The sequence below is a fragment of the Molothrus ater genome, chromosome 18 (genome assembly GCF_012460135.2).
Source record: "Molothrus ater isolate BHLD 08-10-18 breed brown headed cowbird chromosome 18, BPBGC_Mater_1.1, whole genome shotgun sequence".
Taxonomy (NCBI): domain Eukaryota; kingdom Metazoa; phylum Chordata; class Aves; order Passeriformes; family Icteridae; genus Molothrus; species Molothrus ater.
In genome coordinates, this window is record NC_050495.2 from 11,550,036 (window position 1) to 11,666,173 (window position 116,138).

Consider the following 116,138-nt stretch of genomic DNA (forward strand, 5'->3'; position numbering starts at 1 on the left):
AAGTAAGGCAATTGTGTGCTCACCCCCTCTCTGTGTCTAAAGGAGCTGGGCTGGGGAGAAGTTGGGGGCATAATCTCTAGAACAGTTCAGACTATTTAAAGCAGAAGCCTAAACACAATTTTTTCCAGGTGAAATAAAGCTTAGAACACCTTAAACCTCTTGTGGTCTCAAATTGTCCTGGATGGTAACTGTTTTCAAATGCTGGTTTAATTTCAAGTGTTCTGGAACAAATTGGATCCAGAAGTTTGGATTGAGCTCCTAATTGTAGTAAATATTGTTCTGAAAGGCACTGGCTAGTGTAGGTATTTTAATTTTAATTTTTTTTTGAGACTTTGTGTGTTGTTTTCTGACCGTTCAGCAATCCAGAAAAGTCTTTGTCTCAGTGATGTTATTCTGCCAGAAAGTGTCTTGTTTCTCCTTTCTTGAGGTGAAATTTTCTCCCTGAGAACTCCTTGCAGTCCTGCCTGCAGTGTCTGCAGCTGCTGGAGGGGTGCGGTTTAACAACATGCCTGATTTAAGAAAACATTTTAGTTCTTAAAATGGATTTATATCCTGGTTTTTAATACTTCTCTTGCAAATAAATGTTTCAGAAGCATATTGCAGTACAATGTCAGAAAATAGATGTTCTTTCCTATAAGAAGCACATGGCAGCTCCATGGGAGGGACTGGTCCACGTGCAGTGGGCACCTGGAGGGCAGGACTGGGCCAGGCCTGAGGGATGCTAAAACTGCAGGGTCTGCACAGTCTGGAGGGCTGCAACTCTTCTATCCAATATCCACTGAAATAATATTCCCTCACCAGAGTATTTTCATGGATTGCCTTCCAAGCTGTCACTAAAAAATTTTTTTAAAAATGTGAAACCAGCGTCTAAGTTGAATATAATGAAATTGGTTCATTATTTTTTAAGATCTTAACTGTAATGAAAGCTGCAACTATATGGAATAGTGAAATAAATACCTCAGAAGCAACAGTAATATAATATTCCATTGTGTTAAATCACAGAATCTGATATTGGAGTCATGGTATTTCTGCAGTTAAATTCTGTGGAGGAACTAGGCCAGCAATAGAGACCTGCTGAAATTGTTAAATTCTGTGGATAACAATACAGATCTTCTGCCTAAATTGTGCTAAAGGGTTTCACAATTGCTTTGATAGAGGAGACTTGGATTAAATCATGTCTGCTGCAGAATTCTACAAAGGGCAGAGATCAGAGGAGCTCACAAGATGTGCATTATTACCACACAGAATTATTTTAGGGGAGACCCTTATCATTGAAAGTTAACTCCTTTCTAAACTTTTAGGAAGCTATTTACAGCCAGTAGCAACTGGAAGAACTTAAAACCCAGCAAAAAGGGAGCTGGATTCTGTGCCCCTCTCAACTCCCTCCCTCAGTGCTTTGTCTGTGGTGGTTTTTCAGCACTGTCTTTCCTTGAGCCCAGCATTTCACATTTCGTGTTGAGATGTTCTCATACCTCAAACTGGTTTTCTTTTTCATCCTCACTACTAAAGGTTGAGTGAATTCTCCTTGGATTTGCTTGGGAAGTTTTGTTGGTGTGGGATCTCGGCACATCATTCCTGATGTTCAGAGATGCCAGGAGAACCCTTGGAGGTCTCGAAAATCCTGGAATGTTGCCAAGAGTGTCTGGTGGCTTGATTTTGATCCATCCACAGAAATAACAAGAGTTTGAGGACAAGAGAATCACTTTAGAGTAAAAGGTGTAAAATAGACACATTTAGAAAGTGAAATATAGATTTTAAGGTTTTTAGGTACAGGGGGGTTATGGAGACAAGATGGAGGGATCAGGGCGTGTCTTGTCCTTCTTCTTCCTTCTTCTTGTCCTCCATCTCCTGTGGTGATGTTGGCATTTGGGGATTGGTTTATGGTGAAGGTGCACTTGCCAACATGGGTGAAAAGCATTGGGAAATAAAGGTAAATATCATGTACATAGATTTTAGTATAAAAAGACATGACCGCCCCGTGGGTGGTCAGAGAGTGCCTGTGACTGCTTGCAGATCAGACCTCTGTTGAGCAGACAGAAAATTTTGTAGATAAGAAATAATAAACAACCTGAAGACCGAAAAGCTGAAGAGTCCAGACTCATCCTTTAAAACGCGTGCCACCCAAGAACCACACTACCCGTGTCGGGGCAGAGACAGACAGCCGAACCCGACATGTTGGCATTGAGGAAGCCCCAGTGCCTTCTCTGGCAATTCCTGCTTGGTGCTGCAGCCCAGCACCTTGAATGGGCAGGTTGGCTAATTAGTGTCTCTGGTCCTGGCAGCTCAAGATTAGAACAGCATTTATGTCTAATTAAATATTTTTATTAGTTTCATTTCTATTAGAAGAGTTGAGTTGAAACTTCTCCCATGCAAGTCTTTGTTCAGAAAAAAGCGTTGTCTGTGAATTTTTAAAGAAGCAGATGAGGGAGTGGTGCCACCAATTCTAATCCAGGTTAAGGCTTTTATTAGCCTTTGTCTCTTATTTCCTCTGTGTCACCATTGTTTAGTCCTTTTTGTAGGACTGAATTTCTCTATGTTTAATGCCCTATTTGGAAAATATGATGTCGATTTTCCTTAAATGGTCTTTGTCCTTCAGGATTTTCAGTTCTTTGGAACCTTCTTAATCTCATTGTGAAAATGGTGTTGAGCACAGTGGTGTCTCACCACAGTATTTTTGCTCTTAGCCATCTGCATGGATTCTATAGTGTGGGGCACTATTTGTGCTTCTCTCCAGTGCTGTGCATAGTTCACTCCCTTGTTTATGTCCTTTTCTTAAACCATTTTAGGCTCTTTCCTCACGCCAGAAGCCTAAAAGTTAAGCTCTTAAAAATGAAAGAAACTTGAGAAGGAGACATAACAGTCTGGAGACAACTTCACTGAGCTGTTGACAATATCATATTTTTCAAAAATAAATATCCCACAGAGCACCAAAATGCCACTGTGTTGAGTTAAGGCTGTGTCTCCATGGGGCCACACTCAGAGTCCATGGGCTGCACCAGGGCCCAGCCTGCACTGGGCATAGCCAGGGCTGGCTCTGCAAAATCACAGCTTTGCATTGTCAGCTTTGCAGTTCAGGAGCTGCAAAAAATCCCCCCCAAAAACGGCTGCTCTGAGAAATTAATGCAGCTGGACTTTGGTCTGGGCAGAGACAAAACGTCAAAGGAGGGTTTGGTGCCCTTCTGCTTTTGGCCAGAGCTACAGCTGGCATTGAAATGGGAGCTCAGACATCAGCCCAGCTCTATAAACCTCTGAAGTTGTGTCATTTTGCACCAACATTTGCAGCACACGCTCTTCCCTACCAGGGAGTGGTGGGGAGCAGGGTCAGCAGCCACTTTTTGTCTTCAATTTGTGTTGTGACAAAAAATGGGGTTGTACACAATGTGTGTTTGGTAGAGTTGAGTAAGGGTTGCCCTTTCACTGCTCCTCAGAACAAAATGAGAATAGTTCAAGTGAAGAAGAATCAAGTGACTTCTGCTGGGCCTTTCAATTCAACAGTTCATTTATTGTGTAAAGGTAAGTTATATTTTAGCTGTTGCTCTCCAGCTCCCACATGATGATTCATGCTACCAGTTTTTCTTCTATTAATAGTTTACAGAGAGTGCTTAAATTTAGATTGAATTCCATCTCATAGTCTGTCATGCTGGATAGCATTGAGAGGAATAAAGCCACAGTCTGTTTGGGCAGTGTCTTTTATGGAGAGTGGTCAACTCCTGACATGAAATTACTGAAAATCCTTCCTTTGTTCCTGACTCAGACTGTGCTGGGGACATGGTCTGCATTTCCCTGTGAGAGCAAATCTTACCTTGACTTCAGCTTCTTTTCCTTCAGCCTTTGGGAAAAGCTGAACTCCTCCAGTGCTGGAGTGAAACAGTTGGTGCAAGTGCATTATGATTTTAGCCATGGGCATTGCCAGCACAACTCTGCATGTGTAACTTTGTTAAAGGGGGCACTCTTCAGAAAATTGAACTTTTCCCAATGTTGATTTTAAAAATGCTATCAAATATTTAATGTTGAACAATGTGTGTGAAATAATCACATATATACAAACACACATACAGATTTGTATTTTATATATATATATATATATATATATGTCTTTAATGTTGAAGGATTTGCTGGTGTATCCAAAGGACCTCAAGTAATTGTGCCCTCATCCCTTCTTTTAGACTAACACTGGTGTCTCTCACTGCTTTTGAGGAGATCCAGGCAGTATTTGTAGAAGTGGGATATGTACAAGTCAGAACACACCATTTTAAATGTCCTGTTTAACACCATTGAACACGTGTGCTAATGCAACACTCAGTTTGATGTTCTTGGCAAAAGAGACATCCTTTAAATGTAATTTTGCACATATTAAATAATTCAGTCTGGTTAGAAAGAAAAATTTCATGACAGAGAAGAGCCTCAAAATTGATAAATCATTGATATTTTTGTAAAGACAGAAATATTTTTACTGTTTGAAATAAGATTAATTCTTCCAGATTCTGTCCTAGGCGAACTGATCATTTTCAGTCCTCCACATGGAAGCCTCGGTACCTGGGTACCATTTTCTGCCTCCCAGGGTGGCAGGCTGTGTTTGGTTGTGAGTCTGTTTTGTGTTCCAGGGGATCCCTGATGTGCCCAAGGTGTCACTCGGGCAGTCCCAGCACAGAAAAGGGTGAGTTTCTCAATAGGCCATGAGAGTTTTATTTACTTTGCTCTCACCTTTTTGGAGTGAGCATTTCAAGGGCTGTTCTACACAGGTTTCTAGATTTTCCTGCTTGAGCTGAGTTGCTAAATCTGAGGGGTGCAAATATTCTTATCAGCACTTTTCAGCTGCCCAGAGCTCAGGAGTTTGGCGTGTTCAGTGAGCCAGTGAACAGGATATCACTGATCTCTGCTTTCCAGGAATGACAGAGCCTATCTTGGCTGCACATGGGAGAATCAGAAAATTTAATTCCTGTCCTTGCAGTCCTGCACTCCTTTCAGCCCAGAGCTGGCTCTGAACGTGTGGCAGCCCCCCCATGGCTGTGGGGCTGCTAGAAGCTGTTTTGTTTCCAGGAGGGTTCAGTCTGTCTCTTCATGTCACCCCTTCTCAAACTGTGCCTGGGCACAGCACTCACAGTAATGCTGGTTTATTCTCCACAGTGACCAAGGGAAGCTGCACTCTGTCATGCTGCCACCCCTGCATTTTTTATAAAAACAAAGAAAAGATAAAAAAGCTGTTTGTACTCCTTACTGTCAGTTTACTGTCATTGGCCAGTGGTAAGAGAGGGCATAAGTAGAATTACCCAGAGGTAAGGACAGTGCACATGGAATATGCACAAGAATTATGGTTGATACTTGACAGGAACAATGGCATAGAACAACTAGAAAACCAATTCATTTTTTACTTCAAAAGAAAGGTAACAGATCTATTCAGATCTTATTATAATAATGGAAGTTATCCTATCCAACTGCTGAATAGGACATAAAACAGCAGCTGCTCATTATAAACACAGTTACTTGTGCAGAAGTGAGAAATGAGCATGCAGAAGCCATAGAGGGTCTGGCCTCGTTGCTCTGGGAGGTGTTAATACTGATTTTAACATCTTGGATCACTGCAGAGTTCCCAGCTGCACAGATAAAATCAATAGGTGACAATGAGGATCTGATGTGCCATCCAAACTGGAATGGCCAGTGAGGGAAGGAACCAGTGCTTCTGATATCAGAACACTTTTGTAGAAGGAAAGTCATTCCTAAGAGGCTTTAGGAGCTGGTCAGGGAGCCAGTCCTGGGAAAGTACTTGGACATTTGTTTTGGATCTTCTATGACTTGCTGATTTAAAAGAAAATCTATGTAGTCTAAATCAAATACTCTTAAAATTGGTTAGCTGCAAAAAATCAAAGAGTTGCAGCTGGGAAAAGAAACACCCAATGGTATGGGGCCCTTCTGGGGTCCTTCAAAGGTATGGTGATCAACATTTGTGACTTGGGAAACTTGTAAGGTGATATATTGAGGATGGGATGTTGGGATAAACCAGTCTGGCAGTTCAGTGAAGAGGGTTGACTGCAACAGCTATGTTTAATGTATTCAAGAACAAAATAATATTTAGAAATTGCATCCCTGCTCCATAAAAGTATTTTGATTTCCAGCTTTCATTGATTTCAGTGGGAGGGAGTAATTTGGATGGCTTTGAGGATCTGGGCCAAAGAGTGAGGCAACCTCTGCAACACAGCAAACACAAAGCCAGCAAACACTGCCCTGGAAAGGAGCAACACAGAGCAGATGCAGCAGAGCATGGCAGGCAGCTGATTCTGACTTGCTCCTCTAGTTCAAGAGCAATTGCCCAGCATAAAATTTAATGGAATATCAGCTAGGAGTGGGAAAATACCACCTCTTGTACAGGGCACATGTGAGGCCCTTACATGAGTAGTATCCCGTTCCTAATGTCAGCATTTTTTAAAAAGCTCTGGTAAACATCATGTAGGCAGGTGGCATTTCTAAATCTATCATCTATGCAGCATGTTTTGATGAGGCTCCTAATTTTCTCATCTCCCACTTTTGTTTTTCCTCTTGACTTGGCTAGTCAGTGTATGTGTTCCTTAAAATCATTTCATGTTACTGTGTGGTAAATTACTCCAGCTTTTTCTGTAACTTCCTGGGAAAAATTACTATTTTTTTTTCTCCCCAGAGGATTCCCATTGTGTTTGGAGCAGCCCTCACTCTGCTCTGTAGTTCCCAGCTGAGCCAGCCCATGAACCAGCCTGCCTTCCTGACTGGGGTAAGAGTGGAGGGGAGGGCAGCTCAGCTGCTGGCTGCTGCTGCCAGTGCTGGATTTTTGATGCTGAGATGCTCATAGATTTTGGGGTTGGCACTGGAGGGGCTGATGCCAGTTTTGCTCCTTCTTTCCCTACACCAAGGAGATGTAAAGCATCACTGCTGCCAGGGAAGGCAGGGTGAGCAGTGCTGGGTGTCAGTGATGTGGGAATGCTTTTGGAGTGGGAATCCTGGATAAAACCTCACTGTATGACACAAGCAGTCCCTGCACAGAGGGGCCTGGCCTGCTGTCACTGAGGTGGATCAGTCTGTCACAGGCTGGAACCTGCCGTGGAGCTGGTGGGAAGTGTGGGGTCACACTGGTGGTTTTTCCTATTTGCAATGTCCACCCACTAGGAACACGTAGATTACTTATTTGCTAAGAGGTAAACTTGAAAAACAGAACTTAAAAAGCTTAGAAGATGGCCACAAAGACCAGTGGGATCAAATTCTGGAGAGGTTCTCTCCCCCTGTTTCAAAATTGCACCGAGATGAGTCATGGCTGTGCCCCAGTCCTTCGGAGGAGCGGAGCTGGCTGGGGACAAGCACGGCCCGAGGGGCACGGCGGGCAGGAAATGTGGAGTGTGCTGGGGGATCCACAGCCGCCTGCCCGCTGGGAATGTGAAACTGCTGCCCAAGAGTCAGCATCACTGCACAGAACTCCTAAACACTGCCCGAGTGGTAATGCACGGGGCTCCTTTCCGTGGGTGGAGGTGGCAGCTGGGCAGAGAGGAGAGTGAAGCTGCTCCGTGTGCGCAGCCTGACCCGGCGTCCCCTCAGCGCTGCACGGGGCCACCCAGCCCTGTGTGCTGCAGCTGCAGCTTCCACTCGCTGGGTGCGTTTTCCAGCCTGGAAAGAAGTAGATGCTTAAAATAATGTAGTGAGAAAGCCCTCCTCTCCTCTCCTCCCCTCTGCCCTCTCCCCTCTCCTTCTCCCTTCCCTTCTCCCTCTCCTCTCCTTTCTTTCCTCCTTTCATTGTATGCAGATCGAGTCCGGTCAAAGCGCGTCGCTGTCACTCGCAGGTCCCTCACGGCAAGCCAGGACTCCCAAGTAAGTTCCGCCTCTCCCGCAGCCCGGGATGCTCTCCGCGCTCTCCGTGTGGGTGCCGGCTCGCCGCCGGCCGCCAGGTAAAGCTGCGGGGCGGCCGGGGGCCCATCCCGCGGCTCCCGGTGCCGCTCCCGGTGCCGCTCCCGTGCCGAGCCCGCCCCGCGCCGCCCTGCAGGGGGAGCCGCGGCGGCCGCGTCCTGCGCGGAGGCGGGAGCGGAGCGGGGCAGCGGCGGCACCGCCGCTCGGCTCCGGGCGCGGCCGGAGCGGAGCCCCCGAGGCCAGGTGGGTGAGGCCGGCGGGGCCGCGGGGAGGGGCGGCGGGGCCCGGGGTGCAGCTCCCGGGGCGGAGCGGGAGCTCCCGGCCGGGGCGGGCGGCGGGGCTCGTCCCGCCGGAGCATCCCGAGCGCGGCTCGGTCCCGGCCCCGGCAGCCGGGGCTCGGTTTCCCTCACGGCGTCCGCGGCAGCCGCGGTCCCTCTGCTGCCTGTCCCGCGAATTTGAAAAGTGGCCGCCCGCTGCCCTCTCGGTGCAGCCGAGCCCCCCGCCCCAGGACGGGGCGATTTTGCCCGGCTGTCGCTTTCTCCTGCCTCGGCTCGGATGGTGTTTCCCCGTGGAGCCGGTGCGTTTCACTCCGTGCTGGTTCCCGACTGTCAGTCCCTCGACACACCCCCGCGCTCCAAGATGTTTGCTCCGCGGATCTTCCCTCAAACATCAGGTGCTGGACTTTGCCTCCCTGCAGCCACCCCTCCTCGGCCTTCCCGCGGATATTTGTGCTTAATGATAAAATAGTGATTCCGGGGGAGCACCCTTCGTCCTGCAAACTTCTCTGTAGTGCTTTCAAAGGAAATTTCTATCCACTTCATAGTGTTAAAGGGAAAAGGGCAGGGACTGGCTCCAAACCTGTGCGGTCTTGTCCCATTGCTTGCCCCAAAGCCCCATCTCTGCCCTGTCTCTGCCCAGCAGCTGAAAGTTTCTCAGCAGAGCCCCTGTGCCCGTGCCCGGGAGCGCTCAGCCTCGGCCCCCGCGATGGAGCCGGCCCTGCCCGAGGGCCTGTGCCCTGTGCCCTGTGCCCTGTGCCCTGTGCGGGGAGAGGGCGGCTGAAGGACGGCAGACGGGCTGCGGGATGTGGGCGCAGGGTTCTGCCCGCCCGGAGTGCCCGAGGTGCGTTCCCATCCCGCTGGGTCGGGGCTGGTGCGCGGTGCCCTCGCCGGGGATGCTCCCGGGAGGAGATTTCTGCGTGGTCTGAGAGTCACGGTTGCTTTATTGCTCTTTTGTGCCCTGTCCGGTGTGAGTTTGGGCGGTCTCGAGTGCGGGTTTTGCCATGGCCTGGAAGGAGGGAAGGTGGTTGAGCACCTTCTTCAAAACTGCCTGGGGCACTGAGCCCACAGAGAGACAGGAAGGGTTAACTTAAAGAGAACAACATGACTCACTTGGTAAATAGTTAATAGAATTGCTGTAACTACTTAAAATGATTTTCCTAAGCAGATGGCCAACTATTAGATAACTCTGTCTTTGGATGTATTTGTTTTCAGGTTTCTTATCAGGCTTGTAAGTCTCAGGCACATGTAACTCAAGAACTGGAGTAATTGATAAATTCATTCTTCTGCATGAGGGAAACTAGCAGAGAGAGAAAGCATGGTCAGCCCCTGCAGTTAGAGACACCCCTGGAGCATATTGCCCAAGTGAGGTAGAAAAACATTAGATAAAGTGACCAGCAAGGATGTGAGAAATATTTCAATTGAATTAGGTCTGTTGAGGAAATGCCTTATTTTGAATCTCAATAAAAAAGTCAATATAAACGTAATCATGTACCACAAAAACCTATGGAAACCAAATCTTGTCTAATGTGGCAAATGGATTAAATTCTGAATTAACCAGGAAAGCTGTGAACCTCTGAATTTGTAGAGAAAACATGTGGGTACAAACTGCAAACATGGATGTGTGTACCTAAAATAAAAATGACCTATTGCAGGGTGTGAAAAAAAACCCAAAAAAAACAAAGGCAAGCAGGTCTCCTTTTTAATGGTGGCCATGTGGTTCATTTGTAATTTTCATGTGTATATAATCTGTGTCTTTCCATAGGTACTTTTATATATAAAAAATAGAATCAGCATGACCCTGTACCAGCTCAGGGGATGGCCCAATAATGATGTTTGTAGCCTCTCTCCTTCTATCAGTGGGTGCAAAAGGCACCAAAGGTCTGGGCTAGAAAGCCTCTGCCAGGTCTCCCATACTTGCATTTCTGTTTTTGCTGGTATTTTAATAGGGTGTTTCCATAAGGGCTGCTGCTGCTATTGCATTTGAATAGAATCAACTTTTGAAAGCTCTTCATCTTTCTTGTTCAATCTTCAGTGACGGATTTCATGTAGAGAGAGCTGTGTGCTTAATTTCTCCTGAGAACCACTGGGAAAAGCTCAGCCCTGCAGAAGGTTTGGGGGGAATCTTTACTCTTCCTTTCAGTCCTGTCTCTCAGAAGGGTCTGGTCCCCCCTTGTTTTTGAACCTGGCTGCTTTTCCATTTGGTGTTGAGGGAAAGCCTCTCCCTTCACCACTTCCTTTCTGCCTGGCTGACTGATGGCTGCATGATTTCTTGTCTGCACAGGATGTTTAAGGTTTCACAGATTTCTCACCATTTTCGCTGTGCTTCAGCCCTTCACTGGGGTTTGACATTTCTGCCCACACCAGGTGGGACAAGGCACAGAGTGGGGAAAGTCTCTGAGTTCTGCACAGCTGGGAGTGAGGTGTTCTCCATCCAAAGGCTGGTGCCAACATCTCTCTTGGTGTCCTGCAAAGTTTGTCCTTGTCTTCAGCTCAAACAGATTCTGGTTCTGCTTGTTCATTTTCTCATTTGATCTGGATGGTGATAAAATCCCAAGCTTGTTCTTCATTGTGTGATTTCCATCTGAAAATGGAGATGGGCTATTAAACATTTTTTTTTTTTTTGGTTGGACTCTAAAGTAAAAACCAGGAAAGAGATCTTGAGCTGTGTGTCAAGGAATCAGAGAAGAACCTCACAAGTCAGTGGATGGTTGCTCCCTTTTATCAGGATATCTGGTGTTCAGGACCAGAAGGTTTGGTTGCTTCATGGACCATCTTCAGGTTTTGCACAGTGCACCTGAACAGCCTTGGTAAAGCTACTTGAGCAAAACAGCACCAGTTCCTTTCCTCTCTGCTCATTTCAAAAATGCTGAGGAAGCTGCCACTTAATGAGATGCTTTAGTGGTTGAATATTGAGGGTTGGACTGTGAAGAACTGGCAGCATTCTCTCTTGGGAGGGCAGATGCACAGAAGGTGATTTAACCTCTGGAGGCTTCAGTTCCTTCTGTAGTCAGAAGATGCCTCTCCCTTCACAAAGGTTGCATCTCTATCAGGGATAATTATTGGTTGTATTGCACTTTTTTTTCCTGCAGTAGATCTCTGTAGATCAGAATGGACAGATGGCACATACAATTCTCAATTATGGAAAATATCCTCAGGAGGCACTTGGAGGTCATCTACTCCAGACCTCTGCCCAAAGGCAGGATCAGCTATGGGTTTGCCATTCCTGACATCTTTCTCCATCCTGCTCTTAAAGACCAGCAGTGGAGACTCCTCACTTTCCTGGTGTGCAGGAAATACCCTGATTCCAGCTTAAACCTCCTTTGCTCTAACTCATTCTTCATCCTGATCACAGTGGGCAACCCACAGGCAATCAGCAAAGAGTATTTCAAAGCACTTCACCAAATGCAGGTATTTGGCAAATGTGAGTGGGTAAAGGTGTGATCTCTCATTCCTCAGCCTGGGTCCTGGGGCTCTTACTGATGGGGATTTTTACATTTTTGTTTCTTCAAAAGTTACACATTTCAAGCCCAAATAAAGTAATTTTATTACCACTACAAAGGCAGCTGTGGAAGACGGGGTTTGAAGAGAAATGACAGCTACAAGACAAATTGTATTTATCTTAGATGGTAAGTCAGGGGTTGCATGCAGTAGGTTTATCACTATCTGACAGGTAACAAGATAAAGTCCAGGTGTTACACAGGGATGTGGAAAGACTTGAAACAGGAATAAAGAGTACTTTACAAAGCATTTTTAGGGAACATTTGCAAACAATGCATCTGAGACAATGGAGGAGTTAGCAGGGAGAGAAAGAAACTTCTTGCAGGGCTGATTTGAGCCAGGGGGAGGGAAAGGCATGCCGGGCTGAGGGAATCTTCCTGTGCCTCTGTGATAGCAGGAGAGGAAAGGGGGGTTTTCCTGGAGCTTTGGAGACGTGACGGGTGACATGCCGGGCTCCTGTCTGTGTGTCCATTAGCGTTTGTGATTGCTCCCAGTTGCAGGGGGAAGGCAGCGGCATGCTGCTCCTTGCAGCCTGGGGCTGTTCCATCTGCGGCAGGCTGCCGCACGGCATTCCCCGTGTCCCTGTGTCGCTGTTCGTGCTCCCAGCTCCTGCCGTGGGCCTCGTCCCGCAGCTCCCCGGGGGGATCTTGGCTGGTGGAGCCTCTGGAAGCCGCCCCGAGCCGCGGGTCCCGTCCGAGCATCGCCGGGCAGGGGCAGGAGCGCTGCTGAGCGGAGCCGAGTGCGAGCTTTCAGTGCATCCCTTCGGGAATGGTGAGCTTTGCACTTTTCCCTGTTAGAAGTTTGCTCATTTAGTATTCAGACCTCAGAGTCTCCTCTGTTTTTCTCCTGGCTTTGCTTTCTTGGAGATGTTTTGGTTTGGGTTTGCGCTGTTCTCCTCTTGTTTCTTGTCTCCCCCTTTCCCTCCCACCCTCTCATTTTTTCTAACTGGGGCAGCATAAATGTTTCTGCTCTCTCTGCCCGTTCTCTAATATTGGCCTCTTATACAAATTCCCCTTCTTGTGCTGGGAAAGTCCTCAAAACCAGCCCTATCATTTTGGTTATTGAGTTTTCCCCATTAGAACAGGACTGTCAGATCCTGCTATGAATCAGCTGTTCAGCTTAAGGACTTAAGGGAGGTAGGTGGTTAAATGTCATATTCTCTGATAGTAACAACTTTGGTTTCAGTATAAGATCCATATACTTGGGCACAGGCTGGGATTTTCCATAGGAAACATTCCCCTGGATAAAAGACAGCTAAGAGGTAGGCAGCTTTTTACTAAAATCTTCAGAAGAGAGGCACGTGATTGAAATAGATTTGAATAATTGCAGTTTCCACATACGTCCAATCCACAGATCAGTGCCCAGCTTCAATGGGATGGTGGAAAATCACAGACTGAGCTGGGCTGGCACCAGCACCATTACAGCTCCTGCAGCATGTGTGGGGAAGCACACTGACATTTCAAAAGTTTGTAGATGTTCTGCAGCCCGAATTTTGGCAAAAAAATGACCCCTGCTGATGGCTACCTAGGGATACCCCAGAGATAATCTGGGACTGTTCCTGATAATCCCAAAATGCAGGCCTCTTTAGCAGACCTTTTAAAACTGAGGCACCTAACTTTGTCAAACACCTGAAAAACATTAAGACTTTGTTTTATGTCATCCTGTGTCTTATGAAATGTCGAGGCAAACTTTGCTTGACCATTATGATTCATTTAGGGTTCTTGTTAACTTTCCTACCCCATTCCTAAAGGGAAAACTTCCTTTTCCTCCCTGTGGCCATCCTACAGCCCAGCAGGATGATTACAGCAGGCAAGAGATGGACACAGTCCACCTGGGAGAAACCATCCTAAAGGCTTGGGGAATCTGTTCTGAGAGCTCCCCGGGATCCATCTCTGTCTGATTAACATCTTCTGTGTTTGGAGTCAAATGTCACAGTCCCTAAGGAATTTGCCTTGGGGGTCTTTTTTGGTTTCTCCTTGTTTGGCAAGGTGTGAGGATCATGGTTGTCATGCATTTGAGAAACGATCACAGGTTTCTTTACAGATGGACCTTTTCTATGATGTCTTGTTGTGCAGAGACTGTAAAATATCTAAAGTTTTCACAGGACAGGAGAGCCACTTGCCAAGGCTGGTGGAGGGATCTCTGCTGTAGTGGGGTCCTGACAGCTTCTCCTCTCCTCTCTCCTCTCCCCTCTCTCCCTCTCCCTCTCTCTCTCCTCTCTCCTCCAGCAGCTCATGCACAGCCAGCAAAGGCAGGGAAGCGTTTTCTGAAGTGATTTCCGAGCGGCTGCTGTTCTCCAGCGTGAGGTGTGATGCACAAGGACAGAGCTCGGTGGTGAGCAGTGTAATTTCCCCAGCCCTGCGCTCTGCACCCCGGCCCGGCCGGCGCAGGAAGCGGGAGCGGCGCGGGGCGGATGCGCCCTGACCGCAGCGCAGGGGCTGGGAAATGTTGAACTGCGCTGAACTTAGAGGGAAATGACAGGAGGGCCGGAGAGTCCTCACAGCACCACACCGACACTCTGCATCGCTAACAGTGAGGCTGGAAATTCTTAATAAATAGGATCATTGTCAAGGACTTGGGGAAAACCCAGTCCCTGTGAGTTCGTGCAGTGTCGCTGTGGTTGGCGGGGACAGTGGAACTGCAAGTCACCTCCCAGGGGTGACAGCAGTGTGGTGCAAGTCACAGCAAGGGAGAGGGAATGACAAAGTGAGGCCATGCGGCCTCCGGGCGTCATCAGAGCATCCACTCCTTATCCACAGAGGGTGGCAGAGTCCTGAACATTTCCTAAATAGCTCTGAGGCTGTGGCCAAAGCACTGACAGGATGGTGAGACTGACCCTGAGCAAATAACCATTGGCAGTCAGAGCACCTTACAAAATGGATGAGGGAAGGTTGCTGGAAACAAACTCAGGGGACAGAACGTTTGCTATTGTGGCTTTTGCCTGCTTTTGGGATGAGCAGGGTCCTACAATGCTTTCATCAGGACAGGGATGGACAGCTGGGGAAGCATTTACAGTTACATGGAGAGGGACAGTAAGAGTCACATTCTTCCTGCTGTGGAGGGGTGTTGGTTGACCTGCTACAACAGCTCTCCCTGCTCTGGGGTGAGTTTTTGTTTCACCATCAGAGTTTATGCAAACACTCCTGGCAGCCTGCAGGACAGCGCTGGAGGGAACAGGAGCAGGGATCACCACGGGCTATGTGGAGAGATAACCTGCACTTAGAGAAAGCAAATAGGGTTTGGGAATAACTGGATAAAAATGCAAGAAAACGAACAGATGTACCCAATTCTCAACTGCCTGTCTGGAAACTTCATACAGAAATGAGAGGCTAAGTCACATCTGGAGAGAAGTCTGCTCCATTATTTTAAAATAGACCAGAATGGATGCATTAGCAATATGATAAATATCTTCAGAGTAAATTCTTCCCTTGCCTGTATTCCTCAGTGGGTCACCTCTTCTTTATATTCTGTTTCCTCATTTCTCTTATTTTGTCCTTGAAGGAAATGCTCCTCATGTGTGAACACAGCTGGCTTTAGTAGGGCTGTGAGGAGGCAGAGTTTGCCTTTGAGTTCTTCCCTCACACAGGAAAGGAAAACTGGCTCCTCAGAGACATTGTGGATGATATTGGCAGTAGTAACTTGTTTCTGGCCATGGTACATGGTTTTAATTATGCTTTTTTACTTGTCTGCCTTATGAAAGCCTATCCAAATGCTCTATTTTTTTTTTTTTAGAAACACCACATAGATAAATGAACATCAGCTGTCCTGAGTACAAAAAATTTGCTAAAAAATCCAATGTTTTGGTGTCTTTTGGCAATACATCATGATGCCTGCTGCCCAGCGAGACTTTGGTGAGCACAGGGGAGCTGTTTTCCCTTCTGTTTGTTTGGTCTGGCTTATTTAACTGCTGGTCATTCATCCTTACTTAGTTTTGCCCTCCTTGGCTTTTTGTGACCATTAGAATTGGAATAATTACTGTGAGGTTTTTTCCTTGCTTTTTAAACATTTATAACATCCACTTAGGAAAAAAATATGGTCAAATGTGTTTTGTTCTAATCTTCTGCTACCACAATAAAAATGAATCCACTTCTAGCCCTTGGAGGGCAGGAGGCAAAGCTGCAATATTGGTTTAGGATTCACCATTCCTGTCAGCCAGCCCATCTTCCTTGTTGTCCAGTGGGATTTCACTTTTGGGCAGTTTTGTTTTTTAGTTTTTTTTCCTAATGGGCATAAACAGGAGGAGAAGAGAGGCCCAGGACAGGCTGGCAGGGTGTGGTTTTGTCACAGTTTTGGCTGCTGTCACTGGTGCAGCAGTCTGGGTATCTCTGGTAAATCAGCCAAGACTTTACAGCCAGGTTCACCATGCTTGTGGCTGGAGCACAGCCTCCTTTCTTGGCCTGCACTGCAGCAGGGATGGAAATGTAAAACAGAATTGTTGCCCCTCTTTCCCATTTTTAAACTGATAGACAAAGTTCAGGCACAGTACAGGTCTCTGAAGAGCCATTTCTTCTGCCTTTCACAAGTATGTGAAGGGAAGGTTTTAAGTCTTGGAGGGCTGTTGCTTTCCTGTAAGAGGGGATTACACCAAATTTAGCAAAGCTGAAACTCTCATTTTACTTATTATTTCAGGAGAACTTGCAAAGCCTATCCAGAAAGCTCATTACCCCACTGTAGGTTTATATTACAGCAGACTTCACTTCCCAAGAGGAGACAAAGTCTGTGCTTCCAAAAATCCCTGGCCTTGCATTTTTGCAGTCAGAGCATCAGTGGCTCAGATGATATTTTGGATAAAATCTGAAACAGTGCTTGGAAGGGTCAGACTGGCATGTGGAGCCCCTTGATAGAACAAAAAATTCCACACCTGCCCATGTTCTGCACTTGCAATGGTGTCCATGCAGGCAGGGGTGCAAGGGCCTCCAGGGAGGGCTGAGGGAAAGTCCAAGTGCTCCAGATACCTGAAAACCAAGACCATGGTGTGCTGATAATTTTGCCTGCTTTGTTTCACTTGTACCCTTTGTTAACAAAGAGCAGTCTAGAGGGAAATAGTCTATTATTAATATTTAATTTCCTCCTATTACTGTAAGCAGATGACCTAAAAGATCATTTAGGCAGCAGCCAATAATAAAGCAAAGAGAGGAATCAGAGAATGTATGTCTTGGTTAGGTGGGTGATGCCTCCTTCCTCCTCTCTCCTGCCCCACCCAGCCCCAGCTCCTCATCCTTCCATGGGAGGCAGGGCTGGGGGTGCTCCCCCAGCTGTGTGTGAGCACTCAGGGACCTGGGGAGCTGCTCTGTGTGAAGTGCTCATAAAATACTGAACTACAGAAAGGAAACCCTTGAGCAGCACAGAGAAGTGCTCCTGCTGCCTTCCCTGTCGTGCTCCCCCAAGGACACCTGTTTTCAGCATGTTTTACAGCCCCGGTTGTTCTGCAAATTTGTGTTCTGCCTGTGAGCACATTGGCTCAGTTTATTGACTTGATCCTCTGAAGTGGTGGGGAGAGACAAGATTTCTTGGAGTCTTTGATTTAAAAGATAGGGAGATTCTCTTTGAGCTGAAGGGATTTCAAAGAGAGGATAAAAACTGACAAGCATCTCCCCCTCCAGGCTTTGGAAAGTAGGAAACAAATGATTTAGCAGCACCAATGTTTCTGCTTAGGGCCATGTGTGAATTCAAGGATTCTCCCTTAGGGAATTAGGTAATCTGCATGTGGCTGGTACCTGGGAAGGGTCATGTCAGGAGGAGATGCAAGATTGTGATCTGTGGAATGGGCCCTGATGAAGAGCCCCCTGGCCCCCTTAAGCTGCCTGCTGCCTCTGCTGCCCCATATCCTAGAGCAGGCACAGAACCCCTGTGGGGCCAGGGGAAGCTGCAGTCTGTCACCCACGTGCCCACAGACTGTCCTGGGTGCCCTAAGGGCTGCTGAGCATCTGCAGCTTTTGCTGACAGGTGAGAGGAGCTGTGGGGCTGAGGTGTCCCAGGCACTGGGAGCCTGGCAGGCACAGAGGTGCAGCTGCTCTGCAGCAGCTGCCAGAGCCTGGGCAGCCCAAAGCTCCCAGGGCAGGATGGGCTCAGCCTGCAGGGCCCAGAGCAGCAGATGAGCTGCTCTGAGCTGGGTGGCTTGAACCAAGCTCTGGCCAAGGGCTCAGCTCCATGCTCTGGCACTCAGGAGAGAGAAGGGGCAGCACCTTGGTCCAAAGTCAACTGGAGATGCCAAACTAAAGCTTGCTTGGGCTCTGCTGGTGAATTGCTTCATGGGAACGTGCTGTGCAGATGCTTTATTGAATTTTCAAGGAGGAGTTTCTCATTGGGACTGAAATATGAGAGAGAACAGAGTGTTCCAAGTCACTACAAATGAACAGAGCAGCAGGTTTACAGGTTTGTGAATGACAAAAAAGGTTTATTTAATAATGGGGGAAAGGCCGGAACATAGCCCGGGGTATCAAGAAGGAATTAACAAAATAAAACAAGGGCTTATGAAGAAATACTAATTGTAGCTGTCCAGCCTGTTGGATGATACAGGTTATTTTTCTTAAGTTTCAAGAAGCTTGCCATGCTGATCCCTCAAGGGCTTGAGATGTTAAATATACACTTCCCCAGTGAGTAAAGCAGATTGTTAATTAATTTTTGCTTACTAGGCCTGATTGCTGAGCCTTTGGGTCTTGCATGAAGTAGACAATTCTACAATAAATTTAATTTTGCCTCTGGACCTACGTCATCTTCTCTGGGTGGTCTCTATTTCATTTTGTCCCTGTGCAGTGAATTTCTAGCTGTATAAGCAGAAAGACTGAGCCTGTTCTTGTTGTAAAGCAAGTTGCACACACTCCTGAAATGGAGATTTGTTATGCCAGGTGAGCAGTACAGCAGCTGACACTGAGAGAGGAATGAGGAGAGGTGGGTGAGCTCAGGTTGAGCATGAACCCTCCTGGGCTGTGGCACATTCTGTCAGCAGCAGGTGAGGCTGGGCTTGTGTGGTCAGTAATTGGTTTTTCTAATGTCAGTGGCTACTCAGCGGCGCTGAAGCAGAGACAAAATGTTGTTTTGTCGTGGCTGGGACACCTGCTCAGCTCCAGCCATCTCTCCCCTGAGATGTGCTGGCTCTGCAGAACTCCGAGTGTTTTCCGGCCCATCTGAGAGCAGAGGGTGGAAGGACATGCTGTCCTTTTCTGGACATAACATTCCAATTGCTTCAGAATAAATGACTGGGGCTTGGGATGAAGAATCAGGCCACTCACTGTTTGTGTAGAGAGATGGAAGCAAGAGACAAACAAACTCAGAGATAAAAAATTCAAATTCAACATGAGGCCACGAAAGAGTCAAAGTAGAAGGGTAAAAGCTCTGTTGTGTCAGAGAACAGTGTGTGATGCAGCTTCAGGTTCCAGCACTGTTCTTTTTCGGGTTCAGGCAGAGGTGTGGGGAATTTCAGCTCTGTGCTGAGCCATTGGTATGTGCAGAAGCTCCACAGTGATGTTTGTAACTTTCCTCCATGTCCTGCTGCAGTTTGAGATGAGCCAGAGTCAGGTTAAACAAAAATGCATCAAGGATTCGTACGGATTCATGATCCTACTGAAGGGAGCTCTGCAATGGGGAAGAATATGCAGTAATTTTGCTTTGATCCTCTTCACTGAGGTGAATGTGAACATGATGGACAAGAGCAACACAGCAGGACTGTAGGCAAATCCTCTGAGCACCAGGGTTAAGGTGCCCAGTTCCCAGGCTGGCTCCTCCCAAACAGGGCTTCCCTCAGTTCTTCTGACTCCATCTCAGGCGAGCTTCTGGGGGAATTATAGTGGCTCTAGCAGTGGTTTGGGCCCAAGTATGTCAGAGTAATTTGTTAAATTTTTCTAAACTTGGCCCTGGAGTTTGCTGTGCTCTTGTCCTGCATGGTGAGGTGTGAGGCTGTGGGAGGTGTGTGCTCCCACTCTGTCCTGCCGAGGGGCCCAGGGGCTCACACCCACCTCAGTCTCAGCCATGTCCTGCACCCCCCTTCCTCTTAGGAGCCTGTTTTGCCCACTGCTTCCTTTGTTAGGTTGTTTTTTTCCTCCTACCAGCTTTTTCCTGTCTTTTTTTCCTCCCTTCTTGCTCACACACATGCACAAAGCCTTGTTTATTTCTCATCCTGCCCCTTCTGTTCTCTCTGCCTCCAGATCTTCTTTATTTCTGTCTTATATTCATTCTAGTCCTCTTCCCTAGAAGCTGGGCTGGAGGATGAGGTTTCAGTGTCACTGCTTTCAAACAAACCTGTTGGGATTTGTAATGGACAAGCAGATCCTTGCAAGGGCATATCACTGACATCCCTGAAATCCTAGAAAGTAAAAGCCATCTTTAGGAAGCCACTGAAAAACTGAAGGTTTTGCTGTAGGAGCACAGACAATATAGAGAGTTCTTGGGGGTTTTCTTTTTTAAAAAAGATTAAATGGATGATCTTTATCTTCCTCTTAATAGCTAGATCACACACTGATCTCTTCTGTTGATCTTTTCCACTAAAACCAAACAAAACACAGAAACAAGATAGCTGAAGGTAGAGAAAAGCAAGAGTTTTGAAGCATGTCCAAACCACCAAGAATCATTCACTTTCCTTTCAAATGCAGCATTAGCAATAGAGCTCTAAATCAATGAAAGGTCTAAAATTAGATTATATTCCTGAGATCAGATGTGAATCACAAGTTAATCATATTTTCTTTTATTATCACTGTCTTTACCCTTTTATTTTATCCTGAGAAATTAGGTTTCTGACTTGAAAACAGAGTGAACTGTGAAGGCATCAAACCCTGATGGGTGAGACCACGCCAGATCACCTGTGGATGGGGCTCAAAAATCTTGTGTTTTGGAGGTTCATGTTGCATCCAAAACTGAGCTCAGTGATTTATCAGTTAGAGCTGTGCTTCTCTCTCTCCTAACCCTCTGATGTATCAAGCTGTTTCTTAAATTAATGAGAAAATATTATTGCTAAAGCTTGCTAAATAAGGTTTGCAACCCACTCTGGAAGTGACAGGCGAGGACAGCAAGCAATTATCTCTTGACTGTGGCACAAAGCTCAGGGAATTGTGTTCTCCCTTCTGTATTTTTAGCTGAAACTGTGGTGAAATGCGCCCATATCTGAAGCAGGGGTACGAGGTGACCGGCAAGGGCGTGCGGGTGATGTGTATCTGCTGGTACGAAATGCAGCTGCAGGATTGTTTCCTCACAAGCAGCAGCAGCTTTAGCCCCAGAGCTGTGTGCAGGACACTGCAGGAGCTGGAATGCAGCCCTGAGCCATGGCACTGGCACTGTGTCCTGTGTGTTTTTCTGGGAGAGGTGTGTTTGGGTGGGCCTGGTTCTGGCTGGCTGTAGGAGAAGGATGATGCTGTCCTGGATGCAACAAACACTATGGACAGTGCAGGTATCATGAACAAATGGTTTGCTTATAGGATAGAGATTTACATGAACAAAAATAATGGAGTTGCAGGAGGGGAAAGAGTGAGCATGGTCAGCAGGAGTGTCCTCAAAGATGTCCCTGTCTGAACACCTTGAACACTCCTCCCTACCCTGGATCTTGTTCCAGTGCCTGGATCCATGGAGGCCAGACAGGTGTGGCACAGAGTGGTGACCACACATGCCAGCAGAGCAGCTGCCCTGTGGGTGAGGGCTCCTGTCCTTGCAGAGCAGGGGATGCTGCAGCAGTTTTGTGGCAAAGCACGCGAGGGTGGGCAGCACATGATGGCTCAAACGCGGTGTTTGCCATCAGAGGGAGACAGGTGTGTGTGAAAGGCTCCTCCACCTTTCCCCTGTGCAGCCTCAGCACTTGCCAGGACATAATTAGTGGGGCTCTCGTGTTTCAGGGCGGGCTGTGGAGCAGCTGCTGAAGTGCCAGCTCAGTTGGTAGCCTCGAAAACAAAACGTCCCTTGTTTCTCATCACCACTGTGAAACGCTGCCTTCCTGAACTTGGGTTTGGCCCTGCAGCTTTCAGGATAGACAAAATGTGAGAATTTTGCCAATAATGTATTCTTCTAGGTCTGTGTAATATCCGTTATCAATTTAATGTGCCACTTTAATGAGATTTTGCTTTCTCCATCTCCTCTGTAGAGCTGATTACTTAGTCTATCTGGTTGGTGTTTTCTTTTCTTTTTAGAGGAAACTGCAAGTGAAGAAGTTTAATGTTTGCTTCAGCTGAAGAGAATATTTCCCAAGTCCTGGTGGGAAAAGGTGAAAAAGAGGACCAGAGGATGTTGCTATGGTATGGAGATGACAGGAAGCCATGACTAGAAGGGGGATTGTCAACAGGAAACAAAGCACCGCAGCCAATGTGGCACTGCTGTACAGTACAGCTGCTGTGCTGTGCTGCCTGCTGGACCTGAGGCCTGGGGAGCACTGTCTGTCCCCAAGAGAGATTCTCCCGTCCATTTGTCTGCTGGAGCCTGAATTATTCTGCACCTGGTTAATCCACTTTGCTGGAGCTGGCAGACCCAGGGGTTTTTTTTCTTGACACCATCTACTGTAAAGTCCTTGAACAGCCATGGGGAGGAAAACGTGTGTGTGAGCAGCTTTCCTGGGCTGGCAGCGAGCCCTGCAGGGAGCCCAGGCAGCTTTGAGGGGTGCTGGCTGTTCAGGGCTCTGCAGATATGAACGCTGAGCTCTGGGGCTGGTTGTTCTCACCATGCTAGTACATGGGAAGGACGACTTCCTCTCAGACATAGCCTACATCATCCTGGAGCTGATCATTGCTGTGCTGGCCATCCTGGGCAACATCCTGGTCTGCTGGGCCGTCTATCTCAACAGCAACTTGCAGAACGTCACCAACTATTTTGTGGTGTCCCTGGCTGCTGCTGACATTGCTGTGGGGGTGCTGGCAATCCCCTTTGCCATCACCATCAGCACTGGCTTCTGTGCCTTCTTCTATGGCTGCCTTTTCATTGCCTGCTTTGTCCTGGTCTTGACTCAGAGCTCCATCTTCAGCCTCCTCGCCATCGCCATCGACAGAATCATTGCCATCCGGATACCCCTCAGGTAAGCAGGGGCTGGGCTGGGGAGGTGAGGGCTCAACATCCCTAAAAAACACAGGTCTGGAGATGAATCAAGGAAGGAAAAGTTAAATGAAGATTGGTTCTTTTTCTCTTGTATTTTGAAAGCAACTTTTCTAGGTCCTAAAGTCTGCCTTGGCTGGTGGATTTTCTGGTTGCTTCCTTTTCCTGTTCTTCCCTGTTCTCCTATGGTGGGTATCCATGGCATCACAGAGGTGCTGCCTGGGAGCTGCCACTCCATACCCAGGCAAGCTGTGCCCTGAGCTGCAGCCAGAGGCACCAGAGGGATGGTGCAGGGCAGGAAGGGGGTGAGGTCAGCTTGTCCCCCTCCCCGTGGGGAGCAGGGGGCTCTGCCTGAAGCTGCAGCAGCAGGGCTGGGCGGAGGGAGGTGGGGTTTTCTCTCAGGAGTCTGTTACATGGGAAGGGAGAGGAAGCAGCAGGCTGCCAAGAAATGGGCTTTAGGAAGGTTTGGACTGGCTCAGACACTGCCTCTGAAAGCACAGCATGGGCTGGGTCAAGGTGGAGGCTTGTCCCACCCCATGCCTGCAGGTGGGGATTTTTGGTCTCTGCAGTTGAAAGAAAGGAAAGGACATTTTAATGACTAAGACTGGCTGCTACTTGGTGTGGGACCAGGGAGGCTGGCATGGGACAAGGACAGGTTTTGTCACACACACAGGGGCTGCTGCTCAGTTCAGGCTGGCAGGAGCACGTTGCTGCAATGGGCTCTGAGTGCCCGTGGGCGCGAGGCAGCCCCGCGCTGCTGCGACTGCTCCAGAGATGGAGAGGAAGCTCTGGAGAGGCTGCAGGAGAACTGTAGGAGTCTCCTTCCTTCCTGTCTTGTCCTTAGGAGGATGCAGCACGCTCTCAGGAAAGGAGAGACCGCCTTCGTCTCCTGAACAGCCAACTGTGGCTGCAAAAATGGAACCAATTTCTGATTTTTATGCTCTTGAGTTTGAGTTTTTGGACATCCTCACTCTTCTTGAGCTTGAATCACTTTTGCTGATCTGTACAATTTATTTCTGTCTCTTCTGAGTACTTTGGTCATGCAGCACTTGTGTCAATTAACACAAACCTCCTGTTCAAAACCAGAATGGGAGCCCTAGAGAGCGGAAATTGCCTTTCCATGTGGATGGACCAGTGCAGCCAAGTCCTTCCTGAAGCCTCACCTCAGCAAGTTTGTGCTGCTCTAACATTGTCTCCAAACCCTATTGGTCATACCTGTTACAGCCTCTAGTTTTGATGTAGATGTAAGAAATAACTGTTCCATTCCATTGCAGAGAAAACTCTGTTGATAATAGTTATCTATAAACTGGACTGTCTCCACTTTTCTACAGTTCTGCTATAGATTATTTCAGTTTATAAACCAAAATAATGATAAATGGTACAAGGAAATATGTTGAGTAGCCCCTGGTGGGAGCTGCCTCTGAAATGGTTTTGAGAAGGGCTGATGTCTTGATTTCATCTCTCACAAGGTAACTCTGAGGATGCCTGCTGACAGTTTAAGCACTCTTATTGCTAGAGCATGACTTGCCAGGAAAGAGAGTTTTAAAATCTGGATTTCTGCCCACGTTTTGGGCTATCACTGTAACTATATTGTCTTGAAAATGTAATTTCCTGGAACAGCCAAGGTAAAGAGTCTTTTCAAAAAACCAGACCACATCAGTGCTGGGCATGACACCGGTTTCTTTCACTATCTTGTTTTGGAAAAAACAGAGCACACCCTCTTCCTCCCCAGGAACAGAGGGACTGATTGGATGCAGAAACCCACAGGTAAATCCATGGGTTCCTCCTCCTCTCTGTCCTCTGCTGTTTGTCCTTTCACAGCAGGAGTGATGTACTTGTCAGTTGTGTTTTGCCTTTAGAATTTATGGATGAACAAGCATTTATAGCCTCAGATATGCTGAGAAAGTGAAAGCTGATTATCTGAAGAGGAAAATGTGGTATAATTTAGATTGCCCACATCCTCATGTTTTTTCTTTTTTCTAATAGCTGTTTGTCTCAAAAAGGGGTCAAACAATTTGATGGAAAGTTCTGCCACTAACAGTGTGTTGTTTTCACCTCATCCTTTAATACCTGGGAAGGCCCCTTCTCCTCCTCACAGGACACGAAAGGTACCAGCAGGTATTCCTAATATTCATTAGCTGAATAATTAATAAGCCAGACTTCCTTCACTCTAGGGAAACCAAAAAGGGCCAAACTTGTGCTTTATTCTTCTGTTTCTCTTTAAATATTTCATGTCTGATCTGTCCTAATGGAGATAACTCCATATGTGGATATGTATTCCCACAGAAATAAACTCTCAGTATTAAGAAGGCAGAAGAATGGGTTTTCTGATACTGCTTGCTTTTGGACCCTTCAGTACATTATTAGTTACCTTTGAAATTATTTTTTTTTGTGGAGAAGATACCCTCCTCCAAAAAATAAAATAGATAAAATAGATAAAAACTAATTTGTGAATATCTTATATGTTCTGCCTTTTATACAATGGAAACATTTCGTAGAATTTGGTCTATTTTCCACAAGTTCTCAAGCACTTGGCTGAATTCTGCCAGGTTTTATACAAATGTAACACTCTGCAAGTGGCAGTAAGGCACTCCCAAGGAAGGGAGCCCGAGCCATTGTTCACTCTAGGACAAAGTGAGGCTCTCCCGTGGCAGGTACCTGAAAACCTGCACTGGCTAAAACCCCCAGGTGCTCTGGACAAAAGTGGCTGTGAGTCTGAGCCCCGGGATGAAGCCCTGGGCCAAGGACAATTGCTGCTTTGCAGGCTCCGTGGTGCCAGCCAGGGCTGCGTGGGCAGCGTGCCCAGCCGCGTGCTCCTGGGCAGGCTTTTGTGGAAAGATATTCCCAGGGAAGGACAGGTAGCTCCAGCTCACTGGAAAGAGAGGGGAGGTTTTCCTTCCTGCAGCCAAACAGAGGAGTTTGCTGAGGTTACTGAGGTTGCTGCTTGCTCTCTGTGCTGGATTCAGGCATGAAGCACGTGGGTCACACAGTGCCCACTGCAGGTCTTTGCCTCTGGTGAAAGCTGCTTTTGCTGCTGCAAGGCTTCTCTGGGGAAACATCATTAAGGTGCAGCTCCCTGATGTTTGGAGCTTTGGGACTGATTTTTCCCATGTGGTGGTGATTTAAACTGCAGTTCTGAGGTAGCATTGGGACGTTTTTCTGCCACAGGACGTGAAGAACTGGGTTCCCAAAGTCTAGGGAGAACAGGGGAGATGAACACCAACCCTGAATAAAGTATAGGATGTGCAAGGGACCTTTGTGCTGAGAACAGCCTGTTTCAGTAGTTGCTTTAATTCCCTAGAGTCCTTTCTGAAATGCTCCTATGTGAGCATCTAAACCAGTGAATCAGGGTTTTAATGTTTTATTGCCACTTTGAGCCATATGTGGATTTATTTCTTTCCCTGCTCACCATAAACCTTTTGATTTTATGGCAGGCATTTCCTACGTATGCTCATATGTTAAATAGATTTAGGGCAGGTTCAGCCTAATGTGGGAACAGAGTAATTCCCCTCCTTCTTTTAAATGGGCACAGCTTTGAAAGCAGTGCCTTCATGGCCTGCACAGAACTTGCTGTTACCAAGGTTTTGTTCAGGAAGCTGATCACGTCACAAGCAGAACGTGTCTGCCCATCATTCCTGCTCCTGCTGATTAAAGAGATAATGCTGGGCACCTGTGCCCACCTGGGGACCTCCCCCCTCTCCATAGCATGGATCAACACCAGGATCTGTTGGTACCTGGCAATAGAGGAGGAAGGTTCCAGATGACTGGTTTGGGAAAGGTTGTTCAGCTGGTACATGTGAAGGTCTCAGTTTGATTTCTTGCCCTGTCACGGATTTCCTGGATGATCTGGGATTGCCAGGGTCTCTCATTTCCACATACATGTAATAGGGATTGAATCTCCTGCTTGATCCTGTCTCTGATGGCTGCAGCTGCCTGAGGTGTGGGCTGGTGGGTGCTTGGTGAGCAGCATTTTGTAGTGATTTGTTGAACACCTTTGAGCAGTGCCTGAATGCAGATCAAAGCCCTCAGCTGAGCATTAGGGTGATGCAGTGTCTGAAAAATGCTCCACAGCTGACAGAGGATGTGCAGTGCTGTCCACCAAAGGAGGGTTTGGAAGACAAGCAGCAGGATGGCTGGACACTGTGAGGGTGAGTTAGGCCAGCTACATATCACTCAGTGTATTGAAGGATTTTAACTTCTCCCTGAAGACACTCTGGACAGACTACCAGCTCTGTCTTCCACCCAGCCTCAGAGGATTCTTCGTCTTCATGGCACAGAACTGGTCCAAGGGCCCAGAAGTGGCACATCCACAGCCAGGTTACTCTAGGCAGCCCAGAGGAGCTGTACATTCACCAAGGGCAGCTGTTCTCCTGCTCCATTTTGCCAGCTGGGTATCTGGGAGAGCAGCAGGGCAGGTTGAAACTATTTTGGGGAAAACTTCCACATTTTCACGTGTTTGCAAAAGTTGGGTTTGCTTTTTAGAGGAGACGTGTGACTCTATCCCCACCATGAGCATCCCTGTGCTCTGCACTCACGTCCTTTGTGTCTGGAATTTCACAAGCAGAAGTGGTTGGCTGTGTAGCAAGTGTGTTATTTCCAGGAAGCAGAACTGCTGCTGCACAGACAATCCAGTGCTGCCTGGACACACCAGACACTCTGCAAAGTCACCTGCCAGCCATGCAGACCAGGGGCTGCAGGTGTGACCAGCTCCTTTCAGCTGGTTGTGTCTCCTGCGTGGTGCCAGCCACCCCCAGGGTAGGGGATGTGTCTGGGAAGCCCTGAGGTTACCCTGTAGAATGGAATGGCTTTGGCCTGGCTGCTGTGAGCCTGGAAAGATACTGAGACCAAGCACACAAAGATGTACACAAAGTCTTCAATGACATCTCCAAGTGGAGAAGAGGAAAGAGTCCAGGAAAGCCCATCTGGACTATGATGCTACCTCAGCCAAGTCAGTCAGAGGTGCCTCGTGTGGGTCCCAGAAATTAAACTCTCCTAAACAAATTAACACTTCTCAGTGGGTACCTGGCCAGCACAAGGCCATTGGCTTTGTCACCAGATGCTGTGAGCTTTCTGTCCTGACCCTGGGAGATATTGAGCAAGGTGTTATGGACATGCACTGCAGGACAATGCTCTGCAGCTGGGCAGCTGCTTGGGTTCAGTGCTGCTCTGAAGCCTTGTAAAGCTCCTTGCATGGGAATCCCCAGAGGACAAGAGGGAGGGGGAAGTGTGGCGGGGTGTTTGTCTGCAGCAGTAGTGAATGTATTTTTAGTGGAAGGGAAGGGACATCTCTAGTCGTGGGATAACAGCTGCACAATTTCAAAATTCCTCTGACAAGATGTAGCTAATTCCAGGGCTGCAGGGTTTTGGTGGTTGTGGGATGTTTTGGGGATTTTTTTTTTTGGTTGTTGTTGGGTTGTTTTGTCTTTTTTGTTTGTTTTTGTTTGTTTTCTTCTGTTTGTTTTGTTTTGTTGCTTTTTCAAGCTTCAAGGGCCTCCAGCCACTCTCTTGCTCCCTGAGTGTACATTTCAAAGCACAGATGCTGTTTTGATGTGTTGATGAGGTCTGAATGGAGCAGCTCTCTGCTACCATTCATGCTGCGCCCTTTGCATCCTTTAAGCACTGGGCAGGATCCGCTAATTGCTGGAAAAAACCTTTTTCTCCCTCAGAATCAGCTGAATCCCTTCCTCATTTCTGGAAGGGCAATTTAGGTGTGTTTTGCGTGCTGGGAATTGTGTGCTTGGCTCCCTTATCCACTTACTCTTTTCTGGTTTTGAAATGCAACTGAGAAAGGGAAATTGGAGCCTGATGGGTCTTGTTTTTTCCAAGGCCCATGGTCAAGGATTAAAGCATGTGCAGGATCTCCATTCCTTACTGTGCAAAAGCAGCCACTCTTCTCCCCTGTCTTGAACTTGTGCTGGGATAGGAGCATGAACCTGTGGGAGTAATTATTTCACTGGGAGATGGAAAGATTTCTGTGGTTTGTTGTATTATTTCTTGTAATGTTTGTTTTTGGAGAGAATTCTGGGGACAGAGGGAGAAGGAGCACTGGGTAAACACTGGGAGCTACTGTCCGGTCAAATACAGTGTGGGACCCACGCTGCCATGTGGGAACCCAGCCATCTACTTTCCATGCTGAGCATTACCCAGGGAAGGAAATTGCATTGAAATGTTAAACTGCTGCCCTAATTTACATTTTCAGAGGGGAGAACTGGTGGAGTCAGCTCAGGATTCGCAGTAACCTGTGAGGCCCTGGAAACTGGCTGATAACAAACAAACCAAGGTCTCTGCTGCACTGTCAGATTCTTACCATGTTGCTTATTGTTTCTTTCAACAGATTTTGGAAAGTTTACTATTAGGAGCACTGGCTTCAGGCAGGCATCAATACCTCCACCACTGAGGTCCCTTTGGTGTGTGCAGTGCAGGCCATGTAGTCAGACAATTCTCTGTAGTCAGAGAATTGTCCCCAGCTTAATTCCTCTTTTCTGAGAAAAACATGGGGTCGACTTAGCTGGGCTGGTGAGGAAAACTGCTGACTTGCCTCAGTTATTTCAAGAAGGTTGGTGGTGCTGGTCTTCCTGAAAGTGCCACTGAGGAGAAGAGTGAGATGCCATGCAGGCAATGCCAGCCTGGCTGCTGCAACTGAGCCAGCAGGAATTCCCTGGAGCACACCAAAATGTGGATGCAGGGCTGGTGGCACTGTGCCTCCAGGCTCTTTTGTGCTATTTGGTTTACAGATCTACTGCAAGACAGACCTAACAATTCCATGCTAAAAGGCTGCTCCTTTGTCAGGAAGGAGATGCTGCCTTAGGCTTTGGCAAGAGACCCACAGTGGTCTTCATCACAAGGGTCAGAGCAGTGCTCTTGGTTATCCAGGCTGCAAGATCTATGTGCACACCCAAGTGGACTGGTGCAGTGAAGGAGCATGGATGAAAACTGAATTGATTTCCCTGCTTTTCTGTCAACTATTCACTGCTTAAAGGAAAGAGGAGGGAAGTAGGTGGCAGACAGTGTCACCATGTCCTTGGTGTGCTGCATGGGTTCTGCACATCAGTGCAAAGGCCCCTCTGATGAAGCAGGTGCCTTTCTCAGTGTCTTCTGAACGATGGGGCCATTGTGAGGTTGTGTGAGTGCCAGCAGCTTGTTGAATGACACTGACACAGCTCCCATCTCCTCTGCTTTGCAGGTACAATGGCTTGGTGACTGGCTCTCGAGCCAAAGGCGTCATTGCCATCTGCTGGGTGTTGTCCTTCATCATCGGCCTGACCCCAATGCTGGGGTGGCACAAGCGTGCCCAGATCCAAGAGCCGCATTCCAACTGGTCCTCTCCCATCAACTGCAGCAACAGCATGGTGGCGTGTCTCTTCGAGGCCGTGGTCACCATGGAGTACATGGTCTACTACAACTTCTTTGCCTGTGTGCTCCTGCCCCTCCTTCTCATGTTTGGTATCTACTTGAAAATCTTCATGGCAGCCCGGCGCCAGCTCAAGCAGATGGAGAACAAGATGGTACACGGGGAACGTTCCCGCTCCACCTTGCAGAAGGAAGTCCATGCAGCCAAGTCTTTGGCCATCATCGTCGGGCTGTTTGCAGTCTGCTGGCTTCCACTGCACATCATTAACTGCTTTACCCTTTTTTGCCCAGATTGTGCCCACGCTCCCCTGTGGCTGATGTACCTGGCCATTATCCTGTCTCACGCTAACTCGGTGGTAAACCCCCTGATTTATGCCTACCGCATCAGGGAGTTCCGCCACACCTTCCGGAAAATCATCAGCCAGCACATCCTGGGCCGCAAGGAGCCCTTCAAGGCGGGAGCCGCCAGCTCCAGGACTTCCACCCACGGGGGGGACGCAGAGAACGCCAGCATACGGATCAGTGAGTATGCACTGGAGGTGTACAGCAACGGAGAGATCCACAGGGATCCCGAAAAGCAGGACTTGAACAAATGCAAAGCTGCCTTGGAATGGCACCAGAATGGAAATGCTCTGGACTTGGAGACAAACGGACATCTCCCGCATTCCTGTAAAAATGGGATTCTCTCAGATGCATGCCTGAACAGGGAGCTTCACAGTGAAGAGCTAATTGATGCCCAGGTGTCTTACTCAGATCTGGAAAGAGCAGCCTTTGCTGCAGCTGATGTTTCCTGATGAGACTTTCGAAGTTTTCCTGGTAGAATTATTTTTTTTTCCATTGGTCACCTCTGCCATGGCAGAAAGGGAGGCTGGGGGGCGGGGGGAGAGCAGTGTACTCAGATCGCTGTGGAGAAAGGGGTCCATATCCAGGACTGTTGGATGATCCTAAATACCAGACTGGAGAAGAGCCAAGAGACCACTGAAGTGGACTAAGGAAGGAGGGACACGTTACCCATCAATGACCTGTCACCAAGAGAGGTGCCAAGGTTGAGGATGGCATTCCAAGCTGAGCACTGGGAGACTGCTGATGCAGGGATTTCAGGACATTTTGCTGTACTGTGCCTGTGGTTGAGAGTTGGTTTCGCTGTCTTTACCAATGGAAATAGAAGCGTGGCTGGAAGTATTCCCTGAATAACAAAGAGCAGCTGGGAAGGGCCTCTGAGTACTGTGGCCCTGCAACAAGCAGAAGGGGGGATAGCAAAATCTGTTGTCAGGAAGGATGCCAGGAACTGCTTGGAGAAGGAAGGAATTTACCTGATTGGAACTCTGGATACTTTCAACCATGGCACTTTGTCTTTCAGTTTGTGTTCTTGAAGCTTATACTGCAACAGGTTGCTCAAATGGTTTTTTTCCACATGATGATAAGGTTACTTTATGTTAACTTATAAAAGATGGGCAAGAGCTCATATCTTTTCCCTGAGTGCTCAGTGTTCCAGATGCACATGGCAAATATAACCTCTAAGCACTCCCCTTTGTCCAACAAATCACCAAAGCTGAGCCTTGCCAAGGATTTCCCTTGGCAAAAGGTTGGCAGGACGTGGTGCTGCGGGCTGTGTCCTCAGGGCAGGGCTGTCAAGGGCTGTGGGTGTGTGAGCTCTTTGTAGAGCTCTCCCCCTGCCTCTGTGCTTCTCCTCCTGAGCTCCTAGAATGCAAATTCTTTCCAGGGCCCCAGATGTGTGTGAGGGGAGGTAATATTCCATATTTCAGTCATCTTCATCCTCACTCAACAGGCTGAGGGACTTTTTTTTACTTCTTTCTTGGGATGGAGAGCAACCCACACACATACCTTGACCTAATTTTGGAATTCCAATGAGCTCTATTTAAAAAACCTTTTCTCCTGTGATTTCAGTTTTTTTTTCCTGTGAAGCCTGATGTGTCCCTGTGATGCAGAGGCCAACAGAGGAAGCTCTGGGCTCTGTCTGGTTAGAAGATGCTCCTGCTCTGAGAAGCTGAAAGGTGTCAGTGGTATTGGAACTCAGCTTAGAAACTGCAGTTTCTACTTCTGTAGAAGAGAACAGGCAAATTTGTGCTGCAGCGAGTGTACACGTTGCTGTGGTTTGTTGCAGAGGTGTTTCACTGCAGTTTGGTAATTTTCTGGAAGGAAAATTAAGGAAGTCTGGCAGCTCAAGAACAGCAGAAAACCACATCAGCTTGAATTCTACCTGAAGATTGCCTGGGTTGTGTTTTTCAAACAAATAATCCATGTCCAGTACTACCAGCCTTCTGGAGAGACAGGCAGTACTCCCAGGTCCTACTGGGAAGTGAAAAGTCTGGTAATTCCAGGAATCTGAAGCTTATTCCCTAGCTGAAAACATCAGAAATATCCTCCCTCAATCTAGCTCCTCCTCGTGTCTGTCCACGAACATTTCAGAAGCTAAGGGGGATTTTCATACTTGAGGAAGAGCAGGTCAGGTCTGTGTGTTCTTATTCCATGTTTATTTTATATATTGTGAACTATTAAAATGAAAAATCAGTTTTATTTTGAGGATAATTTTCTTTTTGCCAGTTTCCCTACATACGTGGGGAGAAGTTTGTGATGCTGAATGTGTTTGAGCATGTAGCTGCTGTGGGCTAGCACAAAGCTTACTGTGAGATGGATAAAATGATGTGGCTGCCACCACAGTCCTTACAGAAAGACAGGCCAGTTGTAAAACAATAGACTTGGTGGTTTAATTGAACTGCTGCTTTCTTGGCAGGGCTCTTGCCCGTGGTCTGACGTCAGAGGAGAGGATTATCCCTGCAGCAGCTGAAGGAACTCTGAGCCATTCCCCTGTCACTGACGTCACAGGCAGCTCCTCCACAGGGTGACTCGGGATCTCGTTACTCCTGGTCCTTCTTGGTGGAATATTTCTGTAGGTTCTTTGTGTGATGGCTTCTCTGACCTCCTGTAACAGCGGCAGAGGAACTCAGGAAAATGGGGGGCTGTTCTCTTCAGGCCTCAGCTGGGAGCTGAAATGTTTCTAAGAATAACACAAGATTACATCCGGCACTCATGTCAATAACAATTAGGTCCACAAAGACCCAGAGCAGGGAAGGAAGTGTGGGAAAATACCAGCATTGCTCATGTGCTGGAACACACACGAGTGCAGAAGTGTTGCCTGCTGAGCTTTAGCTGCCATTGGTGAAGGGATGGTTTGCACTGTATTGGATCAGACTTTCAACAGTTGGTGTGGATTGGTTGCTTTCTATATTTCCTGAGCATCTCTACACCTACTTGTGGCTGTTTCTTGCTTGGTTGCCCCAAGAATCAAGTTGATCTATGTCGATGGACAAGCTTAGGATTGCTTTGCTTCCCAGATTGCTTTCCTGCCCAACCAGATCACCACGTGAGCTTAGTGACTTTCCACTTGAATTTAACTTTTGTGTTGCTGCTTGAGCTGCCCCCAAGTGTATCCAGTCCCTTTCAATATTGGTGATCAAGACTTGAAGTGAAAAGGGTGTGTGAAGGGGTGGGCTGTGTGCAGGAGGAAGGGCAGGGTATGGAGAGGGTGGTTTGTGGAGCTCTCTGCAGTCACAGCAAGGAAGGGATGGCAGCTGCACCACAGGCTGGGCCTTCTGGCAAACACATGGCTGAGGTGGACCCTCAGAGGATGTTTCTGAAGCAGTTGATGGGGAGAGCAGGAGCCTTTTGAACAGAATTTTGGACTTCATATTTCTTGTTTCCTCGGGATCATAATTTCAGGGCTTCCTGCTTTTTTGTTTGTTTTCCATTAAAAAAAAAGAATAGGTCCCATCAATGAAGTGTGCTCTTCCCTTCTCCTGGCAGCTCTCCACTCTTGAGAGAAGTACCTGCCTTCCAAACTTCCTAGGACCACTCATATCCCCATTTTTCTTCCAGCTGGAGAATGTTTAGCTGATCCAGCTGTTCTGGATAAACAAAGATGGTGCCAAGACAAAGGGAAGAATGAGGTGACTATCAGGAGAGGCTGGAGGAGACCTTCCTGGGAATCCCAGGTGCAGTGGGTCCAGAGAGTAGGAGCTGGGGCCAGCAGAGACTAATTTAATTGAACGAGAACTTCTTGCTAAAAAAGTCTGAAGATGCATAGAGAGATGTGGTGCCTCATTTGGTGTGAGGGCATTCCATGAATTTCACCATTCCCTGAAGACTCTTAGGCTCCAGAGTTTATTTGCTTTATAAAAGTTTTGGAGAAAGCAATGTTTGATCCATTGCCAGGAGTAATTTTACCAAGAGTTCTTGGTGCTCTCTCCTCAACAGGGCACTGCTTTTTGTGTGTGCAAATAAATGCACTCACAGCTGTATCCTGCAGAGTCCCATTTGGATCAGTGATATTTCAAAGCTCTGTGCAAGTTTGAACTGCAGCTCTTGAACCAAGAAGCAATGTGGCATGGTGGGACAGCTGGGAATGCTGGAGACAGAAAGGGTTTCTCACTGGTCCCAGTTGGTGCAGGTGGACTTGGAGTGACATAGAATATTAGCCTGACATAGAATAATAGCCTGACATAGAATAATAGCCTGAGCCTGTGATCATTTTTTGGCGATGCCTCAGGGGATGCTGGTGGAAATGGAGAAGTCTCTAAGGTGTGGGAGACTGGAGGGTCAGGATGGACAGGAACTCTTGGTAGTGAAGGAGCATTTGTAGAGTAGGTGTTTGGGAGGATTTCAGGGGAGCAGGAATGTGCTTGGAGGTACTGAGGGGTGCAGAGGATCAGCCTTTCCTGGGGCGTGCACAGGGCTGACTTTGTAGGGTCTGTATTGACTGAGGCAGGGATGGTTCTTATGGATTATGTTCTTTCCAGATACATTGTCCCATTTCATGAGCAACTCCAGGTATAACAAATCCCCTTCTCCTTCATGAGCATGGGCCTTACCTAAACCAAATCCTTCCAGCCAAGTTCTGTGGAAGGACAAACAGGCTGCAGTGGTGCCACAATGCATTAAACCTGCATGCAATACTCTCTGGTGGTGTTTGCTAAGTTCAGCTGCCTGAAAGTCAGTTCTCTCCCAAGTTGTTTTGGGCATCAAATTGCACTGAGTCATTTCAGCATTTTTTTTCTTTCCAGCCCTCAGCTTCTGGCTGTCTTTATGGCAAAACACATAAAGAGTAACAAAAATCACCAGTTCCTGATTTGCATGAGAGGTGACTCACCCTGATAGATGAGAATCCCCAGACTGGGGCAATGCTGTGTGTAACTCCCCACCTCACTTGCCTGCTGGGGCTGTTCACACAAGGATGTGTTAAAATCAAGACTGGAACCTGTTGATCTGAGAACATCCATCCCTCCCCCACTGTCTCAGGAGCTGGTGTTCCTGCCCTGTCCTGTGGAGAGGTTCTCTGTGGTGTGCAAACCAAGATACTATGAACACCCCGCTGCACATGCTGTCAGTATGAAACAGTTACTCTTTTAATTTAAATGTTTTATGATATAGGTGTTGTTTTCCCTTTGTCAGTTACCATTGGGGGGGTGGGGGGTGGGAAGGGAGAAGGTGGGAGAATCTGTGCATGCAAATGTATTTAAAGTGCATTGACCAAAGGTTTTTTTGAATCTGTGAAGTTTTCTTATCTGTGAAGTCATCAGACTGCTGGGCAGTGAGGAGCCGCTGGTGCTGCGGAGTCTGTCTTGGTTACATTTCTTAATAAGCATTAAAATAATAAAATATATTTGTAAAAGAGAGTGTGAGTGCCTTTGTCCCAGGAAGATCCGGCTGGCTGGATCTTGTGTGCAAGTATTTTTTTATTATGTTGTTAGCTTTCTCCATTGATTGATCCTTCTGGAGAGCTCTCTCCCTGGTGCTGCCTGTGCTTTCCCAGGAGAGATTAGCATGGACTAAAGTGACAGACCCAAATGGACTGGAAGACTTCTCCCATCGTGGCAGTAGAAATCCCTCACAGCTGTGTATGGAACACAAAGTAGAGCTGTTTTCACCCAAACCACTGCCCTGGCAAAGAAGAATCCCACAGCAGGACCTGGGCCATCCCACCCTGCTGGCTCTCCTTCCATGTGGCCCTGCTGGTGTACCTCAGACCATCACCCTTTCAGACTTCTGCCCAGCTCTTGCCAGCCAAATTAGTCTGGAAATGGAGGCAGGAAATCTAGATGCTGCTGTGCTGTTTCTCCTGTCAAATCTGAGCAATGCTGAAGCAGAAGTAATTTCCAGCTTTTTCCACCTGGCAGCTACTAAATGTGTGTCTAAGGAGGTTGATAGAAGTCTGTTCAGTCCGGGAGCACTTGGAATTGGGAGATTCTGAAATAAAAGTTCACCAGATAGCCATCAACCACCTTCTGGGTGGTCGTTCCCTCTTCTGGGTCACTTTGAGCTGTGCTCAAGGCCTCCTCATGGAGGTGCTGGCACCCTGGTGCTCTGCAGCCCTGGTGCTCTGCAGCCAACTGCCCGAGCTGTTCAACCAAGTGTGTAACTGAGCAGCTTTTTGATTTTCCCTCCTTTCACAAACACTGAGCGTTTTGTTCCGCAGCATCAAAGGCCGGGAGCTTCCGAACAATGGGCGTCTGCAGGAGCCCAGGGAACAATGCTGTGCCTGAGAAAGAGAACTTGGAAGAACAGAGAGAGCTCCCAGCTCAACAGCACAATTGGCCTGATCAGAAATCTCTGCTCAGAGATCCACACCTTGGCTCAGTCCCCCTGAGCAATTTGACTCTGCAGGGCTTTTGCTGCAGATATGAGCTGGCTGCAGCACTGGGGAACTGCTGACATTTCTGAGTGATGAAGTAGGATGGGACTGTGGAGGATTAGCAGGTTTTCCCTACAAATGGGAAATAACGATTTTGGCTCTAAAGAGCTTTTCACAGTATTTAAAGCAGCAGAATCTTCCTTGTCACTTTTGCCACAAACTGGAAGACTTTGCTGCTAAGCATAATACACACAAGTGTCTGCATGTGTTTCAAGAAGTTTCAGGTAGTGAAAAAGCTCTGAGCACCTCCTCTGAGGCCCTGTGGACCTCACAATTTACTTTCACAGGAAGGATTCCTCCAGTCTTGCATTTGACTGTGACCATGTGAGAAAAGAGATTCTCTGTGTGTTCATTCATGGGAAGGAGACAGACTTTTGCCTGCTTTGAGAGACCCTGAGAGGAATCCACTCCTCTGATCCCACAGATGAGCACCTCAGGTTAAATGATGTGACCCACTGCAGGTTGGAGTCTCCCTGAATAGGAAGTGGACCTGTGCTCCTCTATGATTTCCCAATCTCCTCTTCAGTGTTGTTCAGACAACAAAGTGGGGCATCTCTGGATACTGGAGATGTTTCCTCAGAAACGACCCAGTGGGTGGAGTTGTTGGAGGAGTTTTGGCTGTAAGATGCAGTCATTCTCTGCTTTGGGACTGCAGCAGTCACTGCTAAGATCCTGCAGTGTCAGGAAAGGGCTGTCTAGATCTCAGAAAATCAGAATTTCACTTCAAGAATTAGAGTCCTTGCAACACATCAGAGAAAGTAATGTAAACCAGGTTTGGGTCTGAGAGCAGCGTGGTGATTTTTCAGCAGGTGAAAGGCAAGGAGTGGGAAAAGAACTTTCCATCTGCAAGTTCAGAGTGAGCTGTACAAAGATGAGGTTATGTGGAGTGCAGATCCATAATGTGTGGTCCAAGACTGTTACCCTGAACTCCAAAGCAAAGACTGTGGTTTCTGGGAGTGTTCTGCAATCCAGAGAGGTGACTGCAACTTCTGCAGATCCCAGGGAAGTCTTTAAACCCGCTGGCTTGGACAGACAGCAGTGAAGCTGCAATTGAATGGGTTTAGCCAAGGATTTAGCCAGAACCTGAGGCAGCTCCCATTTTTGTCTTTCCTAGGTAACAGCTCATGATGACAAAGAAGAAAGCTATGTGTGTGGGGTATCTTGCTGCCTCAGCTGTTGAGGAGATCATGGGGATGTTTTTTGGGCTGCTATTGGTAGTTAAGCATATCTTGGGTACCTCATGTTGCTGGAGAACTTGCAGCTGCATCATTTGGGTATTTGGCATCATCTGGGCTGTGAAAGCTTTTGCCTGTTCTCTGGGATTTCCATGGATGCAGGGCAGTGTGGTGATTGCATCCAGGAAAAAAACCACCTCCTAATAAAGAGAATTGAGCAGCCTGGATCAGTTCTATGAAGAATGCAAAACAAGCCTGGGCCATCTCAGGGTAAGCTGCACTCACGGTGCCTCCTGAACCCATGTCCTGTTATTGTTGGTATGGAACGTGAGGGTCTGGGCCAATGAAAATAAGGAAGGTGACTTGACAGACACAGATTTTATCTTTTGAGATTCGTCATGACCTTTCTTGTGTATAATAAATAAAGTTGACTCAGGAATTGGCAAGTGCCCTATAACACGCAGTCCTGGTGTTGGGACTCGGCAGAACGTTCTGCTTAGCAATGCACTCTGTTGGCTCTGTTTGCCAAGTTCCTATTTTGGAGGTGCTGAAGGGCTGAGCAGTGGCAGATGCTGAAGCCTCCTGTGGACAGGTGTGCTGGGCCCAGCTGGGCTGGGTGAAGGCCGTTTTCAGCTCTGTGCTCATACAAGCTTTTATCACTGAGCTGTAGCAAAAGGAGTCCTGCCAAGGAGAAATGCTGTTTGCAGGGCTGTGAGTCCCAGGCAGGCTCCCATCCTTCCACATCACTGAATAACCTGCCAGGCAGTTAAGTCAACATTGAACAATATTGCTTCCTGTGTTAATGTCTTGAGCAGCCCTGCCACACACACTGGATCCTGTGATATTAAACCATTCCATCATCCAGAGAATTTGACTGGTTTCACAGGTGACAGGAATGGTGGCTCTGAGACTTGCCGAGTGACTCCCTGACATCCTGTCTTCTCTGTTAATGTGATTGTGAGCAATCACAGGTTTCCTGATCCAGCCCTGAGATCCACAAGGCTCCTTGCTGGCAACTGAAGATTGTGCTGCTGACTTGAAGCTGTTCTGTGCTGGTAACACATGCAATTGTGAAGTTATTCTGCAGATCCAAAAGACTTTGGGGAGAAGAAGGCTAATGTTTGCATTCCCAGCCCCAGAGAGGCTACTGGGGGACAGCTGCAGTTAATTCACAAGGATTGTGACTGATTGAAAGGCAGAGTCTCAAGAGGAGAGCACTCAGCACCAGCACAGGGGTGCTGGGTGCCACCCAGCACCTTAAAGGACAGCTGACTGCCTTGTTTCTGAGGTGTCTGCCACTTGGGAGCAGTCCAGTATTCCAAGTGTTTCCTGCCTTTCTTTATATCCATGCCAAAAGCACTAACAGAATAGGGTGGAGACAAAAAAAAAAATCTCAGACCCTCCTCAAGATCCTCCTCTAATTCCAGAAGGATCAAAATGCTAAAGGTTGCATTGGAAAAACAGAAATAGTCTTTTCTCCCACCATCGGTAACTCAATGCCACGAGTAAAGCTGAGACTCAGCTGCTTGTTCTACAGCTGTGTCCTTTCTGAAGTCATGAGAAACAGCGTTTTGGTTTCCTTCCAGAGGAAATACACAATAATATCCCTAACTTGCACTGAGGCCTTCCAGTCCGCTGAACTAACCCAGCTAGCACTCATCCACAACAAAATTAAACCCAAGATCCCCTATTCCTTATGGATTGAGCCAATGCATAGGAATCAAGTCTTTTGATCAGAAACACTTCCAGCTTGCTTTCTCTGAGCACTTGCTTCCCAAGCAATTTCTCTCCCATCCTAAATTCTGTGTTTGCAGATGATCCCTCCTTTCCTGCCACACACCAGACCTAATGCACAAGAAGTTTATCCAAGATGCAGGGGCCACCATGGTTCAGAACCACCTGCACTTTCAAGGACTGCAGCACCCGTGTTCCTGTAGATTTTCCCTGTGTGGCTGGAGGAGATGTGCTCTCTACGCTAACAGAAGTCTCTGATTCCCTTGCAGGAGGATCTTTCCATCAGCATTTGATTTGGAAACACTGTGTGGGACATAGAGTCCTCCCTGGGAGAGTTTAATGATTTCTTCCCATCAAAAGCACGAGGCTGCGTCCTGGGGTCGGGGTGTCAGTGACATGTGGCTGACACTGAACACTGAGCCTGTGTGTCAGTCAGGTCTTGGAGAGCTGTGCTCTGCTGCACAGACACGTTCACAGTCTCCAAAGGGAGCTCCTTGAGGACAGAACCATGAATTCAGTGTTTTCCAGGTGGCTGTGCTCTCTCCGTGCCAGATGAATCCCAGCGCTGTGAAACGTGTCCCTGCTCTTCTTCCTAAAGAGATGCATCTGCTGATGTCAACTTCCAGGTAAGGACACAGGAACCTGCTCCCCCTCAGCATCTGTGGCCTTTGGCCTCTGCTGGTACTCAGGCATCCCAAGAAAACTAGAAGTGACCTAAAACCCTTTTTTTTTTGCTAACCCTTGGCCAGTGTTGCAGATAGAGAAGTAATGGCAGTTTTCCAGCAGGTGAGACCCTCCAGGCCAGCTAAGCAGACAAGAAAAATAAACACAGGAAATATCATCCATGCAATAAGATAACAGAGAAAGGAGAGTCTGAGAGAGCTTTGTGATGCTTCTGTGTTGAGGGGAAACCCAGAGCTTGGAGCTCTCTCCAACAGGAGCAAGCAGATGTTGAACCTCAGCACAAAGGAAGGGGTTACTGCCTGGACAGAGGGGAGAGGAGAGAAATGGAGTTTTCTGCTTTGCCCAGACAGAGCAGGGGTTGCTCTCTAGGGTATGAGGTCTGTGGAATGAAAATCTTGGGTCCAGGTGTGGGGTGAGTTAGTGCTTTGCTCCAGGGCAGAGACTGATCAGCTCTGCTCTGTTTTTCTGTCTCAAAAGCAGTTCTCAGTCTCGGTGTTGATGGAAATTCTGCTCTGTCTCACCTGTGAAACCCATTCCCTGAACTCTTCCCTTTGTGTCCCATCCCCCCAGATCCAATGGGCTTATCAGAGCCTTCACAGTGCTCAGTTCAGCCCTGGTGGAATGGCAGAGCAGTATTGTGGTGAGGCATCTGCTGCCTCCATCCCTGTGCTCAGTGAGATGGAGAAACCACCTGTGGTGCCCAAAATAGCCCATGCCTGGGCAATCCAATCTAAATGGTGTTGATAGTGCTGGGGGATTCCCATGCCTCATAAAGAGGCTTTTGTTGGGAGGATCTAAACTGAGCTCCAGGCCTTGCCAGCTGTGGAGAGAAGCAGATGGATCTGCAGTATAAAAATAGATGGAAGCAGACTTGTTCTGCCTCTTTTCTTCACCAGCTCAAAGTACAGCCCCAGAGGTGCCTGGTCAGCAGAACCAGAGCAGGGAACTGGGTGCTTTGCAGCTGCCAGGCTGCCTGGAGCCCATTAGCTATTGTCAGAGACAGAAATTTATCTCTTCTCAGTCCCATTGCCTTACAGCTGCCATGTGGACAATCTCGTTTGCTCGCAGCTGTTGGCAGCATGTTACATCCCATTTCCCTGGGGCAACAAAAGCAGGAGAATGGGACATTTCTGTGAGACATTTCATGTCCCCAAAAGAGGTATTAGTCTGTGACTATGTCCTCTGAGATCTCTGTTCAGCACTTTAGGAAATGTGCTGAAGACTTGCACCAGTGTGTCAGGGGCTGTTTCAATAGCTGACTGGTAGATTTTGCAGCATCTGAGACCTTTGAGTATTGCACATGGAAATCTCACCTTTTCACAACCCCAGCTACAGGGGGAACATTTTGGACTGGTATTGTCTCTGCTGTTGCTCCAAGTGACTTGGCTGCCTGTTTCAATGCCATAAGTTCATATCCAAACTCTGAGGTTAAAACACCTTCCAAAGGCATCTGATGCTCATCAGCCTTGGTCTCTTATGTAGATTAAAAGGGGATGTCCCCTGTGGGTACCTCCAGGTCCAGTTGTTCATCCCAGTATTTTCCATCTAAGATTAGAATTTTTTCAACTCTAAAATATGATGGTTCTTGTGCACAAAAGCAGTTGAGAGGTTGCACCAATATTCAGCTGCACCAATATTCAGTACAGGCAGGATATGTCCCTGTCAGTCCATCAGTCCCATGTTTGCATAAAATCCCCTTCTCAGCTGACATTCCTACTCCATCCCCCCAGATAACTGAATAAGGGGCATGTAGATGTTTCCTGAAGGGGCTTTCTAAAGGCACTAATTTGATACACACAGGGCATCTTCCTGTAATGAATATTCCTGAGGTAAGGTAATTAAAGCTGACTCTGCATGGCTGGCAGAGATCATGGGATGAATAGGAAAAAAATTTATTTTTCCAATGAATTCAAATGTGTTGTCCCTCTTTTTGCTCCTGAACTTCTACCTGTGCTGTTCATTTGGAAGGTGGTTGCACTTTTCCTTTCCTCCTCTTTTCTTTTTTTTTGTCCATTTCATCTTGTGAATCTGTTCTGCACTTTTTTCATTTTTAGCTTTTTGTTCCTTTGCTGGTTTCTTCTCCTCTGCCTCATGCTCTCCTGCTTCCTGAAAAGCTGTGTGCAGTGGTGTGTCAGGCTGAGGCCCAGAGGCTGGCCATTCCTGTCCACACTGGCATCCAAGGATATACTAGCTGATTCCCTGGTATTTCTTTGTGCCAAATAGCAGCAAGAAGGGGAGAGGGAGAAAAGAATAGCATCATTGGGAGAAACCGGGTCAGAGGCTGAGGTGGGTGTACAAATGGGGCCCTTTTGATAAGAAATTTCCAAAAGGCTGCAGAGAGTTTCTCATCAGGAATATTCTCCTTGATCACAGACCCCTGTGCTCTCATTTGGTGCTGGGAGTCAGGAAATAGTGGTAGCATTGAGCTTTCCACTTATTTACAGCACTTCCTTTTGCTTGCTGGGGGGCAGAAAGGGTTGTCTAAAGGTCTTGTGTTTTATCTGAATAAGTCTGGTTTGTCAGGTAGAGGCAATTGCTGTTCCTATACCTTGGGAAGCTCATGGTGGGGGCAAGGTGATTTCTGGACCCCAGAGATTGGGGTTTTCCTCACACATCTAGAAAGCCTGGATTGACAGAACTGCTGACAAGAGCCCACAGGTAACATGCGAGTAAACAGACTAGGAAGCATCTGCCCTGCATTTCAATGGTGTAAATTTGACATTTAATCCCTGACTGTTTCTTTTTTTAGCTGCTTAATGTTTGGTACTTACAGGAATGTTTCAGCCACTAAATTGATGGGATTCAGCTCACAAGATGTTTCATCTCTAGTGACTGCCATGAGAGGTCTCCACACTTCATGGGGGAGATCAGTGCTGCCTCCACTTTGGACAGCCAGAGGCTGGGATCGGGTGGGATGGAGCCTTCACAGGAAATTCCAGCAGCACTGCAGGAAAGGTGGGATTAAACCTGGGAGCTCCAGCAGTCCAGCCCAGACAGCATTTCCATCTCCATGTGTGCAGTGAAACCCTAAATACAAACCAGAATCAGGACTAAATGTGTGCTGTGATTGCTGTGTGCTTGGTGCAGCACAGCAGGGAAAACATCCTCCAAAACACAGCCCTTCTTAAGCACCTGATTTGGGCAATAACTTGGTCTAATAACTCAGCAGCATTCGAACCACAAGTGCAGCATGTGTATATTGGTACCTCCATTTTCCCAGGTGGCCACCGGGGGTCATTTTTACTTTTGTTTTGCGTTGCTGAACTCGGACAGGATGCTCGAGCTGCGGGCCGGAGCAGTGAGTGCTCCCTCTGCTGTCTGTGGTCTTTCAGGTTCCTGGCGAATCTGCTCCCGGCTCAGATTAAATCATTTGCCAGGCTGGAGATGACACTGGAAGCTGTTTGCTCTGCAGATGGCCCTGTAAAGGACCCATCAAATACATTTATTGCTGTTTATATGCAAGGCCCAGCGTGACTCACAGCCTGTGTGTGACTATGAATTCGGGTTTGGACCAACTGTAATATCCCAATGAGAAGGGATGGATGTATCAGTTTTGTATTCAGCTGAGGAAGGACTGGACTGGGGGACACTCATGCAAGGGGTCTTTCCACATCACACCTGTGATGTGCCATCCTGCATGAGACAAGAGGAAATAAAATCCAAAATTCAATTTTGTAGGTACACAGTTTGTGGTAATTCGGAATGGGCTACAGCTGTGAGAAGCAGGTGACCAGCATTGACAGCAATGAGCCATGGAGTGCCCAGTGCACTGAGCAGTCACCAAAGGGAACAGGGCACACAGGTGCAGTGCATGAATAATGAGGGGCATAAAAGGCTGGGCTAAAGAACCGGATGGGCAGCTGTTTGCAACCTGCTGAAGTGATATGGTGTTACTCTGCATGGGTTAAAGCCTTCTGAAATTGTATGGTGGTACTCTGTGTATTGTGGCTGTCTCAACTACAACACAATTTGCAGCAGAAATCTCAGGTCTGTAAAGCAGCTTCTTCCATGGGCTTCTCTGATGGTTTATTTCAGGTAGGTTTCTTTACTCTTAAAGGAGAGAATGATGGAGGCTCAGATCAGGACACATGACTTGACTCAGCATCAATACTAAGGCCCTTAGGGGGGTGCCAAGAAGTCGAGAGGGAATGGGGCAACCACAAAGGATTTTTAAAAGCAATTAAGCAATTTAAGAGCAAAAGTGCCTCTAAATTACTCTGACTGTTGTGATTATTAAGCTTATTAACCCCGGTCATTATTTTTTTGGGTGAAGATAGAAAACATTCTGGCTGTTTGAACTGGGCAGTGCCTTGCCAGAGAGAGCAGCAAGGGAGGCAGCCCTTCCCTTTGCCTTGGACTTGTGTGGCTTCTCACTTTGTGTTTATGAGGCCTCCTTTTGCTTTTGGAAGGTCTTCACCTTTATTTGCTTGCTTTGTGGGATTTTTTTTGTCCCCTCAGGACTCTCTATTTGCAGACCACATTCTGGAATTGTGCTCAGGAAGACATTCCTGTGTTTCTCAACTGTAACATAATCGATCCTTTGTTATGGTATTTCACTTAGTTCAGGTGCCCCTGAAGGATGAGCAACTGTGGTCAGAAGCAACAAGGTTTTCTGGCTGTGATTGTTCACTGGCCTGGCAACTAATAAAAGTGCTATTTTTCTTCACCTTGGTTAAACTGCAAACATGTCCCTGCATGCACAAGATGTGGAGGTTCAATAAACCCAAAGGGCTCATTGTTAAGCAAGGTAAATCACCCTGAGAGGCTGGGCATTACACGGTTTTCTACATTTAAAAAGGAAATTACCTTAAGTATCATTCTTGTTGTTGTTAAGTTTAGCCCTTGCTTTGTTAGCAGCTGTGCACATTAAACAAGCTAAAATAAAATATAGCATAAAAAATGAGATACAGAAATAAGACAAAGGAAATAAGATAAACAAGCAGCAATCTGATCACATATCTGAGTTCATCCAGACCATATGGAAGCTTTGAATTGTAAGCAGGCAGCTGAAAGACAAAATTGTAGTAATTTTAGAGGTTTTGTTTGAGTTTATGAAAGTAAGTGAGAACATACTTCTAGGCCAAGTATGTGATGAGGGAAGCTGAATCACTGGCAAATCAGAGGCAGGAAGAAAGAGGTGGATGCAGAGGTCAGGACTGGGAAGGGTTATTGCTGGGATATGAATATTTTGTCTAATGCATAAGGAGATGGAAAGGTGAAGAAAGGCCACAGGCACATTAGTTATTTGTAAATTGCACTATGCCTTCCCTCCCTCTGCCCATATTCAGCCATTGTGTGGAGCAGGCAGCAATATGTGTGCATGCTGCATCCATCCGTCTTCATAATAGCTGGGTTAAATTGCACAATCTTTAGGAATATCATTTTCAGGCAGCTCTTATTGCTGCTCCCAGCCTCTGTCCAGTAATCTGTGGCTCCAGGGGCTGGGCACATTTTGAAACTGTGGTGAGACAGAAAGTATTTGTATGCTGCTACTCCTCTCCCCTTTATATTCTATTATTCTGCTAAATCGTTGCTTTGTAAGTAAGCATTCCTCCAGGACTGGTAATTCAAGATCTGGTGATTCAACATGACTAGAGCATGATTGTTTGTACCTGTAGGAAGTGAGGAATCTTTCCACTCAGATGCTTATATCCTTGGGGAAGGCTTCCACTGAAAACTGCAGCTTTGTACGTACAGAGCTTCCCAGTGGTTTGGTTTCTGAGAGATCTTGCTTGCAGTGGAAAATACACAATTCTAGAAGGAAGCTGTGAAGAACCTGCAATAGTTTACATGAAATTAGGCAAGTAAGGTGACCAGAGAAGCACAGACCAGCAGATGTGTTAGCCAGTGTATCATGGTTTTTTTGTACACTGAATGCAAGGTCCGAGTGAATCTCTGAAATGTTGCAATTCCTCAGGATCACAGCCTAACTGGATGTTGTTTTGCAATGCTGAGCAGCCCTTCAGTGTAATTGCCTCTTCCCTCCCAAAGCCTGAACATCTGGATTTATGGTGACAAAAGCAATCCAGCAAGAAAGGGCATGAGAAATGGTACCCCTGTGGATTAGAAGAGATAGTAGATATGATCTGAGTTACAGCACATGTAAGACACTCTCTGGCATTCCCCAGTTGTCCCATCCCTCAGTAACAGTTCCACTGCTGCTCCCCTTTGTTGGGAGCTGCTGCTCACAGGGATGGCTCCTCAGCCAAAACATCTCAGAGCTTTCTGCCATCATCTAAATGGTGCCACATCAGCCCCTTTCCATAGGAACTACTGATAACAGCCCCTACCATTTTGCCCTAAATAACTTAATTAATTACCTTTCTGTGGTTTAGGTGCACGTTGGTTAATTTCTACCTGCCCACCTCTCTGGGGAGAACACACAACCCATGTGTTACAAGATCATAAAAACTCTATAGCTGAAGGGGATGCAACAGTAATTGAGGTGACCACTGTCTCTTCCTGGGACAATTAGGAATTTTGGTGCCTCTTGAAGGAGCTGTATGGACCCTACTCTGCCTGAAGTGCCTGCTAATGCTCTGTGCAGCCAGGGTGAGGAGAGTGGATGTGCAGATAGGCAGGTGTGTGTTCTTCACTGCTCCTTCTGATTAACACAGGAGGAGGCTGTGCTGGAGGGGTTTCCCAGGGCACAGCCTGGCTTGATGAAGGCTTTTAAAAAATATCTAATTTTCTTCAGTTCCTGGAACTGAGCTGATGCTGGTGACTGTCATTATGCCAGGCCCAGGAGGAACTGAACTGTGTCAACGTATTTGTGAGTGACACAGCTTGTGACTGCTTCCCATCGTGGAACAGAGGATGTAAAGGGTGAGTGAACAGATAGCAAAAATCTCCAGGCATGCAAATAAAGGGGGGGTATGCACTTTTTCCAAAAACATTATTTTTGGTATGTAAAAAGAAGGGTCCTTTGTTCAGGGTATTTCTCACCCAGACTTGCATCTTGGAGAAAAGCAAGAGCTAGTGCTCATGTTGTTGCTAGTGATTAAGAATTCCCACAGGAGACCCAGTGTATCTTTGACGTAGGCTCATTCCTTTGTGTGCTGGCTGCCTCCATCCCCATCAGTGAGCCTTTCTCTGCCTCTCTCTCTTCTCCCATTGCCTTCTGCCCCTACCAACTTGAAACAGCATCTTTTGAATAATCTTTGTTGACAGAAGCTGTCTTAGTTGTAGATGCTGCAGGGGTTGGGAAGGCTCCTCAAGCAAAGTTCAGTCCTTGGGGTCGTGGAAACCAGCCAGGAATTTCTGCTCTCCCATTCCCAGGGGCATGAGGAGCCCACAGAGGAAAACCAAAGGTGACTATTTCCTCAGTTTAAATGTCATTGACCTGAATTGCAGATGTTTTCCAAGGCTTTTTAAGATCAAGAGAGTAGTTTTGGAAATATAACTGGTATCTTGATGGAGGATCATTTCAAATTATAGAGTCCTATAAAATAATATAGGAAATTCTTATTTCAAAAAAAGAAAGCATCATTACTGTCTTTTTCAAGTCTTCAGAGCTCTTTTTTTTTTTACCACACTGGATACACGTGTGCAGCTTATTCATTGAGGGAGCTGGATACTAAATGGCCAGATATTATTTCTTGAAAATCAAGATGGTCTAAAATGTTAGCAATGTGCTATAGGATCACTGAGGATAGTGTGTTACTCACAAGGAGAAAGGAGGTGACAGTGGGACTAAAGCTGCCTCTTTTCTGTAAGGGTGATATCTTAACAGCTCTCATGGGAGGAAGGACATATTCAACCTAATAGGATAATGGAATAATATGTTGAACATATCAGCTTTGACACAGACCATCTGGTGGCTGTAGACACAAATAACCTAAGGAAAACAAATTTGAAATGTTTCAGGAAATGGCTATATGCATGCAGCACAGTGGGGGGGCAGGAGGGTGCCTGTGTGTAGAAGGAAAGAGATAAAAGCCCCTCTCTTTGGCTGTGGGAAGAATGTCTCGCTCGTTCCTGGAAAGGACTACATTCCATCCTTAATGATATTTGGGCTATAAATTTAGTACTGACATCTCCTCAGGACCCACAGAACTCTGCACTGTGAGGTTGGACCAAAGGTCTCATATGGAGTCTAGCTGGTAAACAGAAAAATCCCCAAAGCCAAACAAAGAATCTTCCTACAGTTACTGTTGGAAATTTGCTCAGAAATTGTTGGTATGGTAACTATTGCTCAGCAGGGAAATTATCTCCACCAGTAGGTCATCCACAATCTCTTCCCTTCCTTCTTTCTACTGCCTTTGTGTTTCTAGCACATCCTGTATCCTTATCTCTGTCCAACCAGTTTAAATTCCAGCGGCCTGCGTGTCGCCCATGTCAAGCGATGTGCTGTGTCTCGAGGCAATGTGAGCCTGCTCTGTGTGCACAGCCCAGCTCCACACTGCAGCTGCTGTGGGACCCCCAGAGGCAGCACTCCCATCACTCTGGGCTCCCTCTGCTGTGCCTGGCTGTAGGGGGATAGAACAGAAGTAAATAAAGGTAGTGTAGAAAGTAATCTTACCCCCTAAAGAATTGCAGCTGAGCCAATTATTAAGGATTAGGAGCAGGCCTGATGTTAACAGGCCACAGCTGTAGCCAATAAGAAGAGTGTTATAAAAGAGTGGATTGGGTGGTTGAGGGGAACTGGAGTAAGTTGGCTACTGTGAGGACAAGGAAGAGTCAGTGCCTAGAGGAGCTGCCTACAAGAAACATCAAGGAGGTCTGAAACTCCAGCAATATGGAACCTTTGCAATGTAATGACAATAGAATGCTTGTACTATAATGACAACATCTGGGAACATGTCACCAATGACACTGTCAGTGACATAAACTGCTAAAAAGCCTTTAAAAAATACCCAAAATATTGCAGAGGCAAATCAATCCTTGCAGATCTCCTCTTCCCTTGGTGTCTCTCATTTGGAAGTTTTTGGTTTGTGTCACTACAAGTCCACAGACATTTGTATGGGGTCAGGAAGGACAGTGTAGAATGTGTTACACTCTTCATAAATGCACCTTCCTCGTGTGCCAGCATCATGTCAGCAGCAAGTATAACTTTCCTGTGCAGGAATGACTTTGATAAAAAGTACACTAATAAGATATAGTCTATTGAGGAGTTATTTCTGGCACAGACAGACCTGGAAGGAAGTCAGCATTACACACAGACACTCTTTGGCCTGGGAAGGTCTGAGAACCCTTTAAACATTTGGCTCAGAAATGGCTCTTTTCCTTTTATCTAGGAGATTTTTCCTTTCCTGTTAAGTTAATTAAACTTCTGTTTTGTCTTTGTCATGCCCTTTTGCCAGTATCTAGGCTGCTCATGAAGACACCAGTTCAATAACCATCATTTAGAGTGTCAAGCTTATGTTCCTACTGTTTGTTTGCCAAGTGCAGCTGCAGCCGTCTGCCCAATTTCACATGCTCCTGTGAGCCAGAGGTATTGGCCTTCACTACACAAATGTGCCAATGAGGCTTCCCAGCATCCCTTCCATGAGCTGTCCTTAAAAGATGGCAAGTTTTGTTGTCCTCCCACTGGTCTGGAAAAAGGGCTTGTTTACACTGAACAGCTGATTTGGGTTGCAGTGAAATCTGCAGTGCAAGTGAGATATTACCTCTGGTTAGTGCCCCGTGTTCTCAATATCGCAGATATTCTCACTATGGAATAAAGTATGTTACTCAGAAATAAATCCTACAGCAGATCTGGTTATTCTCAAGCAGAAGTTACAGGCTGGGTGTCAGTGTCAGTCCCTGAGTATAAAACCTCTGAAGTCCTGAGAGAATGTGTCAGGGTATGGATCAACTCAAGATGAAGGGTTGGAGCCCCTTTGCCACTCCTTAGCACAAAATGTGCTCCCACATCAAGGTGCAGCAGATGGATTCCACAGATGCTCCTGTTTTTCTTGCCTTTCCTGCCACTGAAATCACTCTGCAGGTCTGGTTCCTTCTGGTCAGTGGGAGCTGTGAGTTCAATGGCTTTGGTGAGAGACTAATGAGGAAGTATTTAATATGGAGAACATCCTGTCTTTGGGCCAGCCTGTGCTACCTGGGCTGGAGTTTCTTTTATAAAGAGGATAAAGATCTCTCTGTGTGAGAGATCTAACATGTTTTCCCTAATAATTCTAGTGATGAGAAGGGTCTCATCCTCTATGAGAGAGAGCCTTACTGCAATTTCCTCAATCTCAGCATGAATACCTTCCCAGAAAAGCAAGCTGTTGACTGGTAGTGGATGTTGCTGTTCCTCTTGTGCTGTCAAGAGTGAAATTAAAGATTAATGTAGCACTCTATTGACTGCTGTGTGCAGGTTTTGACCTGCCCAAAAAATATTCAGTGCCTATCCTAAAAGTTACCCATTTGGTGTCCAGTTCAGTGGGCAAGCTCTGGAAACAAACCTCTTCAAGGTCCTTGTTGAGTTGCTTTGAATACCACCAAACCCCAAACGGTACAATTGAGAGCCAGGGCAGTGTATGGAGTCATTTAACAGCACTTTGCCACTGGCCAAGCTATTAACCAAAGCTCTCACCTAGAAGATAATGGGTCTTGGGGCCATCTAATAGGCTCGCCTGGAACAATTTGCAGGTTTTTGCATGAAATAATTTTTCAATTACTTTTTTGCTCTTAAGGGCAATGTAAGGCTCCTTTATTCTGCATTTGGTTTTAACTTGGGCGGCTCTGAGGTAGCTGTTTGGGATTGCATTACAATCAGATCCTTTATGCAAGGTTAAATGACTGAAAAGTGTCCTTTTCAGAACTTCAAGCAAACTGCCATTTCTTTCAATATGACCTCTCTATCAAAAGCTTTTCCAAAGTTCATAAAATTCACATAGAGCTTCTACTCAGAGGGGAACTCCTTGAGGATTTTGAAGTTAGCCCTGTGATAAATTCAAGCCCATCTTTCTCAAAATCAGATCACTCAATTCCAAATTAGATGTTTGCTAATTCCATTATCTAACAATATTCTTGATAGGAATCAGGCAGTATAGAAATGTCACGTTCCAGACCCTTCCTCATGTCTCCAGCTCTTAGGCTTTGAAATACCTAATTTCTGCAAAGATTGAAACAAAAGATCTTTCTCCTCCTGTGAGGGGAGGGACATCTTCCTCTTCCCAGATTACACCTAAAATTCATTCATTTTGGTATAGACTACTACTCACTTTGATGAAGGATTAAAACACTATTTATAGTAGGTGCTTAAAACCGGGCTTCCTGAACCCGTGGAAAACAAATGCGCCAGATTTTATTCTTTTGTTCTTTTAATAAACTGTCCGTGAGATTCTTCCCCTCCCCTCCTTTCCTGCTGGTTTACTTGCATTCTTATATGTTCAGTGTTTTGCTCTTCTGTCTTTGTTCCAGTTTATCAGCAATTTACACACAGTTGTTTCCCAGACTCCATGATTTGGACAGCAAAAATAACACTGACCTTTTGAGCCCATGAGCAATCGTGTTGGTGGTAATTTAGCAGAAAGTTACAGTAATGAACAAGAACTCTGCTCTTAAATGTTAGATCACTAAATGTGTTTTATGAGTCTTTATTACTTCTTTAATGCACTTCCTGTGCACCAGGGAGACAGCCATATTCTGGGGGAAGATGAGGTTTTTAATTGGCAAAGTAGCCAATTTACAAATCTCCTCTGCCTTAAGGATACATTTTCAGGTGTGATTCAGTCAAAGCAGTCAAGGAAAATGTTTCTAGCTAGAAAGACAACAGCACTAACAACAGAAGGGATCTTCCAAAGATATATTAACTCTGAAAACTGTGAGCTGGGCTTTTCCTGTGGGAGGGAGGGGAGAGTGCTAAAAACTTAGATTTCACTGCCCGGATTTGGGGCTGCCTGGGGACTGCTTTGGTCCCAGGCATGCCTGAGAGCAGACAAAATGTATTGTCAACAATAAACTTCCTCAGTTTTCAGCCACTTCCCCTCACCCAGCCTTCAGAACAGCAGGAAGCCAAAGCAGAGGACACAAAGCCAGCTGGATGAGGTTTGTAATTTGGCTCTGCTGCTCTATAGGTGATTGTACCTGTGGCTGTTGCAGAGTTCACAGTTAAGACAGGTAATCTAAATACAGGCTGGAATTCTCCATCCATATCAAAATCCTCAACTTCACTTTGGCTTAAGTTTACATACAGATCCATTTCTAAAACTGCTAACAGTGCTTGTAAGGATTTAAGTAGAATTAGGAAGAGAGCTTTGTAAAAAAACCAAACCCCAAAAGCCCCGCCAGAGTTAAGTGTTATTAGCAAGAGGTTGTGGTACAAAGGAGTGATTTTAAAACAGAATTTTGGTTTTCCTTCACCACAGCACCCTTAAACCAAAGCAGAGAGACAGGAAGGTTACCAACTCCCTTCTTTTAGCTGTGTGTTAAGGAGCCTGAAGCTTGTGTTTTATCTTCTCTCTGTATTTTAGAACTTCTCCTCTCCTACACTTCTATTATGCTAATTCCCCTTCACTGCCTGTCTCTTAAACTTGAAATGTTTTGAATCAGGTGTGTTTCGAGATAATTGTGTTATATTTCCACATGAAGCAAGGGAATTTGTACTGGAGGTGAAGCAATGTAAAGACCTGATTGCACTAGAATTCAGTACTTTATTTTGTGGCCACTGCAAGAGGACATTGTAGAAGATAATTTTAAAGGGTATTGCAGCATTACAAAAGCAAGCTTAGCCAAAGCACCAACATCGTGTGCCTGTGCAGGACACATCTGTGTCCACCCAAATCCCTTGATAGGGGTCAGTGACCAGCAGCATGACACTGGGGATATCTGAGGAGGTCCTGGATTAGGGACATGAGTTATTAATTGATTTAGCTGCTCTGGGGAACTCTGTGGGACCAATTGCAAGGACTGACATGCAAAGAGTCAGAAATGTGGTTCACATGATGAGAGTAGCAGGGTTTGTAAGAAGCTGGGTGTTTCAGAGGGAGCACATGTACTGCTACTGCCTCAGGAAGGACAGACAGAAATGCTGCCTCTAATGCTCCCTATGAGCACTGCTTTGTGATGCTGTTCAGCCTTTCCTCCTATCTTGGGCTACAGCAGAAAGACTTTGTTTGTTTGTTTAAATCTTTTCTTGGGTCTTCCCCAATTTTAGCCTGAACTCCAGATATTTGGCTCTTAAATTAATTCTCCAGGGTGCTTCTGACTAATGCCAGGGTGCTATTGTGGGGTTTTGCAGGAACTCTTGGGAACAGTTGCAGCACAGAGCTGTGGACCAGCACTACCAAAGCCCAAGTTTAGTTCTGTGATGGTGTCTGTGCAATGCAGGGTTTCAGCACAGAAAGACATGAAAACTCTTTCTGTACAGACTGCACTGTGTGGTCTTGACTTCTCGACTTTATGGACCACCCTGCCTGAGGGCAATGGAGATGAAAAGCATGTGCACTTCAGAACTGTTTTGCAGGAATTTCCCCTCATTTTGAAGTGCTTTTGTTCCATAAAATACTTATTTTCCTCTAAATCAGTTATTACAGTTTGGGTTCATACCAAAAGCTTCAGCTGTTTCCCAAAACAATTGCTTGGTCCAGGTAATGCAGAACTGAGAAGAAGTTAAAATACAGAGGTTTGAAGAAGTCAGAATCAGCACTGGGATCTGGATTCAAGCATTCTACTTAACAGATAATTGCAATGACTGAGGTAGAACATTCAGACTTAAATCCAAGCCCTCTAATATGCTTTGTCTGGGATATGGAAGGCATCTTCCTTTATTAGGTTACTTTCCTGCTCAACATTAACATTTTGTGCTTTGAAGGTTTATTGTGTTGGCTGGAGTTATACCTTTATATACACACAGTCCCTATGGAATAGCCTGGTCTCCTTTCATCATTATTAGTAATTCTAGGCTTGTCATTTCCTATCCATGCAGTCTGGACCTCACCACATTGTTGCAGGATGGTTGATACGGTGCACAGGAAATGTTCTGTTTTTTCAGGTCTCCACTGTTCCTAAGTATTCTTTTCAGGGGCTTCAGCTTTATTGCCATGAAGTCCATTTCCTACATGTAGTACAATTTACTAAATTACAAATAAACAAGGCACCCATAGAGAAGTCAGTGAAAGTTCACACTAAGAATAGAACTTAAAGAGAAAAGTTCAGTTATGTGACCTTCTTCAGGAGCTGGATACAAAATAGACCTGCTGTTTTTCCCGTTAATTTCCAGTCCAGGCAGAAAAGAACTTGAACAGTTCCCAGAGAAACCCAGGCCCTTCTGTTTGTTTCTATGAATCCTCCAGAAATGCTTTATCTGTTGACATCCTGACTATGCTGATACGGAAATGAACTTACTTGGCCTCCTCATTTCCCCCCTATATTGTCAGCTGACTTTGTCGTTGATCTCCCTCCCTGCAATGTTTAAAGATTTGCCAGCCATGGAGAGAACAAAATGTTACAGATAGGTACCTTTAAAATTGCCCATTAAAGAAAATTGGGATCATCAGATGAAAAATCTAATGTATCAGTCACTGCTTATTATCACCCACCCTTCAGAAACATGTTTGGGAAAGAAAAGTAATTTGACTGAAACTTTTTTGGTTAAAAAGGGGGAATTGGAGAGAAAGAATCACATGTCTCCAAATGCCTTGATGAAACCAGACTACCCCTGGACACTTTCTGCCTAAAGTTAAATATTAGACACTCTCTCCCTGACGTTCTTTTTTTTTTTTTTTATTTAGTCTAAAAGGCTTAATATTTAACTCAAAATACCTAACAACTGCAAATGCTAAGTGCTGAAAGTTGTTACATCCTCCAGCAGATACATAAAGCAGTGCTTAAACTCAGTGGGATATATTTAGAGAAGTGTAGCCATCCCTGGACTTCGTGTTCCACTCGAATGAGAAATCCGGTTGCTATGTTGTGAACTTCTGTGTGTTTTGAAGCAGAAGGCATGGCCCAGTGGTTCAGTGGGAAAATCTGCTTTAAACTGGGTGTCTGCCTTCGAGCTGCAGAAGGAAATGGCCTTTATTTGGTGCACTTTTATTTTGTCCCAGATCAAGGTCTTAATTGGTTCAATCCTTTATCTGACATTAAGTCTGGTTTTGGGATGGATTTCCAATTATAATGGGCCTCGAAATCCATGTTAAACTCAAAGTTAATTATTACTGGCTTCTGTTCAGAGTTTTACTGCAACTTTAGCGGACACACACATATCCCTGAGAACCACTGCCTTTTTATGACTTATTTCCAAGCCTTTTCGTTGGACAGGTACCACTAGAAAAAGCTCCTAAAGATGTTCTGCTTTTATATGAGTTATGTCTGAAGCTCAAGAGCTGGTCCAGAAGTGGCAAATAGCCAGGAATGGCTCATCCCCTCAACATCCCATCGGCAGGACCGATGGAACCAGGGCTGGTGATCTTTTTCCTTTCCTTCTTTTTCTTTCTTTCCTCTTCTCCTTCTCTCTTTTTCCCCCTTTTTCTCTCTTTCTACTCTGTGTTCATAGAGGGGCCAACAGAACGGATTTCCACACCAAGTGACTTTTTGTGGACTCTCCGACTTTGTGGTTCTTTTCCACCACGACCACTTACGAGTCCTGAGCTCTCCCTGTCCCTTTGTGGCCGCACTCGCTCCAGGAGCGGCAGAGCCCGGGCAATGGCCCCCCCCCCGCCCTGTCCCTGAGGGACCGTCCCGCCAAAACCCGTGAGGGGAGCGGGGCGTGGCCGACGGGGCCTCCCGGGGCAAAGTGCAGGGGCCCACCGAGCGCCTGAGGGGCTGCGCGCGCTCGGCCTCCGCCATGGCGGCAGAGCTGGAGTCGCTGGAGCTGTGCCTGGAGCGGCACATCCCGCCCGGGGAACTCGCCGAGGTGAAGCGGATCCTCTATGGGGGCGAGGCCAGGTGCGCCACCAGGACGGGCTCGCCCCTCGCTCTGCCGGTTTCTGTCCCTCCCTCCTCTCGTGGGGCTCCGCGGGGATGCCCAGCCCCGGTGTGAGGGGAAGGAGGCAACGTGAGGGCGGGTGTGCGAGACACAGGGCTGGGCTGAGGGGAAAAAGGAAAAATAGGGCTTGTGGTGCTGCAGTGAGGTGACTGGGGTATTTTGGAGGTGATCCAGGTGTGGGGAGCAGGGCAGTGTGAGGAGATGACGGACAGGGATGGAAGACATGACGGGAATAGTGATATCACAGCGATGGAGCCTGAAAAGTAGGGATTAAACTTGAGGGAAAGACATGGGAGGGAAAGTGTTTGTAATCCATCTATGGCAGGTGGAAGTTTGCGTGTGTGCTCCTTGATTTCTGCAGCAAGGTGTTAATGCCGGGGAATGACAGGAGGGCAGTGGGCGATGGGTGATGTGGGATCAACACAGGAGCTGGACTCTGCCTGTGTCTGGCTGACATGGTGACATTGGTGACGTGGGGCATGGGAGCTTGGGCGTCTCTGCAGGGTAAGGCAGAATTGTCATCTCCTTGGTCCATTGCATTCAGAACAGAAAAAGAGAACGTCTCATCTTGAAATGTCTTTGCTTCCTGTTCAATCCAGAAAACTCGATTTGCCAACTGCTGCGCTGTCAGCAGCTCAGGAAAGAGATTTTGAACTACAGGGCTATGGATTTGAAGCTGCTTTGGAGCAATTGAGAAGGCCACGTATTGTTCGAGTGGGACTGATACAGAATAAAATTCCTCTCCCCACAGACACAGCAGTGGCAGTCCAGGTACACAGACTGGGACTGGGGCTGTTTCTATCTCCTCTTCTGCTGGATTGAGACATAAGACAGTTCAGTTGTTGCTTTTAGGAACTTATCATGAAATGTCTAATGATTGTCTGGCAGTACAGGACTCACCACTACTGGAGTAAAGCATTCTGTAAGAAATTTGAGTGACACATTTAGTTTTATTGTTTCTCAGAAACACCTCTTGTATTTACCTAGCACGCCCAACCTGCTTGCAGTTTTTCCAAAGCTAAATATTAGTAGCTCATTTTACACATGAAAATCCTTTGCCTCTAAAATGAAACACAAAATCATTTACACAAAATCAAAAGGGATGGCAACCAGTGGAAACCACAGGTGCAGTTCTTGTTTTAATTGAGAAATGTTCCATTACGGGAAAATCCATTAGAGGAAACAGATTAATAAAGCTGTGTTCATTATTCTTTGTAGAGCAGTGAGTGAAATCTTATTACAAGATAACATGGTTTAGTGGTGACTTGGCAGTGCTGGGTTAATGGCTGGACTTGGTTGATGATCTTAGAGGTCTATTCCAACATTAATTATTCTGAAACCATCATTTCTTAACGTCTTGGACACAGCAGCACTGAAGTGACAAATCTGTATGGAAATAGTCTCCTGAGAGTAGCTTTAAAAAAGGGAAAGAAAATACTGCATTTATAAAATCTGGAGCAGTAGTTCTGTACAGTGACAGGACAGAACATTTCTGAAGTAGTTTGATTTGGAAAGATTACCTGTCACAGATGCAAGTCATTAATTCAGTGAACAGATCAAGTTTGTGGATCCTTTATAACAGCTGTTGAATAAAGTACCAGCTGTATTAATGATTTTATTAATTACTAGCTAACATTTTCTGTAAATCAATATACAATTTTTGATTTCATAGGTCACTGAAGTCTTGTCTTTATTAATTTTTTTGAAACCTGAAAGTAGCAATGCAAAGTACTATGCCTATGCTTATCTTTACATAGAATACTCTAGAAAACTAATTAATAAACACATTGATCATCTTTCTTGGTAATAATTGCCTAGCTGTTAGGACAGAGGGCTTAACATCATCCTGTAGGTTGTTTACAATGACCAGCAAAATTATATTTTTTGTTAATTCTGTTTAGATTTTCAGCTTTTTGCAAGTCAGGCAGCACTGAATTTCCAGCTATATAAGTGTTGCAACAATGGAAATAGAATCCCATGGATTCTTGGAATATTTTCTCTATTTTTAGTATCTAAATGCTTTTAAAAATCTATATCTGACTCTATCATCAGTGTTCAGGGATGATACCCGGAGTTGCTGCCCCTGAAAGCAATGGCTCTAAGAACAGAACAGATAAACTCAGAGTGAGCACAGGCTGTGAAGCCAGGCAGTTGCCAGCGAGGTGAGTTGCAGCAGGTGCCTTTTTAATGGTGTGACATTTCTCCCCTCAGGTGGCTGCTCTGCACAGACGCATCGAGGAGATGGTGGGAGTGGCTGCCATGTGTGGGGTCAACATTGTGTGTTTCCAGGAGGCTTGGAGTGAGTATTGGCTGTGGTTCCCTCTGGGCTCTCACGTGTCAAGTGCTCTCTGTTTTAACAGCTGGCCTGTAAATGAGCAGTAGAAATCTTCCAAGATACAACAATTGACTGCAGAGATTTGCTTCCTAAAGGAAAAACCAAAGAGTCTGAGGTAGCAGAACTGTATGGAGGAGATATGAGGGCTCTGTTGTATTGAAGACTGCCATATGGTATTTGGAGCTCCTTCATGGCATCCTTTATGACCCTTTCCTCATTTTTTTCTCCTAAAACTTTGGGGTTTTTTTTCTAGACAGATATTAAAATTGAAAAATCTGTTTTTAATTTACATGGGGCGTTGGGGCTTAATTGAAGCAAACCCCTTCACTTTCATGGCCCATGAAATGTTTGTGAGAACAGGTTGTTCACACTTACACCAGTGACTGGGGTTTATTGTCTTTTTACCCCTGCTGAGACTTCACTAAATGCATCCATTCTTTTCTGGTTTGCCTTGTGTGAGCTCAAAACTCCTTGCCCTGGCTAAAAATATTTTTAAATAGCTTTTTGCCTTTAACTGTTGAAGGAAAACAGTTGAATCATTAATTGCTTAATTTTTTATCTGTATTCATGCAAATATAATATATTTCTTGAGTGACACGAACATTTTTTTTTACATTTTGCCCTGCTTTGGTGTTTTCCAGCCATGCCCTTTGCTTTTTGTACAAGAGAGAAACTTCCTTGGACTGAATTTGCTGAGTCAGCAGAGGATGGGCCAACAACAAAGTTCTGTCAAGAGGTAAAAAACCAAGCAAGCAAGCAAAAAAAAGACCAGCTGACATCATTTGAAGGAAAAGACAATATATCAGTGAAGTGGCAGGCAGAATTTGCTGTATTTCTGACTTGCACCTGTGTTGTTTAACATTTCTAGTTAACATGTAATGCTGTTTTACCTTTTCTTTGAATTAACTGTTTTCAGCTGGCTGTGGTGCTGCAGGCTGCTGTCTAATAGAGGAACTGTGTTCATTTGTGCAGCTTGCAAAGAAGTACAACATGGTTGTGGTGTCTCCAATCCTGGAGCGAGATGAACTGCATGGTGGAATTCTCTGGAATACTGCAGTGGTCATTTCTAATTCTGGAGCACTCCTTGGCAAAAGTAGGAAAAATCACATTCCAAGGGTTGGAGATTTCAATGAGGTAAGGTGCAGTGTTGTGACAATCAGGTCAGTCTTACCTTGCAGCTCCTCTTTGTGCCAGCATGTGTTGTGTCAGGAAATGCAATGTGTTCCTAGAAAATGTGTTCACTTACTGTTGAATCAGTTTTTCTGAGGTGAAGTGATAGTTAATTTATCATGAAGGAATAATTTTTTTGAGAGTGATGAGTCATAAAGGAAGAATAACATTGAATCTTGTTAGGTACCCTTCCTTGGCCCAGTGAAACTTCAAAAGTATCAAGTATCCTTTAAAAGGATTGTTTAGGTTACAGCTGTGTTATGTTTGTTGTGCATGATTGGCTTGGGTAGTTTTGTCATGTGTGCACATTGAACTTACTTTAATTTGCAGGGCAATTGTTTCATGGTTCAAGCATGAACATTCCTTGCAGCCTTTCTGTTCTCCTGTGAGGTTGTCTTGGAAATGACAATTCTTTTGCTTGTGCTTATTCGAGCAGAATCCCTTAATTCATTGTGCCTCTGAGTGAGTGGCTGGTTTATGGCATCTTCTGTTTACTAATGGCATTATTGCAGCTGAAGCCCCCAGCAGGTTTTGGGCCATCCTCCAGAATCAGAAACTGAACTGGCAGTAAAGGCAGTGACTGGTAGATCTGAAACGTGTTTATCCATCCAAACAATTGTCACGAGCAGAAAGATCAGGATTAAAAATTAACTGAAGTCTAAAAATACATTGTCTTACCTAACTAAATCTCTCCTTGTCAGCTCAAGTGAGTAATTAACAGAGGCATTTCTGCTAAGCACTGGAGGCTGCTGTATACCTGCAGTAGCTTTTGTTCCCTGTCTGACTGCTCCAGTCATCAAACTGAGGCGTCAGAACTTTTTTATTAATGTAAAAAGTTCTTTTGGGTCTCAAAACTTTATGTTCAAAGACCTCTGGAAGTTTTGACCTTGCTCCCAGACCTGATCAGGCTGGTTTGAGTTCTCCAGAGGAGGCTGTTAATAGAGGTCTACACAATGAATTTCTGGCACAGCCTGTCAGTCACCAGTCTTACCTTGTATTTTTAACACTTACTCTGATATTTAATATTATTTTATCAGGTCTGTCCTTTAGCTAGCAAAAGTAGTAATTAACAAATCCATTGGTTACTTTCCACGTTTTTTAATTTGTTCTTTATGTAATCTAACAAAAAATAAATTCCTGTTGCTTGTGCTAAAATATGTCTTTCAGTTTTCCTGACAGTGTTTAGTGAAGAATCAACAGATTCCAAGATTCTCACTGTTTCCAGCTATGAAACTGTAATGAGAGACACCTAAAAAAAGAAAGAATTTTTACTTTCTCATGTGAAGTATAAATAGAGTTTCACTAAGAGTTTTGCACAGTTGCTAAAAGAAGTTAGTTCTTAGAATCCTAAATGCCAAAATTACTACAAAACTGTCTGTTTATAGCTTCCAGATATACTGTAATGATCTGGCATTTCTTGTATCTACTTGCTACAGAATCAAGTAGGTGCTTGCCCAAGACAGCACTGTCTTCAGCTGGCTTTGGTAGCAAAGCATTAATTCCACTCTTCTGAGCTGAGCAATTCTGATAAAGCAACTTCAGAAACCACCCAGGCTACAGGAAGGGATTATATTCATCTGTGTTACTTTAATGTTGTTTTCTTTATCAACAAAGTTAAACCTCAAGGAAATATCGAATTTGAAATTGTTTCTTGTGGGTTGTCTCTGTAGGGCAGATGGGAAAGGAGCCTTGTTAAAATCATGCCCATTGAATCAGTAAGAACTGAATGGAAAGGGCACAGAGGTTGGTCTGTGGCCTACTCAGCCATGTGTGGGAGGCCTTATAAACAAAAATCAGTCCTTGAGACATCACAGTTTATTGCTGTGGAGAGGATTTTGACCTCTGGTGTGAAATAAAGAAATAGGAACTGATGAATTCCCTGAAGCAACAGCATTCTTGTTTTTCTTCTGCTGTTGTAAGAAAAGAAACTGAGAATAGGATAAAAAATGGAAATATATTCATTCAGCAGAATTGTTTTGAAAAAGACTTGTGTGAGCACCCACCATGTGGTCTGCTGTCCACAGACATGAAAGGAGATCAGATCACTACCCAAGGGACTGTGCAATTTCATGAGAACTGATAATAAACAAGAAACATGAGGTAAATATTTTACTGGACATACTGAACCTGTAGCCCTTGGTTTCAGAAGGTGATCCCCTGTATCTCTCATGCCACTGGCCCACACTTACTGGAGGCCCAGGTTTGTTCCCCAGCTGCACCTGCTTGCTTTAGGCCTCAGGTGTTTCCACTTGCTCCAGGACCAATGGCAGTGGTGGTTACAAGAACAGATAATTTCAATAAAGAGGGGTCTGCTTTACAGCACACCTTCCTCTGGGATGAGACACCAGTCCTGGAGGCTCAGGGTGCTGGATTGTGTCCCTTGCTCTTCTGCCTCACATCAGCACCAAAGGATGCTGTCAGGAATCAGCCTGGCCACTGCAGCTTCTGTGCTCCCTTGGGATCCTCAGTATTGTGGAAGGAATGTTGGGTGGCAGGTTTTGTCTCCTTCTCTGTGGATCTGTATCACTGTCTTTGTCCCTGTCTGAACCTGGTGATGGTACTCACAGAAAGCAGCACATTTTGGAAGTTCACTGCCTGCTGCATAAAAGAAGTTCCTTTGCTTGAAAGCAGTGTAAGAGTGTAATTGCAGTGAATACACGCTCCTGCTGCTGCCTTGGCATTTCTGTATCCATCTTTTCCACTGCCTAAGTGATGTTGTAAATCTCATCATATTATCCTCAGCCCTTCCATCTACAGATTAAAAAGCTTTTTTAGTTGGAGGTAATCTTTACACTTTTTAAAGAAGTCTGCCTTTGTGGGTTTTGTTGTTTGATTGGACTTTTTCCTTTGGTTTTTTTTTTGTTTATTTGTAGTCTACTTACTATATGGAAGGAAATACAGGACACCCAGTGTTTCAGACACAGTTTGGGACAATTGCTGTGAACATCTGCTACGGGCGCCACCACCCTCTGAACTGGCTCATGTATAGCATGAATGGAGCAGAGATCATCTTTAACCCTTCAGCCACTATAGGGGCACTCAGGTAAGACACAAACTGATCTGTGCCATTGCTCCCTTTCTGTGTTAACTGAACTTCTGAGCCCCTCACTGGGGCCTAAAAGGCACCTTGCTGAGCTCTTGGAAGTGTAGTCTCCTTGTTTTGTCTTCAGAAGGGAGCCTGCATTCTCCTCCACCAGGAATTGTGGCCTTCCAGTCTCCTCCCAGTAACTGATTCTCTTTGAGAGCTTTATTGTGCATCAGCAGCTCTCCTGTCTTTGAGACAGCATTCACCAGCATCCAGCTGCTGCTCTGAAAACTGAGAGTTTATTTTGATTTTTTATGTAATATTTTTTGCTATATAGTAGGTCGTGGTCATGTTCAGGCTTATTGTACCAGCTTGCATTGTCCACCTAAGGAGCGTGGTATGAAATTGCAGTTTTCAGAACCAAGCTGAGATACCCTTTTCTCAGAATTTTTTTTAAACTGTTGGCAATTTTATGATTATCAGGCCTCTTGAACCAGAGTGGACCGGTGTAAACTGTCCCTTGAGATTAATCTTCTGCACATTAACACTAATTGCACTCGAGTGACTCGATTTCCTCGAAGCTGACTGTGGCTGCTTGGCCAGAAAGCGTGCAGTGGGAGGCAGTGAGGGTGCAGATGCAGCCCTGGAGTGTCAGTCAATGAACAGTTTTCTGTCTGTGTGTGTTGCAGCGAGGCGCTGTGGCCCATCGAAGCCAGGAACGCTGCCATAGCCAATCACTGCTTCACGTGCCCCATCAACAGAGTGGGAACGGTTTGTATCCTCCTGGCTTCACTCATTCCATCGTTCAGGCCTGCCTTGAGCAGGGGTCTGTTCAAGGCAGGGACTGAGAGCACTAGAATGCATGGGTTCCCTTCCTGGGTAACCACTGTCCTGGGGTTTGTGATGTGATTTGAAGATGGACAGTGAGGAAGAGATTGAGAGCTGCCTCTGTTGCTGGCAGCCTGCTTTTGGTTGCAGCTGTTTCCTGTTCTTGAATTGAATCTTTGTAATAGGCACCCGCCCTTTTGCTATGTCTCCCAGTTTCTCTGCTATTCTTTTAGCAAAAATGAGTGAAAAATTAATGCATCCTTAAGTCAGTGGTAACAACTTGTGGCTGTTTTACAGCTAATACCTCTTTCTGGACTGTAAAATTCTATAATGAAATTTAATAGTGCATGCAATAAGTCATTCTTACCTTCAGACTAGTCCAATTACACTATGTGTATATTTTTAAAATTAGATTCCCTGCAAAAATCCAGAATTGTTCTTGCTGCTATGTGAATATGTTTGCCTTTTTTTGTGATCTGAAAAGATATCTTTGGATAAATATCTCCTCTTTTGCCTCTTTAAACTTGTGAAATGGATACAAGGCATGTCCCTAAAGTGTATGAGCAACAGGCAGTGATACAAAAAGACCTTGTGTTCTATGCTATCCATCACAGAAACTAGGCCCCTCTGATGACTCCCTTTAGACAGTGCTGATTGTGTGCCAGAAAAAAATATTTGTAGATTTATATAAACTCCCAAAATATGATAGACTAGCAAGGATTTCTTGAATGAAACGGAATTATACTGCCACCTATGGATTCCTCTTGTTTCACAGGAATACTACAAGAATGCCTTTACTTCTGGAGATGGTGGAAAAGGTAAGATCAGAAGTCACATTCACTACCAGTTCCCAGATTTGCTGGAAGTTAAAGAGAATTATCAATGAGGAGTATGAGACTTTCTTGTATATACTTACATGTTGAAACACATGTTAATTTGTGCTGTGAAAGCTGTGGCTCCATCCAGAGTGTGCCTGAGCCTTTCTTAGCCAGTTCTGGAGCAAAGTGTTTTTAGCAGCTGCATGAGAAAGGTCAGTGGAATCCATGGCTTAGTAGTACAACAAATGTGATTGATTTTTGGCACAACTCAAGAGTTGTGCAATATGAAATAACATCTTTTCTGTGTCTCAAATCCCAGTGTTTTCACCTCTGACCTTTTATTGAAAATAGAATGGGTGTATCTCTGTCAGCTGTTTTGAAAATGTATAATTTGACAATTAGAATTCATTTAAATGCAAAGTAAAAAGCAATGATGGGAATAAGTAATGGGAATTAATAATGGGAAAGCATAATGGTGCATTATTTGAAAAGCAATGCAGGGAGATCTTCCTGATAACTTCATGGTGTTCTGTGCATGAAAATTATAACTGGCCAAAACTGGAGTTATTCTAGGATCGTGCTGTGACTCTTCAAGCTGATTATCTTGCCTAGAGGACAGTGAGTCCCCAAGAAACGGAGTCAGGTTTGGTGGGACCCTGCATGTTAAGTTACAAACCTATTTGCAGATGGCAATTTATGCTTTTTAAAAATCTCTCTCAGCACACCACGAGCTGGGCCATTTCTACGGCTCGAGTTACGTGGCTGCGCCGGACGGCAGCAGGACCCCGGGGCTGTCTCGCACTCAGGACGGGCTGCTGGTGGCAGAGATGGACCTAAACCTCTGCAGGCAAGTCAGTGACAAGTGGAATTTTAAGGTAAGCCTGACTATAAAGGAAATACAATATTAGAACAAACAAGCTTTGATAATGATTCTGTGTGGTTGTGGGTTTCTCTGGGTCTGGATTGAAGGCACTTGAGACAGTGTTTCATGTTTGGACTCAAGTGTTTATTGTTTCTTATCAGTAAAACAGTCTCACTACTTTTCTTTAGAAGGCACAAAATGACCAACAATCTCTTGTTACAAGGTCTTTTAAGACTAAACTATCCAATTAAGAGCTGATACCTGGATTATTTTCCCTTTTACCCCAATAACTGATCCCAAAGAGCCCACAATGGGGACTTTTCTGCCCAATTACAAAATGCCACCCAAACCCATAAGGAAGAAGAAGCATGAAGAAGAAACCCAGGATGACACCCTGTGCCCTCCATCTTGCTTCCATCCACTACATACTAAAAATCCCAAAACCTCAATTTCTCACCCAGTGATCCACCTGCACTGCTCTCTATAATCTGTTTCACACTTTTGTGGATTCCAGTCTATCTTGTAGTCTAGGAAACTTTCTCCATGAATGAGGGTCAAAGTCAGTGCTCCCCTGGGGGTCAGGGCACCCCAGAGCAGACACAGAAATATTCCCAGTGCCCTGGATTTCCACAATTCTATGATGTTACAATAGTTAAAAGGCAGCCTTTCTTTTTTATTTTTTAGCAGTTCAGAGCTTAAATTGTTGAAGCAATTTAACAGGATGTTATGGAGGCCAAAAGCATAAATAGATTTGGAAAAGGAGTAGCTAAATTCAGGGAAACTAGGCCAGTAGCTTTCAGATGAAAACCCCAGCCTCAGGACCTCACTGTGGATTGGCAGCAGCTCTGAGGATCGCTGGGGAAGAGTTTTGCTTTCCTTATGCAGTGAGTGCAGCCATTTGTGCTGAGCTGAGCCAGGCTCATTGCCTCTACCTAACATGGTATATATTCTTAATTGTCAGTTTGGGTGAAATGTAGTGAAAACCCAAACCCACAAGCTTGAGAACTTTCTGAAGGCAAAATTCTTGCAAGGTTAACTTCCTGAATTTGTGGATATGTTGAAACTACAGAGAAAGAACTGTGTACTGTATATATTCATCTCTGAAACATCTTAACACACGTTTGAATTTATCTAAATCAGATTAAGATAGCTGCAAGCCACTCCATATGGCTTTAACAAACCTTATTTATTACTATTTTTTTGTATTCTGAGGTAAAGCTAATTTGGTTCATCTTTCCAGAGGGCATAATTGGATTTAATTGTCCAGCAGCAGTGCTGGTTGAAGAAATGGCTGCTTCAGCACAGCAGCTTGCTAACCCTTCAGTTGTGCCAGTCCAAGCTGTGTGGGGTGCTGTATTATATACTGATTTAGTGGAGTAAGCAGATTATTATTTTTTAAACAAATGATTCTCCTTTTTTATTCTGATCAAGTTTACAACAGGCCACACAAAGATCCTATTGGAACAAAAAAAGAAAAATAGTGGCAACTCTGGAAACAGGCTTTGTTGATGAAGAAAACATCTTGTTTGCTTCTGTGGAGACAGATCTTTTGTTCCAGTTCTCAGTTCTGCTAAGGACTAGAAGTTTTTCCTAGGCACTCTTAAGATCAGCATGATTTGAATCCTAACAAAATAGACCAGAACTCCTGGCTAGCAGCTGTGCAATATATGTAGGTTCTTCAGGGATCACCTGGTATTTAAAATAAGTAATCATTTGCAAGGAGTGTCAGTTTTTAAGCATCATGCTACTGCAAACAGACATTTATTTTATAGAGCTGCTTTATTTGCCTGTTGTTCATTACAGTGTGGTGCAATACTCAATGTGTTTTGATGTCAGTTTGACATAAAAATGAAAAATCTCTGTGGATTTGAAATGCTAAATAAGCTTTATAATGAAAAAATAGTAATTTCCTATCTACAGCACAATTTCTTTGCTAATATTGCTAATCCATACATAGGGACTAAAACCAAGAAGTAATTTCAGGTCATCTTCTGGAACAGAATTGCATTTGTTATTTTACAGATGCCTGTGGTAGGCATGTGGTTGTTGCCATAATGGAATTAAGTTGTGCTGAAGGATTCTTAGCTTTCCACATCAGGCACGCATTTGGTTCTGCTTTGCCACGACTCTGAGCCCCTTAGTGCAGAGCAGGGCCTTGGTGTGTCAGGAAGCACATGGAGCATGGCTTTACCCCCTTAGCAGGGCTATCTGAACAAAAGCAATTGGACTGATTAGGAAAAACAAACAGTAAAAGCAAAACACTGCCCTTTGGCTGATGTGTGTAGAATTGTGTATTTTTTGTTGTCTTCAACTCCTGTGCTTTCAGCACCTTTATTTCATGTTGATGGTGTGGAGTGCTATTGTTGGCTTTTGGCACTTAAGGCACAGCTGTGGTTTTGTTTATGTGACAGGGGAGAGCTGTTTCCTTTTCCTCTCACTTGTGGCCAAGACAGAGGTGGTTCTTGCTGAGGGGAATGAGGAACAGTGGTCACAGGTTTTCTCACCCTCTTTAACAGCAAGGGGGAGCTGCATTAACCTGCTCTGGTATCTGCAGTTTGCACCCAGCGGTGCCTGAAAGGGACATTCAGTAGAATGTCTTTGCTAAACTTAGAGCAGCAAAGGGGTTAAACCAATTAAATCAAGTGATTTGCCCAAATATTGTGGGTTGTGCACTCAGAGGAGGACAATGGCACCACATCAGGTGCTGTATTGCAGCACTTCCAGCACTTGCTCTGTTGCCCAAACCACAGATATTTTGTATTATTAATGGGTGAAATAAGAGTAACCCCAGCAATGTCAGTGGCATAGATGCAAACTTACTGCTGGCAGCAGGGTTCTTTGTTGTCAAGGACATGACATGAAGCCCTAATCACAGAGACTCCTCTGCCTTCACTGACATAACTTAAAAAATTGTCAATGCATAAGAAAGCAAGTCCACCTTTCACACTCAGCTTTCAGCTGTCCAGAACAGCTGTAGTAAGTAGGAAGTCAGTGGACATGACTGTCACTGAAGGAGAGCTGCAAAACAGGAAGGTGTTCATTTAAAAGTTGGACTTTTCAGGGTGGAACTACTTTTTTGGATAGAAATACAGTCCTAGGCAACATATGAGTTCTCTCATTAAAAAAAAAGTTTTCATAAAAAAAGTTCTTATTAAAAAAAGTTTGTGCTGAGGCACTGGAGATACTGATTTTGAGGGAATTATGGTTTTGATGTTTGGGACAATTAAATCATATATTGTCATAGGAAAAACCAAACAGTAGATATAAATATTTTCTACTGAAATACTTCTGTAGCTTACTTGAAAGAACTGAAGCTTTGATTTTTCTTTTCCAGATGACTGGTAGATATGAAATGTATGCAGAAAAGCTTGCTGAAGCAATCCAGCCTTTCTTTATACCCAATATCATCAAAGAGTAAAAGAGAGAATCTCATTACACTCAAATGTTACAAGCCAAATTCCAAGTTACTGTTGGATTATAGCTTTCCTGTGTTGCTGTTTTAATGTTGTCAGTTTAATTTCATGTAACCAATTTTAAATAATAGGAGTCAGAACTGTGTTACATAAAATAATTGAAATGGCTTCTTCAGTGTTTGTCATTTACACTAATGAGTCTAAAGTTGTTCCTTGCTGGAAATACATCCAGTGTTTATGTCTATCTCTCTAGAGTAGATAGACATACAGTGTACTGTGGTAGAGTTGATGGGATGAATTCAGAGGACATGAAAATTTTTATGTTTTTAAGCTTTGCATTGTACATCTGTTTCTGCTTTCTGGTTTTTACCCTCTGCCCAAATGCATAATTTACAGAGAAATGAGGCAGAAATTGTTTTCATCTGGGTTTTGTTTGCTTTTTCTGCTTACAAACTACTTGATGCAGTTCAGGTGTAGCTGAGTAATGTACCAAACATCCCAGCTGGGTGAAGGTCTGTGGGTGCTGTAAAGCAGGACTGCTTTGGTTCTGTTGCCTTTACACAACCACAGCTGGAGCTGTCTTTGCAGGGCCCCTTCTAGGTGCAGAAGTCTTGCTCAGGGAGATGCTTTGGTATCTTCTGAAGCTCAGTGCCCTGAAGGGAAGCAGAAATAGAGACCCTGGCCAGTGCACAGGCAAGGCTGGGGCAGTTGCCTGCTTTTCACTGAACAGAAAGCTCAGGATGGGGAAGGCAGACTCCTTCCCTGGGGCTGCACTCCAGTAGGATGTGGTGGCTGCAGAGTACACAAACCAGCTCTGGACTAAAGGTACCAATGCTACATTTGCTATTCTTAGGTAGTACTCAAACTTTAGTAGTATATTCAGTATTCTTAGCTAGTATTCTGAAATTTTGCTTCATATGATTTGGGTGATGGCAATGGGTGTTCAGGCAATGCAGACTGAATACAATTTACAGCCCAGCAACTATGAAATTGTAGCTAGTAATAGTAAGAAATATTTGAACTCTTGTTTTTGTTTTTCTGAATTACAATTTCAGATTTTCAAAACCATTATTTCTAATAAATTTGTTAATAAATGCACTTGCTACGTTATGTTACCAGGTTATTTGTGAGCTTAACCTTTATTGAGAATGGCTTAATTACAAATAAAAATATATTTATGTATAAAATCCCTGCATGTAAAATCCCCTTCCTTTGCTATTGACATCCTGACAGAAACAAAGCAACAGAACATTTTCAGAGTGTTTTGATAGACAATCTTGTAATAGGAAACAAAATTTCAGAAAATGCAGGTGTTCTGGATGCTTGTGCAGATGCTTTTTCAGTTGAATTTGTGTCACATACTCAGTCTTTTCACTGGGCTTTTGCTTCTCCCTTGTGTTTCCATCTCTCACAGCCGTCTTCCATTTGGCAGCTGTACGAGATCCTGCTGTCATACTGGACCTCCCCTTTGTCTGCACTAGCTGAGACAGCTTTATCTTTCACTTTTGTTGAAGCATTTAAACCCTGGGTACCCAACACTTACCTGTCAGTATTGTTACACCTGTGTGTGCACTTCAGCACACTCAGCCTGCCCTTCAGTTCATGTTTCCTATACACCCAGGATTCCCTTTTGGCAATGGAAACAGTAAGATGCTGAATGCCAATGACAAGCCTTTGTAAGAATTGGTTTTATTCAACTAATCAAGCCTGCTCTAAGATAAATCCTGTGGCAGTTTAATGGTATTGAATGAACTACCTACCTGAAAATGCGTGGGTTAAGGGGGTACTCTAACAGCCTGTAGCTTCCATACCTGTTAAGTATTAACAGAGCTAATACACTCTCTTAAAATCAAACATCACGATTTTGGCCCTGGACATAAAAATTCCCAGACCGGGAGTCTTGTGGTTGTTCACTTTGGAGAGTTGAAAGGCATTACCTTCAACAGGTTTTGTACCTTTCTTCTGGAAGGATTCTGCTGGTGGCACTGATGGACCAGTTCTCCACAAATCACATCCTCCCTGTTGCTCATCACTGCCAGAATGTATTTAAACTTCACCAATGATAATCAAAACTTGACACACAAAGCTTCCTGTCACACGCTTTTGTTTGGGTTTTTTAAGGGTTACTGCATTTTAGATGTTCTGTTACTATTTTTTGCCTTTGTAGAAAGGAGCACTCTTGACTCTACTAAGTACTTAGTCAACACTGTGTACTTTTCAGTTAGTCAACAACTGATAAATTTTTTTACCAAGATAAACATTTTCTTTTTCTATGCTGAAAGGAGAATTCTATTTATTATATCCACAGTTTCAGAACTTGAACAGTTCTTTTCCTAAAACCATGCCAGAGATGTGGGACCTCTGTCTTCAGTGCAAATTTTCCTAGTTTTATGTCAGTGCTGATTTTCCTACTCACGTTCATACAGGCAGGACTGAAGATTGAGACTTGGAAGAAATTAGGATGGATGAAGCTGAAATAAGTGGTTTTTCTTACACTTCAGAGTGCTCCTCAGGTAACAGAGGAAAGGGCTATGAATGGGTGTTACCAATTTCACTTAATGTCTCCATATAGCAACAACTTAATCCACATACAGCTGCAGTATAAGAGCTAGAACAATCTAAGTTCCTGCCTTTTTACTTGTAGAAGGTATGTTTGTATTTCCTCTTTCCTTAATTGACTTTAGCTCTTCTGAGAATGTCACTGAACTAATACTAACAGCAAAATTTGGCTCAAATTATGATTTAGCATTTTAGATACAATGCAGTAGATGTTGTCAGATATTTACACTTTACACACAAAATATATACCATTAGTGTGGATGATAATTTTCTGCATTTGCTTACTAAGTTTAAATATTTAGAATGTTCATACTTAGAATGGATTCTGCAGAAACTGGCACATGTGTGTGGCATAACATTCAGAGCTTTTTGCAAAGAGCAGTAAAGACTTCCAAGTGCAAATAAAATCTTTCCACTTAATGTTCTGGAGCAATGTGGAGCTCTGAGCAGTCATCCACGAGGATTTAGCCAAAAGAGACTGAGTTTGTAGTGCAAGGGAGTAATTCCAGTATTGCAGTTGCATAAATGCTAAATCTCTGTGAATTTGGTAGATGGGAAGTTTCCTACATTGCAGACAATACTGATGAACCAGCAAGGCTTTTTTTTGTTATTTAAAGATGGTTTAAATTAGTAATTTTTTCCTTTTACAATATCCTGCTGAACTTCAAATCCATAGGTTTTGTATGAAGACCAGCCCTTCATGCTTTGACAGAGAGAGAAACAGGTATTTTCTATTTTTTCCTTTGTTTACCTAAACCTATGCAAATATTACCAAATGTTGAAATTCATAAATTTGGTGCTTTTTTTTCTTATGTGTTTAATTTGAAAATAAGCTGAAAGTGAACAGGCTTTGGGCCTGTATTTTAGAACTGCTGTCAGATGTGCAATTTTGAAAATTAGGGGAAGAAAAAAACCAAAGACAGATATTGCAAAATCAAAAAAAAAAAAGGAAAAGGTAGGGACAGCATTGCAATATAGTCCTGTCAATGTCTGTAAAGCCTCCCTTGGTGAAGGTCCCACTGCAGTCCAGGAGTGAGGTGTGTGCAGGGGAGTCCTGAGACGAGCAGCCAGCTGCCCTGCAGGCTGTGCAGGAAGGAGCAGGAGTGTCTGGGTGGGTGTCAGCTGTCTGTGTAGATGAACAGAATATCTTCATCTGTGCCATAACTTGTCCTGGCTTCCTCAAAGTTACTGATGCTGGTGCAGCATGTTCCTGGAAGGAGGAACAACATGTTAGAAAAAATGCAGGATTTGCCAGTGAAAGGTTCTTACATGGGATGTAACAGTAGTATAGAGACTACACCCAGCAGCTTAGGTTACAGCTTTATTCAGGTAGATTTTTCCCCTTAGAGAGCTCCCTGAAGTAATGCTGCAGACAGGTACCAAACTGGCCCTTCTGCTATATTCTGCACACAGACATTTCAGCATCTCTCACTAACCCATCTGAAAGCCAGGCAAGCCAATTGCTAGAATGCCTATGTGAATTCTTCAAATAAATCACATCCCAAAATGCAGCACTGATCTAATTAATGTGGCAAAACCCCTTCTGACGAATTGGGCAGTGATGCTTAAGATGCCTGTGCACTGTGAGGGGAGCTCCAGCTGTGGCTCTGTGTCTCTCGTTAGGAATGCACTGGCTGAATCAGGGACAGGCTACTCACGGTCAGCATAGGCAGGGTTGTTGTAGTAAATACTCCCTGAGGCTTTGTTGTAGCCACATAACACAATGAAATGGCCCTGGTAGTCAGGGCTCCTGCAGAAGCACTTCTGTCCAATGGGAAGGAAGCAGCAGTATTTGACAGGACTTGAGCAAAGGTCACACAGCAGCAGGACTGCGTTCACAAGGACGATGGCGACGTGGCCCTGGGACAGGTGGTTTTGGATGTCTTGAACGGTTACTGTGCTGCAAGGAAAAAAACACACACACTTATTGAAAGAGGCTGGTGTAAACAAAGTGCCTATGGTGGACAGTGCAGCTGGCACTTGATAGATACACTATAGATAAACTTCTTTATCACAGGTACAGATCTTTAGTGTTAAACCCTGCAGGCTTTGCTATGGACAAAGCCTGACAGAACCTGTAGCATTCACAGCCTTTTCGTTTTATTGCTGCTGCTGAAGTGCAGAGCAACAGCTCTGGATTCTGCAGTAACACATTCTGAGATGACACATCAGATGCCCCAGAGAACAGAATTAAAGGAACTGGCAACTCACTCAGTAACTTGAGGGACTTCTGTTGTAGGCAAATTTTAAGTGAAATGTTCTCTCTTGCTGCTAGCAAAGCTTATCTCTGAAACACCAAATCTGTATTGAGTGAGTGGTTAAATGTTGTGTAACCACTAACCAAATTAAGATGTACCCAGATATGCCTCTGTCACTCAGGACTGTCATCCTCCTAGCTGAAGTTTTGAATTGCCTCATATTTTAGGCTTTATTTCTACAGAGAGTAAGTGTTCACCAAACATCACCTATAACCTCATCTGTTGAAAGCTGTCCTCTCTGAGGCAGATGGTGTGTTCCATATGCGTCAGAAACTCATCTCTTGGATCAGTTCCAGGTGTCTGTGCTGTGTGCACCACCTGGCTGAACTCATGTGCTTTGTATTTAATCCTTCCCCGCTCTGATGCCCCAGCCTCAGTACTGCACAGGTAAATGTGCCCTCTGTCCCTGCCTTGATCAAGGCCACGGTCTAAAGACTGCAAAAGCAAGAGGGACTGTGTGTCCCTTCTGTCCTGTCACAGCTTATTATCAGTTAAAGTGAAGGTGACATGCGTGTTAGAAAGGACACTTGACTCTGCTAAATATAAGTTATGCTCCAGCATTCAAATGTTATTGTGGCTGCCTCATATCCTCTCTTCTTTCCTTACCACTAATCATTTACCCCACTTTGACAGCAGGGATCCAAATCCAGCTTCCCTATAAAAAGGGATGCAGCTCAAGTTGGATGCTTAGTCATTCCCCAGTCGAATTTCACTGCTGATTATGAAGATTCTGCAGTTTTTCCATTTCTTCTGGGTTTGTAGTTCTTTCATGGAGTTCCTTATTTCATGGTCTCCTTGGCAAAAGCTCCTATGCTAACTTTAAATTTGCATGTTTGTCTGGGAACAGAGATCCATAATGTTTGTGTCGCTCTGGGAACAATGAGTTCTGTACCCACACAGCATTCTCCTTAATTCCAACAATGGCCAATTAGAGTGCTGTAGGCACTCCCTACTGCCTAAGTGTAATGGATAACCAAATTCAAAACATAGTCAGCTCCCATCAGCATTTTCTTATCACTTTGCATCATGACTAATTTTTCTTCAAACTTCATTATTAGCTCTTGATGTGCATGAGGTTTTTTTGAGACAGCTATAGGAGAAAGACACTAATTGGTAAAAAAAGGCTTAGGGCTTGATTTCAGTCTCTTTCAGTGATTTAGCCTGGTGCCTCCAAGAAAAGCAGAGGCCCACAGAATCTCCAAAGAGAAAGAAAACAGCTTACCATTTCTCCACCAGCACCTTGCAGTCTTTGGCTTGTGCAAAGAGCTGATTCACTCGATTCTCTTCTGTGTCAAAGTGCTTCCTGTAAAATGACTGTGGAAATAACAGAAGTTCTGAACTGGAATGGTGTTTACCTTGGGTAATCCACCACTTAGAGTCTGCTAGCAAGAGCCTGCATAAGTTAGAGCTCTGGCTATGGGATAAAAGATCTCTCCCTTAGTTTGCTGGAAACAAGGCTAGGATTTCTGCTCTGAATTATAAATTAAATTTGCTCCTGGTCAGTCACTGTTGCAGTTTCTATCCTGTGGCTGTTCAGCTGCCTACATAACAGAAGCCTGTCTGGTTTCCCAGGGGAAACTGGGCAGGAGCTTGCAATAAAGTCACCACTGCTACAGGCCCTGGAGAGGCCAAGCTCTCAGTGGATGGGAGGCTGAGTTCCCCTCTCACCTCTAGAGGTGGATCTTCCAGGTCAAGGCTGAGGCACGGTGGTGGGGAAAGTGTGGAAGCTAAACACTGCTGCTGCCCAGGCTGTACCTGTTCTGTAGATAAATACAGGGCTTCAGTCTCCAAGGCTGTCAAATAGGTTGGAACCTTTCATGAACACTACATGCAAACTTTTCAAAAATTCAAAAGATGGAATCAATATGGGATCATACTGCCTTTGGAACAGATTTGTGCCAATTTTGGCAGTAGGTCAAATTAACTGTGGTTGACTGTCAGTAAGACACCAGAGCTTTTACAGCATGACACTCAGGGCTTTTAAAGCTGCCTGCTCTCCCCCTGTAGATGAGAATACTGACCTGATTTTTGTAGCCCTTGTCCACTCCGAGTGTCTGGGTGCAAAATTTATGCTTAACTCCGAAGTGCCGCATTAGGTAGGCCAGGTCAATAGTCCAGATACTCTTTGTTAACTGGAGTTCCTGGATGGCTTTCTGAAACTCATCATTGTCCAAATGATTCAGGTACCTACAGTATCAAGAAAGGCAGGGGAAGGGAAGCACAGATCTTAAGAGAAGCAAAATATGTGCTGTAGTCCAAGCCTCTACATCACAGCACATAAAAACTGAAACAACAGGCTTGGCTAAGAAATAACCAAAAAAAAAACCAAACCAACCCACAAAGGAGACAGAAATTTAAGGGAAGGGAATAGGGAATTTTTAACTGGATTTATTGCTGACTTTTTAAAGTTGGAAATGTGTGGTGCCTTGACTGTTTTAGAGTGCTAGAAGTGTACAGGTGCTGTACCAGAGTCAAGCTGGTATAGAACTCTGTCCTGAAGGGTTTACAGTGTAATGTACAAGAGTATTAGAGCCAACACAGAAAAGAGAGTTAAAGACTAAAACTTCCTTCACACAATAGATGGATTTTAAAAGAGGAGCCATAAAGGAATTCAGTAAATATTCAAAGGAAGCTTGTCTTAGGCACTGATGACACAAAAGGAAGAAAGTGGGAGATGGAAGTCAGGAGGAAGCTTGGGACAGGTTGCAAAGGGGCAGAGCAAGGTAGCTACAGGGAGTTCTGAAAGTAAGAAAACAAATGGAAGTAAATGATAAAAAATAAAAAGCAACTGGAATTGAGGATGCAGGGCAAACAAGGTCAGATCAGCAGGGTAAGAAGATTAATCTTGGAAGCTGAGTTTTGGGCAGACTGGAGTGGCAAAGAGGTAAAGGGAATAGAGGTTACAGTAGTCAAGATGGGAAATTACCAGCACACGGACTAACGTCTTGGCAGAAGGGATGGAGAGAAATGAAAATCTTCTGCTTCATATCTACTAAGTGGACATCTAAATAGGTATTTCTCCTGCACCTAAGCTCATGTTCCTCTGTGGAAGGAAAGAGGAGTTCAGCAGGACAGCTACTAGTTCAAAAAACCAAAAATAAACAAAAAAACCCCCAGAGGGCAACACAATTTTGAAGCTGAAACTACTCTTGGAACACAAACACTCATCCCACAGGTTGGGGCTCAGCAGGACAGAGGTAGTACAGGTACAGCACACACTCATAAACTGGGATACACCTACCCATCACTTGAAAACACAGAAAGGAATCAGATGAGTCACAGCTAACTATGATTTCTTAATCGTAACAACAGGAAAGGCAACACTTTCTATGAGCTTATGCATGCCAGCCTGCAAAGTTCAGAGCTGATTAGCTATTCTGCATCTGTGTAATTAGTCAATTATTCAAAAGGGTCCAAAGTTCACTTCAGTTTATGTTTTCCCTTGCTTCTGCTGGAGAGCTGGGTCAGGCCCAAGCAGCAGTCACTGTCCAAGGGTACCTCAAAAACTGCTGCTCTCCTAAGACTGAACTCAGGGCTGCTCCAACACACCTCTTCTCCCTGGGATTTGCCTCCTGCTAGCCCTCCCCATGGAATGCATTTCCCACTCTGAGAGGCACTTACTGAAGCACCATCCTGGAGCAGGCCAGCCCGCAGTCCCAGTGGTACAGCTGCTGAATCACGGGCACTTCAGCTGGATGCAGTCAACTGTGTGAGCAGGACACAAACAATGTCAATCCATACAGGAATGTTTTTCCATGCCACTAAAAGTCAGCCTGCTCTCAGCACTACAACCATGGAAACTTAGCAAAGTGGTTTTGTCTGACTGGCAGGTGGTTTTTTTTTTTCTTAGGGGAACATACATTTAGTATTTCTGTACAGATAAGAATTTGGTTTAATCTCATACTCCTTTATTGTTCTATACCTAGATCACTGGCTTTCCACCCCTTTTCCCTTGGAAGTTTGCTTTTTTTTTTAATGGGGTGATGTACCCACCACCCCTCAATTGAAGCTGTGTCTCCTCCTGGATAACAGCAGGTAAGACACAAGTATTCATCTTTTCTCTTGTGTCTGATTGTACTTCAGTGCCACAAGGGGAGTTAAACCGAGCTGGGAGAAAACATACCAGGATCTCTGGGCAGGAATCTCTTAGAAAACCCCACAGATTTCAACAGATGTCTTTTTTTCTCAGGGATGGTAATTTACAGAATTTAAACAAAACAAGTTAACACTCGCAAGTAGCACCGTTGTCCTTTTGTATTAATTCCGTCAAAACCTCAGGAGAGGGAAAATTAATAATCTCTGCCAAAAAGTCCCAAAGTACAAGCTCCATCCTCTGCCTCAGTTTTTTATTTTTATGGAGCTGGCAACGTGGAGGTTTCAGTTTCACCACTAGCAGGACTTGAAGAGTCGTGCCTGTCACTGCTACTTCAGCATTGACCAAAGCGCGTTAATCACAAAGGGCTTTTCTCAATAACCCTTGATCTAGAAAAGGCCTTTGAGAAGTTTTGTTAACAAGGTCCTCTACATTTTATGATGGGAATAAAAATGCATTTGACATCACGTGGACTCGTTTAGTTTTGGGGTAATATGATTCATAGAACTTTTTAGACAATGTTGTTATATTTTTCCTAGTTGTGCCCCTGTTTAACCATGACTTTAAAGAATGGCATACCAGTTGATATATTCAGTCTTTTAAATTCATGTACCAAGTCCCACATTAACCACGGAGTACGTGTTTTCCACGTGAAAGCTTCAGAGAGCAATAACAAGTTTTCTTGGCCGCCCAGCTTCCAGTCACCTGTTTCCCAACACACCGAGAGCTCTTCAGCGATGGCTGTGGCTGTCCCCGAGGCGAGACCAGCCCGTCTATGCCGTGCCTGTAAATCACCCTGCGAACCCTCCTGTGCAATTCCCCATTGCTGCTAAGGCCGAACCCGCAGCCCCGCGGCTCGGCAGGACCGGGAGGCCGGCGGGAGCTCCGGCGGGGCCCACGCTCCCCGCCCGCTCCCCGCCGGGCGCTCTCCCGCCCGTTCCGCGGGGCGGACTCCGCCTCCCCGCCGCCCCCTGCCCGCAGAGGCCCCGCCGGCCCGAGCAGGGCTGGACGGGCCGCACTGACCTGGCGGCGGCTCGCCGGCCTCCCGGGGGCTCTTCATGGCGGTGGCGGCACCCGCCGCCCGTTCACTGCCGGCCCCGCCGAGCCGGCGGCGCGGCCCCGGGGCCCGGCGCTGGCTCCTCCCGGAGGCGGGGGCTGAGGGGGGCCGGGCCCCGGCGCGCTTGCCCCGCGCCGTGGCGGCGAGGAGAGCGGCGGGGCGTGCGGGCGGGCAGGGGCATGACACGGCGGGCGGGGGACGCGCAGCCCTGCCCCGGAGCCGGGGCACCGCGGGGCTGCCGGGCTGGCCCCGGGCGGGAGCGGACGGGACGAGGCCGCGCCGCCCCCCGCGCTCGTTCCGGTTCCGGCGCGCGGAGCAGGGCGGGAGGCGGCGGAGGCCATTAGGGGAGAGCGGCGCGGGCGGTGAGTGCGGCCCGGGGCTCTCCGCTCCTTGTGGGGCTCTGGGCTTCCTGTGGGGCACCCTCGCTCCATGGGCGGTCTGGGGAGGTGCCCGGGCGGTGCCGCATCCCCTGAGGGGCCGGAGGGGGTCGGGTCGGTGCGGTGTGGGAGGGCTGGGGTGGCTCCGGCTCCCTCACGAAAGGGCCCGGGGCTTGGCGCTGCGCCCCCGCGCTGCCCGCGGGGCTCGCAGGGGCCGTACCGCTATGGGATCCACCTGGGGCCCTTCCCGTGGAGGTACGAGTAACCGCTCGTTTGTAGTCCTTGAAAGTGAATTTCCCAGAAGAGACCTGGAAAAGACTGGCTGCTGATGTTTAACGTCTACATGGGCACGTCTCTAGAGAAGTGTTATTGATGCGTGGTCAAAACACGTGTTAAAAATGCGAGAAAATTGGTTCTTCACACTACTGGAAGGGATGATGGATTGTGTAATTGGAGCTTATTCTGCATCTTTCTTTGTAATAAAAGCTTTTGTTTTCCTTGTGCCTCAGGTGTAGAGCCACAGCACTGCAGCCATGTCGATTGGAGTGCCAATCAAGGTCCTGCACGAGGCCGAGGGCCACATCGTGACCTGCGAGACCAACACAGGAGAAGTTTATCGAGGCAAACTTATCGAAGCTGAGGACAACATGAATTGTCAGGTATCTTTTGTTTCACAAGGATGGAGGGAAGGTTGGCTGATCTGGGCCTTGGAAGGCTGAGAACTTTATTAAAAGAGTGTTGCTTTTAGTTCTGGGATTAAAAAAAAACTGTACTGATGCTCTTTTTTTACCGTGGTGAAGTGGATTCAGTGTTACAGAATGCTCCAAAGAGGCCAGAGCTTATTTCCAGTTTCAGAGTAGGATTGGGCATCCCTGTCAGTAGGATCAGAGATTTTAAGTCTGTCTTGTGAACGGTGTTTTCCAGAGTTCTTTGTTTAAAGCCACTGAGTGTAAGAATAAAAACCCCTTGATTTAAGAATCTGAAGCTTATTTAATACAATTGCTGTAGTCATTCCAAGAGGGCCTAACTTTGACTTCAGGCAAGTGCTCATTGAAATCAGCATGCTTTCCTTATAGTTAGTACTAAAATAGCTTTATTAAAACTATTTGCATATAAGAAAACAAAAATAATGATGCTGATAAAGCTAATTTGTAAACTGGTGAGAAAGCAAAAGTCCTGGGTGTGTGTGAATGAGTTCTGTCATGATGCCTTGTGTCACAGCTGAGGGCTGTCTGAGCACTGACTGATTTTTCCCTTCCAGATGTCCAACATAACAGTGACATACAGAGATGGACGGGTGGCACAGCTCGAGCAGGTGTACATCAGGGGCAGCAAGATACGGTTTCTCATCTTACCAGATATGTTAAAGAATGCTCCTATGCTAAAGAGCATGAAGAATAAAAACCAGGGTTCTGGAGCTGGGCGAGGGAAAGCAGCTATTCTCAAAGCTCAAGGTATGTACAGTTTGTTCATGGTCCCTCCCCCTATTTTTCTGTAGAACTGGAAAATTCATCTCTGTCACTGAGGAGATTAAGCAGTAAGAAGTTAAAAGATTACTGGTTCATCCAGTGTTTTTCTGAATGTTTTATCTTAGAGTGAGAGTCAAGAGTCAAATTGTCCCAGTTACCTGAATGTGTAGTATTGATGCTAAATAATTTAGAAGTAGTGAGTAGTCTTGTTAAACAGAGCCTTTCTGTCAAACTTAAGAGTTCTGTTTTCCTGCAGTTGTGGCCACCAGCTTTTGAATTGCTTAGGGTAGGATTCAGGTGTTCTTGTTGAGCTGTTGTAGGAAAACAGCTTTAGTTACAAAGCTACTGGGAAGCTGTAATTATTACCTTTTCTGTAGTTCCTCTCATTTGTGCCTTCCTCAGGGCATCCTCTGGTTCTTAGGTAGTTGAGTAACAGTCATGTGCCACAAAGTCCCTGCTGAACTTCAGTATTCAGTAGCGTTTGTGTGGGGGAGTAACTTAGTGAGCAGTGCTACAAAACCTTGCAAGAGCGTGGGGTTCCAAATCTCTTGGGTGACACAGATTTGTGTGTCAGAAGGAACACAGAGATGTGTGAATACCTGCTGCAGTTGTTCTGAGGACCCAGACTGTGGGACCATTAGGTTCTGGTTCTTCTCACAGAACACTTTGTGCTCTCACATCACTTCCTGAGCATTTCTTTGCTTCTGAGCAAGAGACCTTGAGTTTTGTTGATGTTTTGCTTGTCAGTTGTTGAGATAAATATGCAGGTATGTCAAATTCATGTCATCCCTGATGTTTTCTTTCTTCAGTGGCTGCAAGAGGAAGAGGCCGTGGTATGGGCCGTGGCAACATCTTCCAGAAGCGAAGATAATTTTGGTCTTGGCCAAATTGCTTTTTTTATTAGGGATGTTAACTTGACTTTGTGTGCATTGGTATCAGCTTTGTTTAATAAATGTTTCTGACAAAAACTCGTCTGCTCTTACCTGACAGGACAATTCTTGGGCAAATACGCTGTAGGTTGATTTCACACTCAAGCCAGCTTTGGAAAATAGTGGACTTTGTTATATCTGGTTTTGACCACTTTGTGTGATGCATTGGTTTTTGAAGACCATTATGTTTCCTTTTTCTTGTTTAGTCCTGCTGTCATTTATCCTCTAAAGAATTAGAAGGCATTCTTAATGAAGAATTTTAAGTCATACATTATAAAATCTTATTAGCAGCTGCATTTATGGAAAATACAGCAAAACAGGGCAGCTTCCTGAGAAGCAGAGCACTGTGTTCTTTAGCTTTATATGGACCTACAGTAGATAGAGGTCCATCTGTATTGAACTTGTATTCTTGCATTTCTTATCTTTCTCTTTGGATATGGGGAGAATTTTTCATTAGGAGCACACAACTTTGATAGCCTGAATCTATATTTGCAGTGAAAAAATCTATTCTGACTTTCATAGCAGCTTTTCCCTGTGTCTGGGAAAAGATGACAGAATACAAAATAAGCGTTTTCCAGGATAAGTTTGAAATGCTTTGTAGATTTGAGAGGCAGTGCAGGTCTATGAGGAAAGTTTTTTAAGTAGTTATCCATTAAACACAACTCAGTGCAAATGCTGATTTTTGAACAAAGCTCACTATCAGCTTCAACTTTTGATCTTATTATCTATACACAGTTGTGTATAGATCAGCTGATCTGCAGGAAGCCAAATGTAGTTGTAACTTCATGGAAGCGTAGCATGGCTGTTTTTACTGACTTAAATGGTTGAAATGTTTCAATGTAACCCTTGTGTACCTAAGCACATACTTGCATAGGGTCAATTACCAGTCTGTACTCACACAAAAGAGCTGCTCTTGCTTTTCTGCCTGGATGCTATGAAGACTCTCCCTTGTGTGCAGACAGGAAAGTTGAATTAATGTATTAACTTGTTGAATTGTGTGTAAATAAAGCTGTATTTGATCTCCAGGGAAAGCCCTGCTGCATGTTCTTCTGGGTGGTAGTGATCCTAAATATTTGCAATGGAAAACCTCCTTAGAATTTGTGTAAGGGATACTTGAGCTTAACTCTAAAAGCATTGTAGTGTCATCTTGCACCTCTCATGAGGAATGTGTCCAAAAGATGGCAATCCTCACAAGCAGGGACCATTTCCACTGGTGCTGGCTGGCTCACCTCTTTTAAAAAGTTCCTGTTCTTCTTGAGCAATGCCAAGCTGCTGTTCTCTCAGGAGCACTGGTGTGCCATTCAGCAGCACTGAGGGTGGGGGACAACCACGAATTTTGGAGAGAAACAGTAACTTTCCTCAGAAGGTTTGATGGAACAAACTGTATCTGCTTTAAGAAGTTTGGAGTAACTTCTCTAATGCCTATCAGCTTTGAAGATGATACTGGATTTTGCATAAAGAAAAAGCTTTGCACTGTGGCCTTGGGTTGAGGCTGAGTCTAGGATGAACTCTTCAGAAAGATACTGTGAATTTAGTGTTAAAAATGTGGGAGTTTCACACTCGTAGGAAAGTCTCAGCCAAAACAAACATCACTTAGCAATTTCTGACTGGAGTAACTGGAATGCTAGTTTGTTACAGGCTGCTTTCCAGAGCCTTCCCGTGCTGTGTGTATTACTACAGTGTGAGAAATCAAAATTTCCTTCTCACAGACGAGGTCTCACCCACTAGATGGCTCTGTTGGGAAGAGAATGAAGCTCAAGAAACCAGAACCCTCTGGAAAAGAAAAATGCAAGAAATGTGACTTCTGCTATAAAGTCCATAAACTCAAGGGTTATTATAAACTAGCATGAAAATACTCACCTTATTTTCTTCTTCAGTGTTCCTGAGTGCTGGCTTCCTACGTGGCTGAGATATTCCAGCTGCTGATTGATGCTGTGTTTCCCTGGTACTTGGCTAAGTGGGCAAATGCACTTAGATAATGCAGATTCCTCAGTTCAGTAACTTAAGCAATCTATTTCCCTGGGATAGCAGATACTAAGGAGAGATGCAGCTGTTTTTAACATCTGTACTTATCTGTCACTTTTTTAAAATCCCAGATTGCAGCATTTCTTTTCATTCTTTGCCATCCCACTGTGTGTGGGCTTATAAATCTCATGCTCTTCAGTGGGTTCAGGGCTCTCCACAGTTTCCTGCTTTTGGCAGAGAGAGACAAGCACTGGCCTAAAGCCTTGTTCCAAACTTGCCCCTTTGAGAACACCAGTGCAGGTGCCTTTGATACTGGTAGGACAGAGAAGTCTGTACTGTAGGTGTCCAAAATGGTGTGTGGAGAGGTGCAGGTGGAAATTCACCTGGTCTTCCAGGGTCAAAACCACACTTGTGCTCTTGTATGAAAACAAGGCATAACATCAGAGAAAAGTTCAAGAAAGTATCACTTGAAAAACATTCCTTTGCACAGACCTGTAGGATCTTTCCCTGACCAGGTGCTTTCGTCCCATACGTGTGCAGCTCTTCTCTCCAGGTATGTCTAACTTGTATTTGATCCTAAAATTGTACTTTAGTTCATTTTTCAATGCTCTTCAGAAAACCTCTTCTAGAAGGGCAGAATGGAGCAGGAAATGTGAATTTCTGGTGCTGGTAGTCAGGATAACTGTCCAGTCTGTATCTCTTTCCTGTTTGAGCTTTACAGTGAGCTTTCCTGTAAAATAGATGTGTCCTATTTCTTTTGCCAGTAAAATGTGAGCAAGGGTGGAAGGCTGATGTCCCAGTGGACCAGTGGTTTGGTAAGGTAGCAATGGATGGAATTCTGAGGTCTACAAGAAAGTGTCAGTGATTCAGTTGTTTATTTCTCAGGCAAGGGGCAAATGTGGGGAAAGAGTTCTCCCAGGGATCTTGGTTATTTCCATCCTGATAGAAGCAAAAATTTAGATCTGGACTTGCACCTTATTGCAGCCAAACTGATTTCAGACAGACCTGATCTTCCTCCTCCAACATTAGATAAAACTTTACAGGACCCTCCTGCCTTCAGAGATTCTTTGGAAGGAAATACAGATACCAATTTAAAAGCATGGTCATGGAACAGCCTTGAAGAGGTGCTGATGGTGAGTGTGTGCAGATCACTTTGCAAATGAGAGGAGGCTTCACCTGCTCACACCTGCAGACAGGAGAGCTGCCAGCTGACTGCAGTGGGCTGAAGTAGCCAAAGCACTGCCTGTCTGCAAGTATTTTCCAGGTCAAGCTGTGTTTTGACTGCTCCAGGTGTCCTGTTGTTGCCTAGACCTGTAATGAGAGCTCTTGATAGAGTCAAGAGTATTTTGGAGGTGGTGAATAAGAACGTGCCACCCTTCCCTGCTCATGGTCACTGTTCTCATAGACCAGGGTGTGGGATTATTTCACTCCTTCTGGAGTTAGTTCTGACATTAGTGTGCAGTATGAGTAGTAGGTTTGGGGTGGGTTTATGCCACTTAATTCAGATGTTTAATGAGAAAAGTATTTGGGGTTTGTGTGTGAGTTGCTTGTTCCTAGTAGACAGGCTGTTATTCCTGGCACAGGACCAGTCATTGCATAAGCAAGTATTGTGCAGCCTTCTGCTGCTCAGCAGAGACTATCAGAGCCTATGAAAAGTGGAGATTTTCCAGCATCATTAATTCAAGGGAGAATGCTGAAGCCCTGGCAAAGAAACAGATTGTATCCAGAAGATGTGTAGTTATGCTGGGAGAAATGAAAAGAATTGCAGAAAAACACTATCATTGTTCTTTTGTTTGGTGAACTGCTTGCAGTGAGCATTTAATTTGTTCTTCATTTTCCCTTGCTTGGGGACTTAAAATCTGTTGTGTGGCTGGGGGTTTGCCCTAATTCCAGCTCACTGGAGAGATGCTGGTACATCTAATCCAGAGCAAGCTACTGCTTGTGAGGCAAAACTTCTTACATTTTGTCCCTTGGTGGCTAAAATGTTAATAGGGAGTGCAGCCCACAGCCTCAGAGAGGTTTTGGAACACTGCAGCTGATGGCCCTCAGCAGACATGAGTGAAGCTGATATTGTGACAATACACAGACCCATGTAGTGGCATTTTAGAATGTTTATTGATATCTTTACACTCCCCTAAAATCTCAAGTAAACTGTAGGGTGAATAGGGTTTTTTACCTGACACCATAGCCAGCTGAGACACAGAACTGGCATGTGGAGATTCTCACTTTTCTCTACCAAAGAGGTGTTGCTGTTCGTTGCTTCATGATCAGATGAGCTCCTTTCTGTCTCATGTCTGCAACAGCTCCACATCAGGCCTGTTTTTGCAAAGCTCAGCCAAAAGTCAGTGTTGTTCCCCTTGAAGAGCACTACATCAAAGGGCACATCAGATGCATGCTCAGAACCAGACAGGAGTGTGTCACTTGCCTGCAGTCTTGTTCACCTCATGCTTTTGAGGGCAGCTTGGAGGTGGCAGCAGAAGTGCCATGGTCTGGGGAAAGGAGTGGCTACACTTAGAGGAAATGTTGCTTCTTCCTTTTCTCTTGGTACTTGTTAGCATTGGCTTTGTTTTGCCTTTTCACTGCAACCTTTCTTTTTTCTTTTCCAGTTAATGATCCAAATTTGACATGGAGAAAGTGGATGAAGCTCTAGGGAACTCATTAGAGGCTTTTCATGTCAGAATTGGACTCCAAACACATGAAGTCTAATCCTGAACCTGGGCAGAGATTTATACCATGGGACATGCTGAAGTTTCTGGCTGGAGGGTTTCTTCTTGAGAGGGTCCATGTAGGAGATCTCACTTTATCTCCATGGCCTCATTTGAGCCTGGCTGTTACTGGCCCTGCACCCCTGGCTGAGCTGCATACCCTGGGAAAGAGCTCTGGGGGTGCATCCTCCTGTCCTGCTTGCAAGAGCCAAGTGTTCACCCAGCTCCAGAGCACCTGGCCTGGTGCTAGCAGGAGCTTTGGGGCTGTCAGTGACACTGTAAAACACTGGGATTCATACTGGAGCTGAGGGATGGGCCAGTCCAGGGCTGAGACCCAGGCAAGGGGACCTGGAGACACTCTGGGCTGTTGTCTCTGGGTATCTGGTTACACATCAGATCTGTTTCTTTGGTCTCCACTTGGCTCTCTTTCCATTGCAGTTTCTGAAAAACTAAAACCCCAAAGAACTGTTGGTGAAATGAGTGGATGGGTTGTGACTTGCTCAGTTTTTCAGTTGCAGCAGAGTTCAGACAAAGGTGCACGCATCAAACTGTTGGCTCTGCAAACCAAAAGATTTCAGGGGATCAAGAACAAAGCTCTGCTCAGAAGTCTGACATTGAAACTCAAAGGCAGCTGCCTCTGCTAGTCTGGGAAAGAGCCTTTTTCCCATACTTTGTGCCATGTTTTTGCTGTTGAGACACCATGTATTTCAGGGGAATTACACAGGTTAAATAAGGCCCATGTCATTTTTGATAGCGCTTCAAATGCTTCCCATCATTGTGTCCAATGTGGGGCAGATCGACACAAAATGGACTGGGAGGAATAACCCTCCCAGAAGCTGAGGAACTGGCTGGTGAGAAAGCAGGGAAGTGCCTCTCTTCCACCTTTGTGACACACCCTGCATGCAAGCAGAATGAACCTGCTGCTCCTGTGGGAGGAAATGTCAGTGCCATTGTGGCTCACTTGCTTTTGAGGCCCATTTGGATGCAGCAGGGGGAGTGCTGGCCTTTGGGAAAAGGAGTAAATGGAGTAAAAGCTGTCTTTCCTCTGATCTCTTCTGCTGGAGAACAGCTCCTGTGTGGTTATTGTGTTTAGTGGTTGTTCTGGTTTTGAATCAGCATCACTGAACTGGGATCCTGTCAGATCTGAGAGGAGCAGCAGAGGGTCACCAAGTACTTGGTGTCTCAAAGTGGATCAAGAGGCAGTCCTGGCCTTCTGGAGCACTGGCCTCAGCCAGCAGTGTTCCTGTTTTGTTTTGTGAAGTGCCCCTTGGCAGCCTTAAACCAGCATCTATGCTGAGAGCACCTGCTTAAGGCCAGTAAACTGTAAAGCAGGTTCTCTTGTCTATGGATGATGTCCCCAGCTGGGGTGGCTGGGCTTCCTGCCAGCTGCCCTTGGAGGCTTTTCCATGCAGGGACTGCAAGTGAGTTTGTATTGAGGCACTTTGCCTCTTCCAAGCTTTGAGTCACGTCCTCTAGTAGGGAGCAGAGCAATCTCTAAAGGCAATGTTTAATCTTCTCTTGTTTATTTTCTTAAGATGAAACAATTTATATTTTTGACATCTTTGTCAGCAGCTGTCCACTAAGGAGCTTGTCAGCCTGCCCCAAACAGTGAAACTCCTTTATCTTCCTAGTGCTTGTGATGAGAAATGAATTAGAAGTTGAGAAAAGAGCCTTGGCAGTGCAAAAGAAAAGGGCCTTGACAGGTTTTGAAGTGTGTGAAATAAAAAATAGATTAGACAAGCCTGTGCTTCCAGCTGCTTTTTGCATCCTTACCTCAACAAAATAATTACCACTTATTTAGGCAGAGTCACTGAAGTGAGGGAGGCTTTTGCTGAGCTCAGTGCTCAGTATATTGCTGCCTGGAGCATGCCAAGATGCTTACCTGGGTTTTGTGGTCAGAAGCTGAGGTAAAATACAGGATGGAGTTGCAAGGTAGGTGTTGTCCTCCTAGGTAGGGAGAGCACAAGTGCTTTTCTGTTGGAGTAACTGTTCCTTCTTCCCTCCCAGGCACCAATGGCTTCATTAGCTGTGGTGTTGTTTGTTATCTCCACATGTGATAAGAGATATGGGCTGGGCTTTGCAGGCTGGTGCTGCTGGAGCTCTCTGCTGCTGCCTGAGCCCCGTGGAGCCCCAGCTGACAGTGCTCACCAGCATCTTCAAGGGATGCTTTACACCTGGTGACCTCTCCTTCCAGCTCACTGCTGCTGAACAGTGTGCTCAAATGTCCCACAGAGCTGTGGTGAGGCTGATCACCTGCAGGGGCTGGGGAAGGGCTGTGGTACCATCTGTGCAGCTGCACCTTCAGCTTGCAGGTCCCATCCCAGGCTGACCATCTGCAGCCTGCACACAGAGGGAGGCTGGCAAACTGAAAATGGTGGAGAGAGAGGCTGGTGTCTGAGTCTTGGTACTGAGTGCTGCTCCAAACACCTGAGATTGCAGCAAGAACCTCCTGAGGAGAGTATTGAATGCTGCTGTGTCACCTGACAGGCTCACTGCAGGGCAGTGTCCCCTGATTTAGCATCATAACTAAGCTGGTCCCTCTGGCTATCTGTGAGGAGACCTGAATTAGCAGCTCATCCCTTTAATACCCTTTGAAAGCCCTGAGCCTTCTCATTCAGTGCAAGGAAAGGCTCATTTCAGTTGTGTCATCCTCTCTGGTTGGTGAACTCAGCTTTTATGAAAATTGCAGATTGGGAGCTTCTAGGTCTGCTCCTTGAGCATGCACCTCATCTGTAGGGGGCCCAGGAGCACTTCCCAGCTTTGGGATGAGCTGGATGCACTGTGCTGCCCAGAGCCCCTCTCCTATCCATGGGATCAGGGAGTAGCTGGGTGTGCTGGGATTGTTTCTGCTGAGTTACAGCCCATCAGAATTCATCCAAGAAGCAGTGGCAGCACTTTGTAATTTGCATTTTCACACATTTATTCACAACCAGTTCTCCATGGGGAGCTTTCTGTGGCAGAGCAACCAAGTGCATATAGAGGAATAAACATGCATGCCCCAGCTGCTCAGCTGAACCCCTGTGTTTCCTGCTTTATCTCCAGATCCTGGAGCTGCCAACTGGCAGGTGGCATGGCCAGAGATTGGCACAGAATTCCCCTGCAAGGGGCTGAATGTCTCATCCCTGTCCTGCTGGGCAGCAGAGCTCAGACTGAAAGCACAGCTTTGGGCAGGGCTGGAAGCAGGCTGGGGCTGAGCCAGGGGCTCTGCAGGGAGAGCTGTGTCAGGGGTGCACTGCACACTGAGGGTCTCACCTCATTTCAGGGGGGTGCTGCTGCTGTGGAAAAGCTGTGAAGATGCCTTGATGCAGAGCCCTAGGGGGACAGTGCTCAGAGCCAAAGACCAAATGTTCAGCAGCACTGCTCCCTCTTTGGAGATTTGCACTGGCTCACCAGGCAGCTCCAAGCCTTCATTTAAATGCTTTGTGCCCGAGTTTTCTTCTTGGCACAGAGCAGAGTGCTGCTCTGCTTAGACTGTAAGAGTTTAAACAGATCTTGCTGACATCTGAAATACTTTCCATTTTTGCTGAAAGGTATTTTGGAAGGAAAAGAAAAAATTAATACCATCTCTTCCATAGCAGGGAAGGGAAGGAAGGGGGGCTGAGCCTGGAGATGGTGGTAAATGGAGCTGCAGCCGGCTGGGGCTGTCACTGGTGGCTTCCCCAGGGCTCAGTAGTGGGGCCAGTTCTGTTTAATGTCTTTATTGATCATCTGGATGGGGGACTGAGGGCATCCTCAGCTGAATTCACAGGTGACACCGAGTTGGGTGGAAATGTTGATCTGCTGGAGGGTAGGAAGGCTCTGCAGAAGGGTTTGGGCAGGCTGAATTTGATGGTACAAGGACAATTGTTTGAGGTCCAACAAGTGCCAAGTTCTGCACCTGGGTCTCAGCAATCCCAAACACGACTCCAGGCTTGGGGAAGAGCAGCTGGAAAGCTGCTGAGTGGAAAAGGCCAGTGGCATCCTGGCTTGTATATGTGTGGCCAGCAGGACTGGGCTGTAAAGCATTGAACAGGTCACCCAGGGCAGTGGTTGAGTCACCATCCATGGAATTATGGAAAAGAGGTGCAGCTGTGGCACTCAGGGGTGTGGTTTAGTGGGGGCTTTGGCAGTGCTGGGTTAATATTTGGACTCAACGACCTCAAAGGTCCTTCCCAACTGAACCAATTCTATGATTCTTTAAGATACTACACTGAGAAGGGAAAAATGAGTTGTGAGAAGAGAGCAGGTGGTGACCTTGGTGCAGGTTAATGTGAAGGTTATGAGGTCCTGCACCTGTGACTGGAATGCAGATAGGACTGGGTCCAGCATTTGCAGTGTCAGATTGTAATGCTCAGCACAGTGTCCAATCCCACCTTTCTTCCTCAGGGAACTGGTTTTATTTAGGGCTTTTGGTGGTTGATCAGAGACACCAATACCTTCCAGTGTCCTCACACTCTTGGTCCAAAGGGAATAGATCCCTTGAAAAATATCACCAATTTACTTCTTGCAATGTTTTGTAAAATTAGGAAAGAGCATGAAAGGTGTATCTATTCCATGTGATTTTGGGTTGTTTTCATATAGGAGCATTGCTTATGTGTGCTGCTCTGAGACTCGCAGACAATCAGCAGAGGAAGGCAAAGTTACCATTGTTCATTTAGAAGGGTGAGGATTTTTAAAGGGTTTTTTAATATATCTCATTTTTATAACTTTTAACTCTCAAAAACTCATCCAAGTCTGAATTCCTGTGGGGACAGATAATTGAGAGGACTTGACTTATCAGCTAAATCTCATCAGTTTACTTCTACCAGCCCCTTGCAACACAAAAGATGGCAGCCTACCACAAATAAACACCCATGTTTCTCCTTCCTTAAAGGAATGAATCACACTGCCCAGTGTGAATGGCACCTGATCCTGTCCCTCAGGCACTGCATGAGGGTTCTGGTCCATATTCCAACACCTCTGAACAACCCAGATATTCAGACTCTGAAGTGCTTCACGCTCATATCCAAGAGAACTCTTTATTATGTTTACATAGGGCATGAGCAATGTGGAAAACACTGGAAATTCTGCATCAGTGGCTTGGTTTCTGGACAGCACTGGGAATGGTGATGCAGCTGCTCCCGTCGTGGCTGTATTAGGAGGTGAGCAGTGTGCCACGAGGAGCCAACGCTCTGCGCTTCCGACTGGGGAGCTCCCACCTCTGGCACATTCATTGCTCGCTCCTCTAGTGCCACAGTTAGGTGCTCAGCTGTCAGCTTTTCCTCAATTTCACTTGGAACTTGCAATTGTAGTACCTTGGAACTTGTAATTTTAGTACAAAAGCACAGTTTTTGAAACCAATCCTACTAATCCACAAGACCGTTTCCCATTCCCTCTCCTCCCCCCTCCTCCCAATCCCATCCCAACTCATCCCATCCCCCATGCTCCCACCAACACATGCCTCCTTCCCCTCCCTCTCACCCCGGTCACACAGCAAATATCCTGATGCTGCAGTTCCAAGCCATGTGTCCGCCCCAGCCTATGTGATCCAATGGTCTCTGACCAGGTCCCTTTGTTCAGACGTTCATACAAAACACACAATAGGAAAAAAACAAAACAAAAGGAGCCAGACACAAGAGGGAGACACACTGCCGGGCTCCAGCTCTGGCCTCTGAGCCCTTCCACTAAGCTCCACAGCACTAGGCTCTTGGGGTACCTCCTTTCACACTCAAGGCTGCAGGTCCCAAGGTTTCCAAGGTGCATAGGAAAAGGAAGAAAGGAAGTAAACTACAAGCCTGTTTCTGTTTTAGGTTCCCCCTAACCCCTTTCCCTCAACCCAATGGCTGCTGGAGGATATTCTTGACTCCGACAGGTCTTTTCCCGTCTTCCAGTGAGACGCTGCCTGGGGACCAGGTTCACTGTAAGTCACTGGTTCCTCTCTGGAACGTGGGCAATGGGTTTGGCAGCGAGGGGAGGGAGCGGAACACGTCGTGGGGGGACGACAGGCTTTTGTCTCACAGCAGGTGGGGGGGGAAGATGTCAGGGAAGGCGAGAGAAAAGAGCCAAGGGAAGCCGGTCAAGCTGGCCCTCTGCTTGATGTTTGTACTCAAAACCTCTCCTTGGGGTTGCTTCAGCGTGCCAGCGCCGGCCCGTTGTTCAGTCACCTCTCGCAGCCCTGCTGAGAAAGAGCACGTGGCGGGGTGCTTCCGGCTGCTTCATCCTCTGGCTGGCTGCCCTCGTGCCCGCCGGCGATCTCAGAGTCGCAGTCAAGCGCCTCATAGATGGTCGGCAGCGTGGTCTGCTGGCTGAGGCGCTTGCGCAGGCCCACCAGCAGCGGCTGCGGCATGGAGGAGACGTCCACGTTGTTGCCGAGGTCAACCCAGGCCAGGCAAGGGAACTTGTTCATGTCCTTCATGGTGTCAGTCAGCTCCTTCATGGTGGCCCGCGTCAGGCGGTTGCCGTTGAGGGACAGGTGGGTGAGTTTGGGCAGCGCCCCGAGGAAGGGCAGCAGCAGGCGCACCATGTCGTCGTTGAGCTCCGTGAAGCTCAGGTCCACCGAGGTCAGGCGGTCGCCGTTGTTCTGCAGGTAGTAGGCCATGCGGTGGACATCCCGCATGCTCAGGGGGATCCCTGACAAATCCATGGAGTCCTGGCTCACCTTCTTCTGCAGGCTGGTCTTCAGGCTGGTGGTGGAGAAGGGGAGACATGGAGAGAGATCATTAAGGTTTAAGCGTCATTAAGGGGAGCACTCTCAGCCAAGTGAGGCAGCATTTGGGACAGGGAGAACTCATCAACAACATGGGCTAGAATGTTAAGGAAAGGGTTAACAGAGCTCACTGGGGAAACAAGCATTTGCACCATACCTCAGGGCAGACTGTTCTGGGGATGGGGAGATGGTGGGGAAGGGGAGACATCCAGAGAGATCGTTAAGGTTTAAGCCTCATTAAGGGGAGCGCTCCCATCCATCTCAGCCAACCTGAGAGAGCATTTGGGACAGGGAGAACTCATCAACAACATGGGCTAGAATGTTATGGAAAGGGTTAACAGAGCTCACTGGGGAAACAAGCATTTGCACCATACCTCAGGGCAGACTGTTCTGGGGCTTTGCTGTGTATTTTCAGCACTTACACATAAACTTTGCCAGAACTGGCTCAACACAGGGTGCTAAAGTGTCTCCCACTAGCAGATGTCAAAGGGTTTGTCTGTATGTGCCCATACAGGCGCTCATGCATAGAAAGCAAAAATAACCAAGGCAAGCAAACTTTCCAAAAGCACTGGTTTACTCTGTGTGGGGGCTGTTTGTGAGCTGCCTCTCCAGGTGAATGCCAAGCTCTGTGCTGCAGAGGAGAGCTGTGTTAAATGTCTGAGAAATGGATGTTTCATCAAGAAAACAATAGATAGGCAAACTGCACTCCAGGAATGGATTTACTGCGTGTCCCTTTAAAAGCCTTCACAAGCAGCACTTAGTCAGTAAGCAGCACCAGTGGCTGCCTATTTGGGTCTCTGTGGTCAGCAGATCATCTGGGATCTGCTGCAGCTATGAAGAGGCAGGGAGGGCATAAGGGTGCTAAGAGATGGCTTCAGCCATTTCTTTTATTGAATGCCTGACCAAGGGAGTGAGGAGGAGGTAGAAAAGCTGTGTTGTGAGGCTGCTGGGGATGCAAAGGAAATGGGGTTTGGAGCTTAATGATGGACTGTGGGTTTGTAAGAGTGCTGTGAGAAGTGGGAACTGTGGGGCTACTGGAGCTGCTGGGGGATGCGTTGCAAAATTGACTAGAAATGTGTGTTGGTGTAACACAGGAGAACATAATCCCTTACTGTAAATTGTGTTAATCTTGCTGCTCTTTCAGACACATCTTGCCTTAAGGACATAGTAGGGACCCCCCCAGTCATGTGCTCAGGGGGTCTTGTAAGTGCCTTATTGAGTTTGGGAGGATCAGGGTGGGTTAAGCATTAACCACCACTTCCAAGGTCCCCACTCTTCCTATCTGGCTCTCTGTAGTGTCCTGCACACCTGTGGCACAGCCAGTCCCTGAAAGCAATGGGGACATGGGGACTTGCAATTTCCTCGGAGGAGGCTGCAGCAGCGCAGGAGCTCCCGTGGCAGGTGAGAATGTCCCTCCAAGCCTCAGTATTGCCAGGCTCTGCTGGAGCTGTGCAGAGGATGTGGCACTGCCTCTGCAGCTTTGCTTTACATATGCAGTTCATGGCATCCTAGAAATTTCAGCTTTTAATAGTCCCCTATAAGCATGTGTTGACATAAGTCAGTAAATGTGCACCAGTGCAGGCCACAGCCCTTTGTGGACATGTTCAACACTGGCACAAACTTGCAGCTGCACTTCTTGTAGGAGCATGAGGCAGAAAGACCTCGTGGCCTGCCCTGTCAATTCTTAAGCCCACAAATTCCTGTCCTGGGTTTAGCAGTACTTTGCCCAGGCTACTTCTATGTGTCCTTGTATTTCCCATGGGAATTCACTGTGCAAGGCTGAAACCATATCTGCAAGCATGCATTTGGACTAAGGAGCTCTCAAGGCAGAGAGCTAATAACAGCATGAATTAACTTCTATTCAGACCTGAAGTATTGTAAAGTAAAATGTATAACTTAGTAAATATTTACACATCAGATGACCCACACACCTCACCTCAGTGGATCACAGGAGGGGCAAGGGGAGCAGTGCTTGTCTGTCCTGTCAATGGCAGGGACTGATGTGCTGGGGAATTATAATTGGTCTGAGCACACAAGGGAGATCTCCAAAGAGCCTTGAGGATGGTACCTGATATCCCTCCACTATCTGGGCCCCAAAGATGGGACTGTGAAGAATTAATCCACCACATTGCTTGTAGCAGCAGTGCAGTTCTTCTACCTGCTGCAGCAGCAGGTGTGAACTGTGCATGCTGTGGTCTGGGCGGCACTGAGCAAGTCTCCCTTTTCCTGCTAATCCAAGACATGCCTGAGATCAAACCAGGCTTCTGGGAGCTGTATTTCTTCCATTCTCTTGAAAAACAACATGTGTGTTTTGGTATAGTTTGTCACCAATCACTGGCAGTGGTGTAGCACAGTCTACCACAAAAGAGGGTTCATCTTGTATGAAATTTATCAGGGACCAGCCTTGAAGCTGGAAACATCTCAGGTTTCCCCTAGCACAATGAGAGTTATCCTTTCAGTCATGGGAGGTATTTTATCTGGGTGTTTGATCTGGAGTACTTGTTCTAGCAGAACAGAGCATGCAATGCACACTGCAGGTGTGCATTCATGTGGATCAAGTGAAACAGGGAGGAATGAAATGGAGTGTGAACCTGAGAGCACAGGGTAACTGTCCCCTGTATCCACAAGGGGCTGGTACAAGAGATACAGCATCCTTCTCTGGCCTGTAGGGGTTTAGAAGAAGGCTTTCTTGGGAGTGGGGAATAGAGGATAAACAAGCACAGAAACAAGCCTGTAACTGCTTCAGTGCCTGGTTTGTACAAACACAGCCTGTGGCTCCTGGAAATTCTCTTCCCCAGTGCTGTCAAACCACGGCAGATCCTGGGTGGGTGGGGGACACAGAAAGGAGACATGAGCACAGGGGCACGTTCCCCAACCCTAAACCTTGTCTGTGTCTGTGCAAAGCCTCCTCAGACCTTCCTTTTTGTAAAGCTGCGGGGCACGAGCCTGGTTTGGAGTGGGGATGGGAGCCAGGCTGGAGTGGGGACCACTGGAGGGCACGTCTGAGCCGGCACCGCTGCGCTGCCGCCCTCGGCATCCAGGTGCCGTTTTCCTGCCGTGTCTGCAGCAGCAGCAACTTTCTTAAAAGGGGACAAGTCTGAGAGGCTCTTGGGGTCCCCTCTGGAGCGACTTGGCTCTGAGTGCAGACAGTGATGACTGAAGGGAAATGTCTGAAAGACAAAAGCAATGTGCTCGTCTGTCTGTGCCCGTTGAGCCTCCCCTCCCCTCCTGTGGCTGCCGTGTGCAGACTGCAGTAATAAGTCACAGATCGTGCTCTCACCACAACAGGTACCTTCTGCTGCCCTCCCAGCACCGAGCCAATACCCCAAGGAGGTTTTAATCAAGCAGACAAATTATCTTCCCATAATTGATTCTCCAGACCGGACTGCTCCTGGCTGAACGTACTTAAACCCTCCTGTCCTGTGCCAGAGCCCGCCCTCCCTTCTTTGCTGGCTTGTTTTTCTTTCCTTTCCTGTGTTTTTTGCTGCTTCCTTTTGCCCTCATTGCTGTACCTGCCAGGGTGACTCTGGGCCTCCTGTCTCAGGACTGGGGGGCTCCCTTGTGTGTTTAAGCTGTTCTCTTGCCTATAAAAATGCCTCTTGTAGGGATGTATTTGTAGGAGCCTCATCCTGGTGGACACAGCCCTATGCTGCAGCCAGGCCCTCAGCTCTCTGGTAAGTGCTGAAGCATGAGATGCAACACCCCACGCATGCTGTGAACCCTGGCAGCCTCCTCCTCGCCTCCCTGGTGTTTCTGTGCAGCTCCCAGAGGCACAACTAAACCCCATCTCTAGGGCAAGGCATAGAACAGCTACCCACTCTCTCTATTGCTTTAGAGGAAAATGGGTCTGCAGTCAGAAATGGGTCAAGGAGATGGGGGTAGATGCTTTACTCTGAATTATCTGACACTTGGTTTGTTGGTTTTTTTCTTGGAGGTCTGTTAAGCTCCATTTCTTGGGAGGAGAGGGGCATGATACACAGGGCACCAAGTTCTCAGTCACTTGTGCAGCGGCTGAGAAAATACTAGGTTTATTTCCAGGGAAAATGGTCATGTATTATCCTCTAATTTCAGCACTTAAAACAGGCTTTAAGATTGCTTCAGCTGCAGAAGGCTTTTTTTCTTTTGTGTGAGATACAACAGCTACTTAGCAACGTGGCTCTTGATGCCTGAGGGACTTGTGGACAGAGGCTGCAGAGCACTGGGGGCTGGATTAACCTACTGGTGCTCAGGGCACATTTGTAATTGTGAGGATTTGCATCTAACAAGGATCTGGACCGTGGATGCAGGGCAGCAGACTGTGTTTGTATTATCTGCAGCAAGCCTGGAGAGGAAACAAGCCCCCACTCCCTCAAATGCTGGAGAAATGGCTTGTAAGAGAGAAATTCTTGGAAACTTTGAGCAAGAAACAAGGGTAATCATCAGCCCAGCCCTACTGCCTGCCTGGGGATGCAGCATCCAGTGAGGAATGGTGCTGGCCCAGAGTTCAGTTTATAAAGGATCAACACCCTGCTTTCAACCCTTCTCCACCCCTGCTGAGGGATGGGAGCTCTTTGAGGTGCATGTCCTTGCTTCTCATGTGGAAGGTTTTACTTTGCATTGTTCCCAGCCCCCTTCTTGGGGTCTGGCCTTTCTCCCAGGGACAAGGAGCCAGTTTTCCTCCCACCCTCACTGCCACTTATCCCTTCCCTGGGTGCCAACTCTACTCTCCAGCAGGCATTACCAGCAGTCTCTAGGCTGCACTTTGAGCCTGGCTATGGGAGATCCACCCTGGGTCAGTCCAGACAGAGAAGGGGCCTCAGAGACCTGAGGGTGTCTGGAAAAAAAACATCCTCTCAGTGAGAAATGTGGGCTGGGACAGAGGTGAAACCATCTTGTGCCTCCCCAGGCTTTATTTTGGGATAAAAATCTTCCTCTTTCCACTAACACACAGCCAGTGTTCCAGCCTCCTGGGAGCTCAGCTAGCATAAGCAAATACAGAGCTGTCTTGAAATGGTACAATTAGGGGACCTGAAATTAATTGCTAGCTGTTTGTCTCCAGGACTTGTCCCAAGAGAATTAACCCTCAGGCCATCTTCCAGGTCCTTCTTCAAGTCCATGAAGCTGCAGGCTCAGCATGTTTGGTTTTTTTATTAGCACTGAATCCCATCAATTTCTTGCTCATCAGATAAATTCTTTGGTGGCAGCACCAAAGGGGTGCAGTTGCTCCTGAGTGTTGCCCTGTTGGGACTTGTAGCAGTCACAGTGGTGTCTGAACCCTTGTTAGCTTTGTGGGGTTTGGGGGAGCTTGCTCAGCCCAAGAATGTTGAAGTGCCTGGAGTCTCAGCTCATTTCCTTGTCTCCATGCTATGGAGAAAGGCTGGGAAGAGACAGTAAGAGATAGAATTTTGCTAATGAGGGGTGCTCACCACTTCATGCCTATTTCTCTGGAGAATTACCAGCTTTCTATCACTCTTTTATTTTTACATTAAATTTGTCTCCAAATATAAAACTTTGCTGATGCCAGAAATTCCCATTAGTGGATATCCCCTCTGTCATTAACAGGCACTGCCAGTAGTGGCTAATTAGCCATGAGTCAGGTATCTCTCAGCTGCTCTTTCTTGCACAGAACCTCAGGCATGTCTGGATGGCATCCCTGCTTTGAGCAGTGATTTAGGGGATGGATTCTGAGCTTTTTAATTGCCTACTTAGCATAATCTGCTTGCTTTGCTTCCCCAGTGGCACAGGGTGCTGCTGTGCAGGGTTGGCTTTAGCTGCCTCTAATGCAACATGAAAAAGGAAAGAGAAGCCTCAAAAGTACTGACCTAGACTAACCCAGCCCCAGCTGATCCTGGCCCTGCTGTGAGGATGGAGGCAGTGCACAAATAGGTCACTTCCTTGAGAAGTCCCTTAGTCACGTCTCCATCTTTGTGGCCAAGCTCTTGTGACCAGCTGTGGAGAGGAGGCAAAGGCAGCCCTTCTCCTGTCTCACTCCCTCTGCAGCTGGGGTGGGACATGGAAATCTGGAAATCTGTAGTTGTTGATGCAGCTGAGTGCCTCTCTTTTCCTGCCTCTGCTGTCACTCTGTCCCTGAAGGTGTGTTCAAGAGACCTGTGAGCCCTTGGCCTTCCCCCTGCTGCTACTTGATCTGTCCAAGGCCTCAGCTTGTTTCCCTTCATTATTTAGGCCTCTCCTAGCAAAGCAGGGAATGCCTCCTTGCTGTAAATATCATGTATTGACCCATGTCCTTGTCAGACCTTCAACTGGGTACGAGTCACAAAGGCACAAGGTCTCTGCTTTTCATTACCCCCTTCCACGCAGCCTCACTGTCTGCCCACCAGTGTCCTGCTTCTCTTGCCTGCCAGTCTTGGCCTTTTTACTCCTGACTCTGGCAGGGCAGTGTCAAGCTGCTGGGTGACCCTTTCTGCCACTTCCAACAGCCTTTCCAAATGTATAGGAACCCTCAAATGTATGGTTCCTGCTGGGAACCCTCCTCAGGGCAGTCTTTGGGATGCTCAGAACTGTAAGATGAGGGCACAATTCCTGCCTCCAATCCACAACTCATCCACCAGCTCATGTCTGTCCATCTGACATCTCTGTGAGCAGCAGCTCCTTGGAAACAGTGTGTGGGGCAGTTCCTGTAGTCCCATATGATGTTTTCCATGTGGCTTTAGTTAACTGACTTGGCTTCCTCTCCCTGGAGCAGGAATGATGGGGCCTGTTTACCCTGTTGCATAAGGGTGACACGAAGCTGTAGTTAATATTCTCCTCATGCCATGTGAAGGCTGGGATCTCATCTGCCAGAACTGTCAGCCTCAGTGCTGAGTGATGTTTTCAAGGAAAAAAAAAAAAAAGATGTGAAGCCCTTTAGAGCTGTTTCCTTGAAGTCCTCTAGACACAAGTGCTTTCACTGCATTTTAAAAATGCATCTAATGCTGCAATGTCTGGCCAGTGCACATCAATAACAGAAAGGGAGCAATAAGCCCAGAAGGGATACTGGATTAGCCATGATGAAATTCACTCAGATGAGCAAAGTAAAGCTGTGGTAAGATTTGTGAAAAGGAAAGGCCACATACATGTGGTGTGGGAGTTAACTCCATACACACAACTAACTGCATTTGCTCTTCCAGAACCAGCCACTGTGTGAAAAATCTGGGATTTTGGTCACAATTATAAAGCTGTGTCTGCTGCCTGCCTGCTTTGAGGAGTCAGGGTTGATCCTTTGCACTCAGGAAAGGAAGTGGTTACACTGAAGGAGCCAGCTCTGGGGATGAGGCAAGTGGAAGATACATTAAGGTTCCCTGACACTGCCTTGCCAAGACAGTTCAGTTGTAATCCAGAGCTTCCTAATCACAGTACCAGACTGTGATCCAGCTCTCCAGACAAAGGCAGTCTTCACCTGATACCCTTCTCCCTCTCTGCTCTGAACTGAAGCCCAGTGTGTCTGGCCCTCAAAAAATAACACACCCTCTGGGTCCCACCCTGTTCTGGCAGCAGATGGTGACAGTTTTCTTGAATTCATCATGGCAAGAGGCCCCAAGAATTCTGAAAACAAGAATTAATAACATCTGAAAGTTCTGCATCTGTCAAAAATGCCACAGAAGTGGCACTGATAGCCTAAAAGGTCTATGTCTGTATAAAGGAGCATTTCTTAATCCATTACTCTTTACACACTAAACATCAATTTAATGAGAAAGTGAAGCTGGAGTTATACAACACTCCAGGATGTATTCTGCTCATTAAGTGGGAGTGATCTATACAACCGTAAAATGGTGCTAAAACTAAATTCCCTCTAGGATATAAAGGACTGAAAATTGTGTAGTAGTTATGCTAGTCCCTGCTGAAAAAAAAAAAAAAGAAAGAAAAAGCTGCAGAAATCTTATCCTCCAGCTTTTGAGCTTTCAGTTTTAAAACCCCCAGAGTAAATCTGCAAGAGCTTATCTTCCCAGTTTGGTTAGGCAGCCAACCCAAGTAGGGCAGAGCTAGTGGGGTGCAGGCTGTTGGCTGCAAACCTGAGCCAGGATTTTGCAGGAAAGAAGCCTCTTCTTTTCAGTGTCTTAGTCTGAGTATCACCAGGGCAGCTGAAATAGTCTCTTTGGGTGGCTGCACAGCTGGGACTGCAACCCTTCCTTGTACAAGGCATACAGCCACTCCAGGGAGCCCACAGGCATGGATGCAGAGGGCAAGTTGGCTCCCAGCTTCACCTTCAGCACTTCAGTCAAGCACAGGAACCAGACAGAGCCTGGGCTGGATGATCCCTGCTCCCTCCAGCTGCCTTTGCATTGACTCCATGGACCCACACTGAGCTTTATCCTCCTACATTTCTGTATGGGCTCTGCCTGTGCACTGAAACAGCAGTGCTTGAAGAAATGTCTCTTATCCTTTTTTGCTTTACCAGCTCATGGGTGACTCAGGTGTGCACCTGCTGGATGTGGGTCCCACTGAGAGCAGCTGGGGATGCAACTGCTGTTAAGTTGTTTGTGACCCACTGGTTTGGCAGTGGGGACCAACACCTGGTGCATCATCTGACTCCAGTATTGCAGTACCACATCTCCATAACAGCCCAAATGTAATTAAAACCTGGCAGATGCTCCAAGCTCTCTGTATGGCTGAGCTTGCTAATTATCTCCTGGACCCATCTAACATGCTGCAGAAACTAGAAATTGCATTTCAGAGAACAAGGGAGTCGGGCATCAGCTCTGTGAAAGCCAGATGCCAAAGCCCAGGAGGCTGCAAAAGCAAGAGGAGAATTTGGTTTCTGATGTGGTCTCCATGCACAGATCCTCCCTGCTGTCCTTAACCCCCACTAGATTTTAGAAATTCCTTCAAAGTATTGCAGCTACACCCATGCTCTCTGCAGGACCTAAAGAGCAGGAAGGGTGCAAGCCAAGGGCACAGGCTTTGAGACAGACACTGTAGTAAAATACTCCCACGAGCAGACAGAGGGAAGTGCAGAATGTGGATCATGTAAAAACAGCCTGCCTAAACAAACTTGTGCCTTGGTATCTCCAAATGAAGCAGCTATTTCTTGCCTTCCTGCTACTGGCAACACCCATTTTCTTGCAGCGGCCTCAGATGCCAACTCTGCAGGCGTCTTTTGCTGCAAACTGCAAAACATTTCATCTCCACACTTAAAAGAGAAAGCTCTGCTGTTAAATATTTCATCAAAATTAATTTGTGCCTTATGTAACACATTGTAACTGGGTGTGGTAGCCAGGCAGGGCAGCCCATTTCAGACTTATTGCACATTGTCTTGTTGCCCTCTCCCTGCTTGTGCTCACAGGTGTTCTGTACCTGGCCAATACCTGGGGCCTGACCCCTCTATGTGGGCTGCTCACTGGACACAGAGCTCTTCCTCTGGCCACAAACCTCCTCTCTGTTGTTACTAAGGGATGGGTTTGCAGCACTTTGCAGTCCTCTGCTGTCCCCAGGCTGTGCAATCACAGGGAACACTTCCAGTTTGACCCTTCATCCTGAAGTCCAGCTGGAGACTGGAGACTTCTGCAAGCAGGAGTTTGGAGATCTGCACTTCCTCTCTTTAAGCTTGGGAGGGGACAGGGATAAGGTCAGAACTGCCATCTATATCCTGCATCTCCAGTATTCTGCAGGATCCTACAGGGAAAATGTCATTGAGTGGGTCTGGAAAAGGGCTCACTCAGCTCTGAAAGCTCAGTCTTGTTCTGAGCTGTGCTTGGCACCTGCAAAGCAGAACAAACAATCCTGCCCTGTGGGTGCTGGGGTGAGAGCACTGGGAGTGCTCAGCTCCTGGCAAAGTGGGTGCAAGAGGCAGATGGCCTGGAAATCATGGCATTAGGGATTTATTCCTTAACATGCACTTGGAAGCTGCCTCTGAGTCAGAATGAAAGGTATGATGGAAATGTCAATTCTCATGGGGGATTTTAAGTTGCTGGCAAAGACCAAAAGCATCAGAAAAGCCCAAGGCCATTCTCAGAGTGCTGCTGATTTTGCATTTCTTTTTATCCAATCCTGCATTTATTCCTGTGAATCTAATGGGGCTGACATGAGCTCTTTTCTTAGTCACTTCTCTGTCTTTTCTTCAGCAGTGGTGATCTCTGTCACAGGAACAGGGTTTGCTCCAAGAAAATGACAAGAGGATGGGTAGATTTAAAAGACATGGGGATTGCTCTTTATCTGGGCAGAAAAACCAGCAAGTGTCAAGGAGGGAACAAGTGTGGGTGTCCAAATACACTTCTAGTAGTGAAAAGCAGCTGCCATCCAGTGACCAACATGCTCTGAGTTGGGTTCTCTGTGCCTCTGCACCATCCCAGGGCCCTCTCCAGGTGCTGGCAGAGAAGTGGGAGGTAAGAAGGATGGTCACCCATCCAGCCACCCCAGAGTGGTTCCTGCTGAATGGGGTGATCAGCTGGGGGCAGTGCCTCATAATGGGACACCTTTCCCACCGTCAGGGAAGCTTTAAACTAGGACAAGGTGTGATGCAGAGCTGGGAACAGCTCCCTTTGGCACATGGGGGTTTATACAGGCTGGCAGCCCTGGCCATGCTCCTGGGGCCAAACACCCTGCAGGCCCTGCAGGAGGGGTGTCTGTGCTGTGCACTCAGGGGGATTGATTTCAGTGCCCTTTGAGAAGGTGAGGAACTGTAACACCACACAGGAAGGAGCAAAACACATCAAAGAGGGGGCTGCTGGGGCTGGGTTTGGAAGAGGCTGCACTGCAGCTGCTGTGCACTGTTTTCAGTCCTGCCTCTCTCTGAGGAGGGGAGTGCTGGATGGGTTGCCCAGGCAGATCCCCCTCTGTGCCCATCCACACCATCCCTGCTGGGCTCTTACCACACTTGGGACTTCCTGCGGGGCATCCCATGCCGGTGCCATTTCGAGTGCGGGGTGAGGTGGTAAATCAGCTGCCTGCAGATCCTGTCTGAGGATTTCCAGGGGTCGTATTCCTGAAAGCAAAGGGACAACTTAGACTGCCTGCACCACAGCAGAACATGAGAAAAGGAGGAGGGCAAAGGAAGATGGGAAAGGAATAAAGATGGCAGTGGAGCAGGGTCATGTATGTAAGGGAGCAGATGAAGAGAAGAGGGAATGAAAGAGGAATGGTGAGAAGGCCTGAGATGCCTCTGCCATATGCCAAGCTCTCCTGGGGAGGAGGGGAGCAGGAGGAGTTCTGCCCTGCCAGGAAGAACCCCAGCCCAGCCAGCATGTTCCTGCCCAGAGCAGAGCTACAATTTCACAGCCCACCCAGGAACAAGTGAAACTCAGAAGAGGGGATCCTTTTCTAGGGCTGAGGCAGGGGTGACTGACAATGCTCTGTTTCAGGGACTCCTGTGCTGCCAACTCCTTGTGTTACAGGACAGTGCTAAATTTCTGTTAATTCTGTTAATTACCTTGCTGCTGTGCTTCCCCAAACTCTGTCTCTGGACTATCTGATACCCTGATGTGGAAAGGTCAGTAAGTGGCACCCTTGCCCCATCCCCAAGGTGCTTCTTGCTCCTCCTGCAGTAACACACTGACTCCACAACCTCCTGTGCTCTAGCTGGGAGATGTCAGGACAGGAAACTTTGTCTATAGTCCATCTTACTTCCTTGCAGTCCACTCTGCTACAGGAGGGTTGGGAGCTTGAAATGCCAGCAGTTCCCTCCCACCACTGCACTAACTCGTCAGGAAAAGAAGGCACCCACATGGTTGTTGCCTTCCTGGGTTATTTTTGCACATGTTCTGTAGTGCCATGACTTGGAACAGAACCTCTTCCTCTGCTGAAGCAGAATGGCAAATGGCAGCTGCTGAAGGCTGGGACTTCTGCCTTCCCTATTGCATTTTCCAATTGCTGACAGACACCTGCATTCTCACCCCTCAGCCCTCCAGCCCTGGGGCCAACATGTGCATTTAGGGATTTGATAGGTGAACACCAGTAAAGCTGTCAGGGAATGCTCTGATTTATTCCTTACTGTGAGCAGTTAAAGCTCTGCACTGGGGGCCAACAGCTGCTCTGTGACTTTGCTCAGCAGCCCCTGAAGCAGCTGAACTCCCCAGGGATGCACTGCCAGCATGGGGAGAGGGATCCCAGCCTTCTGCTCAGCTGAGCATCCCCTGATCCCCATCCCAGCTTCCCTAGGAGCCCCATAGGGACTGGCCCATGCCTTTGGCTTAGGTGCCACGTTCTAGACTCTGTGCTGGCAGGGCTGCAGCTGGCACTCTGCTGTCACCTACAACAGCAAACCTCTCCAAGAGGGTGCACGTGCACAGAGGCTCCAGTACAGCAGCTGGCACAGAGCCCTGTGAGTGATGGTTGGCTCCCAGCTGAGAGTTACCCTCCTGTTCTTTCCTGTGTCCTCTCTGATTTAATTTCCACTGACAGACTGGGAATTGCACTCAGCCTGCTTGCCTGTAATGCAGTTACACCCACCAGATGCTCAGCCAGGGTCGGAGAGGGGACGTGCTCTGGCATTGTTCTGGGAAGGGTGCTGGTGCTGTAGGTACTGAATGTCTACAAGAATTTAATTAAATCATTAAACCTCTGCTGGCTTTGAAGGGCAACTCAGGTGCTCAACATCTTCCTTAGGAATGGGGAAAACAATTTCTTGTGCAATGGTACGTGTGTCAGTGCATCCATAAGGCATGAAAGTAGAGAGGGGGGATATGCAGGTGTATAAAAATGGCAATGTGTTATCTGCCAAACACATGGGCACTGGATTAGAGCAAGGTCCCCTCCTGCTGCCTGCCCTGAGGGGCACTGCACAGCACAGGCTTGGAGAAGGTCTGGTAGAACAGCTGGAGATGAGGTCAGGTGAAGTGTGGTTAAAGAGATACCACTGCCACCACCCAGCCCTTCCTTCAAATGCTTACATGAATTACACAGACATTACTCTTGGAAAGGTTTTTCGTTTTTTTTTCTCAGGCTGTCAGGCTGTGCTACAGCCTAATAATGATGATTAAACTTTGGCTAAATGTGGTTTGTCTATTGAGACATGACTGGTTAATTGTTATCAGTGAGCCTCTGTTATCAGGAGATGGCAGAACAAGGTTAGAAATGCCACTAATCTACACCAGGCATTCAATGTATTCCCTGGGGCACTGCTGCTTGCTCTGAGCTCTGTGTTCTTAATATCTCTCTTTGAATAAAGAAATTCACTCTATTCCTCTCCTTATAAAGCAAACATGACACTTGCCAAGCCTAATGAGCAAATGGGTACATTGCAAATCCAAGTGTCTGTGGCGGCAAAGGGTAACAGAAATAGATGCTGGTTGTTGCAGTGGGACTGGGACATCTGTGATGTTTGTCAGTTCTCAGCCATGCCTTTCTACTCTGCCCTCCTCATCCTCTGAAGGAAAGTGCTGGAGCATGCAGGGATGCTGTGCCCATCACACATTTACTTCCTGAACCCCCAGTGGCAAAATATTCCTGCAGCACCATTCTCTGTAGGGAACTCTGAGAGTTTATGGGGACAAATAATGCTGGATTGAGGCAGTTACATATGGAAAAGAGCCCAGGAAGAGAGAGGTGGTTGTCCTGCAGAGATCTCTGCTCTCCCCTGCAGCTCCATGAGCTCTAATTGCTTTGAACCCCTGTGATACCACTGATTATGGCTCTCTGCCCTGTCACTAAGTTTACTATGGACACAAAAAGTAATTTCCTAATATCTGTGCACATAGCCATCCCCTCCTTCAGCTGTTCATGTTCTGAGGTAGTTTTAACTGATTTCTACAGAAATATGCCCCACAATGCACACACTGCCATTCCCAGGGCACACTCTGCCTGGCTCTGGAGGATTGATGCAGCACCAGCTGCCCCAGAAGGGCTCTCAGCATCAGTGCTGTGCCACAAAGCACTCACTGAGCTGAGGGAGAATTCACCTTTTTGGGACATTGCAGGTCTCTGGCAAGGCTCATCAGCAGGTCATGAGAGATGGGATCCACCAAGTTGAGGAAAGTTGCATTTTTGTAGAGCACTTCATTGAGAAATGTTCCTTCCAGTCCTAGGTCCTACAACAAAAACAGACAGTCAGGCACACGGGATTCCTCAGAGCTCTGTCCATGGGATGTTCTGAAACCAGAAAGTAAATCTGCTGTGGTGCCAGCTGGATGCCCAGTACAGGAAATGATCCAGCAGAGGTGAAGCAGCCGTGTCTGACCCAGCATTACTGTGCTGGGGGTGAGGCAGCCCGAGAGTTGGATGAGATGCAGTGTTAATTGGAGCTAGTCCACCTTATTTCCACCTACCACAGGAAGGTGAGAATTCTATCATTTCCAGGCTGGCTGGAGCCTGGACAGAATTAACTTCAGAGAAACACAGTTTTGTCAGCTCTATGTGTGAATCTGCTGAAGAAGCCAAGCAGGAAGGCTGGCTCTAAAGCTGCTTCTCCAATCTCAGCTTTTCTGGAAGAATCAGACCTTTCTCAGGTATTTAGATGCTGCCATATGCCCTGGTGGTGGCTGGCTGAGCAGAAGTCCTGCCCACCTGTGTGAGTTTAGCTGTGCTGTGAATTTCTCAGGATGGGGTGCAGTGGTAAATTTAGAGGTGGCTTTACACCACAGTCAGAGGAGCTCCTCTTCCATCTTCCACAGTGTGAGTTAGGGGAACATCTGTGGTCCATGCAGTTTATCTGTGTGGACCAGGGGATGGGGCACCTTTGGAGGAAACCTCAGCATCTTTGGGAACAAAAAGCCTTCCTAGGGCCAAATGGATAATACTGCAAAGAACTAAGATGTTTCTTGCTAAGGGGAAAGCAAAGAGCTAATATACTGACACAGTTACTACAATCAGAAGGTACCACAGAGCTGTGAAAAAAAACCCAATATTTTAAAAAAATGTGGGAAAGAGAGATCACATATTCACATATGAAAAAAATACCCTAGGAGCAGAGATGTAGAACAGAAAAACTCTCTAGTAGGGATAGTGCTGGGTTTGATTCAGTTTATAAGGAGGGCTCAGCTAAGGGAGGAAACAAGTCTTTTCCCCATTCTGTATGCAGCTGACAGGAGAAATGAATAAGCAAATGGGTGCCCCATATGTTCACACTGCTCTACTGAGTGTGTGTTTCAGGCACCACCCAGTGACTGGGAGCTAAAAAAAAAAATGGAGCGAGGTGGGGGGGGAAAAGCTGGATGTATGCACATACATCACCAACAGGGGCAGAGCCATAGCTGGCAGAGGTTTGGGATCCTTACTCCAAGCACCAATCAAAGCCAGTGCTGCATCCTGCTCTGGATATGCTGGATTGAGCAGGAAGCACAATCCCAAAGAGATCCTGGCTAGAGACACAGGAAGGGAGAATAAATTAAATACTTTACAGCCCCATCACTCTGTGTGCACAAACGGCACCTGTAGGCAGGCAAGGAACCCAAGCAGTGGATCAGTCCTGAAGGACAGACAGCCACAGCTGGACATGGGCCAGGAGCCTGCCAAGGCATCATGCCAGTGTCTCCCTTAACCATAAGGCTTCAGGGAAATGGAGCCTCCCACACCAAGTGTAATGTGCACAGATGAAGAAAGCTGCTGTGAGGATGGCATGGCTGGGCATGCAGCAGTGGATGTCAGAGCAGTAATTAAACTCCCCCAGTTGGAGCTATACCATTAAGATGAATCTGCATTCCCATTATAAATCCTGCCTGCAAGGGTTTTTAAAGTAATATAGCTGTAAATGTTCACTTCACATTGATATTCCATAAATTCTTAGCCCAGAGGCATTTTTCAGCTCGTCTTACTTATTTCTCTCTCTCCCTCCCTCTCTCTCTTATTTCTTGGAAAATTTTGTACCAGCTACAAGGTGGCTGCAGACAGCAGAATATTATAACTCTTGCCAGTTCAGTTGGCTTAGTGCTCTTAAAAGTGACACTTTGCCATCGTCTCAGCACAGGGAAAACAGATTATAGCAGACTTTTTGCTGGTCTAAGTCTAATGTCTCCCTGGGCTTCAGCTGAGTGATGCCCACCTAGATCAGCAGGAAAGCTGATCTGGCTTCTGCTGGTGGCATTTCTGGGGTAGATGGTGTGCAGTGGAGCTGTCCAAGTGTTCATGTACAAAGCACACATGCACCTGCAGCTTGCAGCTGTTCTCCATGCAGTCCTCTGAAATGCTGGGATCTCACATCTTCTTAGTGGATCTGCTTCTGCCTGCCTTGCTTGCTTTACATTCTCACACCCTCTGAACATCCTAGGAACAGTCTGCAGCCCACAGGTGAAAAACCACTGGCAGATCCATCAGCAGGGTACACCTGCAGGGCTGGGCAAGGGGGATGTGCTGGGAGCAGTGGAGGCACACAGGGGATCCCGTGTCCTCTGCTCTGGCTGAGCTCTCTGCTCACCTGAGCACGCTGCAATCCAGTTCCACCATTTCTCTGCCTTCCCTGGGGTGTTTGCACCCTGGCCCAAGGCACAGTGATGAGGTGTGGTGTTAAATATCCTCCCTGTCCACTAGAGTGAACAGGTATCTCTCTTTTTCCAGGTAACAAACAGATCCTCACCTGGGACACACTAATCCGTGACTCCCGAGAGCGTGACACTGCCAAGGTAAGGAGGGACAGCTGGGGACCAGGCTAAGGGGTGAATGCAGCTGTGGAGTGAGGAAAATCTGTGAGTTAGAATAAAAGGCTGATCTGAAGCTGACATTGGGCACCTAAGGAGGACTGGTAGTGATTACATGACCCCAGCCTGGGGTGTGGTACATGTTAGTGGTGTAAACCCTCCATCTCTGAAACCTCTGAGTGCTCAATGAACCAGAGGCTTTGGGGATGGGTTGGGTTCCCATCTTGCTTGGCAGAAGATGTTGTGATTACAGGATGCATGTCCTACTGTTCTGTTGTGAGCAGATGGGCAGACAGTCACTGTTTCAACATGGCCAGGCAGAATTGGGGACCAGGAATAACATGGGGAACTGGAAAGGCAGCAGGCAAAACGTGAATGTCCATGACATGGTAATTCTCAAGCGCAGATATGGGGAAGCCAGGTGTTCAACTGATCCTGAAAGGAACTTAGAAATGACCCTCCATTCCATATGGCCCTGTGCCTTAGCACTCAAACCCTGCCTGTTCACAGATGGACCTTCTGGAGACCTCCCGGGTCTGTGGAAGGTTTCAGTGCTTCAGTCTCCAGGAGAGGTGAAATGGCATTCTGTAGTTCTGGCCTCTGGCATACCCTAGAAAAGCCTGTTCATGTTACCTTGCCACATCCATGAAGTGAGTGGTTGCCTCTATGTCTTCACAAGCCTCTTGCAATAATGCCTCTCCAAAACTGCCTTAGAAATCTTATTTAACCCTTGTTTGCCATACTGGTGCACACACAGAGGTTTTCTGCTGTGAGTTTATCTGCCTACATTTGTGGCAAGAAAAGTGTGGTGCTGGTAACAATCTTCAAGTGAATGCTTAAGTAGTGGACAGGAGAAGCAGAGTGTTAATTTTTGGTCCTGTGGATTCTCACCTGTGAGTTTGTAACTTCCTGGTAGCCCAGGGCAGTGAGCACCACTGTCAGATGTGTTGTAAAACCCTGGACATGCAGAGCAGGCAGGGCTGTTCATGCAGCACAACCAGTGGTGTGGGTGAACAAGCATCCAGTGAGCCAGTCCCTGCCCCACTGCACTCACACCCAAAGGCCACTTGCTACTAAGGCAAGAGATAATGTACATTCCCAAGATGAAGTTAGATGATCGTTATCTAATGAAGCAACATGACAAGCTACAAACTGATGGTGTTTGATGTCCACATCAGAGGTGGGCTTTGTCCCCTGTGCTACCAGTCACAGAGTTGCCTGCAGTTTGGGGCAGCTGAGTTTGGCTGGAAAGTGATGGTAGCAGTGAGTGATGGAGGAGATGGCTCCGTTCCAGCAGCAGGGCTCTGTCCTCAGCATCAGTTTGGCACCGCACTGTCTGCACACTGCCTTTTCTGTTCCTGAATGGCGGCAGACTGAAACATGCTCCCACTGATACACTGACCCCTTTACCTCTCCTCTCAGCCTCGACTGTCCCAGAGGTGCCCTCCAAAGCCATTTTGGGGTTTCCCAGGATGGCTGAGTGGCCATGATGGGATGTGCTGGCAGTGGGGCGGCAGTGGCTTTTTTCTGGAGGGGCATCAATCCTGAGCACACCCTCGGGCTGCCATGGAGGGGTGTGGATGGGCACAGCCCAAGCCCGGACCCCCCTTCTCCTGCGTGCAGCACAGTCCCCCTCGCAGCTCCCTCCAGCCCCTCTCTGTGCCCCCGGCAGTCGGGCCAGCCTGGGGGTCGGGGAGGTGGCTGGTGCCGCCTGGCACAGAGGGCACGGAGCGGGGCACGGAGCGGAGAAAGGCAGCACAAAGAGCCCCTCAAGGAGGGCTGCACACCCAGCGCCGGGCAGGGGGCTCCTGCACCGCGGCTCCTGCAGCCCCCGGCCCCGCACGGCCCTTTGTCCCTGCCCTGCCCGCATCCCGCATCCCGCATCCCGCATCCCGCCGCAGGTACCTTCCTGAGCAGCCGGAGGATGTGCACGGCGTGCTCCCGCTTGTGCTCCCGGATGGTGGCCTGGATCTCCCGCAGCCACCCCACCCGCCGCACGTAGGGCGCGGGCGAGGCTTTCCGCAGCACCCCGGGCAGCTTCTGCGGGTGCAGCAGCAGCGAGGAGAGGTGGAAGTCGCCCCGGCCGCTCTCCAGCCTGCCGGGGCACGGCTCCTCGCCGCTCTCCTCCTCCAGGCTGCTCTGCCGGCTCAGCCGGGAGCCCATGGCCGCGCTCCGCCGCGCTCCGGACCGGGCGGGCTCCGGGCTCCGGGCTGCGGGCCGGGGGAGGCGCCGGGGAAGGCGGGGGGTCCGGGCTGCCCCGCCCGGCCGGCCCCGCCCCGGCTCCCCGAGCTCCCGGGGCTCCGGTGCCGCGGGGCTCCTGCTCTGCGCCCGCCTCCCCGGCGGCCGGGCAGCCCCGCGGCACCGGAGCCCCAGGCGCCTCCTCCTCCCGGGCTCGCTCTGCCCGGAGATGCTCGCTGGGGAGGACAAAGAGAGACGCGGATGCTGCCGAGACTGCTCCTTCCATCCAGCTATTTTATTCCTGGACAAACTCTTTAAACATCGCAAAAGGTTGCCTAGATCAATAGTAGTTCAAATCACACCATCTGCAGGGACTGCTTCTGTGGGCTGTGTTTTCTATCAGTCTGCTGTTGGACCCAGAGGAGGTGTTTTACTAATCTAGAAAGTGGCAGGAATTTTGCCCACCACCCGTCATCTGCAACTGCTAGTACGATGCTGGCACTGTTCCTCACCTGCTGTGGGTAGAACTGTTTTCCTTGTGTGCATTCTTCCCTCCTCCAGCAGTGCACAGCAAGTTTAGCACATGCTTTCCCTCAGACAAAATCACTGCCATCCAACAGGATGGGAAAAAACAAAGCCTGGATCCCATCTCCAGCCACCAAGATCTTACAGGCAGCTCAGTCATGCTCCCAGCACAACCAGTGGCTCAGCCTGCCCTACCTTTTGGAATTGGAGCCATAAACTGACTTCTATCAGGACTAACTATGAGCACAGTGAGCCCAGGTGCCCATGGCAGGCTGTGAGTCCTGCATGCAGAGCAGGGGGAGCTGTAATGTGAGGGCACACAGCTATAGGAACAAACCTGGAGTTCCCTCTGCCTTGTGCATCCATGGGCAAGCATCATCCAATGCATCTGTGGAAGAATGTTGTAGCTATTGGGCTCTCACTCTGGGGAAATGGGGATGGCCATGGCTTTTTGTGCTACAGAGGCTGCAAGGATCATTTTCCTTCTCAACCTTCCTCTGAGCCATGAATGGGGATGGAGGTGTGGATGCTATGCATCATGACAGCTCCTTTCAGACACTCTGCTGGTGATCCCTGTCTGGCTTGAAGAGACAGAGACAGAAAGGGGCTGGACTATAAAGCAGCCTGGCTAATGCATTAATTTTGTCACTGTCTGTGCCACCCTCTAACCATGGTAGGTCAGATTCTGAGGGCCCTTCTCAGAATTTTCCTCAGCTGACCAGACAAAAGCCCTGACTGTCCATCTGCCCATTTGTCCCCTACCTGCTCTGAGCACCTGCATGAGGGAAATTAGCATCAACAGATCTTGAGATATGGCTGAGACTGACTCAAGCTAATCCCATTTGGAGGGAGTAGGTGCTGAGTAAGGACTTCTGGGTCTGGTCAGAGAGCTTTGAGAGAGGCTGGGTGAAGAGAAAATCACTCATATGGGGTGCAGTGTTACAGCTGCAGGATTATCACCGGGAGCAAGGGGAAGGACAAAAAATAAAGGTGTCAAAGGAGGGGTGCACGATGGCCTTTCCCTGCTGTCTGGCAGCTGGACAGGGTGCCACAGATCCCTGCTCCTGCCTGCCCTGCTCTGAGTGCTGTGAAAGGAGCAGCAGCAATAGTGGATGTGGAACCAGAGCATCAGTTCATCAGCAGAATGGCTTTGTATGGCTCACTTGTCTCACCCCTTATCTCTGAGAGTCAGAAGGAAACACAATCTGCAGTTTACTCGTAGTGAGGGTGAAACCAGGTGGGTTGTTCTGAGGCAGTGGGAGAACCAGGGCACACAAGTGGCTCAGAGGATGGCACTGTTACCAGGACACCCCTCCTCTGCATGTGGCTTGGAAATATCCTGCCACAGAGCAAATCCTCTTAACAAACAAACAATTGCAGGGCAGCCCAGCTGTCTCCCGGCTGCGCTTTAGCACTGGGAGCACTACAATAGCATGGATAATGGGAGCTAATGAGAAACACACCAGTGCTCCACTTGGCTTCCCTGAAGGAGAATGCCTGGCCAGCAGCTCTCTGCAGGCTGAGATAATCCTGCCCTAGCTGTGTGTGCCTCCAAAGGGCACATGACAGGGAGTGGATGCACTTCTATAGCTGAGATGGTCAGCAAGGGGAGGAGGCAGGAGTTTGCTTGGCAAGAGTGGACTCTTCTGTCAGAGTCTGCATCCTCTGGTCCTAATGCAACCCTAGGGAGAGTGAGCCAGCGTGCAAGACCTGGGAGATACCAATCTACACGAGTGTCCCCAGCTTGCTTTCATCTCTGCTGCAGTGCCAAGGGCACCCATAAACTTTACACAGAGATAGATCAGCTCAAGAGCTTGTTTGGTACAACAGAGTGGGAGCTGGGGTTTCTCACAAGGACCACAAGCTGTGGGTTTGAGACTTGGAAATCCCATCCCTGTGGGTATTTTAGCACCTCTCAGAAGGATGTTATCTTGTTTCTAAACTGAACACAGGGTACATGGTGCTGCCAACTGCATCTAGCTGGGTGCAGCATGACTGAGTTAATTTTACCAAAAATTGCTCCTAACATGAGAAATGGGAAAAAAGGAAAGCAGAGATCCTTTCTCTATTCACTCAAATTCTGTGCTATGAGCACATCTCCTTGTCACCCAAGTGCCCAGGAATGGGAATGTTCCCAGTTCCTTGTCTTTCAGGCAAGTGGGGAGAGCTCAGATGAGTGCCAGGACAGGAGAACAACAACTGTACAGGATCAGTACAGGATCCCATTCCTCTTTCCCCTGGGATCCTCAATTAGCAGTGGTTAACAGAGGATGTCCAGCAAGGAGGATAAAACCAGGGGGATGTAGGTCAGTGTGTTGCTGGGTACTCTCCTTACCATCAGCCATCCATAGTTCAGGAATTTCCTGAGATGTGGATCTCTGCATTTAATAGGATTTTCAAGTTTTTCCTAAACCCTTTTTTGAGCCTGAGAAAATTTTGGGTATCCACAGCAACTTATGGTACTGTTCAGCTGTGTGAAGAAATATTTACTTTGTTCTGAATCTGTCACTCACTGTTTTTATTTGATGCTTTTGTAGCTTAAATATTGGAAGAGGCAGCAGGCAGTCATTCCTCTTTCATTTTCTCTAAGTCACTCTCAGATAAACCCCTGCGGTGCCCCCTCTCAGGTTTCTGCTTCCCAAATTGAAGAGTGTTGGACTTGTACAGAAACCATTTCATCCTTAACTAAAAGCTCCTTCCTCTCCTCTAGCCCTGCTGTAGCCTCTGCTGCAGTGGGACAGCAGCCATGGGAGCACGCTGGGTTTGTGATCTTGCTCTGCCTGCCAGCACTCACTTGGATTTTTTTGATTGTGCTCAAGCTTTGAGCTGAACACTCTGCCTTGCTCTTGCTATCACTTGGCCCCTGTGACTCAGTTTCCCATTAGTGGCCTGGGGAGGGGGTAACCATTGCTCACCCCATTTATGAATCCACACTGGCAGTCATGGCCAGGGGTTTCCAAGGCCCCATTTCCATGTTGTCCATCCCTGCAGGGTCTGCAGCCTGTGTAGCTGGGCTGGGACTTTGGGCTCCCATCTGTGTCTGGGGAAGGTTGTGGCTTCCTCCCTGACACAGCCAAAGGGGCTTCCTGGAGTGTGCACTGCCTGATGTGCCCTGGCCCCTCTGAGCAGTGCCAGTGCCATGGCAGTCCCTGCTGCCCTTTCCCCATGCCCCTCTGAGCAGTGCCAGTGCCATGGCAGTCCCTGCTGCCCTTTCCCCATGCCCCTCTGAGCAGTGCCAGTGCCATGGCAGTCCCTGCTGCCCTTTCACCATGCCCATCTCTGCAGTGCCATTGCCACAGCAGTCCCTGCTGCCCTTTCCCCATGCCCCTCTGAGCAGTGCCAGTGCCATGGCAGTCCCTGCTGGAGCTGCCCTTCCCCAGCACAGCCGGGCTGTGGCCGCAGTCCCAACGTCCCTGCCCGCCACGGGGCTGCTCTCATTTGTATGCTGGTCAAGCTGGCTTCCAATGACAATCCTAATTATGTTTGCCTTGTGTATGATGGAGGTTACACTTCTGACTGATTTTGCCGGGCTGGAAGTGTAATTGATTAATTTAGAGTTTAAGAAGGGAAAGAGGATTAAGGCGGAGGTGAGGCTGTGCTGCCAGACGCTGCATTGACTGCTTCACACTTTCACAGCTTCAGCTTTTGTTTGCCTGCAAACCAGCTTGTCTGAGCTCCCAAGTTGTTATTTCTCGTGGCTCTGAGCTTGCTGGCAGATCCCTCAAAGCCAAGCCTCCTGCTGGGAAGGGAGCTGTAGCTCTGGAGACATACATGCAAAGAGCTAGGGCAGGCTCCAAATTTAATTCCACTGTATCTAGGGGCCAATGAACTTGGTTTGGCCATGAGCTATTCATGTGGGAGCTCCATGTCCCAAATACCTGCAAGCTCTGGACTGAACGAAGCAGCAGACCTGCAGAAGGTCCATCTGTCCATGACAGTGCAGTTTTGGGGAAGAATTCCTCTTAATAACAACCAGTAGGGGGATTTCTTCCCTGAAACTGCAGAGCACATGGAGATGGAGAGATATGAGATGAACACAGCATCAGCTGGGCTCTGGTCTTAGGGATTTCCTGCAGCATCAGTGCTGGTGGAAGCAGCTGCAGCAGGCAGTCACTGCTGGGGCTCTGCATTTGATAGAGAAATGGCAGCAATAGCCCATGTAACATTCATTAGGTCTTAAAGCTTTTGCTTCTTGCAGCTGAGGCTCTCTTTGCAGCCCACGAGGCCCTTGGTGGTGTTCTGGGTCTGAGGCAGTGATGGGTTTTCAAAAGGACAGAGTTCTGCT

General features: G+C 46.7%; 5 protein-coding genes across 6 annotated transcripts; 3 read left to right on the forward strand and 2 right to left on the reverse strand.

The window, feature by feature from the left end:
- The first annotated feature begins 7,813 nt into the window (after positions 1-7,813).
- On the forward strand, positions 7,814-35,679 carry ADORA2A (adenosine A2a receptor). Of its 2 annotated transcripts, none has more exons than XM_036393481.2 (3): positions 7,814-7,827; positions 21,751-22,623; positions 29,824-35,679. In XM_036393481.2, the coding sequence occupies exons 2-3, from the start codon at positions 22,274-22,276 to the stop codon at positions 30,782-30,784; spliced, it is 1,311 nt and encodes a 436-aa protein (XP_036249374.1). In that variant the 5' UTR covers positions 7,814-7,827; positions 21,751-22,273; the 3' UTR covers positions 30,785-35,679. The 2 variants fall into 2 exon arrangements, with proteins under 2 accessions (XP_036249374.1, XP_036249373.1); XM_036393480.2 differs by lacking the exon at positions 7,814-7,827 and adding an exon at positions 8,017-8,106 and having other exon boundaries at positions 21,749-22,623.
- A 20,325-nt stretch (positions 35,680-56,004) lies between these two features.
- On the forward strand, positions 56,005-69,706 carry UPB1 (beta-ureidopropionase 1). The gene is made up of 10 exons (XM_036393056.2): positions 56,005-56,105; positions 56,745-56,916; positions 58,357-58,444; positions 59,122-59,216; positions 59,453-59,614; positions 62,524-62,693; positions 63,365-63,446; positions 64,279-64,321; positions 65,042-65,196; positions 68,518-69,706. The coding sequence occupies exons 1-10, from the start codon at positions 56,005-56,007 to the stop codon at positions 68,599-68,601; spliced, it is 1,152 nt and encodes a 383-aa protein (XP_036248949.1). The 3' UTR covers positions 68,602-69,706.
- GUCD1 (guanylyl cyclase domain containing 1) lies at positions 69,704-78,825 on the reverse strand. The gene is given in 7 exon segments (XM_036393059.2): positions 69,704-72,365; positions 72,814-73,055; positions 74,636-74,727; positions 75,435-75,600; positions 77,035-77,098; positions 77,101-77,118; positions 78,521-78,825. Coding segments are annotated over 7 exon segments (720 nt in total). The 5' UTR covers positions 78,567-78,825; the 3' UTR covers positions 69,704-72,273.
- On the forward strand, positions 78,799-82,363 carry SNRPD3 (small nuclear ribonucleoprotein D3 polypeptide). Its single transcript, XM_036393058.2, has 4 exons — positions 78,799-78,925; positions 79,450-79,599; positions 80,202-80,394; positions 81,219-82,363. Exons 2-4 carry the CDS (start codon positions 79,474-79,476, stop codon positions 81,278-81,280), a joined length of 381 nt encoding a protein of 126 aa, XP_036248951.1. The 5' UTR covers positions 78,799-78,925; positions 79,450-79,473; the 3' UTR covers positions 81,281-82,363.
- An 8,623-nt stretch (positions 82,364-90,986) lies between these two features.
- LRRC75B (leucine rich repeat containing 75B) lies at positions 90,987-111,436 on the reverse strand. The gene is made up of 4 exons (XM_036393496.2): positions 111,056-111,436; positions 106,481-106,609; positions 103,457-103,569; positions 90,987-92,649 (listed from the first exon to the last, which is right to left on the reverse strand). Exons 1-4 carry the CDS (start codon positions 111,311-111,313, stop codon positions 92,127-92,129), a joined length of 1,023 nt encoding a protein of 340 aa, XP_036249389.1. The 5' UTR covers positions 111,314-111,436; the 3' UTR covers positions 90,987-92,126.
- Between the last annotated feature and the right edge of the window lie 4,702 nt (positions 111,437-116,138).

Excerpts from the sequence above, each read along its gene's own strand:
- ADORA2A (XM_036393481.2), top strand. The coding sequence starts at position 22,274 with ATGCTAGTACATGGGAAGGACGACTTCCTCTCAGACATAGCCTACATC. Across the intron at positions 22,624-29,823 it reads GCCATCCGGATACCCCTCAG|GTACAATGGCTTGGTGACTG; the intron begins GTAAGCAGGGGC and ends TCTGCTTTGCAG.
- UPB1 (XM_036393056.2), top strand. The coding sequence starts at position 56,005 with ATGGCGGCAGAGCTGGAGTCGCTGGAGCTGTGCCTGGAGCGGCACATC. Across the intron at positions 59,615-62,523 it reads GGGTTGGAGATTTCAATGAG|TCTACTTACTATATGGAAGG; the intron begins GTAAGGTGCAGT and ends GTTTATTTGTAG. Across the intron at positions 64,322-65,041 it reads TTCTGGAGATGGTGGAAAAG|CACACCACGAGCTGGGCCAT; the intron begins GTAAGATCAGAA and ends AATCTCTCTCAG.
- SNRPD3 (XM_036393058.2), top strand. The coding sequence starts at position 79,474 with ATGTCGATTGGAGTGCCAATCAAGGTCCTGCACGAGGCCGAGGGCCAC. Across the intron at positions 79,600-80,201 it reads AGGACAACATGAATTGTCAG|ATGTCCAACATAACAGTGAC; the intron begins GTATCTTTTGTT and ends TTTCCCTTCCAG. Across the intron at positions 80,395-81,218 it reads AGCTATTCTCAAAGCTCAAG|TGGCTGCAAGAGGAAGAGGC; the intron begins GTATGTACAGTT and ends TTCTTTCTTCAG.
- LRRC75B (XM_036393496.2), bottom strand. The coding sequence starts at position 111,313 with ATGGGCTCCCGGCTGAGCCGGCAGAGCAGCCTGGAGGAGGAGAGCGGC. Across the intron at positions 103,570-106,480 it reads ACCTGCAATGTCCCAAAAAG|GAATACGACCCCTGGAAATC; the intron begins GTGAATTCTCCC and ends CTTTGCTTTCAG. Across the intron at positions 92,650-103,456 it reads CGCAGGAAGTCCCAAGTGTG|CCTGAAGACCAGCCTGCAGA; the intron begins GTAAGAGCCCAG and ends CTCCACCACCAG.